At 45.3% G+C, this 139,614-nt stretch overlaps 7 protein-coding genes and 3 long non-coding RNA genes across 15 annotated transcripts in view; 6 read left to right on the forward strand and 4 right to left on the reverse strand.

The window, feature by feature from the left end:
• The window catches only part of LOC146682346 (uncharacterized), a 416,833-nt gene extending 402,550 nt beyond the window's left edge, over window positions 1-14,283 (reverse strand). The window contains exons 1-6 of one of the 3 annotated variants that reach the window (XM_085446780.1): window positions 14,163-14,283; window positions 13,528-14,047; window positions 13,282-13,435; window positions 8,112-13,191; window positions 7,629-7,904; window positions 6,440-6,691 (exon numbers count right to left, since the gene is read on the reverse strand). In XM_085446780.1, the coding sequence (XP_085302906.1) occupies window positions 6,440-6,691; window positions 7,629-7,904; window positions 8,112-8,172 (589 nt within the window). In that variant the 5' untranslated portion in view covers window positions 8,173-13,191; window positions 13,282-13,435; window positions 13,528-14,047; window positions 14,163-14,283. Of the gene's footprint in view, window positions 1-6,439; window positions 6,692-7,628; window positions 7,905-8,111; window positions 13,192-13,281; window positions 13,436-13,527 lie in introns of all 3 variants that reach the window. The other 2 variants (XM_085446781.1, XM_085446779.1) reach the window with 2 other exon arrangements.
• Window positions 14,284-14,470: 187 nt separating this feature from the next.
• On the reverse strand, window positions 14,471-36,681 carry LOC146682347 (uncharacterized). The gene is made up of 3 exons (XR_014917706.1): window positions 34,958-36,681; window positions 34,447-34,607; window positions 14,471-14,562 (listed from the first exon to the last, which is right to left on the reverse strand). It is a non-coding gene; the product is annotated as an uncharacterized LOC146682347 (long non-coding RNA).
• atf6b (activating transcription factor 6 beta) lies at window positions 16,110-28,818 on the forward strand. Of its 2 annotated transcripts, none has more exons than XM_085446777.1 (17): window positions 16,110-16,442; window positions 18,160-18,239; window positions 20,073-20,154; window positions 20,253-20,312; window positions 20,394-20,473; window positions 20,573-20,780; window positions 22,734-22,904; window positions 23,221-23,390; window positions 23,555-23,734; window positions 24,211-24,293; window positions 24,380-24,586; window positions 24,955-25,062; window positions 25,181-25,277; window positions 25,388-25,458; window positions 25,761-25,860; window positions 25,951-26,035; window positions 26,299-28,818. In XM_085446777.1, exons 1-17 carry the CDS (start codon window positions 16,370-16,372, stop codon window positions 26,589-26,591), a joined length of 2,148 nt encoding a protein of 715 aa, XP_085302903.1. In that variant the 5' UTR covers window positions 16,110-16,369; the 3' UTR covers window positions 26,592-28,818. The 2 variants fall into 2 exon arrangements, with proteins under 2 accessions (XP_085302903.1, XP_085302904.1); XM_085446778.1 differs by having other exon boundaries at window positions 25,391-25,458.
• A 14,218-nt stretch (window positions 36,682-50,899) lies between the features above and the next one.
• tnxbb (tenascin XBb) lies at window positions 50,900-98,910 on the forward strand. Its single transcript, XM_085447094.1, has 19 exons — window positions 50,900-51,187; window positions 52,156-52,213; window positions 52,334-52,552; window positions 58,514-59,881; window positions 67,241-67,356; window positions 79,697-79,850; window positions 80,620-80,889; window positions 82,282-85,263; window positions 87,071-87,193; window positions 89,523-89,666; window positions 94,978-95,097; window positions 95,268-95,417; window positions 95,491-95,633; window positions 96,383-96,515; window positions 96,596-96,747; window positions 96,952-97,048; window positions 97,290-97,445; window positions 97,994-98,157; window positions 98,426-98,910. The coding sequence occupies exons 1-19, from the start codon at window positions 51,053-51,055 to the stop codon at window positions 98,522-98,524; spliced, it is 6,783 nt and encodes a 2,260-aa protein (XP_085303220.1). The 5' UTR covers window positions 50,900-51,052; the 3' UTR covers window positions 98,525-98,910.
• Window positions 65,037-65,975, reverse strand: LOC146682350 (uncharacterized). Its single transcript, XR_014917767.1, has 3 exons — window positions 65,896-65,975; window positions 65,742-65,792; window positions 65,037-65,524 (listed from the first exon to the last, which is right to left on the reverse strand). It is a non-coding gene; the product is annotated as an uncharacterized LOC146682350 (long non-coding RNA).
• LOC146682351 (uncharacterized) lies at window positions 91,808-92,217 on the forward strand. The gene is made up of 2 exons (XR_014917766.1): window positions 91,808-91,993; window positions 92,039-92,217. It is a non-coding gene; the product is annotated as an uncharacterized LOC146682351 (long non-coding RNA).
• A 1,723-nt stretch (window positions 98,911-100,633) lies between the features above and the next one.
• On the forward strand, window positions 100,634-105,503 carry LOC146682352 (LIM/homeobox protein Awh-like). The gene is made up of 7 exons (XM_085445931.1): window positions 100,634-101,462; window positions 101,786-101,904; window positions 102,418-102,626; window positions 102,703-102,811; window positions 102,893-103,025; window positions 104,166-104,392; window positions 105,038-105,503. The coding sequence occupies exons 2-7, from the start codon at window positions 101,788-101,790 to the stop codon at window positions 105,416-105,418; spliced, it is 1,176 nt and encodes a 391-aa protein (XP_085302057.1). The 5' UTR covers window positions 100,634-101,462; window positions 101,786-101,787; the 3' UTR covers window positions 105,419-105,503.
• Window positions 105,504-106,277: 774 nt separating this feature from the next.
• On the forward strand, window positions 106,278-108,639 carry qrfp (pyroglutamylated RFamide peptide). The gene is made up of 2 exons (XM_085446875.1): window positions 106,278-106,297; window positions 107,733-108,639. Exon 2 carries the CDS (start codon window positions 107,733-107,735, stop codon window positions 108,321-108,323), a length of 591 nt encoding a protein of 196 aa, XP_085303001.1. The 5' UTR covers window positions 106,278-106,297; the 3' UTR covers window positions 108,324-108,639.
• Window positions 108,640-110,121: 1,482 nt separating this feature from the next.
• Window positions 110,122-121,613, reverse strand: LOC146682354 (major histocompatibility complex class I-related protein 1-like). 2 transcript variants are annotated; one of them, XM_085446251.1, is made up of 7 exons: window positions 121,499-121,613; window positions 114,205-114,480; window positions 113,809-114,099; window positions 113,206-113,490; window positions 112,742-112,867; window positions 112,499-112,559; window positions 110,122-111,655 (listed from the first exon to the last, which is right to left on the reverse strand). In XM_085446251.1, exons 1-6 carry the CDS (start codon window positions 121,551-121,553, stop codon window positions 112,501-112,503), a joined length of 1,092 nt encoding a protein of 363 aa, XP_085302377.1. In that variant the 5' UTR covers window positions 121,554-121,613; the 3' UTR covers window positions 110,122-111,655; window positions 112,499-112,500. The 2 variants fall into 2 exon arrangements, with proteins under 2 accessions (XP_085302377.1, XP_085302378.1); XM_085446252.1 differs by having other exon boundaries at window positions 110,122-112,559.
• A 9,524-nt stretch (window positions 121,614-131,137) lies between these two features.
• Window positions 131,138-139,614, forward strand: part of LOC146682355 (class I histocompatibility antigen, F10 alpha chain-like) — a 13,557-nt gene continuing 5,080 nt past the window's right edge. Inside the window, exons 1-2 of one of the 2 annotated variants that reach the window (XM_085445591.1) lie at window positions 131,138-131,325; window positions 139,311-139,586. In XM_085445591.1, the coding sequence (XP_085301717.1) occupies window positions 131,271-131,325; window positions 139,311-139,586 (331 nt within the window). In that variant the 5' untranslated portion in view covers window positions 131,138-131,270. The remainder of the gene's footprint in view (window positions 131,326-139,310; window positions 139,587-139,614) is intronic. The other variant, XM_085445590.1, reaches the window with a different exon arrangement.

Consider the following 139,614-nt stretch of genomic DNA (forward strand, 5'->3'; position numbering starts at 1 on the left):
ACGCTGAAAAACTAGTTCATGCATTTATTACTTCCAGGCTGGACGACTGTAATTCATTATTATCAGGAAGTCCTAAAAACTCCCTGAAAAGCCTTCAGCTAATCCAAAATGCTGCAGCAAGAGTCCTGACAGGGACTAGAAAGAGAGAGCAGATTTCTCCTGTTTTGGCTTCCTGTTAAATCCAGAATTCAAAATCCTGCCCCTCACATACAAGGTCTTAAATAATCAGGCCCCATCTTATCTTAATGACCTTGTAGTACCATATCACCCTATTAGAGCACTTCGCTCTCGCTCTGCAGGCCTACTTGTTGTTCCTAGAGTATTTAAAAGTAGAATGGGAGGCAGAGCCTTCAGTTTTCAGGCCCCTCTTCTGTGGAACCAGCTTCCAGTTTGGATTCAGGAGACAGACACTATCTCTACTTTCAAGATCAGGCTTCAAACTTTCCTTTTTGCTAAAGCATATAGTTAGGGCTGGACCAGGTGACCCTGAATCCTCCCTTAGTTATGCTGCAATAGATGTAGGCTGCCGGGGATTCCCATGATGCATTGAGTTTTTCCTTTCCAGTCACCTTTCTCACTCACTATGTGTTAACAGACCTCTCTGCATTGAATCATATCTGTTATTAACCTCTGTCTCTCTTCCACAGCATGTCTTCATCCTGTCTTCCTTCTCTCACCCCAACCAATCACAGCAGATGGCCCCGCCCCTCCCTGAGCCTGGTTCTGCCGGAGGTTTCTTCCTGTTAAAAGAGCAGGGGTGATGTGGTGCATAGAAGGGGTCCTGGTGATAATACGGGCAGCAGAGTTCTGGATACGTTGAAGCTCATGGATAGATTTTTGACTAAGACCAAAAGAAGAGAGCTGCAGTAATCGATCCAGACTGTGAACAAGAGTGTCAGCGGCATGTGGGGTCACTGTTTGATCAGACTTCACAAACAGGAAAAGACTCATGAACACCTGGACATTGATTAAACATAAACTAGAATAATACTCGACTTAACCATAACCAAATAATAACACCAGAACTTTGTGTTAATTGAATCTAACATTAGAAAATACAAAATACTCAAAACGCTGGTTTACGTGAACAGTCGAACTCGGTTTGTTCTGTGTCCAGTCCTCATTGGGGTCTATGCTGACTGGCTTACTGTACAGATGTGAGGTGATTCAGTCTCAACATGTAACTCTACACGACTTACAGTAGAGAGCAATGAAGTGAAAATCTACCTTTGTAACAGCGCTTTCTAAAGTGCATCACGTCATGAAGAGGACAGTTATTCACATCCTCTCTGGGACATGTCAACAGAAAACGATTCTAATATTACGTGTGGGTTTAAGATTCAAAAACAGAAAAAGGGAAGTGAAAGTTTGACGTTACCTGGCGGGATCACCCTCAGCTCTGCGGCCGTTTCGTTATTGCACAGGTATGTTCCAGAGTCTGAGACAGCAGCTCCACGAATGTGCAGTGACTTATCCACGAATGCATGGTAATGTTCTCCTGGATCATCGTGTCTCATTACACCGTCATTAAAAACTGTAAGTATGATAACTTTCCTCCCTTCTGTCTCTCTGCTCCAGGTCACGTTGCCCTGAGGGCGAGGACAGGGCAGAGTGATGGGCTGCTGCTCCTCAGCTTCTCTATAGATTAAATCTGTGAAACATAATCTATGAAAATATCTAACAATACCAAATTATCTGTTTACACATGAAAGGCGGAGTGTTAGAAGCCTGTACCTGCAGAGACATCAGAGCCCAGAATAAAAGCACAAAGACAGCAAATGTTCACCCACATCCTGATGCACTGAAATAACTGCAACAGCTGACCCAGGCTTCTGTTTCTGCTGAGAACAGGAACTGTGTGGTTTACAGGAACTGTGTGGTTTACAGGAACTGTGTGGTTTACACGCACATCTTCTGCACATCTCAGAGTCTTTTTATAGGAAATGAATATTAATGTTTCCTGTTAATATTTCCTCAGGATTTGTTGTTGACTACCGACAACAACAAAACTGTGTCTGTACTGGAAAGTGAAAATTACTTTTCTGTGAACAAACACACTACGCCACAGCTACAGTGGGGCAAAAAAGCATTTAGTCAGCCACCAATTGTGCAAGTTCTCCCACTTCAAAAGATGAGAGAGTTCTTCCATCACAGGTATGCATCAACTATGAGACAAAATGAGGACAAAGATCACATCGTCTCATTTTTAAAGAACTGATTTGTAAATCGTGGTGGAAAATAAGTATTTGGTGAGTAACAAAAGTTGATCTCAGTACTTTGTTATATACCCTTTGTTGGCAATGACAGAGGTCAAATGTTTCCTGTAAGTCTTAGCGAGGTTTTCACACACTGTTGCAGAGGTGTGGACTCGAGTCACATGACTTGGACTCGAGTCATTAATTTTATGACTTTAGACTTGACTTGAAAAAATGTTCTAAGACTTGTGACTTGACTTGGACTTTTACACCAATGACCTGGGACTTGAACCGGTTTACTTGAAAAGACTTGATATTTCACCCCAAATCTAAAATTTAACACACACATTATATAGAAAGTGTGCATCATTAATTCAATTCATTCATTCGTTTATTCCAACCACACTCCGTACGTATGTGTGTGTGAGCTGTAGCACAGCCAATCAAATTAACCAGATTTCTTTTTTAAGAAGAAAAAAAACGCTCAAAAATGTTATTTTTTCCAGGTACATAAACTATGAAGTAGTCAACAAAAAACCGAAACGCAATATGCAAAACATGCAAGCAGAGAATCACAGACAGAGATGGAGCAACTTCCAGCAGTTGGAGTTGCATAAAGAACGGTAGGCGGTGCTTCATGACTTCATCTAACTGGCAAATGTTGTCCAGGCTACGTTGGTGATACAGTTTTTTTTAATGTGTATGATATTTTTGTCATGCGATTTTAAAGCCGGTCCTACAAGCGCATCCAAGAATAACATGCAGCTTATCTCAGAACTGTCGGTGAAAATTATTCTTGGAGCTAGGTTTAATTGAGCTGCATTTTAAAGAGGTGCAATTTCACAATTTGTGTATATTTTCTAAGTTCACTATTTTGTCATGTGTTGAGAAAACAGATTTAAAAATCACACGGTCTAATATTTACATTTAGCATAACTGCAACATGCTTTTCTTTTTTTTTTTTTAAGACTTGAAATTCAAAGTTTCAGACTTGTGACTTTACTCGGACTTTTACAGTGACTTGAGACTCGACTCTGACTTGAGGATAAAGACTTGAGACTTACATGAGACTTGCAAAACAATGACTTGGTCCCACCTCTGCACTGTTGCCCCACAGCCTGATGTTCCCACCATGCTTCACAGCAGGTATGCTGTTCTTTGGATGCAACTCAGCATTCTTTCTCCTCCAAACACAACAATTAGACTTTTTAGCAAAAAGATCTATTTTGGCTTCATCTGAACATATGACATTCTCTCAGTCCTCTTCTGGATCCAAATGCTTTCTAGCAAACTTCAGACGGGCCTGGGCGTGCACCAGCTTAATCAGAGCGACACGTCTGGCACTGCAGGATTTGAGTCCCTGGCGGCTTCGTTAGCCTTTGTTACTTTGGTCCCAGCTCTCTGCAGGTCATTCGCTCGCGCCCCCCGTGTGGTTCTGGGATCTTTGCTCACCGTTCATGTGATCGACCCCACGGGGTGAGAGCTTCCATGGAGCCCCAGGTCGACGGAGATTATCACTGGTCTTGCTCCCACAGTTGATTTCTTCACACCAAGCTGCTTGCCTATTGCAGATTCAGTCTTCCCAGCCCGCTGCAGATCTACAATTTTGTTTCTGGTGTCCTTTGACAGCTCTTTGGTCTTGGACATAGCGGAGTTTGGAGTGTGACTGTTTGAGGTTGTGGACATGTGTCTTTTATCCTGATAACGAGCAAAAACAGGTGCTATTAATACAGGTAACAAGAGGAGGACAGAGGAGCCTCTTACAGAAGAAGTTACAGGTCTGTGAGAGCCAGAAATCTTGCTTGTTTGTAGGCGACCAAATACTTATTTTCCACCATAATTTGCAAATAAATTCTTTAAAAATGAAATTTTTTTACTCATTTTGTCTCTCATATCCTGGAACACCACCAAGTCATTGGTTCAGGTATGTGGATGACACCTGGGTGACAATCAAATCTCAGGACGTTCCACATTTCACGGATCACATTAACTCAGTGGACCGACACATCAGATTCACCAGGGAGGATATGAACAGGGGCAGGTTAGCCTTCTTAGACTGTGAGATTTCCATCAGTAATGGGGGACATCTACAAGCTGATGTGTACCGTAAACCTACACATACGGATCAGTATCTAAGGTTTGACTCTCATCATCCACTGGAGCTCAAACTGGGCGTCATCAGGACGCAACACAGAGCGAACACCATCCCTACTGACACAGCAGCCAGGGAGGCAGAAGAACATCAGGAAGGCCCTGAGTAAATGTGGTTATCCCAGCTGGACTTTTGTCAAAGCTGGGAAGGCTCCTAAAGAAAGCTCCAGCTGATCCAGGAGAGAAGGACAACCACATGTTAATGATCCAGGCACTGACCTCACAGCCCATGGTTCATTCAGTTGTGCTAGTTTCCATTATTATGCAAATGTCCTGTTTATAAATTTTTATCATCATCCAGGTGACTTCTTCAGCCTCGGCTGAAGAAGTCACCTGGATGATGATCAAATGTTTCTCCCACTGACAACACAACGTCCAGATGAACAGAATCAACTTTTTGGGATAGAGTGCTCCCAGCTTTCTGTCGAATGGCCTTCATTGCTTGGAGAATCGAGGAGAGCATCCGGCAGGCTCTACGGGATGATAATAATAATGCATTGGATTTATATAGCGCTTTTCAAGGCACCCAAAGCGCTTTACAATGCCACTATTCATTCACACACACATTCACACACTGGTGGAGGCAAGCTACAGTTGTAGCCACAGCTGCCCTGGGGCAGACTGACAGAAGCCAGGCTGCCGTATCGCACCATCGGCCCCTCTGGCCAACACCAGTAGGCGGTAGGTGAAGTGTCTTGCCCAAGGACACAACGACCAGGACAGAGAGCCCGGGGATCGAACCGGCGACCTTCCGGTTACAGATGCGCTCCCCTAACCCTGACCTCCTCCAACCTCCAGATCGCCGTTTTGTTCCCACGTTCGGACTCACATATCTAAATTCTCCTGTCACCACAGAGCAGGTTGAACCATCGCCTTACCGAAGCGCCACTTCTGGTGGGAAACGTGCGCGGGAGTACGTCTCCGCCTGCGAGACCTGCACCAGGAGCAAAACCAGACTACTGCAGCCATTAGCCATACCTTCCTGCACTTGGTCACACATTTGTCTGGACTTCATCACCAGTTTGCTCATCTCGGCAGGTAAATCCATAATTCTCTCTGTAATTGATAGATTCTCCAAAGCCACTGACTTTATAGCCTTGGACAAACTCCCCACAGCTACTGAAACCGCTAAACTTTTGGTCGCTTCATCTTCAAGCGCCACAAGAGCTCAATCCGAGATCACCTCCAGCAGAGGACCCCAGTTCACATCACAGGGTTGGAAGTCATTTTGCTCTTTAGGGGACCAGGTCAGCCTCAGACCAACGGAAAGACTTCTTAGGTTCTTAGCTTTTGTGTTCTCATGTTTATCGCAGGTTTAGTTCAGTGTGTAGTCTGTCTCTCTGTGTCGTGTCTGCGTCTTTGTTTAGTGGTTTCCTGTTTTATTGTGAAAGTCTGTCTTATGTTAGTGTGTGCAGCTTTGCTCCCCCTGTCTCGTTAGTCCAACCCCTCCCAGCTGTGTCTCCCTCCTGTGTCGCGTCGTACCATCAGATTATGCCTGTGACAGTATTCAGTGTTCACTTCATGTTTTGTTTCCGTGCCAGCAATAAAGCTGAGGTTTGGAGTTGTATTCAGGGTCCTCCTCTCCCTCCGCCTGCACACAGAGCCCTGACAGATCAGATGCTCTCCTGAGAGAAACTGGGAGACGAGCGGGGATAAATCATGAACTCAAAAGCTATATAATAATTCAAAAACACAAAACACTGGGTCACCGACCCAGGACCGTGACACGTTCCTTCATACTTGACCCTCCTCTCATTTCAGATTTTTTCAGGTCACATCGCAGGTTGGAGGCTGCTCCTGCTGCATGGCTGCTGCATGGCTGCTGCATGGCTGCCAGCTTGGCCATCTGGCCAAGCAGAGTTGCACTTTTTAAATGTCTTTTATTTTCCAGCTGCCCTCCTTCTGTGTCACACACAGGTATCTCAGGTCCCAGCAACATGATTGGATAATTAGGTCACGTGTGTGAGTAAACCTCCCCTGACACCACACCCTGAATCCATTGCTCCACCCCTCCCAGGCAGCTGAGCCACAAACCACACCCCGCCCCAAGGTCACTACCATGAGATATTTTATATTCACTGTCTTATTCTCACCGCTGTCAGATTTCTCCTCTTTGATCACTTTTAGATAAGCAGCTGGTTTTCCATCACAGTGGTACAGTCCGGAGTCAGCAAGCTGAACATCTGGAATAATCAACATCTGGCCCACAGTGGAAGCATGAGGGCAGACTATCTGTTGTTTTCCAGCAAAACTTCTGCTCCACGATGGACTTCCTGATCTTCGACCAGCATGAGGGCATCTCAGGGTGACGTTCCTCCCCCCCACAACAGCGAGTCTCATTGTTCCTGTGCACAGTAAACATGAACATTACGGGGTCAGCACCTGTCTAAGGTTCACACACATGCATTCGGTCTGTCTTCTGACTTTCATTCTCCTCTCCAGGCTCTCCTCCACCTCTCCAGGCTCTCACTGCAGATCACAGTGTCGTCTGCAAACATCAGAGTCCACAGAGACTCCGGCCTGACCTCATCTGTCAGTCTTTCCATCACTGCAAACAGGAAGGAGCTAAAAGCCGATCCCTGATGTAATCCCACCTCCACACCTCACCCCCGTCTCTCTGCCCTTATACATGAGTTGCACCACCCTCACTTCTCTGCCACTCCTGTCTTCCATCTTCAGTGCACCTCTCTAAACAAAATGAAATGTTCTCGAGAGACAGAGAAACATGGTCACATGACCTCACATATTCAGACCTGAGTTCAGGGTCATAAGCCTGGGCTGATGTAACGGTCAGAGAGGCAAAGCGTTTCTAGCCTGTGCTGTTTCAGATGCTTTTTGTGGCAGACACGCAGCTACACTGGGGCCATGCAGCACATGTTACCTGCTCACCAGCAGAGCCACACCAGTGAGCCAACGTTCATTATGCAAATTTAGATGTACCGGAAATTTACATAACGATGTAATGTCATAAGGGTTTCTTTTGAAAAGCAGGCTTTCCTAATAATAAACTACTACTATAACAATAATTCTCGGTATGTGGAGAAGACATCGTGTCATTTCTTAACCATTTATCAGTTTTTGTAGTTGCACCAGTGCAGCCAGTTTTGGCCCAGCAGGTGATGTCAGCGGGGAAGCTAAGCTAACCTCTGACCCACACTGACTGCTCAGATGTGAGCAACATCTGACTCAGAGACTGTTATGACCTCAGCACTGAGAAAATATCCACATCATGTTGGGAAAAACCCAACTGAAGACTGAAAAATCGAATAAGTTTGCTGTCACCTGACGGGATCACTGTGAGCGCCACAGCAGCTTTATCGTCACAGAAGTAGGTTCCCGAGTGCGAGACAGCAGCTCTGTAAATGTAGAGCGACAGGTCGTCGTATGCAGTGTACTGCTTGGTGAGGTCATCGTGTCTTATTAAACGTCCGCCATCGGCTGTCAGGATCTCCTCTCTGCTGTCATTTCTCTCTCTGCTCCACGTCACTCTGCGCTCCTCGGAGAGAGGACACCTCAGAACAACGGAGCGCTCTTCTTCAGCCACTTCATGCATCAAACCTGCAAAACACAATATCATAAAAATACAAGTGAACATTTGGCTGCAGCTGGATTAAGATTAAATCTTTACTGAGGTTTTTTAAATTAAATCAGCTGCACCACACACCACTGACACAGGCTTCAATATGCAAACTTATCATTAAGGTGTAAAGAACAAGTTTAAACATTTAGGTCAACATGTTCAGAATGAATGTAAACGGTTCTTACCTGCAGTGACTTTACAGCTCAGGAAAAAGGCAAAAAGACAGCAGCAGATGTTTGCTGCCATCCTGATACAGACAGAAAAGATTTAAACTCTGACTTCATCTTTTCTTCATGAGAAGAGGATCAGGAGTTATTTAGGAACGGCCTTAACACCTCTCACTGTCTTTTAATAGTGTTTCCTGTTTTGTGCGCATGAACGTGTGCAAATACAGTGTTGGTGCTAAAGGCGTTCGGGGAAGTGTGACTTCTGAAACACAAAGAGGATTTAAAGAAACCTGCATCAGAAACTGGCTGATGGCAGCAGAGACCCAGGAGCAGAGTGGGACAGGGCGCTGATGACCGGTCGGGCGGAGACGCAAATGGACCAGACGGTGTGGAAACCTCTGGTGAGACAGAGCTAGCTGCAGCTGTGCAGGACACGCAGCGTGCTCAGGACGCTTCTCAAGCTCAGGGAGCGACGTGGAGTTTGTGGCCGGCTGGATACGCTCGCTCGAGCTCCCAGCTGATGCAGGAGGCTGAGACAGCTCGCAGCCTCCCCCATGTTACATAGTTAATGTTGGATTGCAGTCGGCACAGTCAGAGGACATATCTTACACATCGTGTTTAGACATTAAACTAAACATTACCCTCTGAACAATGTCCTGCTTCTCCTCAGTTACTTCATAGATTAAATCTTACAAACACATTTAAACACAAAAGACAAAATGCAGTGAGCCCAGTGAGTGTGAGTGTCTGGTAGTAGGAACTCAAGCGCAGAGCCGTAGGCGTCTCCAAAAAACAGTTTATTCACAGCACCAGTGCACGATATATACAGTGGAGGGGAAGCTCTCTCACACTCGCTCACGTCTTCTTGCCCAAACTCACACACGTTCACACGACTGGGGGGTCACAGGTACGGAAAGTCTGTCGCAGAAGAGAGGGAAGTCACACACGAATCACAGGTTCACCAGCGCTGGGAGAAACACTAACGTCTGTAGTACAACCACCCAGCGACGAGAGGATCTGTGTTCCAGCCTCAAATAGTGCTCCAGGTGATGACCGCTGATTGTTGACAGGTGTGTGGGCCAAGGGCGGAGCCCACAGTGAGCTCCGCCCAGGCAGAGAGAGAGAGAACCAAACACCACATGTAGCCCTGTGGGGCCGGCCGGGCGCGGAGACCATGACAGTGAGAGCCTATAACAACACAGCAGGAGATGTTCACTGTCACCATCGTTCTGTACTCAGATTAGCATCTGAGCTAATACTTCGGGCTGAGAGCAGGAACTCTGTGGTTATGTGTGGGTTTGCCCACACGTAACCACAGACAAAGAGGTGCTTTATATACAAGGTCAAAAAACTGTACTGAGTCCATCCACAACTCAGCTAAACTAAAGTTCGTGGATGGTTTTGTTTCTTATGTAATATCTCAAAGAGCAGCTCTGCTAACTCAAACTGACTCATGTGTTATTTTTACTTTAAGCTGAAAACAGGAACTGTGCGGTCGTGTTTGCAGGTCCTCAGCACACCACAGTGTCTTTTTAGACGCATACAGAAGATGTGTGAACTGCCATCAGACACATGCAGTGTGACGTTTCCTCCGTCTAGTCTGCGCAAGTAAAGAATACAACAGAATTCAAATGTCTGCAACAGCAGAAGACGAAGAGAGGACTCCTCAGCTGTGTGGCACATCGATCATGCAGGTGCACTGAAACCTGCTCCTCACATACAAGATATTGAATATTCAGGCCCATCTTATCTTAATGACCTTGTAGTACCATATCAGCACTTTGCTCTCAAAACATATAGCTGCAGGCTGCTGGGCGATTCCCATGATGCACTGGGAGTTTATTGTTCAGTCACTATGTATTTATAGACCTCTCTGCATTAGTTATTTTTAATCTGTGGCAGTCTTCACAGCGTGTCTTTGTCCTGTCTTCCTCCTCTCGGCCCCAGATGGTTTCTCTGTATTAGTGTAGTCTTTATCTTACCATACAGAGCATGCTGAGGTGCCTGCTCTTGTGATTTGTTGCTACAATGAAATTGAATAGAATTTGTCTAACAGCAGGAAAGCAGCACAGCATGGCTGTGAAAGCAGGGTTACGTCTATGAGACAGCACCGTAATATTTTTCCACTAAAATCAATAATTATTGTAACAAATAATTGGAATCAAATATTGATGAAAATAATTGTGATAATTAATTTGGTCATAGTGATGAAGTCCAAATTACAAGGCTGCCGGTCCAGACGGTGTAGCTGAATGTGAAAAGGAAGCACGGCATCATCAACAGCTGTCTGAGTCACACATGCCCACTCAGCCCTCGTGGAAGAAGTGTTGAAAAGGTGGAGCTGAAAAGCTGAGAGAGGAAAGCATGAACAGAAACTAAAAATAGATGCAGCTGCTGCATCGTGAACATTAGTACCACCAACAACTAACCAACCAGCCTCAGGGTGCTGGACTTGGGGTGAAACCCTTCATGCATGGTCAAGAGCTTCCTGGACTTGATGTCAGTGGCTTCTATCTCCTTCTTTGGGCAGCTTATTATCCCAGCAGGGTACCTGATCACATCAGGGCAGGTGTTGATGGCCCGGGTCTTGTTCTTATCGTTCAGCTGACTCCTCAGGACTTGCCTGACCCTCTGCGGGTACTTGGTGGTTGCGGTTTTTCTAGCGACCTTTCCATGACTCCCACAAGACTTTTTTGAGCATGTTGTAAGCTTTGTGCTTCTTTGGAGATCCCAAAGATAATTACTGGTGGATTTGGATCAATCTTGGTTTTAAGAATATTAGACAGACAGGTGAAAATGTCACACCAAAAACCCTGAAGTGCATTTCCATAATGTGTCATACGTTTTTCACAGAGGGGGGAGCAGTCTGGGTACATTTTGTGAAGTCTTTCCCTTGAGTAATGTAACCTGTGTACAATGTTATACTGAATTAGGCAGTGACGGGAATTAATAAAAAGCCAAAAATCTTCCGATAGGGAAATCCCAAATTCCTTTTGGATGAATGAGTTGAAGGTGCACTCATCTCCTGTAGTGCGTCATAGAATAATGAGATTCTCTGTTCGGACCCCGGCTATCACTAAGGCTTCTATCCAAGGTGTCGGACGACGTGTGCAGATATTATTCCGTAGTTGAAGATATCTTAAAAGATGGCTGCGCTGTAGTCCAAATCTATCTATTAATTGTTGAAATGACATGAAGGCATCGTTTGAATACAAGCCTTTTAATTTACGAATTCCCAGTTCCTGCCACACGTTGAAAGCTCCGTCTGCACATGATGGAAGGAAAGAGTGGTTAGCTGTAACATACTCATCGATAGTGGTGGTATGGATCTCTGGTTATAGTTATAGTGTGCACTTGTCAAGGGAGTAGAAGTAATATTCCACCAACACAGTAAGGAAGGCAGTCCTGCAGACCGTGGGGGAGTAACGCTGTATCATCAAGTAAGAGGGAACTTATTCTTAAATTTGATGCCCAGTAATAATGCAGGCAGTGCAAGTCCTCCAAGGCCTTTACAAAGATGTTCTTTCTTTATTCTATGCGTTTTCCAGTTCCATATAAACGACATAATAATGGCATCCAACTTTTTGAAGAAAGATTTGGGCAAAAAAATCGGGATATTTCGGACCAAGTACAGATATTGCGGGAGAAAGACCTTACTGAGTTCACTCTTCCTACAAATGAGATAGGGAGCGTCCTCCAAAACTGGATGTTGTTTTCTAGCTTCTCCAGTAGAGGGAGACAGTTTTCTTTCACTAGTGAACTACATTTTCTTGTTATTGAGATGCCCAGATATGTAATTTTTTCACAAGTTATTTTAAATGGTAGAGATGTAAGCCACTCACTACTTTCAGATTTGATGGGCAATACTTCACTTTTTCCCCAGTTGGTCCTGTAACCGGCGAAGGGGCCAAATCTTGTCCTATTGAAATTTCTCTAAGACAGCAAAGAGATAGGGCCACTCCACATGATCAAATGCCTTTTCAGCATCTAAGCTGAGTATAAGTAGATCCTGTTGCACCTTAGAGGAGTAAATTATATTAAATAGATGCCTTAGATTATTAAAGGAACTCCTATCTGGTATAAAGCCTGTTTGATCTGAATGTACCAGTTTATCTATCACCATACTGAGTCTACTCGCTAGTGTTGTAGCCAGGACTTTATGATCCAAATTTAATAAAGAGATAGGTCTATATGATCCCACTTCCTCCAAGACTTTACCTTTTTTGGGGAGTACAGTAATAACTGCTTCATTCAATGTTGGTGGTAAGGTGCCCACATTGTATGCATGGTTGTACAGTTTAAACAGATATGGAGCAAGTTTGATCTTAAACTGTTTGTAAACCCATCTGGGTCTGGACTCTTACCATTTTTAATACACCGATAGATTTAGTAATTTCTTTTGTTGTAATCTCGGCATGTAATCTTTATGTAATCATGTAATCTTTAGTTGTAATGCCGAGATTTTTGTTTTTAATTCATGTCCTTATTTGCATACCACAGGTCAGAGCGGACACTGTGTGCTGTTGTGACAGCCTGTGGGCTGTAGCCTCGTTTTCTTATTGTTTCTGTGGCTGCTGTGGTCAATACAAATATGAAAGCATTAATTTATTTGATTATTGAATTTGTTTGTCTAGTTTCGTGCCCCCTGTCAGCAGAATGAACTTAAAAAGTAAAGTAAGTTGACTCAAACAACATCTACACAAATAACTCAAATCAAAAATGGACTCACTCTATTTGCAAAACAGTGAATGTAACACATGTAAAATTAACTGAGCTTCTAACATGTTTTTAACGCCTGTTGACTAAATGCAGCACAGCTCCAGAAACAGCAAAGACAAAGAAATGAGACGTGACAGGACAGGAACTGTTGAGCTGCAGGACGTTGAGAGGGCAGAGCAGCAAATACTTTACATGTAGGTCTGGATCACATGCTGAAGAATCTGTCGTCCCTCTGATGTTCAGACTGGCTGTTTGCTGTGTGACTGGATGACGATGAACTGATCCCAGTTCAGTCTGTACGGCTCTTGTTTCTGTGTGATGGAGGATCACAGGCCGCTTTCTGCTCCTCTGTCTCTCCTCTGTTTCTCTACCCGTCGAGCTGCAAGAGACAGAAATGAATATAAGATGTTGGATGATCACAAAGCAGAAAACCATCAAACATCTGCACTAAAGCTGAGTCATGTTAAACCTCAGTGAGTCTGAAAACAGTCATGATGAGAGCACAGAGGCTCTTTGAGCTCGTCCACCTTTCCTCCAGGTAACAGCAGTGATGCTGCTCATGATGATGAAGCAGAGCAGTCCAATCAGTGTGCGGACAGTCATGTGACACAGGTGATCAGCAGCTGGAAGACAAAGAAACATCTGGAATCAGAGCCTCATCCACCACACCAGGACTTGTCTGCTGGAGCTGTCAGTGGTTTAATTCTTGTCATACCTGCGTTTTCCTCTGCTGGTGGTGGCAGTTCTGTTGTTGTTACCATTGTTACCACTGTTGCTGTCCATTCAGTTGGTAAGAGCGGTGGAGCTGGAGATGGAGGTGGTGGAGATGGACGTGGTGGAGGAGGGGCTGGTGGGGGTGGGGGCGGTTGGGGTGGTGGAGGTGCCTTTTTCCTTCTAGCTACACAGTTTGTCAGGAGGCAGAAACAGCAGTTTGAGGTATCAAAGTGTTTTTGAATGGCCGTGGAACCAGGAGATAACAGCAGTCACAACATGAATTGTGTGATGTGCAACAAAAACATCTGGTATCACAACTGAATAGTAAAGTACACCCTCCCCCACTCGCCCCCAGCCATTCTTTGCACGTGTTCGTTTCTTTGTTTCCACGTCCTGTTTTATTTCGCTCGCTGCGCTTCTCTGCCACCTTGTGTATTTCCCTTTTTTGCCTCATGCTGAAGGATGTCTTATTTCCTAAAATGAATGAGGAGGAGCTACATCCAAGGATACATAGGTCTATCCTGTCAGAGATAAAGGAGGCATAACGCACAGCTGGAATATACAAACCACAACAAGGACTCTTTCCCCCTTCTCATTTTATAATTACACGTCCTCATTAAAAGAGCTTGATGTTACCTGATGGGATCACGGTCAGCTGTCCCCGAGTCTGAGACGGCAGCTCTCTGAATGTACAGGGACCCGCCTTCCAGCACTCTCTCTGCTCCACGTCACTTTGCCCCTTACAGAGCGACGGCAGCTCAGACATAGAGTCCGCCAGTACAAACCAAGAGCTCACAGTTTAACACAGACCGTCATGAAAACAGTGAAACAAGGAGCAGATTAAACTGTTTGGTTTCAGTAAATGTGCAAAGTTCTTACCTTTAGTGACATTAGAGCCAAGAATGAAGACAAAAAGACTGCAGATGATGTTCACCTTCATGTCAGGATGGACATTATGATTCACCAAAGGCCGACAACAGGAACTCTGTGGTCACGTATGTAGGTCTCTGGTGTGAGCTCTTTTTATACATAGCATCTAAACCACAAGAAAACACAGTGTGCAGTGTTGGTGTGACACTAAAGGTGGACACACGTATGTACGATTGTTTCTGTTGGTGTCACAGATCTCGGGGTTGGACACTGTCCTGATTCTTTGACTGAGTCTGGTTTTCCAGCAATTAACTGAAGAAACGCAAAGATTTCTACTCAACAAAGTGAAACAGAAAACCAAGTCACGTGACTCTGCATCCAGGTGCTTATTATGAATCATAACCTTACCAACTTTAATCTCAGTGATCAACAGGACATACTCGTATAAGCTGCATGTGTAGAATCATTTTAGTCCAAGTAGAGTTTTGAAACCTTGTTCCACTATGGAAGCATCTACCACCATGTTTTCAGACTCTTAAATTTAGGATTCTTTGATTATAATAATAGTTACATCGTTTCTGCTGCACCAGATTTCATTCATCAACAAAATTACAGTGATGTGACTGTCAGTCATTTGCACGTTTAAAGGTTTCAATAGTCAGAGCTGTGAAATAGAGCGTACACGTTCATTTGCTCTCAGAAAACCACATGAGCTCACTCACCACAGACCTTCAGTGCACAGCACAGGTTAGACCGCTGGGTTAGTTTAGTGCGACAACAAAACCAGGTGCATGTGTTTGGTCTGTGCTGTCACACTGACCTTGGTCCTGTGAAAGTCTCTGTGTTTTAGTCCCATTTTCACCTTGAAACAGTCCCTTACAGGAAAATCCAGGAACAGAAAAACATGTTTTTGAAATTCCTGTTTGTCTGCAGCAGATCACAGCACACCTGTGATCACCTGACATGTCTGCTCACACACCATTTTATTTTACAGCTGGAAACTTTTATTTATTTTTATTAACGCTCCGAGTGCGTCACTAGGAGGCGCTGTGCTCCACCTTCCACATAAAAGCCACAGCAGTACACCGGAAAGCAGCTGCAGCTCTCCGAGTTCCTCATTAAAACTTCCCCCTGCAGCGCGCAGCACCTGCGCCATCCTCAGGTGTGCTCCCAGTGATTAATAAAAACAAAACCCTCGTGAGGGGCTGCAAGCTGCCGCTTTCGCTTTGTCCCCACTCACGCTGCACTGTTATGTAACGACTCCCACGCTTCATCCCCAAAACTAAAAATGAGAGCCCCATGCCAGCCCCGCTAGCATCGTTTACTACCACGCGGATTGTTTTGTTTATGTGTGCACACCGGCTTCTTCTTAAATTCGTCCACAAACTGGACATAACGCAGAAATCATATCTCTCTGCCTGGATCCACGTGAGTTCACCAAAACTGTTTTTCTACTTCTAACCCGTGATTGGCTCCCCTTGCCTGTCAAACCCTGACATTCCTAGCGTTCACTGGCTTGCTACACATGTCAATCAAAATACGACCATTTGATTGGACCGAATCACCTTTAAAGCCCTTCCTCACTTGTTCTTCTCAACGATAGGCTCCCTGGCAACCCAATAGTAGTCTCTGAATTCTCCTATTGGCCCAATATTTAGTCAATCACACATCCCTGTGCTGTGATTGGCTTCTCTAGCAGACGTGGGCGGTAGCTCTGCCCAAAAGAAGCGTTTCCTTGTGCTGTCATATGCGACGTAAAAGGCAAGGACCTACAGTTCAAGAGGATACAAAAAGTTGACATAAATAAGGGAATTTAGAGCAAATATATATTTGATTAGTTTGAATTATAAATGATATCTTTACATCACACCGCCCAGCTATCTTGATGCGGACGCTGGAGGCGGTAATCTGTCTGTTTGTTTAGCTAGCTGCTATCGAGCCTCCTGCTCTTCAAACACACCGCCTGCGGGGCGATGGGTACGGATCTGTTGTCGGACTTGGACAGCCGCTTCTTCGCGGATAACCTGCTGACGAGCGAAGACTGGGGTGAGGCAGCATTTTGAAGCATTAAGGGTGAGGCTGAAGCATTCAGAGGAGGCTGACGTGATAGCGGGGGTGTGGATGCATCGAGAAGGCGAGGCGACGCAAACGGGGTCGTCGGAGCGTCTTCGGCGCTCATTGTTCTCACCGTGACATCTGTGTTCACGACAGAACTGGTCAAATATATTCGTATACGATGATTTTTGGGTTGTGTTAGAGCGCACGCGACTGCAGGGCTGTCCTGTGCACGCACTTCCTCCTTCAGCCTGCTCGCCCGGACGCGCCGGTGTGTTCAACACGTTGGCTGGAAACGTGAGCTGCTTTAATTTAACCGCACACGTCGCCCTCTGCGTGTTGTTCCCCCATTTCCGCTAAAAACCCGCATTAAACCGCGTACTGTTGACATGTTTCAGGGCAAAGCTCGAGCCGCGGTCAGGGGGAGGAAGAGGGCTGTCACGACTGTCGTGATCAGCGCACGCTGTTATCGCGATATCTGCTGGAAACTGGTTAAAAAACCTCATCAGCCTTCTCTTATCTCCAGCTTCACAATAACCCCGAGAAAGGTGGTGTAGGCAGGTGGATGCAGGTGGAGGGTGTGCTGTTCCCTTTGTTAGAATAACATGTCATGGATAACCAGTCAGATAGAACAGCCGTGCTGTAGATGTAGCTCTCTCTGTTATGTTAACATTTTTAAATAAAAAAACACGTTTCCAGGATTTACCTGCCTGTTAAACAGTGAAGTAGGTTTACAACCCGTTTTATTGTAGTTGTTAGACCAAAGAATTTATAGCGCCCTGCCGCTGCGGTAAATACAGTTTCATCTAATCTCACCTGAGATTAGATGAAACTTTAATGATCCCCCTGAGAGAAGTGGGTCAGAGCAGCAGCAGGAAGAGTGAATACACCTGAGAACAAGAGACGCTTATAAAGGACAATAACGTGTAAAACACAGCTATTTCTGACCAAAGTGCATGCATGCTGTATGTATGCACACAGCAGCACAGGAGGCGGAGTCATCACATATAAACTTCTGTGTGTAAAAAGTTTAGGTTTTTTATTTTGTTGGTAAGAGAAACTCTGCTATTATTATCCACAGATCAGTGTGTATTTATCAGCTTCTAGAAAATAAAATGGTATCAGCATCTATAAACATGACAAAACAGTAAGAGGAGACATGAGAAACACCATTCAGCCCTGCTGTGTGTTAATGGTGCATAGTTTGTCCACAAGGGGGCACTCTGCAGCTTCCTCGTTGATAACAGCTATCGGCACATTTAATCTTTCTTAATCACAAAAATATCCTGTATTAGTCAGTAAATCATTTTAAAATCTGTGATCGTAGCGTCTCTGAGCTCGAGTTCTGGGATACTCGAATACTTTACGCCGTCTCCGGCTGAGCTGATGGACTCATTTCTAGTCCTGTCCATCTGCTCACACTTCAGCTCCGCCTCCCATCTCCAAACCATCACAGCAGGTCTCACCTCCATCTTTAAACCTGCTGCTGTCCTTCTGTCACAAATCCTGTGCAGAGATCTGGAGGATTCATAAAAAGTAAAGGTCACATGCAGATTTTTTTGAGTGCTGCTCTGACAGCATGTGGCTTCAAACTCCAGAGGTGTGAGGAAAGCATGACGGGAGAAGCAGAGTTGACACCATCGCGGTGTGTGCGTGGTTGAAGCTGGTTTTGTTTTCTCTCATGTATGTGGACTCGTGTCCCCTGCAGATGCCTGCCTGTTCCAGTGTGAGAGCATGGAGGAGGGCGAGGACGGGGACTTCGGCCGAGGCTTGAAATACGACGCATCGGTACGTTCGACACACAAAGCTCACGCTCTGCTTTCTGTGCACGCCTCACATTGAACCCGACACCCTGCGACCAGCACTTTCACACGGTGATGAAATCCAGTGTGTAGCTCTGCTGCTACACTTACAGCTAATCCTAGATCATCAGCACCGTCAGATGATGTAAAACCAAAGTGTTCAGCCGCAACATTAAAACCACCTGCCTGATACTGAGCAGTGAAGACGGCTGTGAGCCTGCAGGGCTGTGTGGGCTCTGCCTCTGGGACCTGGCCTGCTGTGACTCGCTGGGCACATTTGCGTAGCCTCACAGAGCTGTGAGCTCATTATTTGACTGTCTGATATTTATGAAAATGACGACGCTGAGCCCAGCGATCGCTGCCTGATTGGGTCTTTCGAGTCGCTGCACTGCTTCCCTGATTCGTCACTCCACTATCACATGACCCACAAACACATCCTGGATAGCAGGAGATCAACATGTACAAGAATAAACGGACAAATAATTTCTGAAGTAGGGATCATTTGAGTTTTAACAGATAAATTGATTTTGCTCAACTACAGCAGCTTTGCATGAGTGATGGTTTAAAATAAGCCTTCTTATACTTCCACTGGACCTCACTGCAGCTGCTCAGTTCATAATCTGTCTGAAATGAACAGTTTGAGTTTGCCCCACAAACAGGTTTGAAGAGCAGGGGTGTGGTTTCTGTGGCCGAGACCTCCATATAAGGAATATTTCCCCTCTGTGGCTTCAGCTGCATCAAGAGTGGGAAACAGCTGAGACTTCTAGACATGTTTAATATCTACATCAGCCATCGTAGCTGCACAGTCAGGAAGACAAAGAAAAGCAGAAGAAGCTTTTTTTAGCACCAGAATCTTTGTTTGCTTTGTTTGTTTGTTTGTTTGTTTTTTAAATAGAAAAACAAAACTTTCAAAGTAAAAGTTTGTTTTTCTGGATTTTGGTTCTTCAGATTAAAAGTCTCTGAAACAGACTGACACATGACTGTTTTGGTTAGCAAGCTGCTGTGAATGCAGTGTTTGCTAGTTTAGCTGTGAGCTTAAAGTGCTGCAGATGGTGATTAATAATTGTTATGACTTTAACGATCAGCGGTGACGTGGCGTGTGTTGCGGAGCTGCTTCCTGGTTGAAGCTGCAGGTTCAGCAGGATGTTTCCTGGTGTTTTGTTATCTGTGATCTGCAGGACGTGACCGACAAGTTTACTGAATTGCAAACAGTTTCTGCAAACGTCCCACCTTAAAATAACGATGGAAATATTTGGCGTGCTGCTTTGGCCCTCAATGAGGAGAAATGTTTGCTTCATGTTTATCACCTGCTTCCTGTGACCTTTGACCTGAATTGAGTTTCCACATCACAGCTCCTGATGCTTCATGCTTCAGCAGATTTACGTCCTCACAGAAACTCAAGTTTTTGTCTGAGTTGTTGTAGCTGCAGATCACAGCTCCGCCCACTTTGCTGCTTTGGTGACAGCGGTGTGTTAATGAGACACACACACACTCTCGTTTTGGTATCTTAGTGAGTACATCTAATTGACATAGGCGTTCCCTATCTGCTAACCGTTAACTATGAATGCCTAACCCAACTGTGACCCTGACACTAACCCCACACTTTAAGTCTCAAACATGCAAACTCGTGAAGACGGGCACGTTTGGGCTGTTGGTCCCCACAAAGATATCTAAACAGGCGCATGCACACACACACAGTTGCTGGGTCTGATTGTTTACTCTCTCTCTCTCTCTCTCTCTCTCTCTCTCTCTCTCTCTCTCTCTCTCTCTCTCTCTCTCTCTCTCTCTCTCTCTCTCTATCTATCTCTCGTTCTGCCAGTTCGACAATGACCTCGTGCTCACCCTCGATCCTGACAACCCTACGTCGCCCTGGCGACACCTTGACGACAACCTTCTCACAGGTACATGGCGGTCAGCGGACCGTGGCGACCTTAAACCACCACCGTTTAGTGTGAGTTTGATGTAAATGAGCTGTTTCCTGTGTGTGTTTTCTTTGAAGCTGACGCTCCGGCCATTAAAAACGAAATGACAATAACGCAGCCGCTGCCGGTGGAGATGTGTAAGTCCCTGTCGGGTTTCTTTTCATCGGGTTTTGGATCGTTTGTACGTTTCCTGTGGTTTCACTGTTTGTCGTGTGCAGTGTTTCAGGTGAAAGCAGAGCCTCCCTCGCCCCCGTCCTCGCTCGAGTCCGAGTGCTCGGCCTCTCCACCTGACCCACAGGTGTGTCTCAGTCAGTGGGTATATTATAGAAAGCTAATGAACACAGACGGGTTTGTTATGGCGTTTAAAAAGATGTCCTCGTTTCTCTCTCCTGCTCAGATCACCGTTAAAGGCGAAAATCCTCCGACTCCTCCCTACATGTACGGAGACGTGCTGTCGCCTCCTCTAGGGTCCATGGAGGTTACCGTAGCAACAACAGCACCCCCAACACAAACCCAGATTGCTGCGGTGACACAGACGCAGCTCCAGACGCCGCTGACGACGCCGATCCCGGCGGTCATCGGCGGGCTACAGACGCAGGCTACAGGTACGACCGCTCGCCCGCTTATCCACTGAAAGCAGCCAATGGGAAAGCTGGGTGTGGTTTGGTTGCTTTGGTGATTGGTGCACGAGCGCAAGTTTTCCAGGTGTGGCTACAGAGGACCAGTGTTAGCTTAATGAGCAGCTTCCCTGGCTGGGAGTCATTCTCCACGTCAGGAAGCATCAGAAACATCAGGCCTGCTTCTCCAGCTTCGTGTAATCAAATGTAACCTTTGTCCAAGAATCACACAAAACAAGAAGAACGTCTTGGAGGCGCCTGGTTAGCTGCTGTGACGCCGAGGTCAGACTTTAGCCTTTTGACACAGTGATGGACAATCTGAAGCTCAAAGTCTGATTCAGGGTTCTCAGTTTAATGAGCTGTGATCAGCTGATGGCCATGGAGTGATGTAACAGCCACGCGTTCAGAGTTCATCAACCTGCAGGCTGATGACGAGCTGCTGATTCAAGCCTGATGTTCAGTAATGACAAATAACCAGCAGGCAGAAAGCGTCGCTGCAGGGAGGCTGTTAGAGGTGCGTGTGTGTGTGTGTGTGTGCGCGTGCGTGCGTGCGTGCGTGTGTGCGTGCGTGCGTGTGTGTGCGTGCGTGTGTGTGCGTGCGTGTGTGTGCGTGCGTGTGTGTGTGTGCGTGCGTGTGTGCGTGCGTGCGTGTGTGCATGCGTGCGTGCGTGTGTGCGTGCGTGCGTGCGTGCGTGTGTGCACTGATACACGTTTATAGGGGAGGTCGGGTCTCTCGGGGAAATGCAAGTTTGTTTTGCATAACTGCACTTTAAACATAAAAGTTGTTTTTAGGCAGGCGACGTCATACGAGCTGCAAAAATGAGCGAATGTCTGTGTGCAGATTGTATTCTGCTTGGTGTTGTTTGTTCGTGGCCGCTGCACACGTCGGTCTAAAAACAGGATGTTCCCGTGCTGGTTAACTTTGGCTCTGAGCTGCACTTCAGTGTGAAGCAGCTGTGGACGAGTCGGCGAGCACAGCACCGGCCCTTTGTGTGAGAGGTGAAAGAGTTCAGGTGTGTGAGCTCTGCCTCAGTGGCTCTCTGCTGTTTCCAGGTGTAAGCCTGCTCAGAGAGCCGGTGTGAATAAGGCAGCAGCTCAAAGCAGCTTTTATCTGAACTGTGGGGAAAACGGAGCGTCGGCGGGTCGCTCGAGCTTTCATGTTTGGGCTCTGCCTGAAGGGAAAGCTCTCAGTTTACTGGGCGACTGTGGAGGTGGAGCCTGAACATAATAGGTCAGTCCCAACAGACATGAATGTCTCATCTGCTGCAACCTGATCCTGGTTAAAGGCAGAGAAAAGGCGAGTGTATCATCATCATCATCATCACCACAGCGACTCACTCTGAGGCTCGCCGCTCACCTTAAAGTGTCTCTAATGAACATCAGAGGGTTTGGATTATAAATCCTGGCAGTGATGGCCGTATGAAAGCACACGCTGGTGTCACGTTAGCTTACCTCTGTATGCGTGTGCGCGCTCTGCCAGCAGGATGTGGAGGAGTTTAAATCCTGCTCAGGGTCAGACGCGTCGGGTAACCATGACAGCGAGAGGACATCACTGAGTGAAATATGTTTCCAGAAGTTTCTGAGTGATTGAACTCAAACTGCTGTGTTTATCTTCTAAAATCAAGTTTGTCATTAAAAGTTTGGAGCATTTCCTGCTCTGTTGTGGACGGCACGCCTGCAGCGCTGCAGAGCTGCAGCCACACCGGTTGTTCTGTGCGAGCATGCAAACGACGCACGCTAACAAACCTGTTTGTGTACTTTGGATTAACTGCAGCGTGCGCGCTCCGTCCTGTTTGCATGCTGAGCCTTAGCGTCGGGTTTCGCTTACGCTGTCGTTTAACCAAAGAGCCGCGAGGTTCCAGTCTGACCTGTGAGCGCCGCTGCAGCGTCTGTTAAACGGCGCCGTTTTAACCTCTGACGCCGCCTCTTTGTCTCTTTCAGTCTCTCTCAGTCCGAGCTCGGCCACGTTAAAGGCCAACACCATCCTGAGCACCAAACCCCCCATCCAGCCCCGACCCGTGTGCGTCGCCACCCTCCCCGTCTCCCAGACCGCCACGCCGGCCAAGGCGCTCATACTGCAGGGCCTCCCCTCCATGGACCAGACCAGACCTGGTAACAACATCCTGTTTCTTCCTTAACTAATCCTTCTGTTTATTTCCTTTCCCATCACCGTTTCTTTTATACATATCTACTTTTATGTTTCACATCTAAATAATTTAATTTATTATTATAAGTTAATATATTAATTTATTTCTGCCTTTGCTTTTCGTGGCGTTTCACTTTGTGCAGCTGATTTAATAACGTAGTCGGGGAATGAGTGATGCTGGAGTCCGACCTTTAACCTTCCTAAACAGTCATGTGTTCAGTTCTCGTGTGTCGAGGATGCTCTGAGCAGATTCGTCTTCATCTTCTCCTCTTCCTCCTCCAGTTGTCATCTCTCCGTCCGTCTGCCTCGGCTCCACGCCGGCCATCGTCAAAATGGAGCCCGTCTCTCCCAGCATCCCCCAGCACTGCTCCAGCCCCACGGCCCCGCCCACCAGCAAACCCATCGTCCCGGCGACCACGACTTTGCCCGGCAACAGCTCGAACGGCATCGATGTGAGTACAGCACTGACGTTACAGCCAGTACCCACAATTCCTCACTCTGAGCCTGTGAACGGATTACATCACACAACTTTCACACAGCTCCTCCTCTTCTTCCTGTCCTCTCTTTTTAACTTCCTCCTTCCTGTTTCCCTCACTGACCACCTCCTCCTCCTCAGATGAAAGTGCTGAAGCGGCAGCAGAGGATGATAAAGAACCGCGAGTCGGCCTGCCAGTCGAGGAAGAAGAAGAAGGAGTACCTGCAGAACCTGGAGGCTCAGCTGAGGGAGGCCCAGCAGGAGAACGAACGGCTCCGCAAGGAGAACCAGGCACTGAGGGAGAGACTGGCAGGGAAGGAGGTGAGACTCCAAGAAACATCACAACACACGAGTGAAAGGTTTGATGGAAACCGCGCGTGAACCGTTCTGCCTGCTGTTAAACTGTAAACGCCGGGAGCAGCAGGACAGCAGCGGACACACCGGTTGGTGGAGTCCTGCGAGCTGGACGTTCTGGTTGTTCGTGTTTTCCCTCTCAGCTCTTCAGCTTCACGCCATTCCTCAGCCTTGTGATAAGGATCTGATGCGTGACAGCAGCATCAGAGCGCCAAGCGTGGCGTTCAGCGTAATGTCGCTTAACCTGCTGCTGAGTGAGGAACGTTCTGTGAGACGCAGCGTCTCTGCGTAACGACACTGAATGATCTGCTGAGGGAGCCAAAACCACCAACAGGAAGTAACTGAGACAAAAGGGGAGGAGTCAGACGAATAAGAACAGAGTCAGATGGACCTGCTGCGTCAGCGTTCAGGGTCATTCTCTCATCGTGTTCGTGTCATTTCAGGGCGCCGAATCAGCGAGTAACAAGAGAGCCGTGTGCGTCATGGTCGTCCTCCTCTTCATGACCTTCAGCTTCGGACCCGTCAGGTATCGTTTGCGACTCGTCGTGAAAATATTTGCCGCCGCAGATGTCGGCGCCGCTTTTGATCAGCACGTTCTGTTCTGCATCACAGCATCACAGACAGGAAGCTGGCGACGGGTCTGCACGAAGACGTGGTGTCGTTTACAGGACGGCGGCTGCTGGAGATCGAACAGCACCAGCAGGCGCCGCCGCCGCTTACCAACAAGGTGGAGGACAAGACGGAGACGGAGGAGGACGGAGGAGACGAGCGATGGAAGAGAGCGGAGGCGAAATACGCCGCAGAGCCATATCAGTTCAGGTGAGAGGAAGCTGATGTCGGCGTTTTGTGACATCACTGCGACTGTCGGCTTTGAGTGTTTGTGCTGCCATCACACCACAGGAGCAGCTCTGAATACAGAGCGCTTCAGCAGAGGCGGAGCTTTATCACACAGAGAGGTCAGGGGTCAAACACCCAGCCACAGCAGCACCAACACACACACACACACCCACTGATACACCAGTGGGTGTGTGTGAAAGTGTCCACGCTGTCACAGTTATCAGCTGACAGACACGTTTAACAGAAGCCCGCCTGCATCAGACCGTTTCTCCACACTGAAACAAACGTGTGTGTGTGTGTGTGTGTGTGCGTGTGCGTGCGTGCGTGCGTGTGTGCGTGTGCGTGTGCAGAAACCTGAGCGACGTGTTCAGTGATGTGAAGGACCTGGTTCTGCAGGACATCGACCGTTACTTCACCTCCTCTGACTGCCGGCAGTTCAACCGCTCCGAGTCTCTCAGGTGAGTCTGACTGTGTTAGGATCTCCACGCTGGCGCTGTGGCTCGCGCTGATGTGAGGAGCTGCAGCTGTATTTAAACCTTCCTGCTTCTGTTTCTTTGCTTCCTCTGAATCTTGCAGGCTGGCGGACGAGCTGAGAGGATGGGTCCATCGACACCAGATCGATCGCAAGAAGTCCGGAAAGCCGAAGATGGCCAAGAAGGCCAAAGTCGCCCAGGTGAGGAGTCGTCTTCATCTCCCAGAGTTTTAATCCTTTAATGGAGAACAGTAGTTGGTCTTCAGCTCACTGGGATCTGTGTTTTGTGTCACTTGTGTCTCGTTCTGCAGCAGAAAGCTCAGCAGAGGAAAACCAACTTCTCCAGATATCTGCCGATCCAGACTCACCGCTCCATAGAAAGGTACGACGCGCTCTTCATCGCCGAGCGCAGACCTGCTGATGGTGCAGCAGTCAGCCTCAGCAAGTCAGACAGGAAGTGACATACATGACCATCGTTTAAAGAGTCTTTAAAAACATCCAAAGCTTAAATCGCTGAATGTTTCTGTGCTGCTGAAACTCAGTTATAAAATATTTGTGCTGATTGTTTAAAAAAAAAAAAACTTTTATTATAACGTGAGCTCATGTTAGCTGAGAAACACTTTTGCTGTGTTGTTGCATTAATGTTGGTTACTGTCCAGCCTGATGAGTCTCTCCCTGCTGCAGTCAGCTGCAGGTGCTTCCTGGTCCTGAGGTCACCTACAGCGACTTCCTGGACGCCATCGACCGCAGAGAGGACACGTTCTACGTGGTCTCGTTCAGACGGGTATGACGCACGCACACACACACACACGCACACACACACACACAGCAGGCTCTCACAGCTGTGCGTGTTAAACGGCGTGTCTTCCTGCAGGATCACCTCCTGCTTCCAGCCATCAGCCACAACAAAACCAGCCGGCCCAAGATGTCCCTGGTGATGCCGGCCATGTCTGTAAACGGTGAGTGTGCACGCTGTGGCGCGACAGGCTGCAGTGCAGCTGTGAATCACTCGGCGAGCGCCGCCGTGCACAGCTGACTCGGTCACGGCGGCCCAGCGAGCGCCGCGTCCTCATGGTGAAGATAAAAGGCTGTCATTGGCTCAGCTGCTGTTCTTCTCCTTATTGATACAGCTGTCCTGATGATGATGATGATGATGATGATGGTGGTTACTGTTATTATCATTAACCAGCCGCTCTTCCTCCATCTCCCTCCTCTTCCTCAGAGAGCCTCTATAACTCATCTCAAGGCTACGAGATGATGATGCAGGTCGACTGCGAGGTCATGGACACTCGGATCGTCCCCATCAAGTCGTCCGCCGTCCCCCCCTCGCTTCGAGACCCACCCCCGCCTCCCCCCTCCTCCCACGGCAGCTCCAACCATCACCACAGCAACCACACCTCACTCCGAGGACGCCACCAGCACCACCCCTCCTCTTCCTCTCCGTCTCAGAGGCAGCCTTTACCCGCCCGCCGACGGACAGCTGAATACTTAATCAGCCAATCAGAAGGAGTCTGAAGGTCGGAGGTTAAAGGTTGGAGAAAGACTTGAAGTATAACCTCACTGTCCCTGCACCAGGTAACGGTTCCTCCTCCAGCAAACAGGAAGCTCCTCTCCGCACACAAGTCGAGTTTCCTGCCGTTTCCCAAAAGGTGAAAATTCAAGAAAACAAATTGAACTTGAGGACGTCCCACAAACGCCAGCATGTTTGTAAGAACGACAGCGGCGTGCATGCTGCGTTTTAATGTTTAACAGCGAGAACGCAGCGTGGAGAAGCTGCTCCATGAAGCGCCCACAGCCACACATCTGTCACCTAAGCTCCGCCTTCTGTACCTCATAATTCAGACAGAGGACGAGCTGAGCTTCTTCTTTCACGTACAAACAGGAAGTCTGTTCTAATGCTCTGAAAGATCCGAGTAAACGTCAGAAATAAACTTTACAGAATAAATTCAGCTCATTTACAGGATCAAGTGTAACGTTCATCCTTCAGAGACACCGAGCACAGCGCTGAGACGTTAACCGGCGCCAGCGTGTTTTTCACGTTTTAGTGAGTCGTAATTATGAGATACAGAAGCCCAGAGGAGCTGCAGCGCCTCTCAGCTGTCAGTCCGGCAGCTGCTGCATGAAGCAGGAGCCGCAAAGATGTGACGCCGTCCGTACGGCGCGAGGTGTGGCATCTAAAATATCGCCAGCAAAAAGCCAAACCAATGAAATTCCACTGAGAGTGAAACAAAAGCAGCTCGTTTGGTACTTCTCTGGATTTTCTGTGGTACAGCAGTGAAATCGTTTCTGCGTCGTGCGTCAGCCGTCGCCTTTATCAATGTTTTGTTTTTTATGCTTGTTTTGGAGCGGTTATTTAATAGTTGTAAATATGAGTGTAGATATCTTGTCACCTTTTTACTTTTTCTAATTTTTGTTTTTTCACAACAAAAAGTAAAAAAAACAAAGAAAAATATTTTGTATTTGTCGGACGGTCCGGCGTGACTCTGTGCTGGTCGTTTGAACTCGGGATTATCTCCTGATCTAAAATATTTATGGATATATATGCAGATTTTTGATCTTTATTATTGTACAGAATTAACGTGTAGAAAACTTCATACAGTTTGTTTTATTGTGAAAAATCTTGGCCTGTTCTGCTCACTTCCTGTCTTTTTTTTTTTTTTTTTAAAGTTTAGACTCTAACAGAGCAGCTTTGCATGATCCACAGTTCATAATAATCCTTCTTTATCTGATACGGGGCCAGTTTATCCTCTGTGTGGAAAAATAAAAAGCTGCTTTGGCCACTCCCCTTTAACCTTTCTTTTGAATTTTGGGTGGGGCTTCTGTGGCTGAGATGACCATATTAGGGATGCTTTCTTTGTGACATCATCCAGAGCCACAAGGAGAAAAAAACTGCTGAAATTTTCCATTTGAGCTCCTGGATCATAGGACGATTGTCCATTAGTGCACATATGCTTGTGTTTACCACGAGCACGGAGGGCGGGGCAAGAGACCTGGCGGATGAAAGCAACCCCCAAATGTACAGAATAGCTCCGGCCCGCTGAGCTGACGCTGTGACTTGTTTTTGAGTATGTACGAAATTTTCAATTGTTTAAAAAGTTTAAAGCGCCCAAGTTTCACCCATCAGGGTCACGTTTGCTCAGCATTATGGGAAATGTAGGATCTGCAGCCTTTCTTACAGTGAACATGTGGGAAAACCTCCTCCTGTGTTAATGTCGTTTCACTTCATGGTGTTTTCCTTTCATACTGATGTTACTCTTCATGTGTGCAGAGAGGAACGTGGAGGATATGAAGGTAAACTTTTCCTTTTAATGGTGGTTTGAGTTTTAAAACACCGATGGAGCAGAAAAACGAGATTTGTCAGCTGCTCGTTGGTTCTTTCACACACAGTCGGCTCATGTTTCACTTCCTGGTTTCTGTAATCTGAAAACGCACTGAAAGCTGTTACTGAACCTTTGGGGTGCTTGTTGATCAGCTGACATTATGACATCACGCATTTAGATAAATCCTCAGGAAATGTTCTGGTTTGTGTCTGTTCATCACAAGAATGACGTTTGCATTCTAAATGTGGTTCAGACGTAGTTTTATTCAAAACTCCGACCTTTGACCCGCTTTAAGAGCCACCGTCTGCTCTGCAGCCTGTTCTTGTACAAACCAGATTGTGAGCTCGCTGAAGCTGCACATATGAAAATGTAAACTGTCCTTTTTTATGTAAAGGGAATAAAATCATGAATGTGTAAATATTTCACAGGCTCCTGCTGATTGGTCGCTGCCTTCATGTTAGCAGGAAATGAATCAGAATCAGACGGCTGAAGGTTCAGAGCCGCGAGCTCCGAGGAAGCCGGAAGACTCACTGACCCCTCACTCACTGACCTTTCACATCACAGACTCAAAGGGGACTTTTATTTTTCTCACTGCTCACACTGGATTTTTAAAAAAAAATTAATTGTTCACATTTAATTTCATAAGTCAGGGAGAAAAGAAAGCAGGTTGAGGAACAGACAGGAGAAAAGTCTGTCCATCCAGCAGAGGGCGCCAGAGTGCTGCAGACTGACACTTCATGAAAGAAGAACACTGACGGAGGCTTTACCTGTGCAGGTGAGGAAGCTCAACCTGAAGAGACGACCTGCCTGTAGCAGACTGAGTCACAGCGCAGACACGGAGCAGTGAGGTGGCGCTCCCTCAGGCATGAATACACGTGTAGTGAAAGGCGGGGCCGCCTCACCTGCTTAGATTACAAAAACAATCAAACACTTAAAGTCACCTGTCATAGGAGACAAAGACTGCAGCAGCATGGGGTCATCACTCAGTCACATGACCTGCTGTGATGTTTAGTTTCGCCTCAGTTTCAGAGATCAAAACTCAAAATGTGTCAGTTTGATGGTCCGTTAATGTGAAAAACTACAGATGGAAGAATCTGAAGACATAAAGATGAAATATTTTTAAGCTTCCCTCTAAATTCAGATCTAATACCTGGGTGGTGTTTGTGGTTTCCTCATGACGGCCGTTTCGTGCAGACTGAATAGATGCTGAGCACTTCAGCGTGCTGATGCTTCAGGCTTATCTGGCACGCAGTCCCAGCGTGGATGTTTATTTGCTCGTTCAGTGAGACGCTGTGTTTATAATGGAAAATCGTCCACATGCAGTGTTCGCATATACGGCTCCCTGTTACAGGATAATCAGGACAAACTAATTCTTTATTCTTTAAGACGTTTCCTGACTGGCTGTAAACAGATAATACTCGTAATTACCAGCCTGTTAAAAAACAAACAGCAATTAAAGGAGTAAAAGGAGAATTTACTGGCTCGGGGTGACGTCAGCAGCCGGCCGCCTGTTTGTTAGCAGTGTTTGTGTGGGAGACAGTTGTGTGACGCGGTAGTCGCACACAGCTGAAGGAGAATCTGTTTTGGTGGAACTCTGCTGTGTGAGGTCGACTTTGGGCCGGAAGTCTTCACAAAACATCATCCAATCCTGAGCCACGCTCGGTCAGTGGACGTGACCGAGCGTAAAAGCAAAGAATCGAGCTCCCGATCAGCACGTGGAAGCATCCAGCCATGAACCAAACACCAGTCATGTTTATAACCACATTTTAAAGACGTTTCTGCAGGACTGAGGCTCAGTGAAAGCTGCTGGTGATGTCGCAGAGCTCTGTGTGCGCGCTGCTGTTAAACAGCTGTTTAGTTTTGTTTCTGACATTTGGGGCAGAGCTCTGTGAAGAGCCGAAGCTTTAGCACCACGTCCACAACGCAAATAAACAACTATCAGAGCCGCGGGCACAAAGTACGACTCTTTATACCAGCACAGCTGCTTTCTTCTCCAAACGTCTGAGAGGGAAGCGCCTGCATACGGACAGACGCGTTTTAGTGTCGGCGCGAGTGACGTCTTCGTCCATCTCCGAGGCTTCAGATGAAAAACTCATCAGGCTACCAGACGCAAGACGACAGTTCGGTGTCCCGAGTTTCCGAGTCCATCGCGAGTGTTTCCAGCGAGCAATAATATGAAGGTCAGCGAGAGGAACGAAGCGAGGAGGGAATGAAAACACACGGCAGTTTGTTTTATGAGGGACTCCTGCAAACCTCAAGGACGTGCACACGGCGTCACGAGATGACATCGACCCCGTGGTGCTGACGGCCCGAGGCCCGGCGTTCTGCCCGTCGCAGCAGGTGTCTCACCTGCCAGAGACGCCAAAGACGAGCCGAGCTCACGGTCTCTGGCTGCGATTTAAAGGAGGGGAGGAAAGAGAGGTGCAGTGGAAACAAGGCAGCGAGTGTCTGGCAGCTGACGCGTGTAAATCGGTGCTAATCTGGTCCTGCGGCTTTAAAGAGGAAAGTCGTATTTTCTCTTTGCCTGCCTCGCAGAACAAAATCATCAGAGTCCGTCTGCAGGAGGCTGAACGTAACTGCACAGTAATCCAGACCAGACCTGGAAAAGTGTGCAGAAGCATCAGCATCGACCAAACACCAACCAGTCCACATAAAACACCATCAGATTGAAATAATAATGGTTTAGGGTACGTGGGGAGTCTTTTGATGCTTCCTGCATCGTGTCATGGTTCAGTCATCATGTTTCTCTGAACCTCACAAAGTGTTTTGTTGCCTAAACCTTTATAGAACCACTAGGATCTCTGAGTGTTTCCCAGTTGGGCGTGGCTCTCCTCCCGTCGGGGGGCCGGGCACACCTGTGCTCCATCAGCTCACAATCAGAGCCAGTATTTAAGGAGCAGCTGCAGCAGCCTCTCCTCACCAGACTGCCTGCTGCTTTCTGATGGTAGCGTTTGTGCGCCGTGTCGTTATCTCGATGTCTTGCCTCTCCTGTGCTGACCTTGTTGTCTGCAGGTTACCTTGGCCTGGGCTCAGAATCCACTATGTTACCTGTTTCGCTCACCTGGTCCCTCGTTGCCTTTTTCGTCCCTCGTCGTGGCTCGTGTCTGAACCTGACCTTCAGTTCTGCACGAGCCTGCCCTCCTGGACTCCCTGGACTCTCAGACCCTGGACGGATTCACGCCGAGCATCCTTCCCCTTGACAGGATCAGTGCTCCCCGTTCCCCAGTAAGTTATCACGTGTCACTCCCACTAATACACCTGCTCAATTATCAGCTGACCCCGGTGGATCCACAGAGGTGCCTGTTCTCTCTCTGCGATCACCTGATGCTCCAAACATTTGTGTTGTAAAGCTTTGAGTCCAGGTTTTACTACGGCCGGCGTGGACCTCGATGTTTGTAGCTGATGGTCACGCCGGCACGTGCGTGCATCCATGTGGGCAAACGCCATAGATGATTTCACAGCTTCTGTTTCCTGCCAGCAGTGACGACACTATGAAATCATCCAGCTGTTGTTGTTTTCTGGGTAATCTGAAGCCTGGGCCAGCGCTGGAAACTCTGTCGTTGTTTTGATCGCTCGGTTTAATCAGTGTGGACGTAACTCGATCTAATTTTCACCCACAGTGGACGTAAATCCAGATGTGGTTTGGTTTTCTGATGATGATGAAGTAGGAGGAAGGAGCAGCTCTGGCAGTTCGAGCTGCAGTGGAAAAATAAAAAAGGAGACGAGGATTTTATTTGACGGTAATCTGCAGAGCCGCACGCTCGTCCTCTGGGAACGTCCTCCCAATTCTGGTGGCGATGCGTGAGGCGCTGCTGCTGATTGGAGCGTTTAATACAAGCAGATGAAAAGAGCGGAATCGTAGCGGGATGGGTCGAGTTTAGCCCGGAGCCGGGCCCACGGGATGGAGACGTTTATTCCAGCCTGAAATACGGCGTCATGATGGAAACCAGCAGCTGCTACACGATGACTCAGAGTGAAAGTCACAGTGAATCAGGGGTTCTGGGAGAAGCTGGCAAGCATTTGTCCTAAAGTAGAGACAGATGAGACAAACTGGGAATACTGGGAATATGAATCTGTGACATCAGCTTCCTCTGTGGGTTTTACTGTTGGAGCCAACCTGCACATTAAACACGTCAACAACAGTGAATGATAAATCTGTTAACTTTAATTTCAATACTAAACAGAACTGACGAGATGAACCGTGTGCTTCAACTTCCCAGTCTGAGTCTTTTCCTCCTCATATTCCAGCCGTACGCACACAGCACAGCTCTGCTACGGACACAGAGTCCCTGTCACAGCACGCCTCCACTCCTGTGGATATATTCACAGCACATCTGTATATAATCTGCTCTCTGCACTTCTGATTGGATGCAAACTGAAGCTAAAACTAAACCCTGTCTCAGACCTGGTGACTTGCTGGTCAGTGACAAAGCTCACAGGAACCTTTAGCTGAATAACTTTTACCTGGTGCATGTTGGGAGCAAAGCAATCCCAGCAGTCCCAGTGCTTCTTCCACTCAGGACGGCCTCACTGCACCGATCTCTGCACCTACGACTGCATGAGTTTGTGCTGGTGACAGATCCACTGTGTGCAGGTATGCACATCCCCACATTCGTAGTTGATATGAATGAGACTGGGACTTAGTCGTGTGTCAGGACTGCAGTAGATGCAGCAGCATGAATGTCAGAGTCCTTTCAGTCAAACTGATGCTGTGATGAGGCTGGTGGAGTCTGCGCCCGTGTGGGACTAGTTTGTGTTTGTGGACCGACTGGTTCTTCGGGGTAAACTAACTGTGGCAGGATTAATTAATTGTGTGCGGGCTCTTTAATGACTCGCACGTTTCCCTGCTGCACTTTAAATAACCGAGGCCTGTGCGGCCATCGCTGGATTCCCGCCGCTCAGCTTTGATCAGCGTCGATGGGAATCTCTCATCTGGCCCCAAATGTGCTCGCCAGCATCGTTTTAAACATGTAGGGTTTGAAACAGAAGTAGTAAATGTATTTTTCCACCTGTTTCTGCTTTACCTGCTCCTCCACAGTCTCAGCTGTGCTGTGGTTTCCAGGCAGCAGTGGGCTCTGATGGGCTCAGAGGAGCCGTTAACAGCCGTGTTTCCTGTGGAGGTGCAGGGAGCTTTAGCTCAGCCAGATGTTTAGGTTGCACCGATGGCTTTTACAGCTGTGAGGGAAATATGCTAATGTGACCCAGCGTCCTGCTGACTTCTGTGTGTTTCTCTTTAGTTTAACATAACTCTGCTTTTTTCTCCCGGCACACACAACAGCTCAGCTCTTTCTGTTTCATGCTCTGCAGCTTCAAGTGAATCTGTCTGAGTTTCTGAGTCTGTGAAAATCAAACTGGCCTCTCCAGCTGGAGGCTCGTTGCTTTATTTTTATTATAAATATACAAGAAAGCTGAAGACGTGGAAGTTTGCGTTTCTTCATCACAGGCATGGATTTCTCTGTAATTCCTGGTTCCCTCTGCTGCACCTGTGATTCCCCGGCTGGGTCCACTCCCACTAACCAGCCCTGTGTGTATTTGTAGTGATGTCTTCACTGAGGTCACTGTCAGAGCATCTGTTTAGACCCACTGTGGACTGGGATGTGGTGACTGTGGAGTCTGATTACAGTGATGGCTGTGGTGTTTAAACAATGCTCAGTCGGTGCTGATGATGCAGAGTGGGTCTCCACACCATCAGCCTGACACACAGCAGGACTGCTTCAAACGGACTCATCAGCTCAGGCAACATTTTCTCCAAACTCGACCAGTTTCCAGATGTTAGCCGCCAGGAGCAGCAGCTGGTGTGGTTTTGTCCCACCTGCTCCACAGTCTGACACGCTGCATGGTCAGACGTGTCCGTCTGCATGCCTCGGCTGTAACGCTGATTATCTGAGTTACTTTTACCTTCGCAGCCTGAATTTTTCCCCGTCAGCATATTTGGCAGCATCATAATACACTGTTTCTATAACATGATTGAAAACCATTAAATGTTCTTCCTGCTGGATGTAAATATTTGATCTTAGCACAGAGCACAAGGTGCTGTCTCAGAGCCTTACCTGGGGACTCCCGGTCAGCCGGAGCAAACAGAGCGCCGTGCTGAGCAGAAGAATTTATCACATCATAAATCCATGTTTATGAAACTGTCCAGGCAGGACGGAGAGCCAGTTGGCCGCCAGTCAACGTGCCTCGGAGCAGGAAGCAGATTCAGGAGTTGCAGCTGCAAAGCAGGGGGAACCGAGTAAATACACACAAACAAACCGCCTTGTGTTAATCTGTCCACAGAACACGGGTCCAAAACAGCTGATTCACGTCCCACCTACAGGTTTTTACTTGTAAACTTTTATATTTTGATTTAAGTTAAGTGCAACACTGCTGTCATGATGCCATCTGAGATTTTACAGGAAATTACTGAGAGACAAAGTCAAGTATTAACTGGACCCTTCGTGTTTGTCAGCTGTCACGATGAATGAGGCCGACGAACGCAGCTCCCAGCACCGCCGACTGTTTGATATACTGATGACTCTGGATGTTAAAGGAATGATACGTCTGCAAATAAGGTGGGAATACCTGCTGTGACTCCACCCGCTGTGATTCTGGACTCTGCATCTGTCTCAACGTCTTTATTTGAAGCCAGGTGTGACGATACGAGGACAACAGAGTGGGTTTATATGCTAATGTTAGCATGCTGCACCAATAACCTGTATGGATGAACCCACAGACACACACATGTGCTAAAGTATGCTAACGCTCACTACATTGTTATAATGTTATTATTACCTCACGTGACTCTGTGGGGCTCTGGATCAGGGCACAGCAGCTTCACACGACCTCGTTTCACACAACACGCATAAATGGGAAAAACTCCAGGCTGAAAAGAATCAAATATTCTTGAAACAACAACAACAAAGCTCTTTTTGAGCCCAAAGATCTTTTTAGCTTTGACTGCATGGAGCTGTTTCCTCCTCACAGGCTGTTTAATGTTGTCTGCAGGGCTTCACCATTCGTGCAACAGATGAAGTAAATATTAGTCATCAGGCTGTTTCCTTTTCAACATTTACTCAGCCTCAGTTCATCCCCTTCAGTCAGCAGAGGTCCTGTTTGCTGCACCTTTGGATCAGGCTGCAGGCACGGCGGCACAGAGACTCGCTGTGATGAAGGAATGAAGCCGAGTTTGTCTACCTGAGACCGGCTCCTGAAACCACATCCCACAGACGCCGTGTTAGCGTGTGAAAGTAAGATGTTCACAGCCCGGAGCAGAAACAGGCCCCTCTGTGCGTGCAGATGCAGACTGATGAGGTTATGGAAGCAGCGTTCTACCTGAGACCGGGTTACCCGGCCGCTCAGCGCGCCGTCATCTGACTCCAGCACATCAACATGGGAGCAAACAGTGAAACGCTGAGGGTTCAGAAACAGCTGTTTCATGGTTCTGACTCAATGACGTTAAATACTTTTAAAGACGAGAATCAGAGGGAAGGAAGGGGCGTGACTTCCAGAGACATGATTACCCTCAAAGATGGGAGCTGTTATCAGCTGGTTGGTGATGGGTCAGCGCCTCAGGCGTGTGGTCGCGTGTATATTTTAAAGAAAACAAATCTTTTGTGTCATCTTTGACAAATCTGAGGAAAGTTTACACAAACAGAAACGTGACAGAGCTCCAGACGCTGTAACTGAATTATTCCCATAACAAACATTAACATGAAACATCCTGTTTGGATTCAAACGAGTGGCTTCACTGTGAATGTGAAGTACGGGGTGGGACTGTGGAGCGAGATGTTTACCTAGCCCGACAGAAAAGACTGACCTCAGAAAGAACGTGAGCTCCTCCACATTTTAGAAAGCCGCAGGCTGGAGCTCATATGAAGCCATATTTGTGCTCTGAGATTAGGTCGAACCACATGGACCTGCCGGGACTGACACACGAAGCCAGAGGCGTCCGAGTCAGACGCTCAGTGTCGGGTTAATGATGTTTGCTTAGCTCGTGGCTGCTGTTTGTTCTGGGCTCTCCGCGATGTGTTCGTGCGCAGTGAGACGATCCGTAAAACACATCCTCAAACACGCCGAGCATCATCCGACAGGCTGGGGGTCAAATCTGATTCGGCACATAACGTTGGTCTGTAACACAAACAGGAAGTCCTTACATCAGACAGCATTACTGTGAGCGCTCAGGCTTTATCCGTCTGTCCTGGGTTATGTTACAAATGAGACGCTAATCACTAAACGACTCTAACTGATCGTCTTTGACACAAGGTGAGGACATTCATAATAAAACTGGATATCAGAGCAGGAGTCGTTACACTCGTCACAGGATGAAGCTCTGCTGTAGTTTCTATGTATTCATGTAAGTCCATCAGATTTCCCTCCATCACCACACACAGCTGATCACATCCCAGAGAAAGAAAAAGCTCGGCTCCAGATGGGATTTCATTTGCAGGTGTAATTATTACTGTGGACATAAGGCTGAGAACGTGCCTGGGACTGGTACAGTCACAGGGCAGATGGAGTTCAAACCCCTCTGCTGTTCTTACACGAATGCTGCTAAACAGGCCGAGAGGAGAGAAACCAGGAAATTCTTTTGCCAAAATGCAATCTTGAAACCATCGGCTGACATCTGCTGACGATTTAGCTCTTTGTGACCTTTTCTCATCTGCATCAGCAAACAGTAACCAGCAAACATTAAAGGATTAAAGTCGGCCGGGCGTCTCCTGACTCTGGCTGAAACCTGCTCGCTGTCCTCAGAGGCTAACGCCATGTGGACAGGCTAACGTAGAAGATGGTCCAGCTTCAGGTGGACCACAACTGTCAGCCTCCCAGTGAAGCTCCAGAACATTGGAGAGAGTCCCGGATGGTCTGTGAGTTTGGACCGTCTGCAGGTGCTCTGTGAACTGAAAAAGGCGTAAGACTGCAGGCGTCCCCAACTGTAGGGTAGATGATGGGGGGCGAGACCTCAGTCCGTGCTGCAGACGATACATTAGAATAGCCGTTGGTGGACTCTGATCTCTGCCCAACATCATCGGCTCCTCATAATTTATATAGAAGGAATTTTGAGATTTTCTCTTCCTCTTTCGTTCCTCAAACCGTGACAGGAAGCAGCTAAAATGAGATTTAACACCTGGAGGCCTGAACTCAGCTGGAACAGGGTGGAGTCTGACGGGCGAGTCGGTGCAGCATCTGTGACGATGCTGAATCTGTTTCCTGCCTTCACCTCTGCTCATCAGCTGTGAGCAGTGAGTGAATAAGATCACCGGTAAACCAAATGATGTCCGAGCTCTTCATTAAGCTACATGTACTCTGCCAGCTGTGCAGCTGTGTGTCTGCTAAAGGTGATGAAGACGGATGCACGTACAAACTTTGTCAGCTTTTTAAAAATGGTGTTTGTTACAGGTCGCTGCTTTCTTGAGAAATGAAGACGAAGAAACGATGACATGATGAGAAGCAGTTTCTACACGTTAATGATGTTTGAACCAGGACAAACATCTGCAGCAGACTGAACCTATCAATGCATTTGTGTTTGTGGAGCAGTAAAGTGTTTATAGTGAACGATAAAATGACGTTTTACTTTTCCACACACAGAGCTGTTTAATGCAGAGTACGGTGCTACTTACTGCACACTCCTCTATTAAGCTGCTGCCTGAGTTGAAGCCTGTGGCCGCGGTTCAGCGACGTCTGCGTGTAACATCAGGAAGAGCTGCTGCAGAGGGACTTCAATGTGTGTCAGCACCGTTTCAGGTGCACCGGCGGCTGCAGCACATCTGCATACTCCTGATGTTTCACCTCAAACAGGACCAGAGCAAACATAAAGTGTCCCTGCAGGCTTCTGCACGGCATCGTGCAGAGAGGAGCCGAGTCCTGGGTGATGGCGAGGATGATGACGGTGCTGCTGGACCTGCATGACATCACTTCTCTCTACAGCGTGCCTCCAGTTAAAGATTCAGTTACCGAATCCCCCGATGATAAACGAAACCAGCATCACAGATGTGAGCTGAGGAGCTGCTGGCTGCAGCAAACAGAAGCACCGTTGTGTTTTTAACGAGCGCTCGTCACACGACGGCTGCGTTTCACGTTTGGATCGCACACTGGAAGCATTTGGGATGTCCGGCATCACTCTCACATGTTTTTATCCTTTTCCTTGCTGAGTCCGTGTCATAGTCAGAACGATAGATCAAGGATCACCACAGCAACGTTTTTCCATATCAGCGTGGAAAACGTTGATGTTCCTCACATGAATTTACCAAAGTGTGAAAGACTGAAGGGCATCTGTTTTGGTTTGTCGTGAAAACGACGGCAGGCTTTTGTTGTTTGCATGATGAGACTCATTTTTATTTTCTTAGCACGATATTGAGTTTAGTTATTATTTCTATTACGTCGATATTTGATTGTTCAGGTTAAATGTTTGGTTTTAAATATCAAATGTAAAAACGTCTCGATCACAGACAGTCAGGAAAACTGCACGTGTTCAAACATCCTGTTATTATAATAAATCTTTCTCTACAACAGAAACTTTATGATAAGTGTTATTCTCACTGTGACTGTAGCAGAGGTCAGAGGTCAAACATGCATAGGCTTTTATCAGTTTTGGACCGTTGACCTTGGCGAGCTCGGTGGATGCGAGCCAAATATTATTGGATGGTTGCCATGACTCCTCGCTGCACCGCTGCCAGACACGTAGAGTTATTACAGATGATAAGAAGCTGTTATTACTTTGTTATTGCTTTTCTCTCTGTCGCTCCTCGCTGCTCGGATGTTTGCGACTCTGCATAATTCAGATTCTCTTTCTCATTTACGTCGGAATACTTGGGATTTCACGGAGGACTTTCCTCCTCCACGCGGGCACAATGGCTGCTTTCAGCTTCCGTGGGAACACGTCTCCCAGACGTGACTTTTCATTTTTCCTGACAGTGACATGAATTTTCTTTGCTTGTCATATTTACATCTGCAAACACTTTAAACACCAGATGAAGCGTGTTTCGCTTCGTGTGTTTCTGTGGTTAATATCCATCGTTGTCTCGCTCGGAGGTTTTTGAGTTTCGTGTGGATTTGACTCCCTGTGGGTTATCTTCAGCCTCAGTGGGGTTACAGAGTGACATGTATCATGTCATGGTTTGCCTCGCTGTAGTTATTTTGTGTCTGTTCGATAGAGTTTTTAGAGCGACGTGTTCAGACCCTTTATAATGGAGGCTGGGGCCCTGGGCCCCCGGGGGCCTATAGAGCTGTAGTCGCCTGGATCGCGGTGTGAGGAGAATCGAACACTGCGTCACCGGCTTCGGACCGTACGGGGCGACTGGGCTGGAGGCTGCAGACGGCTGACAGCGCTCTGTGTGTCTGTGACATATGAGCAAGCTCGCAGGCATCTGTGTCGGCCTACAGCGAGGCTTTTCCCACGGCGTGACTCGGCCCAAACAAAGGCTGCCGCTGACGCTGGAGCGCGTCCAGCTCCACCATCTAACCTCATATTTCTGGGACACATTCAACCTTTCACAATGAAATATTTCCTCCACAGCAGCACGAGAGGCGGGTGAAGGCAGACGGAAAACCCCGAGCCTTTGAGTCACCCGCCTGTCCGTCTGCTTTTCAGTTATTTTAAGATAAAAGCAAAGATTTTTCATAAAGACATGAATGAAACTGTGGTTTTAAAGCTCCATCTGTCTGTCAGAGGTGGAGGCTTCCTCCACGTCTCTGTCCTTCAGCCTTTTTTTGAGATGAGATGATCGGGAGCTGCACATGCTGAAGGAACGATGGAGGGGAAATGAGACAGAGGGAGGCAGAAGCTCTTATAAAGTCTGCCCCCACGCTCCCTCTCCGCCTCTCAGCGGGGCGAACGCTGCGACGTGTCTTGATGTTCTTCCAGCATCGCTCTGAGATGGAGAAACCAGAGGTCGGTGGCAAACGCACAGAAACACAAAGAAAACACATCAACAAGCAGGAGAAAAGCCGATTTTCCCATGAAAGCTGATATTAGCGAAACCTCGGCGTGACCTGTGCTGCTGATTGTGTCGCACACGTGTGTGCGCACGTGCACGCGTGTAGATCAGTCTAAAGAACGTGCGTATTACGATGGCTTCATGACAACCTGACCTGTCGTCGCTCACTGCCAAACTGAACAAAGCTCACCTCAGACCTGCTTTGCTCGCATCATTCACTGTTCATGCTAAGCTGCTCAGCACAAACCAAACGCAGCACAGAAGCTGTTCACGGCTGCAAATGAAGGATTTCAGTTCATGTCAGTGTTTCAGAAGTGCTTTGGAAATATTTTGGATCACATGTGCAGATTTAATAAACCTCATTGGTTACAGGCTTAGCCAATAAGACTTACTGGATCCTTCAGAAACACGTAGCAGGAAGCATCAGAACCGAAGAAAAAAACTTTGAAGGTGGTTTCTCTTTGAGTTTGTAATCCGGTCATGCAACACAGTTTTTCTACCCTCGGATCTTTGTGATGTCATAAAGATGGGCTAACCCTAATATGGTCGTTTTTACGAAGTTGTCTTCAGCAGTTTGGATGAAGTGAGCGGGGTCTGTGAATAAGCAGCAGAGGTGCACTTTACCTCCGAGTCATCACAGCAGGTTGTTGTTGTTTGTTCTGGAGATTTCTGATCGATGTTTGGTGTGTGTGCACATTTTAGTGCACCAGTACTGTAACTAGTCTTGTATATTTTTGCATTGATTCTTTATTATTGGCCATCGCTGCACATATTTATAAACTAGAGCTCCACATCTGCCCGGCTGACAGGCAGCTGATTGGTGGAGACGCTGCTCTGGGTTTGTGTAGTAGGTGTGTGTGACTCGCGCTGAGGTGCTGAAGCTGCTTCGACTGGAAAATGTGAGTCAGCGCTCGCAGCGGCACATGCGCCCATCTTTTACCCGGCGTGCGTTGGCCTCCGTCACAGTCATGCACTGCAGAGGCTGCGTTTCTGCTATGCTCATCTGCTGCGACGGGAGCTTGAAACCTGCAGCCTATGAGGACCCGGGTCAAATACACAGGACTGTCACATAAATCAAGCTGTTCTATAAAAACCTCTCTCACCCTTTTTCAAATCCAGTGTGTATTTGAGGATTAAGCACATTATGTGAGGTTTGGGAGGCTTTAAGACTTATTTCAGGTTTAGCCCAACACCAATGACTGAGGGGAAGATTATTGAGCCTAATTATTTGGCAGGCAGCACTTTGTTCCACATCACCCACCACGGGGCAGCTCTGGGTTCTGCGTCTTTGACCTCTGCACGCCTCCGGCTTGTGGGCAACACGTGTGAGGCGGAGCTGCTGGTTTAAAGACTTCATTCATGTTAAAGCGGCCGTGTTTATTTTGTGCAGATGTTTAAATGCATGACCCTTAAATGTGACACGAGTCTGCTCCCTCTGGTTGTCAAACTGACGGTTTTACAGCGAGGCGACGGTTAATGACCCGTTAGCGCAGGGATCGCTTCCTTCCCGCGCTGCAGACCGCAGGTCAGCAGGTCAGATGCAGAGGACGTGTTTGGGCTTCAGACTCAACCGCCGCCCGTCCCAACACGCCGATTTTTTTCAGCTCAACTTTGTGCTTCTTGTCCGTGTTTGCTTTGCAGAGCAGAATCAGAGTTGGCAGGTTTTACTTTCAGTTTCTCACAACTGCTGCTTTGTTTGGCAGATGTGCAGCTGTGTTGTAGTTCAGGACATTTGTGCTTCAAAAATCATAAAACTGTGGTCAGGTACCAGTGGCTACCATGAACATCCCTGATGACGGCGTGGTCTCTAACGAGTCAGGAAGGAGGATGAACCCGGTACGAACAAAGATGCGTCAAAAACAAGCCGACTTCCTGGTCAGCTGACGATCTGTGTCCAAATGTATGTAAGACTGATTATAACTCATCTGTGTGTGTGAGAGTGTGTCACTGATTTAGCTCTGTGACGATCAAAGCTACAAAACCATCATGCAGCTGAGCCTCGGGCAAACCCAGCGCTTTACAGCAAACTTCCAGAGAAACTCTTCAATAAAGCAAAGTCGAGTCCAGGATGCTGCCGAGAATAGAAACAAATAAACGAAACGAGTCCTCAGAGTCGCACGCAGACGTACCTTCATACCTGCTGCTGTGAAACACCAGTAAAACCAGAGGCTCTGTGGGTGACGTGGGCTCAGTGCCTGCTGGTGGCTGCAGCATGACATCAGCGCGGGTCAGATTTTCATTGGCGTGCACGGCTCGCGTTCAAACAGGCCCATCAGGACCCGTCCGTCTGTCTGGCTGCACGCCTGCAGAGGGAAAACCTGCACAATGAAATGCTCATAACTCATCTGTTTAACTCACCAAGCGTCTCTTACCTAACGGAGCGCTGCTCTACGCTGCGAGGGTCCCGCTCCGACGTTACAGGACACCAGGGGAAAGTCGCACAGCTAACCAGGCGAAACATGCACTTTGGTCTTTGTTCGACTAATTCAACCCAGGCGGACGATTTATGACATAAACTATGTTACAACTTTCAACAGACTGTTTATGGACGAAGGATTTCCCAGAGTGCCGTTTGGATGTGGCAGCATCATCATTCTTCTTGCTGCCCGCTGAGGCCGGATGATGGAAACACCCACGGCTCCTGTGAACGATGTCTGCACGTCGGAGCAGGAAACACTGACGTCTGTTAGCTGCTCACAGTGCTGAAGCTCCTCAGCTCACCTGTACTGGGTTCTCACCAGTTTAGCACCAGTTTGAGAACTACAGGATAATCTCCCCTGTGGGTTTGTTGGTAGAGACTCATGCAGAACATGTGCAGACCTGGGCGTCCTTGTTGCACCGCTGTGCCATGTTCGACACGTCGCCAAAATCATCTCCAGAGACGATTATTAGGCAAGCGAGCCTCGTCATCATACCATCAGTCATCTGCATATGTCCCAACTCCAAGCTGTAAACACTTCAGTGCTTATTCAAGTGTTTACTCTGATTTTGTGGCAACTCAGCTTTTCTCTGAAACACAAAGAAACTGAGTTTTGTAACAAAGTCACATCTGCCCGTCGCAGCTGCTCGCGTGTGGTTTCGTGGTGGAGGTGAGAGCAGGAAGTCATCAGAGCACAAACGGTTAGCACGGTGGAAGCTCCGAGTGAGGCGGCACACAGGGAGCCAGTCATGAGGTCGACCGCAGAGCGGTTTTTCACTTCCACATGAATCAGGTTCAAACCGCCGTCGCGTTCTGTCTGACTCGGCTCGATCTCATCGTCACATATCCAACAACAGAACGTCAGCCTGATGCTGAGCTGCAGACGTCTGTTAGGACGGCCTCTTTCAGACCTGTCACATGATTATTATCCGGTCTTTAAGTGATGACGTGACCAATCCTACTTCCGGGTCTAAAGTAGTCTGCGTTTAATATGGCTTTTGTGTTGTTAACATGTTTAATGTTTTGTATTTTCTTCTATTTGATCTCAAAAAGCTCCTAAAACAGTCAGTGATCACTGTTGACCTCCCTCGGCTTTTATTACCGCTAATCATTTATTTAAGCTCAGTTTTTAAAACCTTAGGATGTAACTACAGCCCAGCCCATGCAGCAGTATATGAATGACTAACCTCGTATTGTGGATGGATTATCTCAGTTGTTCTCCTGGCTGAAGTTTGGTCCTTTTACAGCATCCTGCCATGCGATTACATTTGTTCCTGACCACCGAGAACACTCACGTTAACTTTTATCGAGTGGAAAAAAAGTTAGCTTGTTTATATTATGCTAACATAGCTGTGTCGCTAGCGGTCACGTAGCACATCATTATATACCAGCTAGCCCAACTTCAGTAACCCTACAAACGTCACTGCTGTTTAGTTTTCTGTCTTCATTTATGTTGGAAGTGATAGCAGAGCTGTATGTTTGAATTTGTTTCCAAAACCCCGCAGTCAGGACATGCTATATTGTATTTAGATAGAAGCTAGCGAGCTAACTCCCTGCTAACTTCTAACTCCGTTAAATGTCATAAATTCCGTTTTCATGGATGCCTGGATGTTAAACTCAATTGTTACACCTGGTAGAGCAGAACGCTGATCATTTTATTAAAGATGAAAGACTTTAGACAGTTTTTAACTCTCAGTGATCCTGCCGGGATCGTTTGATTTATGGACCTGCAGCGGAGTTTGAGCCCAGACACGACTGGTGACGTCAGACTGAACGACCAGATTGTGATTCTCAGAGTTAAGAGGAAGTTCTGGATGTTGTGCACGATTAATGGACCGTAAAATGTTTCGTTTCTCTTTCATCTTCTTGATTTATTTATTTTTAATGTTTGAAACATTCAGAGTGATTCACTGTTAAGTTATTTCAAACAAGCGTCCTCTCGTCTCCACGCCGACCTGCTGAGCGTGGGCGAGCGCAGTTTCTGAAGGCCGTCCAGGTTCAGACGCCGTACACGGGCCTCCATCAGTACTGATGGAATATTGATTATTTATTTAGTCCTTTTAACTGGAGATATGAAATGAGTTCCAAACTTGCACCAGTGCAGACGAAGAAAAGCTCGTTCTTCCTGCTCCTCTTCCTTACTTTGGGTTTCTTGCTTGTTTCGTTCGTCGCCTCTGTTTCAGCCTGTGATGTCCTGGCTGTCAGACAGACTCTTCGCCCTGCTAATGAGCCGTTCCCTCTGCTGTCATTATGACTTCACCTCCTCTCAGACTTAAATGGCTTCTTTCCTCATTTCTTCCTCCAACTTTCCCCTGAGGGAGCGACCTGCTCTGTTTCCACTAAACTTAAACTAAGTTAAACATCAGGAGCATCGAATCCGTCAATCAAACAACAGGATATGAAACATGTGCAGCAGCGGGAAAACCTCAGCGTCCGCCTGTTTCCTCGCGTTAGGACTAAAGTGTGACAGCAGCAGCTCCCTCTGAGGAGGTCCGCTCGCCACAGCGCTAAACTCTGTCTCCGCCCACTTTAACCACAGACTGCTTCATCAGCATGAAGAGCCTCAGCTTCTGAGCAGCTGATCAACAGTTTTTAACTTTATTTGTCATAATTAATAACCTTCAGTTACTGTGGTTTGGACTCATTAAGGTCAGACTGCTCTAAGTACAGTTTCATATGTATGATGTCACTGAATGGGTGTGGCATACGGGCATCTCCACCCCCACCTGCTGCTTGTAGGTGAAAGCCAGTCAGAAAAGGGTGACATTAGAATATGTGGAGCAGGTCAGGCGGTTCACTGTGTTCAGCATCTTCAGGTCAGATAAAACTCATTTCTCCACATTGTCACGATTTCTCTTTGATGAGTGCTTGTTGGAAGTTTGCTCCGACAGGAAACAGGCCTGAGCTTTACACTGCTGCTCGCAGAGCCCAGCTTTGCACAGCAGGTCACAGAAATGAAGACGTGCACGAGCAGCGGCGACGCCGTCATTCACGAGTACGACAAACCGTCAGCAACGCCGGCTGCATCGTGCACGACGGCATGACTGCGATGAGCAGGGTCAGGGGGTTGCAGGGGAAGCTTGAGTGGATTTAACCCCAGCAACACACGGTGAGTGATGCTTTAATGGGCTCTGTGAACGGCCTGTTGTGTGAATGTTGCACATGTCTGGATCCCTGCAGCCAAGAGATTCTAACTCACGAGGTGTTCACGCATCACATCCTGTTTGGCAGCACATCTGGACAAAGAGCTGCAGTTTTTAGACTGAGCTGTGGTGGGACAGCAGCACTCAGAGCTCCACAGTCTCTGCAGGACTTTCCACTTTTCTTACTTTCATGTGTATAAAATTCACCAATTACGTTCTAACAAATATGGATCAGGTGGACAGAAACTCTGGACTCTATAACAGCGAACTCGATGCTCAGGCTGAGCTTTGACACAAACCAGAGTAGTTTGGGTCATTAGTGGGTCAGAAAGTGCCAGAAACCTCCATGGAAACCAAATAAATCAGTGACCTGCACCGGCTGTTTCCTCAGACTCGATCTGTCACAGTTATTGACGGGACAATCAAGACGTGGGCGTCAGCTTCAATCGCTCTTTTCCCACTTTTACAAGCTCCAGCTCTGGTTGCTGGCTTGGCTCGGCCCGCCGCACATGTGGTACAATTAGCCTTCGCTTCGTCGCGCATGTGTTCCTGGTTTCTGTGGTATTTCAGTCATTTCTGAGCTCCCACGGGAACCGCAAAAGCACCGCCGACCAGCCGCGGGGGCAAACCGAAGACTTCTGAGGTCTGCAGTTAAAGGTGGCAGTAAAGACGGTGAGCTCTGTGAAGCACACGAGGGAGCACACAACACTGCATGCATGTGTACGAGCATTACAGATGCTTTAGCTACACAGAACAATCAAATATTAATACTCAGGTAAATGAACCGTTTTAGTTTGTTTGCAATTTAGAATTAGGATCATTCATTTGTAATAATTGTAATTATACAATAATGAGTTTGGTATTATGTTTCAAACTCTCAAATTTACATCATCTCAGTGTGAAGCTGCATCAGCTGACTGATCTTCTTCTTCTGTAGCTTAAAATCAAGTTTGACTCGTTCCTGTTTGAGGATGTATGAAGGTAAATATCTGCGTGGTTTCATTAGAAACCTGGAAGTATTGTCCCCAGCATCAAATCTTATTTTGAAGGAATCACTGGGAAGTTGCTGACCTCTGCTAAACTTGTGTCGGTAGAACTGTGAGGTTTTCAGACTCTTTATGATCTGAGCAGGATTTAAAATTCAGACGAGGTCGCAGCCTGAGCGCACCACGCTGTGAGACTGCACTGCTGCTCTCTTCATGCACAAAGTGCAAATATTGCTGCAAAATCCTCAAACAAAAGCACGCCAGAAAGTCACGGAGCACCATGGTAATACAAAACAGGGCTCGTGGTGAGAGGGTGGAGGTCAGTCGGAGGTCATCGGGTCATGAAGCTGGTGATAAATTTGGACCATAAAGCCCTGAGTGTGCCTTCAGGTGTCGTCTCACACCACACGTCTAAACTAAAGGCAGCTTCAAAACTGAGTCACTCCCCAAAGACACTCACATCGCTAAGGTCTGCAGTTAGGGGCGTGGGCAGGTGGCTGCAGGTGTGCAGTCCGGCTCAGGTTGGACGTGACCTACCAACAAGGCTTGCAAACATCATCCAAACACATTCTTGCAGCAATAAAACAGCACGAGGGACTAAAAATGTCTCCCAGTCCCAGGAGTCCTTCCTCCATCTTTACTTACAGTCTATGCTTTGAATCAGCACACTGTAACTTTGTCCAAACCTGCAGTCACACATGAATGAAAACTCTGTCACGCACCTATTTTACATCCTCTCTGAGCAACACGAGCGCCCGCAGCCACACGCCTGTGTGGAGTCAGCTGGGTCCTTCAGCGCCCGCTAACCAGCAGAGCGTCCTGCAGCGGGGGACGCAGACCCCTCTGAAACACATGAGCCCCTGAAAACATCTAAAAATCAGATGTTTTCCATCTCCAGCCCTCCGCCCAGCGGGGACCTGTAAAGCCCACAGAATTACATCAGAGGGAAACAGAGGAGGAAGAGAGGAGAGAGGGAGGAAAAATTCTTCAAGTATGAGAAAATTTTACTGCACTCCTCCTCCCCTCCCCTTCTCTCTCGCTCCGTCCATCACCCTCCTCGTCCTCCTCCTGCCGGTCAGTCAGCGAGAGAGCCGGACTGAGACGAGACTTCAGCACCGCTGAGGGAAACTCCTCACCTCTCTGAGCAGGTAGGATGCTGCTGCAGGACCAAACTCTGCTGAGAGCGAGGTTCATAAACATTTAATATGAATGTAACGCAGAGCAGATTTCATTTGAAAATTCATCATTTAAACAGCAGAACTGTGCAGCCATGATTGCTGCTTTTCTTCATTCGAGGACGAGGGTGAAACGAGCAGCTGCTGTTTTACATTCAGTGCCGACGATGTTTCAAAAGGTTTTAGCTTCATGTTTCATTTATTTTAAATTGCTTAGATATTTATCTCTTTATTTTTTATGAGCTTTGCAAGAACACGAGTTTCATATTTTGGTCATTTTTATGACTTTTACAAATAAACTGAAAAGATTTCTTTTTATTTGTTGGTTGAAAAAAGATTTAATTGTTGGACTTTTGAACTTTTGTCTGTTTTCTGTCAGTTTAACGACCAAATTAATTTGATCTCATCAGCTGTAGCTTCACAGGGGAGGATTTGTGGGTTTTGGTGATAATAATTGGCAGCAAATGGAATAGATTCATGTTTTTCAGACATTCATTCATGTAAAAAAGAAATCATAATTTCTTTTACATGATCCAACGATGTGAAACGTGCCGACTGCTGCAGAGCTGTGACGGAAATCATAAAGCAAATATCCAAATCAGGATTTTACAGAGAACCAGGCAGTAATGATGCAGAAATACAGACAAAGTAAAATGTTTTCAGTTTTATGTATAAAGCCAAAGATCAGAGAGACTCGTGCATGTAATAACGCATCCTGCAGCAGAATCGATGCAGGCTTATGTTTGGACGTCGTCTCTGTGACACTGAAGTCTCCGTCCTCTGTGATGGACTGAATCAAATAACTGCTTTGATTAAAAAAAAAAATCTGCTATTTCACTCATCAGCAAGTCAATCAGCAACCTGCAGGACTAAAAACTTACAGCAGTTCATGACTGCCAATAACTGCAGTTCCTCTAATGTCCACTAGAGGCCACATGTTAGAACATCTGACTTCACAGCAGAATCAAACATTTACAGGTTTACAAGCTGCTAAACAGCTACTTTCCCCCCTTCATGGTAACTGTGTACTGCTGCTAGCTTCATCTCTGAACTGCTTCTTTTTAATGCACTTATCTGACCAATAGCATGGCTGCTGTGAGGGTACACACACAGTCCTTCCTAACATTTCATCACTTTGTTACTTGGCAAACATTAGCAGGAATCTCTGCACCCACTTTATGGAAGCAGCTTGCTAACTGGGCTAGCTAGTATTAGCATTTACCTTAGCGCGCCGCCCTGTTGTCCATATATGCTAACCGGGTTGCAAAAACACTGAGCCCTCAAAACACAGAATCCAGAAACCAGTGGCTGATGTCACAGTAACAACTTCCATTTTTTATGTACAGTCTGTGTTGTTGCACCCACAGCTGCCAGATTTCCTCACTGGACTCTTGCTGCTGTGATCCTCTGTGGTCTCGGGGAAGCTTTTGGCCAAAGCATGTAAATGTGCTTCCTGATGTTCCTGATCTTTCATCATTCTGTTAGCACAAATGTTAAAGTTTCACAAAGTCAAACCCGTTTCCTGTTTCTGAGACCTGAGATCGCTCATGTATGTCTGAAGGTTGTGACTGTGTTACTCGATATTAACTAGGTAATAGTAGTTTCTGGAGTTGCACCCCTGCTTGCTGGTTTGAAGCCAGAAGAACATTTATAGGGTTTATAAGATCTCCTCCTCCTGGTCATTACAGTGCTATCAAATGATTAACCTGAGTGTGGGCGTGGAGCGACAGGTTTGTCACATAGTCTGGAAGCAGTGAGGGAACAGCCTCCAGCAGCACTGAGAGTAAAGGTGAAGAGCACATGAGAAGCCTTCATGGTGTATTTTGAGAATTTGTATTGCCCTCCTGAGGTTCTCCCGTAGCAGCTGGAACAGCTGTCACAGGCAGCTATTTACAAGGTAATCGTTCTCACTTAGACCCACTGAGCAGAAACTGGCCGAGGTCCAGACTGAGATCTAAATCAAACCGCACATGCAGAAGCCTCTGTGTGTCGGTCGAGTTAGCAGCAGAGAAACATGTGGACAGACGGAGAGGAAAGGTTCAGGGTTCAGGGTTCAGATCCAGAGCTGAGCTGAAGCAGAGACATGATGGACGAGTCCTGAGGACACCTGCATCAAAAGTTAAATTATTCTCATAGGAGGCTTTAAAACAGCCAAAGACAAATAACAGATAGAAGTCAGGCTGGTGCAAGCTGAAGCTGAAGAGGCATCAGGATCCACTCATCACAGCTTCACTGCAAACATGCTTGTTTCACTCCAGTGGACTGAGAGGACACACGGGTGGTTACTGAGGCCGACAGACCATTCACAGAGCTACTTGTTGCTCATAAATATGCTAACAATGTAAAGTAAAAGTCATGTAACCAGGAGGAGTTTGCAGTGTTTCCTCCTGCACATGAACAGGATTTAAGGTGTAAGTATCTAAAGAAGTCTTACAAACATTCACAGAGCTTCAATTTTGCCTCTTTTTTAAGTAAAGAAACTCTAAACTGGGATCTGTTTCCTCAGATGCTCCACACATAATCGGCTGTTTGGGGCCAAATTGCACTTGAAGTAATATTCGGCGTTGCCAGGCCCCGGCCTGATCCGCATGTCAGAAAATCGGCTGCAGGATAACAAGCTACTCTTTCAGACCAAGTTACTTTTTCCATCGGGTTTTTATTGGCCGCCATGCTCCGCTGACGGGCCCATAAACAGCTAATTGCCCCCTATTCCGGCTAATTGTGGCCAAAGTGGAGTCTGCTGCGCTAACATGAAATTTAAGGTGAGCTTAAATGTGTAATTCTGTGTCTCTTCCAGTGGGAAAACCCATGGAGAGCAAAGGCGAGAGGAAAAAATCCATCACCTCTGTGACTGAAGCGAAGTGAGAGCAGGTCCAGATCTGCAGACTCTTTCCAACTGAGTCCTGGAAGCAACCGGCTCCGCTGTTACCGGCAAACGTCCGTCAGCATCGATTTCCCGAGCGGTCCGGCATCTTTCTCCTCAAACACCCAGGGAAGTCTTCTCCTGGTGCCACCCTGGCGATGCTTCCTTTCATCCCCTGCCTCCTCCTCTTCCTCCTCCTGGCCGGCCCAGCCCTCCTGACCCCGTCAACCTCCAAAGAGCTACAGTTAAGGGGTCAACGGACACCAAGGGACACCAAGCAGGACTCCTTCAAGGTGATTAAGGGTTTAGCTGAGATAAATGGGCCGACTCACGGCAGTTCAGTGGTCATCTGGGTTAAACGAGGGTCAGTGTGGTTAAAAGGTTCAGGGAATTCTTCTTTATCTGCTTTTATTTGATGGCCCCTGTAACATCTGACTCCGCAATCACAGGAGTTTTAAGTTTTCATATCTGTCTGCAGATGATTCCTTATTGCAGGAAGAAGCCAGTGAAGGCCAGTAATGAACATACAGGCATCTCATTGTTAGGACGTTTGAATCCAGAAATCTGCTCAGGAGATGATGCAAAAGCCAACTGCACAGTCAGAGTTCAGTTCCAAGCCGTCTGCAGTCCAAGCAAAGAATAAATTGCAGAGACCTATCATCAACAAACTCTCGATGTGTTTTAACTGATGACTGACGTCTTTGCTGCCCTGCGCTCCAGCACATTTTAATGTTGGAAAAAGCAGAAAGTTAAAGCCATAAACCTCCTGCGCCTTCTGTAATATATCTACCCCGGCATCGCCGGACTAATGTGCAAATGTGAATTTGTCTGGAACCTTTTTGTTGAGCTCCAGTTTCCAGCGGGCACAGAGCAAACTCAACTAGATAGACGAACAGCCAATCAGAGGAGCTGCGATGAAGGATAATGCTAATGGACTCTTTCAGAAATGACACTTTGTGCTCCAGAGCAGCAGCGATTATTTCACCCCGAGCTCAGTAACATGAAAAAAGGTGGCTGCAAGAAATCCACAGTCCAAAAACCTGACAAAGTCCAAACACAGTCAGGAAGACGACTCAAAGGTTTAGACTCAAACACACTGATGGGAAGATGGACAATACGACACAGGAGGACTCAACCAGGACAACAGGAACGTAGAAACATGAGAAGCCATATGTGGAACAAACCAGCAGAACACAGCATTGAGAACATGAAAACTTAACATGAAACAAAGTGCAATGATTGGTGTTTTCTGCTGTTGCAGGTGGTCATCTCAGAGGGCTGTGCCACTCAGGGTGATGCATCTGATGGGAGTACAGGAGGTAAAGAGTCTGACCTGAAACAAGAACATCCAGAAACTGTAGTTTTTCACAGCAGTGGGGGGTGTTGTAGCTCAGCTCCTACTGCAGAATATAATCACAACCAAATGTCCTCGTTTGCAGGTAAAGAAATTGACCTGGCGCCTGGTTCTCCTCTGGTTCTGACCCATAAGATCAAACTGGTTCCCTCAGATTCGGCGTCTGGGTCTGGATCTTGTGGATGCGACGCTGACTTTGCTCCGCTGCGGGAGCGGCTGGAGAGGCTGGAGAGGGAGGTGTCAGCCCTCCGGGAGACGTGTGGAGGGGCTGAAGGAAACTGCTGCAGCTCAAACGAAAGCAAAGGTAAAACTGGATATTTCTATTAGATCGACCACGTTTCTTACCTTCAATATTTATCTGTAGAGCAGAAAGACGCGACTATCAGCGGGCACACTTTTATGTCAACAGCACTCTTACAGAGCGCTAACAAGCCTCCGTTACAGATCCCTGTTAGCATGAACTTGGCAACAGTGGGAAGGAAAAACTCACTTTTAACAGGAAAACTCCATCAGAACCAGGCTGAGGCAGGGACGATCATTTGTTCTCCAGATCATCCATCAGTGTGTGAATGTTGGACACAAAGCATAGAAACACGGCTTTAACCCTTTAAGTCCTACCATAGAACCAAGTCCGCCAGAGCTTATATTATATTTTTACATGCTGTGGAGCCATTTTTGGGAGCATTTCAAGTTGCTATACATCAATACAACCATTATAGCCCAGATTTTAATGATATGTCTGCATTAAGTGCATAGTAATTACACAAATTGCAAAAACTTGCAATAAACTACAAAAAAATTGAAAATCGTTTTTGTTTTTTTAACATATATTTCTAGTGAGAGAAATTTAAGAGGCTTATCCCTCAAAACTGTAAATACAAAAAAGTTTCACAAAATAGTTTCCCACCACAGGAAATTTATTTTGAGTGTCTTCATAGTTTTATTTTTGAAATACAGCAATTTTTATACACTGCAGGAAAAACGAAAATAAATATTATAGTGCAAATTTGCAAAAAAACAGCATGTGCATCAAAATAAACTATTTCCAGCTGTGCAATATGAGTCCTAAGCATCCCAGAAACGACACAGAAAGTCATAAAGTCAAACATAACTTTTAAAAACACCAGTATCCGATTATTAAGTGATGATGTGACGAATCCTACTTCCGGGTCTAAAGTAGTCTGCGTTTAATATGGCTTTTGTGTTGTTAACATGTTTAATGTTTTGTATTTTCTTCTATTTGATCTCAAAAAGCTCCTAAAACAGTCAGTGATCGCTGTTGACCTCCCTCGGCTTTTATTACCACTAATCATTTATTTAAGCTCAGTTTTTAAAACCTTAGGATGTAACTACAGCCCAGCCCATGCAGCAGTATATGAATGACTAACCTCGTGTTGTGGATGGATTATCTCAGTTGTTCTCCTGGCTGAAGTTTGGTCCTTTTACAGCATCCTGCCATGCGATTGCATTTGTTCCTGACCACCGAGAACACTCACGCTAACTTTTATCCAGTGGAAAAAAAGTTAGCTTGTTTATATTATGCTAACATAGCTGTGTCGCTAGCGGTCACGTAGCACATCATTATATACCAGCTAGCCAAACTTCAGTAACCCTACAAACGTCACTGCTGTTTAGTTTTCTGTCTTCATTTATGCTGGAAGTGATAACAGAGCTGTACGTTTTAATTTGTTTCCAAAACCCTGCAGTCAGGACATGCTATATTGTATTTAGATAGAAGCTAGCGAGCTAACTCCCTGCTAACTTCTAACTCCGTTAAATGTCATAAATTCCGTTTTCATGGATGCCTGAATGTTAAACTCAATTGTTACACCTGGTAGAGCAGAACGCTGATCATTTTATTAAAGATGAAAGACTTTAGACAGTTTTTAACTCTCAGTAATGCCATAGTGATCGTTTGATATATGGACCTGCAGCGGAGTTTAGACCCAGACACGGCTAGTGACGTCAGACTGAACAACCGGATAGGCTCATGAGGCACTGATGGTAAAAAAAACTACATTTCCGCGAAAATGACGCCACTTCCGGTTTCGGGCAGGTCATGGCGGACATGCGATAGTTCGCGCTGACGTCTGTTCCAAGGTAGGAAGTGTTATGAACAGCTGATCGGATCGGCAAAGCGTGTTTCTGGAATATCATGTTTTTGTTGCTGCAAGTGCTTTTTATGCAGTTTTTGCAAAACTATATGTGGAAGGAAACTGTGACCGAGGACAAGCTGATGGCATAAGATGCAAGTACAACTCCTCCGGTTTCATATGCAAAAAAATTATTGCGCTAGCTTACGTGGTTGCAGTGCTACCGGGATTTAAAAATAGTTATGCAAAACAGAGCGTGCCGCTCCGACCGGCTTTAAAGGGTTAATGGGTGAATGTTGTATAAAGAGCTTGGCGTGAGTGGAAAAAGTCACCTGATCGAGCCCTACGATAAGCTTTCACAGCTTTATGAACTCTCACTCAGCACTTTTCCCTTCTTAGATCCCTGAAGCCAGTGAGGAGCCGATCTGATGCTTCATGGACGTTTATAATTTTAGCATCTTCATTTTAAATATTCTTAAAGTTCATCACATGCCGAAGCTTTAATGACCGGCTGCATTTCTGTCATTGTCATATAGAAAAGCCACATTTTCATGTCACGTCTAAACATTAAACGAAACGTGAAAAGTTTTTCATTCACGTGCAAAAAAATAAAAATTCAAACTGAATTTGAGACAGTGATCAAAATCATTCGTCATGCATGAACGAATTCTTTATACCAGGCTGGAAAAAATGATGTTTTTTCATACCAGAGGACTCAAAAGACTTAAAACAGCTGGAGGAGCAGGACCTGCATACAAACCTTTAACAGACACAAAGTCGAGGTCGTGTTTGTTCCACCTCAGTGCCAAAAATCCAAAAGTAATAAATGAAATAAAAATCAAATGTTTTCAAACTTTATCAGAAAGACGTGCAGCAGATCGTGAGTCATGTTTTCAAGGCCTCGAAGCTTCGAGAAGAAATAAGTTCGGGAGCTTTAGGAAAGCCGAGGTTTTCCATCACATGGCTCCAAAGTCACCCACAGTTGATTTCATCAGTGTGGAGCTGATGATGTCCTGCAGCAGCTCCACAGTATGAACCCCAACCAGCCAAAGATCCACTCTAAAAGCACCTGAAGCATGTTGGTGAGGTTAGCAAACAGAAACTCCAGACCAAATGGAGCAATCAGCTCACGCATGGATGAAAAAGTAAATATAAACCGAACTCTGGCACAACCAGCAATAATCCTATTTATGAAAATAAACACTGGGGATGTTTGGGAGGATTCTGTGGCTGCTGATCAAAGAGACGCAAACAGAAAAACATCGCAAGGAGAGGAGGAAACACGAGAGAACAGCGATTAATACGAGTCTGCATCAGCAGGCGCTAACCTCCCCGCCGCGCAGCACGGCGGCGCTCGGCATACAGAGCAGCAGTCGGTCTTACAGCAGCTGATCTTTAGCTCGTAATTACAGTGAAAATGACCCAAGATGTTGTTGGTCTGCAGCACAGTGTGTGTTCATAGCAACATATGTTTAACAAACACTGGACTCTATTGGATTTGTTAAAGAAATGGTCCCTGTGTGCGCTCCAGGTTTTTTTTACTGCCGAATTCTTGTTTTGTGAGGGCATCGCTTTGCAGCAAAGTCTGTGACAGCAGCGTCCAAACATCGACAACACCAAACGTGTACCCGATGCCAAAAATGACACGCCGGAGGAACGGGCCACGAGGAGATGGAGGTGCCGCTCTCTGTTTCCCAGGACGTCCCTTTTCAATCTTTGCTCCACGATGACACTCGGATTCATAAACCTTCCTTTTCACTCGCATTTAAAACACAACCAGAGTGTCAACAGCAGCGCAGGATCCATCGACTGCATTACTGTGTGAATCTGCCTCGCACCGTGACCTCGAGCAATAACAGACCAATGAGAGGCCACAGACATGTCTCTGCTGACGATTAGCTCTCTGAGCATGTGGTTTCTATTCTGTAGGTTTTTGTCTTTGTTTGTTTTTTAAGTTGATTTCTTGAAAAGGTTTCTCATCATTTCACATAGAAGTATACAAACATTTATCTGCGTGCAGGTTTTCTGCAGTTTGGTAACGAAACACAGGAAGTGTCGTCTGTGAAGGTTCTCAGTCATCCAGCTCATCGTGGTCTAAGAAGCTCGGAAAGAAAAGCATCTGGACTATTCTCTACTTAATCACATTAGCCAGGTGTGAATCGGTCGTAGGTCACGATCAGCCACGCTTCAGGTCAGCTCATTGTGAAACCCAGCCCCACCCTATCATGTGATGTCCTGAGGTCAGGTGGCCCAGGATGTGAGTGGGCGTTTAAATCTAAATCTTTCTCTTCATGTGTGGAAAGCTGACCTGACAGCTGAGCAGTCTCTGACAGGGTTACAGGGACCCACAGTGGGAGGCGTTATCTACACCTGGAGGAAACGTTAACACTGTGAATGAATGAAATATGAAACATCTAATACAGAGCAAAGCGAAATGAAAATGAAAGTTTTTTGACTTTATTTAACATTACTGGGCAGCTACCTGCTGTTTCCTACACCCTCCTTCATGCTCTCTCAGACGTGCATCAGACCTGTTGAATATTTCACCACCATCTGTTATTATGTGTTCTAATAGCTTTATGTTAATCTAATAAAAAAGTAAAGTAGACTAAAGCTGTATTCTACTAATAGAATATGTGTTTTTCTTTGAGTGTGTGATTGGATTAATTTCAGAGATGATCACATTACAAACTGGCAGAGATTAACCTGTGAGCTGTGTGTGTGTGTACTTGTATTACCTGAAACATGGGGACCCATAGATTGTGAGGATATGGGGGTCTGATTTGTGTTAGGGGGAATAAAGTAAGACTGTAATTTACTCCAAAATCATTACCCAAAACTGGATAAAAAGTTAATGTCCTTTTTTAGTTTAGCTTCAGTTTTTTTAGTTTAGCTTCAGAAAAGTGAATGTTTTGTCTTCTGAAGTGATGGAAACGGGAGAGGACTGTTTGTGCGTCTCTGTCTTCAGCTCTGTGCCCAGTGTGATCTCAGCCCCCACCTCCGCCCAGTCCACCCTCTGCACCGCAACAACACACACACACACACACACACACACACACACACACACACACACACACACACACACACACACACACACACACACAGGGGATAATCAGTCACAACAAGGCTGTGTTACACTCTATTTAGAGAGGATTAGACGTCCACCCCCCTTCACTCTACCCCCAAAACTGAGGCAGTGCAACAAAGGGTAACTATTTGGTTCTAACTCATTCAAGACGCTTCATTCATCCTCCAACAAACCACATTTATGACTGAAGTGATGCTGATGGCCGTCTTATGTTTTGGATATCTAAGAATGCATTTGACCTAGTCATTACTATGATGCAGGATATCTGCATACCGTCAATTAATGCTTCAATCTTAAATATGATCAACCTATCTCTAATAATCAGCTATGTACCACAGGCCTTCAAGCTGGCTGTAGTTAAACCTTTACTCAAAAAGCATCTCTAGACCCAGCAGTCTTAGCTAATTATAGGCCAATCTCCAACCTTCCTTTATATCAAACATCCTTGAAAGAGTAGTTGTCAAACAGCTAACAGATCATCTGCAGAGGTTTATTTGAAGAGTTTCAGTCAGGTTTCAGAGCTCATCACAGCACAGAAACAGCTTTAGTGACGGTTACAAATGATCTTCTTATGGCCTCTGACAGTGGACTCATCTCTGTGCTTATCCTGCTAGACCTCAGTGCAGCGTTCGATACTGTCGACCATAATATCCTATTAGAGCGATTAGAACATGCTGTAGGTATTACAGGTACTGTGCTGCAGTGGTTTGTATCATATCTATCTAATAGACTCCAGTTTGTGCATGTAAATGGAGAGTCCTCTTCACACACTGAGGTTAATTATGGAGTTCCACAGGGTTCAGTGCTAGGACCAATTCTGTTTACATTATACATGCTTCCCTTAGGCAGCATCATTAGAAGACATAGCATACATTTACACTGCTATGCAGATGACACCCAGCTCTATCTGTCCATGAAGCCAGATAACACACACTCGGGTTTCCAAAAAAGAAGTCAGGATTTCTTTTAGGATCTCTGAACTGATGTCACAGATACTGTAGCTTGGTTCAAAATGGTTTAAACTGAATTTAGCTTGTTGCCGTGGTGATCAGGAACCTGTTCTTGACCTCTTCCTGTCCATCAGGTGCAGGATGCTCCATCAAACCAGAGACCAAGGAGTGCCCCAGTGAGTGCAGTGATCAGGGTCGCTGCAAGGATGGCAAGTGTGTCTGCTTTCCTGGATTCAGCGGGCCGGACTGCAGCCAGTCCAACTGTCCCGGGGACTGCAGCAACAACGGGAAGTGCGTGAATGTTCAATGCGTGTGCGATCCTGGTTTCACCGGTCCTGACTGCTCCCTGAAAGCCTGCCCTGATAACTGCAACAATCACGGCAGGTGCGAGAAAGGCAAATGTGTGTGCAACAGTGGTTTCACAGGTCCCAGCTGCTCCGATGAATCCTGTCCCGGAAACTGCAAAAAAAGAGGGGTCTGTGTTAACGGACAGTGCGTGTGCAATCCTGGTTTCACCGGTCATGACTGCTCCCTGAGATCCTGCCCCGATAACTGCAACAATCAAGGCAGGTGTGTGAACGGCAAGTGTGTGTGCAACAGTGGCTTCACAGGTCCCAGCTGCCTCAACAAATCCTGCCCCAGCAACTGCAACAGGAGGGGGCGCTGCATTAACGGGCAGTGTGTGTGTAATCCTGGATTCGCTGGGCCAGACTGTTTAAAGAGGACATGCCCAGACAACTGCAATGACCGTGGGAGGTGTGTTAACGGTAAATGTGTCTGCAACAGTGGCTTCACCGGTGCGGATTGCTCTGAGGCAGTCTGTCCTGAAAACTGCAACAACAGGGGGCGCTGTGTGAATGGACAGTGTGTTTGTGATGATGGATTCACTGGCGAGGATTGCTCTGAAAGAACATGCCCAAATGACTGCAACGACCGTGGCAGGTGTGTTAATGGTAAATGCATATGTGACAGCGGATTCACAGGTGACGACTGCTCTGAAAACACCTGCCCCAACAACTGCAACAACAGGGGGCGCTGTGTGAATGGACAGTGTGTTTGTGATGATGGATTCACTGGTGCAGACTGCAGTGCTAAAGGCTGCCCCAACAACTGCAACAACAGGGGGCGCTGTGTTAACGGACAATGTGTCTGTGATGATGGATTCACTGGCGAGGATTGCTCTGAAAGAACCTGTCTAAACAGCTGCAACAACAGGGGGCGCTGTGTGAATGGACAGTGTGTTTGTGATGATGGATTCACTGGTGCAGACTGCAGTGCTAAAGGCTGCCCCAACAACTGCAACAACAGGGGGCGCTGTGTTAACGGACAGTGTGTCTGTGATGATGGATTCACTGATGCAGACTGCAGTGCTAAAAGCTGCCCCAACAACTGCAACAACAGGGGGCGCTGCTTCAGGGGGAGCTGCGCGTGTCGTCGGGGGTTCACAGGACCAGACTGCAGCCAGTGTCAGGAGGGGATGACTGGGCCCAACTGTGATGTCGGTGAGTCAAATCTTCCATTTATCTTCTCCATATCTATCTATCTATCTATCTATCGATCTATCTATCGATCTATCTATCGATCTATCTATCGATCTATCGATCTATCTATCTATCGAGATATCGAGATATCGAGATATCGAGATATCGAGATATCGAGATATGTGTGCACGAACAGCACAAAGGAGCAAAGTTGCTCCCAGTGTAAATGCTATAATTCACTGTTTTAAGAAAGACAGCTTGTTTATTTCCCCACCAAGCCTCTTTAAATTTGACTTGGTAGGCTTGGCTTTAACCACAAATAGTCAAGAGTTGGTTACATTTATGGTGGGGGCATGGACGGAACCAGAAGCTGAACAGTAAGGTGGAAAATGAAGCCAGAGCACCAAAACTGCACTTCCTGTAATGTCCGGTTGAGTCAATCCTGACCGATTACTTTGCCCAACAATACAGCAGGGAAAATGTCAACAGTCTGGTAGACAAACATCTTGATGCATGCTCAATCAAACAGGTAAGTAAACCCCCAAGGTTTGATTCTGTTCATCTGGATGTAGAGCTTTCAGTGGGAGAAACGTTTCGTCACTCATCCAGGTGACTGAAGAAGTCACCTGGATGAGTGACGAAACGTTTCTCCCACATCTACGTCCAGATGAACAGAATCAAACCTTGGGGATCTGGTAAACAAACATAGTTTTTGTTCCTGTAGATAATAATCTCTTAACATCAACTACACCCAGGGTGAATTTCTTAAAAGTTGGAGTGTATAGCGGTGTGGGTTAAAGTTAGGGACATGGTTACATTGGTGTATGTCTTTCCTTTATTTTGTGTAAAATGCATGTTTGTGTCTCATTCTTATCTGAAGAACATTTGTTCACCATGACAGGATCACATTTAATTGCAGTGGGAATATCTGTTTGCAACAAATGTGCACAAACCACACATTTCTTCTAAAACTGTCATTCTGGGGTTGTTTAATTTGATACAGTGCAGCATCAGCCGAGCTGCGTACTTCTTTCAGCCATGTTTTCTTGTTGTTGTTGTTGTTGTTGCCATTGTTGTTACCAGGGTGTGGTAGGCTATTAGCACGCCTGTTTGGAGGTTGTTCACGCTGCAGTGATCTGAGTGACGGAGCAGTTTCATTACCAGAGCGGTAGAGTCCAGACCACATAAAAACTCCCTCAGACAGCTGCACAGGACAGCCGCATGTGTGTGAGAGTTTTAAGTGTTTTCCCAAATGCAACTGACCACTTACTGGAGTGGAGGGAGGGATGTCCCACAGCCTGACAGCCCACTGAGTAAACTCAGAGTGGGCAGCAGAAAGTGTGAAGTATGTTTCCATCCACCTGCTGCAGAGACCCCAGTAATGACATAATCAGGAGAAACTGTTGGCATATTTAAATGATGCAAAAACGTTTGATTGGAAACAGATTTTTTGTGAACACTGATTTTCCTTCCTAAACATAGCTACAGATGCAAATACATAACACTGAACCAACATCCAAATATTATGATTTCCTTTAGCCAACGTTGCCTTTTCACATTATTTTAGACAGTTGTCATTTATTTCTTTAAAACATGCAAGTTTTTGCTGTTATTATATTATTTGGGGGGAAAACTGCTCTAGTCACTCCTATACTGAAAAAACCTTCTTTAGATCCTAACACCTTTAACAACCTCCGTCCGATTTCCAATCTACCCTTCATCTCTAAGATACTCGAAAAAGTGGTTGCAGCTCAACTTCATTTACACCTGGTTAATAATAACATCTACGAGAGATTTCAATCTGGTTTTCGCTCATGTCACAGTACCGAAACTGCTCTACTTAAAGTCACTAACGATCTTCTAATCGGAGCTGACTCTGGTCTTCTCACCATTCTCGTCCTTTTAGATCTGAGCTCAGCCTTCGACACCATTTCTCACTCTGTCCTTCTAAGCAGACTTTCCTCTCTCTGCATCTCTGACACACCCCTCGCCTGGTTTCAATCATATCTCCTCGACCGCTCCCAGTTTATTCAACTAAGATCATCCCGCTCTCGTCTATTCCCCGTCAGCTCTGGTGTACCTCAAGGCTCAGTTTTAGGCCCTCTTCTCTTTATAATATACATCCTCCCTCTAGGTACCATCTTCCGCAAATTTGATCTTCAGTTTCACTGTTTTGCTGATGACACCCAGTTATATCTCTCTTGCAGACCTGATTCCTCCCTCCCACCTTCTTCCCTTACAGAATGTCTATCCGAGTTAAAATCCTGGTTTACCTCTAATTTTCTAAAGCTCAATGAGGATAAAACTGAGATCCTCCTTATTGGCACCAAATCCAACCTTTTGAAGGCAAACCATTTCTCACTCACCATCGATAACTCCACAGTTTTCCCATCTCTTCAGGTTAAGAGCCTTGGTGTCATCCTAGACAGTTCACTTTCCTATAAATCTCACATCAATAATCTCACCCGTTCTGCCTACTTCCATCTACGTAACATTAACAGATTGCTTCCTTCTCTTTCCACCCAGTCTACGTCCATTCTTGTACATAGTCTTGTTACCTCCCGTATTGACTATTGCAATTCTCTTCTGCATGGTCTCCCCCAAAAATCCCTCCATAAGCTTCAACTGGTTCAGAACTCTGCTGCTCGCATTATCACCAGAACCCCTCCTACCAGCACATCACCTGTTCTTCAGGAACTTCACTGGCTCACAGTGAAATTCCAGATAATATTCAAACTTCTTCTGCTCACCTTCAAGGCCATTCATAACCCCGCTCCTCCTTACCTTTCTGACCTGTTAACCACCACTTGTTCTGCCCGTTCACTTCGTTCTTCTTCTTCTATCCAGCTTGCTGTACCTTCCTTCCGCCTCACCACCATGGGAAGCAGAGCTTTCAGCTGCTCTGCTCCCAGGCTGTGGAACTCTCTGCCCCCTGAAATAAGAAATATTGGTTCTCCCCCAGTTTAAATCCCACCTCAAAACTCATCTGTTCAAATCTGCATATTCACTGTGAATCCACTGTTTGTTCATTTTATCTTGTGCTTTTGTTTTATTGTTCTTATTCTGCCATTGTTTTACTAAGTGTTTTATCCTATTGTAAAGTGTCCTTGGGTGACTTGAAAGGCGCTCATAAATAAAATTTATTATTATTATTATTATTATTATTAACTGGATATTTCCCTCCAGTTTATGACCACGCGCTGGTCAGAGATGATGGTTGGTTTCCCAGTGCATCATGGGAATCCCCGGCAGCCTACGTCTATTGCAGCATAACTAAGGGAGGATTCAGGGTCACCTGGTCCAGCCCTAACTATATGCTTTAGCAAAAAGGAAAGTTTGAAGCCTAATCTTGAAAGTAGAGATAGTGTCTGTCTCCTGAATCCAAACTGGAAGCTGGTTCCACAGAAGAGGGGCCTGAAAACTGAAGGCTCTGCCTCCCATTCTACTTTTAAATACTCTAGGAACAACAAGTAGGCCTGCAGAGCGAGAGCGGAGCGCTCTAATAGGGTGATATGGTACTACAAGGTCATTAAGATAAGATGGGGCCTGATTATTTAAGACCTTGTATGTGAGGAGCAGGATTTTGAATTCTGGATTCAACAGGAAGCCAAAACAGGAGAAATCTGCTCTCTCTTTCTAGTCCCTGTCAGGACTCTTGCTGCAGCATTTTGGATCAGCTGAAGGCTTTTCAGGGACTTTTAGGACTTCCTGATGTAATGTAAACAGAATTGGTCCTAGCACTGAACCCTGTGGAACTCCATAATTAACCTCAGTGTGTGAAGAGGACTCTCCATTTACATGCACAAACTGGAGTCTGTTAGATAGATATGATACAAACCACTGCAGCACACTGTAAAAAAAATATTGTAATATAAAAGTATTTACTGTGTATTTTACAGTTTTGTACTGTTCTTCTAGAATATCATTAAATTTAAATAAATAGACTGATTTTACATTTCTAATGTAAATTAACGAGTTTGCAGTTCGCCTTGTAATCAGAAGGTTGCCGATTCGAGCCCCGGCTCGGACAGTTTCGGTCGTTGTGTCCTTGGGCAAGACGCTTCACCTACTGGTGGTGGTCAGAGGGGAATTGTAAAGCGCTTTGAGGGTCTCAAAAGCGCTATATGAATGCAATCCATTATTATGTAAACCAACTGTTAACTGTATATTTCTGTACATTTAAGTATTATTATTCATATTGCCGCATTCATTGACCTTTTTATAGGTAATTTCATTGTTTAATCACATTAAAATGTTCCTAATTTAATGTTTAAAAGCACTTGAAAAAGGCAGAATCCCGTGTAAAATTAGGGCAACAAACTTTATTGTCATTGCTGAAAATAACCGTATTTTCATGAGGAAGTTCTTTTCTGTTATTTTATGGTATTATTTTGGCGCCCCAGCTGCCACAGTACCTGTAACACCTACAGCGTGCTCTAATCGCTGCACTGACATATTACCAGCTGTAAAAACAAAGTGCAGGTTCTTGACAGCGACTTGCTGCTTCCTCCAAATATCATATGTTCATTATTCTCCACTGTTGTTAAGCAGTCATAGCAGTGGGACATGCTAAGTACTGAAGAGACAGTCACAGCTTCATCATGTTGATGCCATTACTGGCCCAGTGTGAGACAAAGTGCTCTCAGAGAAAACAACTGAAATGTCTGCCTGAACATAGAATAGAACAGAATAGAACAGAATAGAATAGAATAGAATAGAATAATCCTTTAATTGTCCCACAAGGGGAAATTTGGTTGTAACAGCAGCCAGAAAGACACATATACAAACAAACAGGACAGAAACATTTTTCTTACATATTTACATCGAGGACAGTGGTTCCTATAAACAGAGAACTGTACAGTTATTAAATTAAATAAAAGTAACTACAGATAAGAGGCAAACCTAAAAAGGCACGTCTAGGTTTCTTTAAAGTGTTTGATTGAAAACACTCAGACGTGCACATTTTGTTCTGATAAATGTTTCTTTTAGTTTTTGTGTCTTTAAATGTATGTTTGTGTTGATGTGCCTTCCACATGACGGCCGTTGGCTATAACTTTAATCAGTTGTTGACACACAAACCCAACAAACATCAAAACGTTGTGGCAGCTGAAATCGATAAAGCTTAAAGGAACCATCACGCAAAACAGAACAGTGAGAGTTGACGTAAAGCAGCGAATAAACCACCAAGGCCACAGTCTGATAGACGCAGACACAAAGCAGATGGGATCAAACGGAGAAATATTTATCAGTCTGATGACGTTTATGTGCAAAAGAAACTGTTTGATGGAATAATGTTGCAGAATGGGGAAGCTTTTATTGTGAAGGCGCTCAGCCAAATAATGCTTCTTTACATGTGTAACACGCACGCTGAACTTGAGTAGCTGCCTTCCACGAGCAGCGGATCTTCCAGTTTGACTGTTGGAGGCTGATGGAGGCTGATGGAGGCGGCCTCCGTGAGCCGGAGGTGTTGGTCTGTTTACTGCGCCTGTGTTTGTGCCGTGCTGCTGCGGTGTGAGCGATTTAAACCATCCCAGAGGAAGTTTGAAATAAAGTCACGACGTTCCCTCTGGGAGGAAATAAAGTTAATCCAGACGCAGCAGTGGCAGGAGAGGCGGGGTCATTGCCGAGTCCGTCGGGCTGTTCTCATGAGCTGACTAAAGAACACTGATGGGAGAAGAGCAGCAGAAGGTGGATGAGATAAGCTTCTTTGTATTTTTACTTTCTTTTCATTAAAGAACAAAGAAGAACAAACACCTGAAGCAAATGAAAATTCAGCTGCTGTATTTGAAACAGAGCCAACACAGCTGTGGTGCAGAGGTTACATACATGTGATGATTACTTCTATACAGTGCTGTAACAGTACAGTAAAAATAGTGTGCACCTTTAAAGGTAAGCTGATGTTTTCCAGTGTTCCAGTGGACACACAGCACTGCTGTGGGTTGCATCAAGCACACAGGAATATTAATGTAAGTTACATTAGAGTGCATAAGCAAATAAAGAGCTTTTCTGATGTATTATCGCCTCAGTAAACTTACAGTGAATGTGTTGGCCAGCAGCTTCTTTCACTTCCACATCACTGAGTCCTGTTTGTGGTCACCAGAAGATTCCTCGATCGGTCTCAGCCAGCTCCCGCTGCTTTTCAATTTTACCCTCAAAGACTGAAATCTGCCTCTTCTTCCTCATCTGAGCTCATGCTGTGGCTCGGAAATCACAGACCTGGACATGAGCCTTAATGAGAAAACCACCCCTCATCACTGGAGCAGTGTCATTTTCAACCTGCACATCAGATCGAATGGTTTGTCCTGTTGTTGTGGTGCCAGGGAGCAGATGGTTTAAGGTTTCATTAAGGCTGATGCCAAACTCTGATAAATGCATCACTTTGGTTTGGGTAAGATGGAGGAGAAAAAGCCTCCTGCTGCAGGACAAACACTTTGCTTGTTCCACTGCATCAATCACAGGAGAGAGAAAACGAGGAGGAAGAAGACCTGCAGGGTTATTCAGCAGTGTCGACTGCACGGAGCATGGACAGGAACGTTTGTGATGAGGTGACTAAACTGTGGCGCCGATGATGTTCGTCTGTGTGTGATCCATCTGCAAGTCACTGAATACAGCCATTATTATTATTATTATTATTATTATTATTATTATCATGTTTGTTGTCACCTGATGAGTGGAAGAGCTTGAAAGGTCACTCCTGGATTATACTGCCCCAAATATATTCCTTCTCTCACCCCAACCAATCACAGCAGATGGCCCCGCCCCTCCCTGAGCCTGGTTCTGCTGGAGGTTTCTTCCTGTTCAAAGGGAGTTTTTCCTTCCCACTGTCGCCAAAGTGCTGCTCATAGGGGCTCATATGCTTGTTGTTCTCTGTATCTAATAGTGTAGGGTCCACTGTACAATATAAAGCGCCTTGAGGCGACTGCTGTTGTGATTTGTTGCTGTATAAATAAACTTATTGCATATTTGCTCAGTAAACGTGCACTTGTCTTAAACAGTTGATAGCATGATCTGTCGATTGGCAGTCTGCTGTGCTCCACTTTCAGTGGTGGTCATGTAAAGGTGGAGAGGGCTGAGTGTGGTAGGCTGGCCCGCTCCAGCCACTGGGACAGGGTGGAGCTGCTGTAGGGCCTCCTTCCCAGATGCCATGGTGTTGGTGGATGAAGCCAGGTCATCTACCAGGTGAAGAGGTCGTGTTTGTTGTTGTGCTGCTAGCTGCTTCGCCTCTGTCCTATAACATGAGGTCAGCATAGCGCGGCGTCCGCTAAAGCAGGAATGTTGCTGAACAGGAGTTTTTGCCACACAAACACGTGGAGACAAACGCACACGGTGGTGTTAGCCTGAGTCTCATTGTGCAGCTAAGTCTGTGTTTCTCTCTTTCAGTCATGTCTGGTGTTTCCCGGCTGAGCACTCAGGACATCACAGACACGTCAGTCGCTTTGGTTTGGACTCCGCCTCCTGTCCAGTATGAGACCTACTACATCACCTTCAGCAGCCAGGTACGCGGCAGGTTAAGCTTTAAAGTCTTTGAGTTTCACTTCTCTACCTCCTCAGTGGTTCTTTGGCAGACGTGCACAGACTCCAGCATCAGATCACCTGAACTGAATTTATCAGTTTAACTGAAAGCAGCAAAAAAGGGGAAAAATCAGAAGTTTCATTCTTAAAGAAACGTGTGTTGTTCCCGGAGAGGGGCCCACTTTCTCCTGTGAGACGTTTGACGTGTCGTGTTGATCTGAAACTCTGCCATGTTAGACAGAAGCATCCACCATTAACTGCATATACAACACATACAGTAATATACGTGTTGTGCTATGACTCAGACCAAAGTGTTTCCAGTATGGAAAAGCAGAAAGGCCCCATTTAAAACTGAATAATTTTAATAAAATGAATAAAATGTGAAGCCAGCTGCTGTTTTTCTCTCACACTGTGGAACCACACGGAGACAGTCCAGTAAAAACCTGTTCGGCTCACGCACATATTTCCATAATTCACATAACAGATCCACAGTCCTCACTGTCCCCTTATCCAGGACCTTCACCAGGTCATGTAGAGAGGGTGGAGCAGTGTGGAGGACACACGTTTCTTTACAAGATCCTCAGTGAAGTTTCCAAAGAGGTCTGCAGGTAGAAATATCAAACTGCGGTGCGTCGTTGTGAGCAGCGTTCACAGCCTGAAGCACAAAACTGCTGAGCTCAAAATGAACTTCAAACATTTGACACACACCATAAAAATCCTGCTTTATGTGACCGCAGTCATAACAGCAATCACAGTCTGCAAACCTTAGAGGATATCCAAAGTGTAAGTGATGGGGGTGTGTTGGTCTTTTATTTTGAAGGACACGAACAGTCTGTCACTTCCATGACAAACGCCTGTAAGAATGATCTGTGAGGTTGGGCTGCAGTGCCAGAGGAGATCTCTGGGCTCCATAAACACTAAATTACTGCAGATTTTATGGCGTTAAACTTCAGTGACTCCGTCGGCTGAGCGCAGGTTTGAGACCAAAGCGCCGCTTTCATGTTTCCGTGACTGGAAGTGAAACTCAGCGTCTCCAGATGGCGGCGAAAGTCACAATTTTGAAATTTCAAAGTCAATTAAACAAAGAAATGTAACCTACAATAGTTTTTTCTTCGGGGGGTCATTTTAGCTACCACTCAAAGGTTTGGGAGGTGGAGGTTCACACATCCGCTCAGTTGCTGGTTCACTTTCCAGGTGGAGACAGAGCTCTGCTTTGGGGTCATGTCAGTAGGTGGATGTGGAGGAAAGCTACCCACTGCAGTGACCCCTCGTGACAGGGGAGCTGAATGTGCCTGGAGATTTAGATGGAGCTGCTGTTTATGTCTTTTTCCAGCTAATATTTAATAAACATCAGTAACCGTGGTTACTAGAGTGGGTTTGATTTGGAAAGTGATGGGGACATAAATTTGTTGGAGTGTCAGGATCCTGCCGGGTTTGGACCGATCAGCGCTGTGTGGACTCTGGTGGTCCCACGTCCACCTGTAAAGTAACCACTAGTGATGGGATTTCTTTATAGAGAGCCGGTTCTTCAGGTTGTTTTGTTGCTTTAATTAATTTATTATTAACAATAATATAAAATTAAGCACAAAAGGAATTACTAATGTAAAAAAAAAAAGTGGTTTTATTTATATATGTTTATATATAAATATATGCGGTGGCCCCTAGAGACAAAACACGTACAAACTCCAAGAAACATTTCTAGCGTTAACTGAACTTCCAAACAGAGCTACTAGATCACTTAAATTACACAATTGAAAGCATGTGTGTATTGTTTGTGTATTTATACACAAGCACTCATATATATTCAAATAATTTTAAAAAAAGTTCATTTACCTGTTACTACCACACACCAAATCCGGTCGTTGGTACTTGCCGGCTTGTGTAGCCACGAGGTAACAAAAGCTCAACACTGCCCCCTAGCATCCTGGAGCACTTCTGTTGTGTTTTGTACGTGTTTTGAGTTATTATGTGTTTTGTCTGTAGCGGCCACCGTAAATATACTTTTATTTATTCACTCCACATAAAATGTAATAAATAAATCATATGATACAAAAACCAACTATTCACATTTCAACTTTTAACTATTTAAATTTTCAGCTTTTTCCTTTTAAACAAATTTAAAGAGAAACAACACAAAACACTGCAAACACAACACAATTAAATATAAATTAAAATATGAAAACAAAAAGAAATGCACATTCTCTGTCATATGGACCTGCATGAATAAACTTTCTGAATCCTTTATCATCTGCAACTCTCTCTCTCCCTCCCGCTCTGTTCCTGTGCTACTGAGTGTAACTACCGCCCCTCCCCCCTCTGCCTCTAAAGCACAAGGCGGGAAAAAGTGTGAGAGAGAGGCTGAGAGAAAGAAAAGAAAAAAAATACGGCTCGCGTCGCTCACGTCAAAGACCCGGCTCTAAGAGCCGTTTCGTTCGCGGCCGACACATCACCAGTAACCACTCACTGTCTTTAAACACCCAGCATCCACCTTCATGCATAAACTCATCAGCCTGCTCTACAACACGCTCTGTATTCAGTGTTATTAATACACGACACCATGAAGCAAATACTCAGTTTTGTGAAGTTTTATGATTTTAAAAAATCATTAGCAGTGTTGCTAAGCAACTAATTTTACATGTTTGAACTTCATAAGATGCTAATATTTCTCAGAGGTGCCTTTGAATGGCTTTAATAAAAACTGCCTGATCCTGGTTCTGTTGGAGTTCTTCCTCCCGCCGTCACCAAGTTCTTGCTCATAGGACTTTTGGAGGTTTTCTCTCTAAAACAGCAAAAATCAGTCGTGAATGCGTCAGACTGAGTGAGTCTGAGCCGGGACACGGCACAGAGATGTGTGTTTTCAGATCAAAGTAACAACACATCTGCCCTTTCTCTTTAAACCTCGGGCATTGCAGAGGTATGATGAGTCATCTAAAAATTAATTTGGTTTAAAAAATATCCTCATGGATCCTGATGGCTTTAATTATGACAGGACAGATTGACAGTAGAAAAGAAAGATGGAGGAGACGTAACAGAATCAAACCTGGACTCGCCCCAGAGTGGCTGCTCAGCCCACCACGACCCTCCAGGCAGGGCAGGGACTTTCACCAAGCTTCATTCTGTTGACAAAGAGTTTAAAAACCATTCACTAAATATAGAAACACCGAATCTGCCTCTCCTGTGAAAACGAATAATAGTAATTATGTATCAGTTAATGTCGGGCTGATGTTTGCAGCAGAGCAGCAGGAGGACGGCCGGCTGATGGATTTCCTTTTTCATTTCGTCTGCTTTCCCTCCGCTCATTTTGGCTTTTCGTTTAGAGCCAAACTCGTTCCATCGCAGCCGGATGCGCTTGGCAGTCGGAGCCCATGTGGAAGACACTAACACCTCATCTCCTGCTTTAATCATGTGCTGCATTTCCTGCTGATTCTCCTCAAACCACATATGAGCATTTTTATTTGCTTCCCTCACAGGAACCTTAAAGCGCTGACAGTGAGTGTCGTTAGCGACAGTGTTAGCAACACAAACACAATCATATCATCGTGGACGAAAATAAACTGCAACATAGCAACAACGTCCTCGGTCCGCTCCTCTGATGTTACCGCATGTAGGGGGTAGTAGCGTAGCTTTGTCTGATGAAGCTGTTCATCATTTGCTCGCTTGTAACAGCCGAGCGTGCAAGTTTGTGCAAATGAGTTCAAGGTGTTTCAGTTTGAAGCGTTAGACTGTTTAAAGTGATGTTTGCAGGACAGAGCAACAGCAGGACGTGCAAATATGTAAAAGTGAGCTGCAGTTTAGAGACTGTTTGACCATGAATGTGTATTTGCAGCCAGAAATAAGGATGTGATTGTTTCTGAGAGGACGTCATGCACAGAGACCTGCTGACCTGAAAAGCACCGAGTGGGTGTGGCTTATTTGGCAGCACAGCTTAGCTTTTCGTGATTGGATTAATGTCCTTTGGACAGACGAGACCAAAGTGGAGATGATGTCCACAATGCAGAGCAGCACCTCATACCAGCGCTCAGCACGGTGGAGGAAGGACAATCATTTGGGCCATTTGCCCGGACCTCTGTTCCCCAAAGTCGTCTGGAGTCAAACGTGAGCTAAAGCTCGGACAGGGTCATCAACAGGACAACGATCCAAGCACAGCAGCAGAACTCTGACAGAAGAGCTGAATCGAGCTGCTGTCAGAGTGCAGACGTCAACCTGACTGAGATGCTGTGCGTGAACGAGTGGAGTGGCCAAAGTTCCTCAGCGACGACGTCAGAGACCAAAGAAGTCACACAGGAAATCACCACTTCATTTCCTGCTGCTGACTGATGCAGTGTTGAGTTATGGTGCAGGTAGTTTTGCACAGGACTGCAGAGGATAATCATGTTTGTGAAAAACTAACTTCATTCAGCAGCCTTTTAGGCCATGTCCATGTTGGACATGTGGTCTTTCTTTAACGTGTTTATTTCTATGCAAATTTCCTGGAAACCTTTGACGACCTGAGTCAGGACTACAGCACGCTTCAGTCATGTGCTTTTAACTGAATTAATACCTGAAAATAACAGGTAACAATTCAGTCACATATGTCAAATATAGTGACTTATTGTGGCTCATACATGATTTCATTATCTAATAAGTGTAAACGTTTCTCTGTTTCCATTTCACCCATCTGGCACCAAACACTGAAACGGGAGAACATCATATAATTTTGATGAAATTACCAGTTTTTCTGGGATTATATGGAAACTGTTTGCAGGAAACCAGGAGTTCAAACTCCGTGTGCCAAACATGATAGAAAACAGCTTCCCTCCATCTATCTCAGTGTGTGGGTGGCGGGATGTCTGATGCCCTGCAGCCAGGCCTTCTACATATGGTCATTAGCTACGTGATGCATGATGGGGTCTGATCATTCTCCTGGTGTAAAAACACTAAATTGTCCTTTTAATCACAGAAGTATTGAGATGCTTCGTAACCTGGGCTTCACATGTTCATCAGTCTGTTCACAAACATGTGCGATCAATCGGCTGCAGAGGGCCTTACAGAAGGGAAAATTACTAATTGCGTTGGTATTTGTGAGTTTAGGAGCGGCAGGAGAGAGGGGGGGGCCTCGGCAAAACCAAAACACGTTTAAACTCGTTCTTTCTACATCACTTAAAATCAAAACTGTCACTGAGATGAAAGAAGTCGCTGCTTTACATTAAACACACACACACGTGCTGGCCTCCTCTCAGACATGTTTTCCCACACACACAGTTACAGTGATCGCCTCATACTGTAATTTTCTTCCCGCTCTGACATCATCGAGGGATTAAGACTTAGTAATGACTTTGTTTGGAACGACTAACAGCACCAGAGAGACAAAAGGAAGGATGGATGGATGGATGGATGGAGGTTAATAGGCGGAGGAAATGATGGAGACTTGGCCGAAGAGGGAACAAAACTGGAGCTGAACTTCAGATCGACATGTGTTTGTCTTTACGAACCCACCGAGGGGAGACGTTATCCTGAAGCAGTCCAAACACAGACGGAAAACAAAGAGAGACAAGCAAAGTAAGAGAAAACAGGAGTGGAATAGAAGGACAGAGGATGAGAGATCGGTGCTGATATGTGCAGTTACATGTGCTGTTTCTGGCACATTTCACTCGTCGTGTCTCCAAAGTTTGCATCATTTTATGGTGTTGGTGAAATGTTGGGCTCAGAGTCAGAGCTGTCCTCAGTAAGACGGCACCAGGCAGCTTAAAGTTCTCTCTGCTTTTTTTTCTTGTGAAAAAATGTCAAATATTTACAGGAGGTTTCATTTATTCATCGTTCAGAAGAAATGAAACTGATTTAAAAAATGTCCAGAATCCTAAAAATCACCTGTTTTCAACCAGTAAATGAAGGATGCGGTGCTTCTTTGCCTGCTACGCTTCATTTGAGCTAATTCGAGTCACCGGACCTCCTAACTCTATCTGTCCTGTTAAAGAAGCACTTTAAAGAAGTCCCCTGAAAAATAATAGAGCTTACTGTGCGGCTCATGGTGCTAGCATAACGTTCATAAAGCCTGCTAGCTCCCTCTGTGCTGATGCAGCCTGCTAACAAGCTTGGTCATATTAGCACTTTGACTCAGTTTAAGGCTTTCTTCTGCTTCCTGAGTATGAAGAAATAAATGTTGTGCACAGCAGGAGAGTACCACTTTCACTAGTTTGATGGGGAGGTTAGGTTAATGTGCTTATGTGCTGCCTAACAGGGATCATCGAGCTAGCTAGCATTAGCTGCTAACTTAGCACTTCAGCCTCTCATCCAAACATAGCTCCAAAACAACAAAGACAGCAGCGAGGTGGTGGCTGATTTACGTTCCAGCTTTGAAAAACAGACTTCCATCTTTTATTTACAGTCTCTGTGACAAACATGTTCACCAACAAAGAAACCATCAAAGGGTCAGAGGTCAAGGTTAGCTGGTTTTCTTGATGTCAGGAGTCGTAGAGGGCTGTTTCCTGATGTCTGACTGCTTGAAAGCCACATGTAAACCTCCCAGTAATAATTACAAGAATCTTTTTTGTGACGGTCGGGCCCATTAAGTCATTTGCTGGTTTGGGAATCCGATCAGAAAATGATCAGATGTGTCATCTTTGGAAAGGCAAAGAAAAGGTTTGGATGGCTCGCTGCGGCAGTCGCACTGTGAGAATTTGGCTCCGGCTTTCCGACTCTGGAGGTTTCCTGTTCCTGTCACGGCCGTCAGCTTTGAAGCGTTAAAGTCAGAGAAGCAGCGAAAAGTAGACAACAAGCCGAGTGGGCAGAGTGGGCTGACAGAGGTGGATGAAGTGAACTCCTCAAGGTCCAGAGAAAAAGATGCAGATGTGGGATGCTTGTTGCCGAGGAAACACGTAAACACTGTCAAAAACATGGCAACTGCCAGAGAGATGACATCACCGTGGACCTACAGCTGTGACACAGAGAGCGAGGGAGATGGGAAGAGAGCGAGGGAGACGACATCCGTCAGCGGCCGTTCACCAGACGGATAAACACGAGATAAACGTCACGCAAATAACGGCGTGTCACAACAAGCAGCAGCAAGAACATCAGGAAACAGAGATCAGTGTCAGTCTGACGGCTGCTGGTTTCATTATTGTTTCCAGTTAAACGCACAGAAACAGCAGCAGCGATGTGGACGTCTCAGCGCTGCTTTCTCTGGAACCGTTTCTGCAGTAGGAAGAAATGAAAACTGAAAGCACGCTGCTGAGTGGGAGGCTTTGATGATGCATGAAGTCTGGAGTGATGTTTGCAAGGAAGCGTGGTCCCAAAGCTCGTCTCTAAACAGAGAAGTGACTAAACGGTCATACGGGTGCAAGTGCAGGTCAAAGAGCGGAGCCAGGGCCCTTTGTTTGGGACAAACACCACGTCTGAATCCCGCCTCTCCGATCATTCAGAGTCACTGAATTTTACCAGATTTGAAAAGTTTCGTTTGGGATCTGTTGTTTCAAAGAAAAAGCTGAGACAGTGAGAGTATGTGATCTCACCGCAGACTGCTCCGTGATGTTCAGGTGCCTCGGCCAACACGAGCTGACGTTCGGCGTGTCTGCACGAGCCAACCTTTGATCCTCGCTGAAGCAGAGCAGGTGGGAACAGGGAACAGACTGGTGTTAATGGATTCACCTGTGCATGAATGAAACTGTTAGGCTGAGTTATGAACTCACTGCTCGCTGTTTCCTCTGGACTCAGAGTCGAGCATCTTTCTCCGTCTGCACGTCAGCGAGCAGCGGCGTTAGCTTTCACTGATCTTTAGGTTGATGAAGACTGTTTCGTGACCGCAGGCGAGTCGGTCGCTGCGTGCCTGAGAATGAGGAAACGCTTCCTCTGCACACTGCGGGCGGCGGCTCCTTCCAAGAAAATGTGATGTTATTAAAGTTGTCAAAGTTCTCACGAAAACACGGCAGCTTAATCCAGATCCGCTCCGGATCCAAGGACTCATCCGTGGTGTAGTTTCTGCTTGCACGCCGTCAGGCGGTGTAGCCTCCACATTCAGGCTGAACCATCGTCTCTGACAGCATTTCCAGAGCGTCAGACAGACGTCACTCCTCAGTCTGGATTTTCTCCTTGCTTCATTTCTGACTTCATAAACTCATTTTCAGTCACTGATTTCCTCTGTGGCAGCAAAACAAATCTGAACAGCCTCGAGGAAAATCCTGCAGCTCGCACCGAGCTAACCAACCAGTGTTAGTGCTGAAGATGGACACGAATCCAGGCCGGGGTGCAAAGCTTCAAGTTCCCCCTTTAACTCGTCGCTCAACGTGTTTTTTACAGTTTCGATATGAGACATACTCAGTAAATAAAGCAAACTCATATTTACTGAATGTGGGCTTGAAGCTTTAACGGTGTCTTTTATGTTGTTTTTGCGGATAAAACAGTCTGTGAGTCCAAGACGACCAAGTGACCTCACGTCCAAGGGAAGTATGAGTCAGTCACCAGTACAACCAGCAGCGCTGCCCAGCTGGGATCTCTGACTGCTTATCTGCATGAAGTTCAACTAGAGCCAAAATGCAGCTTCTGGTGTTTTAGGTTTCTGTGGATGAATCATAGAAACTGAAACTGAATAAATCAGTTCAAGCAGGTCACTCAGTTTCACAGGAACTCCCCAGCCCACAGCTCCAGAGTGTGTGTGTGTGTGTGTGTGTGTGTGTGTGTGTGTGTGTGTGTGTGTGTGTGTGTGTGTGTGTGTGTGTGTGTGTGTGTGTGTGTGTGTGTGTGTGTGTGTCAGTGCAGACATGTGTGACTTCATGAGAGCAGTTTTACTTTATCAAACATGTTAGAAAAATAGAAACAAGGATTGTTTTTAGAGTAGAAAACATAAACACGCTGTTCACACTCAAATCAGCTGATCCACCAGGCTGAACTTCCTGCCTGGAAGAACGTTTTAATATATGAGGAAAATATTTCTGACGGTTACTTTAAAAAAGCCGCACAGGGTTTAACACGAGCTCGCTTGACCTGCTGATTCTGCTTCCTGACCGATGCTGAGGTTTTTCTTATTCTGGGACTTAAACGGGAACAAAGTCCAGGCTTCGTCGACACACCCAGGCGGAGAAGAGGACGGCGCAAAGATGTATTTTTATATCGGAGAAAACCATGAAATCGTAAAGAAGCAGAGTCGCTGTGCGGCTGGTTTAGTCACCGTGGCGACGCCACGCAGCCTCGGCCTGGTTTTAGGCGTACCGTGAACTTGTTGGAGCCTCCATGTTAATGATGTCGTGTTTGGATCGAGGACGCAGATCCAGAATGACCTCTGGAGCTCCGTCGCCAGGAAGTCACCATAGAGACCAGCATGGCAACCAGCTGTGGTCCATTTACTTTACAACACAGTATCCAGGCATTAAAAGTGCAGCAGCCTTTAATTGGAGGGCAGTTTGAGGCTCCGACACACAAAGAGACTCGATTCTCTCTTAAGAGCCTGAATTAGAAAAGATGAAAGACGGAAATTATGGGAATGACGTCTTAATTGGGGTATTTTCCCTCTGAGCTGTGGACTGATGCATTTCTTATCACTGCGCTGACGTCACCTAAAGGTTTTCAAAGGGTCGTCTGAAATCCTGCAGCCGCTGAGACTGAGGCGTCTTTGTTAGACGAGCTTCAGCCAAGAAGGTGAAGCAGAAGCAGGAACTTTATCTGCCCCCAGTTACAACTCGTATTTACGACAACATGGTGTTAATGTTATGATCTATGGTCTGACTTTCATGAATGAAGTCCAGGCCTCACGCTGACTCTGCAGGTTCATTCAGTCGCTGCCCAGCACAGGGCGAGAGGCGGGGCAGGTCTGTCACAGGGTTTATCAACAACATTCAGGACAGAGTTACAAACACATGAAAACAATACAAACAACAACAAACAACAACAAACCTGAAGAGAAGCAGCTCCTGTGCACTCGCACACATCAAAGCAGAGACGGTTGGATGAGAAACGACCCTCAGAGAGGAAATATTCATGAATCTCTTTGAATTCCTTCATTTCCTGTAACTCCAAATCATAAACCTCATTTTCCTACTATGATAAGGTTGCACACGAGTGGGAGGGGCAGATATGTCCCCAGGTGACGGACGCCGCTGATCAAAGCGATGTGTTTCCTTCTGTGTTTTTCGTACATCAGAGACTTTACGTTGTGTCCTCCCACTAGTTTAGGTTAGGGGTTAACCTCAGGGTTAGTTTCCCCTGAATGAGCCTGACATGCTGCACAAACCAGAAACAGCCGTTTCCAGACGTGCGGCGATGTCACTGATTTGCTTCCTGATTGTTTCTCATTTGCTTCAGTAAAGTTTGATTGTGGAAGCCCCACAGACAGAGTGGTGTTTCCACTCAGGCTCTCTCTCACCATCATCATCATCATCATCACTCCAATAGCTTAAGCCACGTTGGGTTCAGTTACAGCCAAATGTTACGTGGGCCAGATGCCGCACGGCGTCCACCTACAGCAATAACTGAAACACAGCATCGTGGTTCTTTTGTGCCTTTGTTGTCATGCTGACCTTGCTTCAGTCAGGCCACTATTTTCAAAAGAAGATTATTTCCACTTGCATTGTTTGGGTCTTTTCGGGTACCTCCCTGCCTTCCATGTGCAGCAGACCTCTGACGAGTGATACGACACTAACTTGATCAAATACAACAACGATTTCAAAGGCTGGAGATGCCCAGAATCCATCTTATGATGCAAAGCTTTGTGTCTGCAGGAAGACGGGGATGACAGATGAACACCTGAAGCATCTGACAGCGTGTCTGTGGAAGTTCTGACAGACAGTGTCACCACCCAGAAACGGATCACCATGTACCCCAACCAGAAGCCTTGGATGAACCGGGATGTTCGTCTCCTCCTGAAGGCCCGCAACACTGCCTTTAGGTCAGGAGATGCACACGCCTACAGTACAGCCAGGGCTAATCTAAAGAAGGGCATCAAAAAAGCCAAACACCATTACAAAAAGAAGGTAGAAGAACACTTCTCCAACTCCAACCCCCGACGCATGTGGCAAGGACTCCAGACCATCACAGACTACAGGACCACCAAACCCTCCCCCGCATCCTCTGATGTCTCCTTCCTCAACGAGCTCAACAACTTTTATGCTCGTTTTGAGCAAGGGAACCCCACAACCACAACCAAAGCAGACGTGACGCCAGACCACCAACCTATGACGACCAAGGAGCTCATCGTGGACTACAGGAGGAATGCTGACCCACATCCACCCATCCACATTAAGGGGACGGCTGTGGAGCGTGTGAGCAGCTTCAAGTTCCTGGGAGTCCACATCTCCGAGGATCTCACCTGGACGACCAACTGCTCCAAGCTGGTCAAGAAGGCTCACCAGCGCCTCTTCTTCTTGAGGACTCTGAGGAAGAACCACCTGTCCTCAGACATCCTGGTGAACTTCTATCGCTGCACCATCGAGAGCATCCTGACCAACTGTATAACAGTCTGGTACGGGAACTGCTCTGCCTCGGACCGGAAGGCGTTGCAGAGGGTCGTGAAAACTGCCCAGCGCATCGCCGGAGCACCACTTCCTGCCATAAAAGACATCTACAGGAAGCGGTGTCTGAAAAGGGCTGGGAAAATCATCAAAGACCCCAGTCACCCATCACATGGACTCTTCACCCTCCTGCCCTCTGGGAGGCGCTACAGGAGCCTCCGGACTAAGACCACCAGGTACCGGAACAGCTTCTTCCCCACAGCTGTCAGACTCCTGAACTCTGCCTGCTGACATCTGACCCACGTTAAACTCATGGACTGAACATACACACACACACAATGGACAACTGTACCCTCAAACACAATAATAACATGGACTGAACCACCACTCACAACCACTAGCACTTTATATAGCCTCTGTAGAAACTATCTACACCCTCACTTATCTTAACTGCACTACTGTATAGCTCTGTGTAAATAATCATTCTGTACATTCGATAATCTTTAATTCTACAACTGTTTACAACTTGCATAGTTCCCATTTCTGTATAGCTGTATATCCCAGATTCTGTAAAGTTATTTATTTCATATTCTGTATAGTTTTTCATATTTATATCCTGTTCATAGCCTGTACATAGCTTGTACTCACTACAGCCTGTACATACTTATAGTTATAGAATATTCACAACATACTTCATACCGTGTACATTATAACATACCATAATAGACCAATTTCTGTAATATACTCACATATCTATATTATTGCTAATATATATTGTAATATATCTATATCACTAAAGCACTTCTGGATGGATGCAAACTGCATTTCGTTGCCCTGTACCTGTGCATGTGCAATGACAATAAAGTTGAATTCTATTCTATTCTATTCTCTGTCTGTCCTGACCCGACAGAAGGAGAGCGACCAGCAGATAACTGCGCAGGTGGAAGGCGGCCTGACCACCTACACCCAGACGGGCCTGGCGGCCGGTCAGGATTACAGAGTCGGCATCGTGGGAGAGATCGACGGCAGGAGAGGACGCGAGAGCACCGCTGAATTCATGACACGTGAGGTTTTGTTTCCTTCTTTGTCAGAAACTCCTCTGCTTTTCTCTTCTTACTAAATCGAAGCCACAATCGCTTCCACCCTCCGCAGATGGAAATGATTTTAACACTTAGATAACCATTAAAAATGAGGAAAGTCATACAGACTACACTGACTTTGAATAACTTGTGTACATCTTAGTCACTCTGCACTGAATTATCCTCCTTAATAGTGTTAGTTCTTTGGCTGGTTTACAGGAGTTATACCGTGATGGTGTTTAGGAGGTGTGATGGGTGTAGCTACGTTTTATCACGTCAAGTTTTGTGTTGTAACCATTCTGAGAACACCAAGTATTCCCCAAATACACACTGTGTGCAGATGTCCTGACAAAAGGCATGTTCTTCAACTCTGATACCTGAACCAGAAAGTAACTGTGCGCTGGTCCTGCTTTATGAAAGAGCCTGAAGTTAGAGAAAGGAGCCTCTGACTAGCATACTGGCACTTGAGAGCAGCTCAAATCACCAAACTGGCAGCAGGAGCTTAAACATTTCACTCTCGCTGCCCTTCCTGTGGGAGATGTAATCTGTGGCAGCTGCAGAGAAGCTGCCCGGTGGCTGGCGATGAAGAGGACGATTCAGTCTGCAGGAGTTTAGAAAAGGCAAAAACCGAGTGGAAGTGTATCGATCCAAGTCAGGGGGGTAAACAGGAACAGGTAGACGGCTTCATGTTACCTGGAAGAAAACATTCACCTGGCGTGTGCTGGACTTTCTTCTCTGTTTTCTTCACCTTCAGTTATTTCTGGTCCCACCAACCTCAGAGTTGTCAAGATGTCGTCCACGTCTGCGGTAGTCCAATGGGAGCCGACAGTGGGGGAGATTGACAGGTACCGTCTCACCGTAACGCCAAATGATGGAGCGGGGAGGAGTCAAGAAATGACCATCCCAGCTGACCAGAACTCCGCACAGATCCAGCGGCTGGAGGCCGGGCGTTTGTATGACATCCTGCTCGTGGCAGAGAAAGACACGAGCAGGAGCGCTCCAGAGACCACCCAGGTAGTCCCCGGTGAGTAGAGGCAATCACAGCTTGCTTCCACTCAGGTTAACGTCCTGGAAATCATTTTTCTTAGCTCACGCCATTGACTGTATGTAGATAATGGAGATAGCCTCAACTTTATATGTCAGAAGTGACCTCATTTAAATCATATTTAGCTAATGCTCACTAGCTTTGTTTGTAAGCTGCATCCATAAACTGTCAGATACTTGCTAATTAGTGCTAAGGAGCTAAAAAATAACGTAAAAGGAATTAAATTCTTGGCTGGTCGACTACTACATTTAATAGCAATTCCAGTGTTTAGTACAGTTTGACAGTAAGCCAAAGATATTTATCAGATAATTGCATTACAAATGCTCCACGAGTCTCCAACAGCAGTCGAGAGGTCCAGTTCACATGGATGTTAGAGGAACTGAAGGTTACTGCTTGTTAAGCATTTTATATGAAATTTGTGGTCAACAATGTTAGTTAGAACTATGAAGTGTATATAACGTTTCTGGTCTGAACAGTAAATGCAGAGCTACCTCACAGCTTTCTAAAGGACAGACGGAGGATTCTCCTATAGTTTAAGAAAAATAAGTCCGGTTAAAGTCTCAGAAAATGATGCTTTGGCCTGATTGATTAATTTAATAAAGTGCAGTATGATGTTTGCAACTTTACAGTCAAAAAACAAGCTAAAGCAGAACATGCATGACCACGTATGACTCTGTGCATCCATACGAGTGTTCACCGTTTCTGTTGTGCTGTATGTTCACAAAAACCCAAGATAAAATCCTCACCTTGAGGCTTCACAGCAGGACTTCACTAACCTTTGTTACGTCTGGCTTTGATAAGAGCCTCTGGTTAGTTATCACCCCAAAGTTAGTCTGAAATGACTCACTGCTGAGTAAAAAGTTAGAAATTTGATAAGAGAGAGAAATAAAAGGAAGGAATCCAGGTCGTTGTTGTTCAAACATTTCTTTTCCAGGCTATGCTCGGGCCATAACAGCTTTTGTTCGGCTAAGTGAGCCTTTGTGTCCCGACACCTCATCATTCAATGAATTACGTCATATACAACACGTTAGTCGATGTCCTCCCCCGACCCTCAAGAAGAAAACGTACTTTTATCTGCCTCTAACCTCAGTCGTTATGTTTCTTTCTCAACAGTGATACGAACAGGTTTGTCCGAGGAAAACAATAATGACATTATGATATTCTCCTTGCAGGTTGAACATGGATGCTGCTGACCTGAGTTATGGTTTGCTCGGGCTGGCAAACTGTTGTAAATCAGGTTTCCTTAAAGGAACAATAATGATTAACAACCCTGCTTTTCTTTCTTTGTTAGGTGTGACTTCTTCGGTATTAAGGGCATATTATGATGATCTTAACACTTAATCCAAATACTCACTGCCTTTACATCCTTAGGAACGATATTACCAAGATTTCCCACGGCAGCTTCCCCTCCATATATTTCCAAAGAGTCCACTTTGACTACCCAGGCCTCCCTAGCGCCTAACCAAGATGTTAGCAGCATACACCAAGACTTGAACCCATCAGCCGAGGGACAAATATTTGACCAGCGTGAGAAGACAGAAGATGTGAGCAAGGACAAAGACTCCTCAACTCCTATAATAATTGCCAGAACTAAACCTCTGGTCAATAAAATGTTTTCAATAAATGGCACCAGCCCCAAACCCATCGGAAAGTCCATATTGCCAAGGAAGCAACCGCATTTCAATGCAACAAGAGTTGTGCCCAGAAGGAGACCTTTTAAAAAAGTCTTGGAGAGTAAAAACCTTAAACCAGGTGTCCCCATCATCAGACAGTCTGTGTCAGACCCAAGTATAGAGGCATCCAGCTCTGACAGAGTTGATAAAAATAAAGCTATGCTGCCTGGAACAGATTCAGAAACAAAGATCCAAAGTAGCTCAGAGGAATCAGCGGCTGCTGCTGACTTAAAAGGGCCACCGCATGTTGGCATTGCAGGCCATGGAAATGACACTGGTCTCGTTTCTCCAGAACCAAGTGGGACCGTTCAAAGCCAAGAGAAGAAATGTCTAAATAAAATCAAAGTGACACATTCGAGACTCCCCTTAAAAGATAGAGGCAATGGGTGTAGGGGGGCTGAGCATGCTGGCATGGTAGAGAAAAGTCCAGACCTGGGTTCACCGCCTTCTGCAGAGCCAGACCTTGATTATAAACCAGATCCTTTACATAAACTTTTGAAAGACACTTTTGATAGTATGAACATCTCAACATTTTCTGTTCACCTGTCAAAATCATCAAACCTCTCAGTCAATGCAGACATAATTGGGAAACAGATTTTGAGAGGACTGAAGCCACTGCCATCGCTCTCATCCTCTTCAACATCCTCAGAGTCACAATCATCATCGCATTCATCAGCCTCAAGGACATCACACTCTCCAGCTGCACCACCATCACCTTTATCCTCACCATCCCCACCTTCACCTGGTTCCGATGGATCAACGGCAGGTTCATCGTCCTCGCAAATGTCTTTAATTCCATCATCACCTTCATCTTTACTGTCACCACCTCCATCCACATCATTGTCCCTTCCAACAACATCATCATCCCCTTCCAGATCTGATAAATTTGATTCACATTCAAGCAATGAGCTAAGTGAAAGCAGCAGAAGTAGCTCTGCGCCTGCACCACCCACAGATAGAAAACCACCACCAGAAGGTGGGGTACCTCGAATGAACACTCCTAAATATGGAATCAGACGCCGTCCATACGCAAAGTTTGGACCTTTTCAGAACAAAACCCATATAAATTCTAGATTCCGTCTCCCCTCCCATCGTATGAACCTTAGTCCTGAAATGACAGCAGAGAACAAACATCGGCCGACGAGCGAACTGTTGTCTTTACCATCTATATCTGCTTCTGAGGAATCATCCTCTGTTAAGGCAAGTGTACCAGTGAAGGATACAACTGGGTTAAAAAATGGGACAGGTACACCTGACTTATCTGGAGTCGAGCAAAACCAAAAAAATGTGCAGATAGAAAGACAAAGGATAGCAAATCGCTGTCCTCCATTCAAGAATTGCCGTTTTCTAAAAGGCGGACCTTTTCAGAATCAAACTCGTCGTATTGGACCTTTGAACCGTGAAACAGAGCCACGCAAAGAGCAGGTGGTTTCCAATGAGTTAACAGCTACGTCAGCCCCTTCTCTTTCCAAAGGGCCTGTGAGAGATGCAGATGATGGTGGACTTGGGACAAGAATCTCCTCCACAAGTTCAGCCACTGAGTTTAATCGGACACTCAGAGGAAGAGGAATGTCTTCCTTCCATCGCCCAAATACCAAACTGGGCTATATCTCTCGCCAACTATATGAAAGACGTTTAAAAAACGGAACCCAAAGAATACCTCAACGTCCGTATAACTATTCTCCTCACAAGTATTTCCCAAACAAAGAGGTAAATGCAGGCAGCACTGGAAATCAAACTGGCCAACTGGGAAGCATATTAACTCGCCAGAATGTCCAACACCCTATGCATCAAATTCCAATTAGAGAAGGAGATCAAGATACTGCAGCTGACCAGATAGATGGTCAAACCAATGTCCGATCACAGACTGAGAATCTAGGAACTGGAGACAGAGCTGTGGGGAGAGAAGAAGATATTAGCAGTACTGATTCAAAGCTGCAAGAAATAAATGACAGCGGAAATCCTGGCAAAAGCAATGGGACTGGAATTCAAGGCAGACCAACAAAACAACATTTCCCAAATTCAAGACCCTCCAGCTCAGTCACATTTCCAATAAGACAACCAGCAGCAAAAACTGTTCCAGCACAGCATCCCACCCACATTAGACACTACACCGGGGGTAGCCAAAAGAGTGAGAACCCACAAACATTTGAAAGTAAAACTAAGCAGACAAATCCTACGTCAGATCTTTCTTCGTCTGGAGTCTTAAGGGAACCTTTGGACTTTGTGGAAGTCATAAACCAGACCACTGATGGAGTCACATTGATATGGGACTCACCTGAAGGCAAGTACAAAAACTTTGTTGTGACGAGAAAAGACGGAAAAGAGGAGGACACAGAGCCAAAAGAAAAAGAGCATGACTACCACGATTCTGGCAAAGAGGGAGGCAGGGAAGAAGAGAAGACGAATCACACGCCTAACAGGGACACCATTTCCCAAAATGTAGGTAGTGAAGATGAGAACAGAGTGCCTGGAAGCCTTGTAACTCATGCCCCAAAAATCCAAAGCAAAACAATAGTAAAACCAACAGAAAATGAAAAAACCTTCAAAAAAGTCCTTCCTGGTTCAGCTCGGTCCTTCCGGTTTGAGGATCTGCCCCCACAGCCCGAGTACACCTTGACCTTACTGGGAAAGGGCCCTGGCGTTCTGTCAAGACTGCACAAGCTTGTCATCAGTACAGGTACAAGCTATTGTAACAGTAGAAAAGATGAATTTCTACTGTGTAAAGCTTCAAAATTACTGTCAGTGTTGTCAAGTCTCGTTCAGACGGCTCGATTCTTTCTTTTTGATCTTGTACCCGCGTCAGTCTTGGATCATTCAGAAGACTGTTCATTCAAGTGCTAATAACTAATAATCACTCGTCTTAAATGTGACTAGAAATGTGTGCTTACCCACTAAATGCTTCCTCCATCGTGGTTTCAAGAGCTCGGATGCTGTGGCGCTCTTGAAGACTGTAAGCTTGTGATTTACAGTTCCACATTCATCACTTTGTGTTTGTCATTCAAACAGTGGTTCAGTATAACTCACTTTCTTATTAACACATACTGATTTTGAAAAAACTCTCATGAACTTGTGTTTTCTGTTCATATTATATTTGTGCAGTCATTCTTCAGCTCTCGTGAATATGACAAATACTCATATTCATGACATTATAAAGATCAACACCCTCTCCACCATAAAAGACACATCCAGTTATTTGATGTCAACCCTCAGATGTGGGTTTACAAAGCTGTTTGCCAGATAGTCTTCTTAGTTTGTACTGGCCTAACTTGGTTAACAAACAACCTGCAGAACTTACCAGACTGCCACATGCAGAAAATTTACCAATTCTTTACAAAAAACAAAAAAAGAGGGAGAATCTTTGTTTTTTTCTCTTTGTACAAACATTAGGGAAGATTTTATGTACAAGAAACCAAACAGCATTCCAACTCTGTTGGGCATGATTAACAGAAGAGGACCCAGGATTGAGCCTAGGGGAACTCCACTCAGATGCACTGTTGATACAAACTAGTTGATCAACTAAGTTGACATCAAAGACATCAGTAACAACGTAACTCTCTTCATTCACTGCTACTCTGGTTTTTTCTCACTCAGGGTAAGCTAACAGCCATCTTCACTGACACCTCTTCACCTCTCTCCCAAACCAGGGTAAGACCACGGCTGGTCTCTCTACTTTCGGTCTGTTTTAACTTTTCGCATTTAAAAACGAAAAAGTAAATCAATTAGTAAATCTGTAAATGTGAACATTTTAAGGTAAATCAGCGCTGTACAGTACTGATGCGTACTATCAGTATTATACAGTACAGCATAGATTTTAATACAAAGAATAGTCTAATTCTCTTTTGTAATATACAGCTTAAGTCGTGCAAAAAATAAAAGAAATATCATTTATTGAGTGATACCGAGTCCTTCTGAGTTTTGGAAAATTATCTTAACTTCTCCCGATCGTTTCCTGGTTCTCACTTCCAGCTCTAAACAGTTAGATTAATATCTTAATGTGTTTGTGTTCATTCACTCTGAATAATCTTGTCAAGTGGTCTCTTTATCTTCCTTTGTTTTAACGTCCTTTATTCCTGCCATGCCTTTTATTTTCAGGTGAGACCGAGCAGCTAACTACTGTGTTAAAATGTCGTCACTCCCTCCTTTGCCCAGGAGCCATCTGCATTTAATTGTTACTTTATATGTCTGTATATGATTTGTATACTGTATATATGTTTGCATTGTACATATATACACAGAAACCCATTGAAGCACTAATAGCAAATGTGTGGATGAATAAATAATACTGTGCACACTGTTTTCACTCCTGACTCTTTTCACTCTACTTCAGTGTTTTTCACAAACCCAGTTATTATTTTTTCTTTCTCTTTGTGGAATTTTTGTATTTCTGCTGCTTGTTTTTGTCTTTTATTGATGTTTTTCCCTCCACTTCCCTTCCTGCCTTTCGTTTACCCCCCCTCTCTCGTTATATTCGATCTGCCCTCTAGGACCCGAGCCTCCCTCTAACATAGTCTTCAGTAAGGTGACGGAAAACTCTGTGACGGTGTCGTGGACCAAACCAAAGAGTCCCGTCAGCGGTTTCAAAGTCACATATACCCATGCAGAGGATGGTGAGAGCCTGGATTCCTATTGTGCTTCATTTCTTATTGGCTAGTGAATATTTACGTAAGCCAGGGGTGGGCAACTCCAGGCCTCGAGGGCCGGTGTCCCTGCAGGTTTTAGATGTGTCCCTGATCCATCACAGAATAGAATAGAATAGAATAGAATTCAACTTTATTGTCATTGCACATGCACAGGTACAGGGCAACGAAATGCAGTTTGCATCCATCCAGAAGTGCTTTAGTGATATAGATATATTACAATATATATTAGCAATAATATAGATATGTGAGTATATTACAGAAATTGGTCTATTATGGTATGTTATAATGTACACGGTGTGAAGTATGTTGTGAATATTCTATAACTATAAGTATGTACAGGCTGTAGTGAGTACAAGCTATGAACAGGATATGTACAGGATATAAATATGAAAAACTATACAGAATATGAAATAAATAACTTTACAGAATCTGAGATATACAGCTATACAGAAATGGGAACTATGCAAGTTGTAAACAGTTGTAGGATTAAAGATTATCGAATGTACAGAATGATTATTTACACAGAGCTATACAGTAGTGCAGTTAAGATAAGTGAGGGTGTAGATAGTTTCTACAGAGGCTATATAAAGTGCTAGTGGTTGTGAGTGGTGGTTCACTCCATGTTATTATTGTGTTTGAGGGTACAGTTGTCCATTGTGGGTGTGTGTATGTTCAGTCCATGAGTTTAACGTGGGTCAGATGTCAGGAGGCAGAGTTCAGGAGTCTGACAGCTGTGGGGAAGAAGCTGTTCCGGTACCTGGTGGTCTTAGTCCGGAGGCTCCTGTAGCGCCTCCCAGAGGGCAGGAGGGTGAAGAGTCCATGTGATGGGTGACTGGTGTCTTTGATGATTTTCCCAGCCCTTTTCAGACACCGCTTCCTGTAGATGTCTTTTATGGCAGGAAGTGGTGCTCCGGCGATGCGCTGGGCAGTTTTCACGACCCTCTGCAACGCCTTCCGGTCCGAGGCAGAGCAGTTCCCGTACCAGACTGTTATACAGTTGGTCAGGATGCTCTCGATGGTGCAGCGATAGAAGTTCACCAGGATGTCTGAGGACAGGTGGTTCTTCCTCAGAGTCCTCAAGAAGAAGAGGCGCTGGTGAGCCTTCTTGACCAGCTTGGAGCAGTTGGTCGTCCAGGTGAGATCCTCGGAGATGTGGACTCCCAGGAACTTGAAGCTGCTCACACGCTCCACAGCCGTCCCCTTAATGTGGATGGGTGGATGTGGGTCAGCATTCCTCCTGTAGTCCACGATGAGCTCCTTGGTCTTCTCGGTGTTAAGCAGCAGGTTGTTTGTGTCGCACCACTCAGCCAGACGATCCACCTCCTCCCTGTAGGCGGCCTCATCGTTGTCACTGATGAGGCCAATCACCGTGGTGTCATCTGCAAACTTAATGATGGTGTTGGAACCATCAGCAGGTCTGCAGTCGTGGGTGAAGAGGGAGTAGAGGAAAGGGCTCATCACACAGCCTTGTGGTACACCGGTGTTCATTGTGATTGTAGATGAGCAGCGGTTATCCAGCCGGACATGTTGGGGGCGGTTGGTCAGGAAGTCCAGTAACCATTTGCAGATGAGGGAACTGATGCCCAGGTCTGTCAGTTTCCTGATGAGTTGTGAGGGGTGGATTGTATTGAATGCTGAACTGAAGTCTATAAACAGCATTCTGGCGTAGGTGTTGTTGTTGTCCAGGTGTGAGAGGACAGAGTGCAGTGCGATGGAGACTGCATCCTCTGTGCTCCTGTTCCGGCGGTATGCGAATTGGTGGGGGTCCAGGGTGGGGGGGAGACAGGATTTGAAGTGTGCTAGGACCAGTCGCTCTAAGCACTTAGTGATGATGGGGGTGAGTGCTACTGGGCACAGCTGATTTAAGTGGCTAAATTAGCTCCTCAACATGTCCTGAAGTTCTCCAGAGGCCTGGTAACGAACTAATCATGTGATTCAGGTGTGTTGACCCAAGGTGAGATCTAAACCTGCAGGACACCGGCCCTCGTGGACTGAGATTGCCCACCCCTGACATAAGCAAAGGTCATGTCCAGTTTCTAGATCAGGGAGCGAGGTCACAGCTGATGAGTAAAGACATCTGTTCCATCAGAGGTTTGGTTCAGTTCAATAACATTGTTTTCTCTGTGTGATTGTTAGATCCTTGCCGTATAATTTAAAGCACTTTGAGGCGACTGATGATTTGGTGCAAGACTTTATGGAAAATAAAAAATATTGAATAATTTATGACTTTTTATTACATGCAAACGTCTATTAGGATTACATGAATAAATAACTAATCCTGTGTTTGTGCATGCAGGCGAGCCGGTGTCGGTGTCTCTGGACTCAAAGGACTCCACCGTGGGTTTATCCAAGCTCTCACCTGGTTCTTCTTACGAGGTCACCGTCATCTCCACCCTCGGACTGGACGAGAGCGATCCAGTGAAAGACTTTGTCATGACGCGTGAGTCACGCGCTGTTGTTCACTGTTTATCTCAGCCTGAGATGACACACTGTTGTAAAAGTTCATAATTGAATCCACACATGGTTTCTTTAAACAGTTTCATGTTTTCCATTTTTTGTGCTTTTTTTTACACTGAAGAACTAAAAACAATTAATTTTACATGTTTTTGCTTCTATATGAGAACTGGTAGCTTGGTAGTGTTTGCAGCAGGTGCTGACCTGGAAATGAGCTGCACGGTTTTTATGCTTCGTCTGAGGAGACTCGTGCTGGATTTATTCCAGTCGTCTGTGTTATTTCAAAGAGCAGAGAAGGCAGTTCAGATGATTCCCATCCTAAACACAGAGTCTCACGGGGAAACTGGATGCTTTTTCTCATCTTTGCATATTTCACTGGTGATCAGTCTACAAACTTCAGTGAGGTCAGGCAATGGCTCCTGGCAAATACTCTTATCCTCAATGATAAGAAAACTGAAATTGTGGTCTTTGGCAGTAACGTTCTCCGTGCCAAACTTCGTGATGCTTTTGGTTTTCTCACTAGTTCCTTCTCCGACACTGTTAGGAATCTGGGCGTGTTACTTGACAGCTCCCTCAGGGCTCTATCCTGGCCATTTGTGGCCACTTTGCTTTTCGTTTTTCAACCATTTTTGTTCTGTTAATGCAAGTGGAATGAAACTTCCCAAAGGTGTGTATTTTTCTCAGATTTTTTAATTTTCAACATCAGCTCCTTAATAATGTCAATAATATTCACTATACACTAAATAGTTCCTCTGGGTTCTATCGTGGCCATTTGTGGCCAATTGAAACCCATTATAACCACCTTTTTTGATTCCTTGTTACTGACAGTACTATATCATGCAATTTAGGTAAAATTGCTTTCATTCTAAAGTCAACACATGAAAATTGTAGTTTTTAATGTTTTTTACCAAATGACATCATTTACCCATTTTTGGCCAAGCAAGCAATTTCATGTAATATTCTGAGTTTCTAGTAGCAGCCTTTGATGGCCTACCACACTCCAATGGACCAAAATAATGAAACAATTTTGACATAGGTTTGATCTTAAGGATCTAATAGTTTGTGTTTCTGCATGACATTGCAGTACAAACATGTATTTGCAAGATAGACTGGAATAAATTCAAACATTACATAGGCTGCAGTGAATTTCTGTGGATGCAGGATAATGAGCTTTGAGGTTCCCAGTCACTTAGCTTTGAAGCACATGCTAAAAGCACTTTTACTCTTGTATTTTTCATCAAAAGATACCATACCCAAAATATTAACTCTAGAAATAAAAACAAAAACAAAAAAAACCCCCAATCACAGGACATTTTGCAGAGTTCAAACCTGCAGCTGCAGCTGGAGCGCAAACAACAACAAACACTGTTTGTAAACGTGTCCTGGAGTTTCTGCAGGTGCAGACAGAGCTACTGCTGTAAGTAAGCCTAACAGCTTCCAGATAATGTATTCTGGCAATATGGCAAGAAGGTCATCACTGCTTCAAGCACTGCCTATATGATCTGGTCAGAGAGCAAGGACAGCAGCAGTCATCTGTCCTTGAAGAAAATACATCTGCCCAAGATGAAGAAACCTGCTCTCCAGAAGATGAGGGGACAATCTTCAAAGAGGCTGACTGCATCACCACTGATGTTGAGTTCTAGCCAGTGCCCGAATCCTCTTCTTTGGGGGAGGATTGGGGTTGGGGGGCATGGAGGTGGAGCCCCCCCCAATGATTGGAGGGCTCCACTCACACCCAGTTCTCAGGAAGTGTTGTTGTTGTGTTTTGGAGTGAAAGTGTTGAGTTCTGTGGTGATGAGCAATAAACGAGCAGTGTTTATCGACAGCTCTCGTGTCGTCTGTGTTTACTTCCACATTGGTGGCGCCGACTCCGCTCTGGATGCATCAGCAGCCGCCAGCCCTCTGCCTCCGGCTGCAGCTACGTTTGCTGTGGCGCTCGAGCTGTCGGACTTTTGGCTTCACGATCCCCCGTCGTGGTTCGTGCACGTGGAGGCCCAGTTCGCCCTTCGTGGCATCTCGGCTGACGACACGAAATATCACCATGTGGTGGCTTCTCTCGACCCGCTAGCCACCCGTCGTGCGTTGACGCTCCTCCGGGATCCACCCACCCGAGAGAAGTACGCCGCCCCTAAAGAGCTGCTTCTTCAGCGCTATGCCCTCACCGACGCAGAGCGAGCCGAGAAGCTCCTCTCCCTCTCAGGCCTGGGTGGTGGTACGGCTCTCGAACTGATGGAGCACATGCTGTCCTTTCTCGGACCGGACGACGGGGGATTCCTCTTCGCCCACATTTTCCTCAGACAGCTGCCGGCGGCCGTCTCGTTGGCGCAGTAGGCAGTGTGTCAGTCTCATAATCTGAAGGTGAGAGCCGGCCTCGCCAACTCTCCGCTTCTGGGCACGAAGGATTATCGCTCCCTGGCTGAGGACGCGGATCGTATTCTCTGGTTCAATATTGAGCTCTTTTATTTGGTCATTAAATTGCCTCACTGGCCACTAACACACCATGTGTGACATTGCTTTTGGCCATTCATCTCTCCCCCCCCCCCCCCCCCAAAAAAAGGAAAGAAAGAATAAATAAATAAAGTAAAAATAAATCATTGTAACAGTTACTGTTACTGACCTGCAATGATGATAAAAAAACATATTAGGTTTCACCATTTATATGCTAAAAGATGTGAACTTTATTACTATTTTTACTATAATAATACATAACCTGACTGGTATTCAAAGGGTATAATATCAGTATAATTTGAATTATATTTTGGTTTTTATGACTAGAAGCGGTGCTAATTTAAAAAATCAAGTCAATGAAAGTAGAAAAATGTTTTAATATATATGAATTTTATAGCATTTTGTAAATGTAAACAGGGGGTGGCCATTTTTGGCCACGAACAAGCTGAGAGGGATTTTTGTTTTTCTCTCACTGCACAAAAAAACAAAGATGCATAAAACTCATTGATACTTTTAATTATTGCTATGCATCTAACCTCCATCATGGTTAGAAAATAAATCAGTTTGCATGTATTATTTAGAAAAAAATGGGGATTTTTATGCTTTTATCCCTATGTAAATCATTACAATTATGTGATTTAACTGGTATTTAAAGGGTTAAAATTATGAATTTGATTGAAATTTTGATTTTCATGAACAGCCCTGATGCTAATCTAAAAAATCATGTAAAAAAACTGGACATTTATAGCATTTTGTAAATGTAAACAAGGGGTGGCCACTTTTGGCCACGAACAGTCTGAAAGGGTTTTTTTTATGTTTTTCTGCCACTGCAGAAAAAAACAATGTTGCACAAATGTCATTGATGGTGTTAATTATTGCTATGCATCTAACCTTCATCATGGTTAGCAAATAAATCAGATGGCATGTATTATTTAGAAAAAAAACTGGGATTTTATGATTTTCTCTATTTATGAGTTGTTATGATTATGTGTTCTAACTGGTATTTAAAGGGTTAAATTTCAGAATTTTAATGAAATTTTGATTTTGATGAACAGCCCTGATGCTAGTCTAAAAAATCATGTAAAAAAAACTGGACATTTTTCTTAATATATAATAATTTTATAGCATTTTGTAAATGTAAACAAGGGGTGGCCACTTTTGGCCACGAACAGTCTGAAAGGGGTTTTTTATGTTTTTGGTCTCTCTGCACTAAAATAACAATGCATTATAATCAATGTTGATGTGAATCAATTACATGCCCCAGACTCTACTATTAATAATACAAGAAATTTCAGTAGCAATGCAATTATATAAAATTGCGAGATTTGAGGTTGTCGTCCAGCTGGTGCAGTGGACAAACAAACTGGTGTTTAAAGGGTTAAAATATAAAAAAGTAATAATTATTTTATATTTATGGAAAGAACTGAAGTTACTTAAAAGCTTTATGCAAAAAAAAAATGGCAAAAAAACAAAAATAATAAAAAATTACAGACCTAATCTGTAGGTGGCCACTTGTGGCCATGAACAAGCTGAAAGGGTGGTGTTTTTGAACAAGGCCTGAGGGTTAAACTTGATAAACAAGTGTCTGCTGTTGTTAGATCCAGTTTTTACCAACTCCGCCTTATTTCTAAGGCCAGGCAGTATATCCCGCATGAAGACCTGGAAAAGCTCATCCATGCCTTTGTAACTTCGAGACTGGATTACTGCAATTCACTCTATTTTGGTCTCCGCTCTGCCCTCCTTCATAGATTACAGACAGTCCAAAATGCTGCTGCACGCATTCTAACCAAAACTAGGAAGTTTGCCCACATTACTCCCGTCCTGGCTGATTTGCACTGGTTGCCTGTGAAATATCCAATTTAAAATTCTGCTGTTTACTTTTAAAATCACTAACAACACAGCACCGAGCTATCTTAAGGAACTCCTAAGCTCATATGTTCCTGCTAGGGCTTTAAGATCATCCTCACAGTTACTGCTGGTGCAGCCTAGATCTCGGCTGAAGTCTAGAGGTGATCGAGCGTTTGCTCTGGCTGCACCAGAGTTGTGGAACAACCTTCCGATTGGCATCTGGGCGTCTGACTCTATTCAATCTTTTAAATCACGGCTTAAAGCGTATTTGTTTAATCTTGCTTTTTCTACCGGTTAAATGCTGGCCTTGTTTGCAGTGATTTATTCTATTAATTTTCCTATCATGCTTTTATTTGCGCCGTGTATGTCATATCGCCATTGTGTTTTGATGGCATAGTTATATTGTGCTATAGTTATATTTTTCTATTGGTGGCTTTTTCCTGTGAACATAATTTTACACTTTTATTTTTTGTTTTTATGACTTTGATTATACTTGTGTTAATTTGTTTTATGTTAAGCACTTTGGCATGCCGTTGGTTTTTAAATGTGCTCTATAAATAAAGATTGTTGTTGTTGTTGTTGTTGTATGTATTTGGTGATTATCAGACTGGGGCGTGTGTCCTCTGGAGTGGAAAACTGAGAGAGAAACTTCAGGAGAATTATAGAAGTATTCATTTCACTTTTACTTTTAGGCTTTTAAATCATGAATATAGAGTAAAAACTTCAGCATTACAATACAGATTTATTTTAATCGTTAGTTGGTTAACTGGCATTTTACTTTCTTCACCGTGGCCGTGATGTTTACTGCACTAAACTTCAAGTTGAACCGATATAGCTGAAATGTTGCTGTTATAATTGTGGAGCGGGAGGTCAAGATGGGAGGTCAAGATGGGAGAAAGGTCATGATGGGAGGTCATGATGGGAGAAAGGTCATGATGGGAGGTTGTTTTGGGAGGTCATGATTCTTTTCGTAACCATTATTACCTTTATGTGTCTCTCAGTGCCCGACCCGCCGACACACCTGCGTGCCGTAAACGTCACCGACTCCACCGCCTTGTTATTGTGGCGTCCAGCGCTGGCAGCCGTTGATAAGTATTCCATCGTGTACGGCGCGGGCACAGGTGAGCAGGCTGTCTCATCTCACTGTTAATGCAAACTCATCATGTCTGCATCATGTCAGTTTCTCTTGCGTGTCTTAAATTCACCCACGGCTCCTCGTTGCTACTCCTACGTGTCTGACTAAAGCGTCCAGTCTGATCATCGTTTTGAATGAGGCAGTTTGCTTGTGTAGGTTCAGAGGTGAAGGTCACGGTGTCCGGAAACGCAGCCGAGCAGCAGCTCAGCGACCTGGAGGGATCCACCACCTACACCGTCACTGTAACCAGCCAGCTGGGCAGCCGGGAGAGCTCGCCGGCCACCACCAGCTTCACCACCACCGGCGGTCAGCACCACCTTTGTCTGTAGTTTGGTTTGTGACCTGAACAAACACGAACCTCATCAGTGTTCCTCTCCAGGCTCGGGGAAAGTTGGGGAAGGCCCGCAAGACCTCCAGGCGAGCAACGTGACTCCACGCACTGCCACGTTGTCATGGAAACCTCCATCAAAGCCCGTTGGTAACTACAGACTGAGCTATCAGGCTAAAGACAAAGAAATGAAGGTGAGCAAGTTTTAAAAATGATTTCCTGATTAGTCAGTGACTCGAGTTCAAGTCACGACAGGAAGCGAGGCTGATGTTCTTTTTACGCCTCCTCCTATGATTTTTCTGTTTTAACTTCTGAGAACACAATCGTCCGGCTTAGCATCGCCTCTCTGGACCAAAGAAAATCGAATAACATATTTGTTAAATTTGCTGAGTCCTCTTGTCCTCACCGTGTGCACATCTGGACTGTTTCCAGCACAGCTGCTTCTTTTGGGTCACTCTGTGGACGTTCACACTGCTTACACTTGTACAGGTGTGGAGTGACGATTGTGTCGATGGCCAAAGAACTGCTGAATCTTCAGAGTCATATAAAGATCAATCATTAGAAGGAAAACACGAGTTATTGTTATTGCAGACTCCAGAATCGCAGCAGTGATAGGGATTAGCAGGACCCTGGAGTCTAGACGCTGGTGCTGGTGAACACCTGGGAAAACTCCCAGATGTGTGAACACTGAGCTTCCTTGTAGAGTTTAAACTTAAAGAGGTCCAGATGTGTACATGGCGACCACCTTAAAGAGAACCTCAGACTCATTTTATTATTTATTTATTCGTGAATATCAGCAAATGTTGAATTTGATGGTTGTTTTTCACCAACCGTCAAAGGAAAACGTGGCTGAGACGTTCCTGTTTATTTTGACCTGATGTTTATAATAGCGTGCGTATCTCAGACATTCGTGAGGCCTGATTTCCGTTTGTACCGGCGGCAGGAGGTCATTGTGGACGGCTCGTTAACGCAGTACAACCTGACTGGACTCCATCCTGGATCCACGTATACGCTGCAGCTCCAGGCCGAAGGAGGAGGACAGTACACGTCCGCCATCTCCACAGAATTCACCACCGGTACTTCTTCGAGCCTCCGTCAGTGCTGTTGTTGTTCGAGATTTCCTCCCACCCTCACCCTCCGTCTTGCTCCTCCTCAGGAACCCTGCGGTACCCGTTCCCCACTGACTGCTCTCAGGAGCTGCTGAACGGCATCGTGACTTCAGGCGAGGCAGAGATTTTCCCTCAAGGCAGACATGGGACGCCAGTGACAGTTTCCTGCGACATGGAGACAGACGGTGGCGGCTGGACGGTATAAACTCACACCACAGAGTCATCTTTACTTTACGTGTGTTTGACTAATCTAATTACTAATAAAACACTTCCAATATAGTCCAGCAGTATTTATAAAACACGTTTACGGGACTCGATGGAGACCGGCTCGCTTTCAAAGGCAGCCTCGTGTCAGCGCCGCCTGCACTGAGCAGGTCTCGGGTGTTTGGCTTCCTGTGTGCAGGTCTTCCAGCGGAGGAAGGACGGCTCCGAGAATTTCTTCAGACGCTGGAACGAGTACGTGGAAGGATTCGGGGACGTGAATGGAGAGTTTTGGCTCGGTGAGAGATGCTTTTTAATATCTGAGTACAAATCTGCACAGGACCAGGCTCCGTGTGGTGAGGAAACATATTTGGAAACACGGATGGCAGATGCAGCTTCCACAGAGTGCAGTTAAAGCAGCAGATTTGAGCACAGCGCCAGTTTAACTGGAATGACAGACATTCTCATCCCAGCCTTTTCTCATTTTTCTGTTGTTTATTTTGTTTCCTGTAATAAAACCCGATAAACTCGCCCCTTCAGGACTCGCGAGTATCCACAACCTCACAGCGATGAGCAGGATGAGCCTGCGGGTCGACCTGCGAGACGGCGACGAGTCGGTGTTCGCTCAGTACTCGACGTTCGAGGTGGCCAAGAGGAACTACAAACTGACTGTGGGAGGATACAGCGGCACCGCAGGTAACACGGGAACCTGGAACAGGTGATCAAAGGTTTTCAGCACCGCCGAGCTCGATTCAGGTTCAGATGTTTGCTCTGAACATCCTGATCTGCCTGGGTCTCATTCAGTCAGAAAAAGCCATCACACCAAGGTCACCTCTGTCCTACTGTAATGTCCAGACTGGGGGGGCAAGGCCCCTAAAAGCATGCCCCTGCCTGCACTCCTGGCCTCCTTGGTCTGGGACACTTCAGACTGAAACCTGCTGGACGGTCGTGTATCATCAGAGGTCAGCCTGACTCATAGCTGGCTGCTGCTTCTCACGCACGTCCATGCCAACTGCACTTGTGCCCAACACAAACCTTTTCGATCGCACTTCCTGGTTACAGTTTCTTATTTTCTCTTGTTGTGGGAAACGAGTTTGAGGTTTTATTTCCACAAAGACTAAAATTCACAAACAGTTGAATTAAGTCATCTAAATAAAGCTCAAGGATCCGGAGATAATGAATCATTTAAGTAAATAAAATTATATTTGTTAATAAGGAAACTTCCTACCGTGCTATCCTTTCAGGTGACTCTCTCAGTTACCACAACCACCGGATCTTTTCCACCAAAGACCGGGACCTGGCGCCCTTCATCACCCGCTGCGCCATGTCTTATCGAGGAGGCTGGTGGTACAAGAACTGCCACGAGGCAAACCTCAACGGCCTCTACGGCATCAACACCAAACACCAGGTAACGTCATCGAGTCGCTCGGACGGATTTTACTTATTTTCAAGGACCTGCTACAACTTTGAAATGGAGCTGGTTGAAGTATAAAAACAAACATGCTTGTGTGCGTGTGCGCGTGTGTGTGTGTGTGTGTGTGTGTGTGTGTGTGTGTGTGTGTGTGTGTGTGCGTGTGCGTGTGTGCGTGTGTGTGTGTGTGTGTGTGTGTGTGCGTGTGTGTGTGTGTGTGCGTGTGTGCGTGTGTGCGTGTGTGCGTGTGTGTGTGTGTGTTCAGGGTGTGATCTGGACCGCCTGGAAAGGAAAAGACTTTTCTGTCCCGTTCACTGAGATGAAGCTGAGACCGGCAGCCTTCCGGCCTCCGTCCCGAGGATGAGCGAGAGAGAGGCTGATGATGATGATGATGATGAACTGCTAAACACACATGCTCAGTGTGTTACATGTGTGAACGCACACATTGAAAGATTTGTATAGAGTCAGTTATCAGTATGTTACTGCAGATTGTACAGGTTCCTCCTTTTCGACAGTATTTTAAAGCGGGGCGTCTTCCTCCATACTTAAAGGCTCAGTTCACACAAATTATATCACGGCTGGGTCCAGTTAGACAGTTCTGGTTTCACATGCAGATGCTCTGAGAGATCAGAAGTCTCAAACTAGAGGCCCTCGTGGCTCCTGATCCAAAGCAGACTGTGGCTTTCAGACCAAATAAAAGTCACACAAGATAAAAAAAAAACAACTCAAAACCCTCTTAGAAAGATTACCGGTACCAGTGAGTGCTCGGCTCAGTCAGATCTGATGGATATGAGCGACACACAGGCCAGAAACGCAGCCCACACGTCACTCCCTGGTTTTTCCATCACTGTGTGCCTCAAATTTGAAAAATAAATAAGAACAAAAACATTTTCAAGGACAAAATGATCCAAAAAACATTTTAGTGTTTCAGATCAAATCACAGTGAAATGTAATCAGGCACAGGTCCTGCTTAGAAGCTCGTTTAGCAGCAGCCCCACTTTAAAGCTCAGCAGCGCCCCCCGGTGTTCACTCTCTGTGAGGGTCCTCAGGTGCACTGTGGCCCCGCAGTAAATGGAGACGGGTCTGTGCTCTGTCGCCTTCTCGTTGTGTTAACAAATCTGTTTTATTCCCTGTGTTCTGTATGAAGCCTCCCAATGACTTCAATAATAAAACAAGTGAAACTAAACAGCTGCGCGGGTTCATCTGTTGGAGTCAAGGTTGCATTGTGACTAAACACTCTCTGTTTGCAGGATATGAATGAAATCATTCTTTCTTTTGTTTAATCTTTAAAATGTTGAATATATTAACAAAGAGCGTGTCAGTGCAGTTTGAGCAGTGTCGTTTACTCAAAGTTATTCTCTCTGTGATGCACACAAGGTGTCACTGAGCAAATGTCACAGAAACTGCACCTGGATCAGCAGGAGGAAGAGGAGGAAGAGGAGTATCAGCAGTGTTGGAAAGGTTACTATGAAAATGTATTCCACTACAGATTACAGATTACATGCCCCAAAATGTATTCTGTAACGTATTTCGTTACGTTACTCAATGAGAGTAACTATTCTGAATACTTTGGATTACTTAATATATGATCATGCTTTTTACAGCTACATGAATGTGATTTATTACTATTACTGAAGGCTACTCTCCACACCAACACCAGCTAGATTCAAATCATAATATAAATGGTAAATGGTCTGTATTTATATAGCGCCTTACTAGTCCCTAAGGACCCCAAAGAACTTTACACATCCAGTCATCCACACACACACACACACACACACACACACACACACACACACACACACACACACACACACACACAGGTGATGGCAGCTACATTGTAGTCACCCTGGGGCGCACTGACAGAGGCGAGGCTGCCGGACACTGGCGCCACCGGGCCCTCTGACCACCACCAGTAGGCAACGGGTGAAGTGTCTTGCCCAAGGACACAACGACCGAGACTGTCCAAGCCGGGGCTCGAACCGGCAACCTTCCGATTACAAGACGAACTCCCAACTCTTGAGCCACGCTCGCCCCCCATATAAACGAGTAACAGTAGGTGGACATTAGGTCAGGCTGCACTTTTTGCAGCGATCTCGTGTAGAAACTATTCGGCGCGTATATAAAACAGGTCCGCGGCTCTGAACCGTAGTAAAGGACCTCTGGCTGATACGTCGGGTTCGTGTCGGCTCGTAGCTGAAAACTAGCTTTACTTTGTTGTCTGTATATATATATATATATATATATATATATATATATATATATATATATATATATATATGTGTGTGTGTGTATATATATATATATATATATATATATACACATGTATATATATATATATATACATGTGTATGTGTGTATATATATATACATATATATATATATATATATATATATATACATATATATATATATATATATATATATATACAGACAACAAAGTAAAGCTAGTTTTCAGCTACGAGCTAAATGTTGCTAAATGTTGAGCTAACACTAGCTTGATGATATGAATGATGGCCTCAGGTCACCTCACCGCCTGTGTCCCATAAATGTTGTGTGTTGTTCACATTCTGGTGAAAGGTTCGGTGACTTTAGAAGCTTGATCTCTTTGTTAGCAACAAGTACACCCAATAAAATCACCCTTTCATAAGCCTTAGACCGTTCACGTGATGGAGCCCTGTGATTGTAGGGCAGTCTAAGATAAGCGTACGTTCATGTTTAGGACATGAATGATTCTTTCAACTGTGGAGAAAATGTCTCGTGTTTGTTGCCAGTTGAGTCCATGTTCAGCTGAAGCATTGAGGGAAAAGGTGTCTTTTCATTCTTCACCTCAGCTCCCAGATGTGCTTTTAAAAACCTTTTGTTTTTTAATTGGTCCCCAGGGTGCAGCTCCCACCCTCCCACCCTTCTGCTCACCAGGAAACCAATCACAGTGGATCTCACCTGTCCTCTGAGCCTGCTTGTTTACAGGTGTGTGTCTGGGGCGTCACTGGGGACAGACCAGTGATCAGAGGCGGGCAAGGCGATTGGCTGAGAACGAGGTGGAGGCAGGTCTCATGTGAAGGGAAACCAGTCCCAAAACCACGAGACAGGTGGCTGCAGAGACACCTGGAGGGCTGAGGGCGCTCAGGTGGTCCACTGCCTGGAGGAAGAGGCTGAGACTGAGGAGCGTTTTTGTTCAAGCAGAGCGGCGTTTGTGGCTTCAGCAGAACGAACCTGGTCCTTCTTCTTAAAGGGTTTGGAGAGGGTTCGCACAGAGCACGCTCAGTGGAAAACCAACCAGAAGCTTCTGAACAGCACAGGTAAGCTCGCTCCATCTCCTCCATCCACCTGCATCGCAAATAAGAGCTGCAGTAATGTTCGCATTTCCACCACTTTCTCATTGAATTCATATCTTCTATTGTCCTGTTGGTAACAAAAACTGTAAATGATGATGACATAAAGAACCCAAAGGACAAAATGAAGCCTTAAAAACATGTGATACATTTTTCAAAGAGACGTAAGGATGAGTAGAAACGAATAGAAACGAATAGAAACGGCTGACTCGATGTTTGGGACTCTGCTTGTTGGTCGCGACCTTCACTGAGGTTTTCATCGCTCTGATGACGCCTCCTCTGCTTCTCAGTCATGATGTCGCCAGATGACCGAGCCCTTGACGACCTGTTGTACGGCAGTGACCTTGGTGACGAGGTGGAGGGGGCGGAGCTGGGCGGCGGCGCAGAGGAGAGCGCTGCTGCAAATAACGTGAATATTATATTTAATTATTCAATTATATAAAAATAATATAATATTATTGATAGTAATATTTATTAGTATTATTATTGTATTATTATATTTTTATTCTTGTTTTATACAACATTAGTTTTTATATTTTACTTGTACTCGACTGTCTGTTGACACGTCGACTGTCATGTTGTTGCTGACGGCCGATCAGTCAAAAGTTATGATTTCCTTTTACACACATGGTCTAACAGCTGTTTTCTGGATAAAAACACTCCCTGGTAGATAAAAACCAAAACACAGCATCTGTACTGCTCTGGTTCATTTAAAATAACATTAATCAGTGAATAAAGAACATTTTGTTGCTGAATCTGATACAAAAACAGTCATAATCTGCTTACAGTTAAAAGCAGTTGGGAGAATATTCAGGTGTTTGTCGGCCTCCTGCTCAGTAACTGTGCAATCACATTTTCTCTGATCCAGATGTGACATCACTGTTATCAGTAAATGTTCACTGACATTGAATCCGTCTGTCAGGCTCAGGCTCCAACAGCTGTGTCCATCCAGGAGCCAGTGACGTGTGCCGGATGTGGCGAGCAGCTGCTTGACCGCTTCTTCCTGTTGGCTGCGGGGAGGGTGTGGCACAACCCCTGTCTGCGCTGCAGCCAGTGTCAGTGCGAGCTGCAGACGCACCCGTCGCTGTACTGGAGGGACGGAAACATCTACTGCCAGCAGGACTACTGCAGGTCTGCGAGGTCTCGCCTTCCTTTGCTTCCTGTTTTTCACCTTTCTGACTCTGGTGTGCTTTCTCCTCCCGCTCAGGATGTTTGGAGGCGGTCAGTGTGCTCGCTGCTTCCAGCCAATCCCAGCTTCTGATTTGGTCATGAGGTCTGGTGAGCTGACTTTCCATCCTCACTGCTTCTCCTGCCAGGTCAGCCTCCACGCTTCGTCTTATTATTTTCAGGTTAAAGAACTCTGAATAGATGCAGACGGTCTGTCCGATGTGTTGCAGGAGTGTGACGTGAAATTAATGCCGGGGAACTTGTACTGCATGCAGGGCGCCAACCTCTACTGTCAGTCTCACTATCAGAGTGACGGGGGCGTGCAGCCCCCCTCCGACCTGCAGCCCAAACAGCATCTAGATGGTGAGTGTGAAGAACTTCTGGGGCCTTTGTGGGCATCTTATTTGTTTTATCTTGTCGAGCTCTCCCACTCTGTTTGGATTTAAATGTCAAATACAGGAAGTTCCGACCACTCGACTTTAATCACTTTAAATCAGCTCCGAGCAGCATTTGGAGATGTTGCTCCCAGCTGGGAAGTCCTCCACTCACTTCACACATGATGATGAGCCCGTTCTCACTCATGGAGCTTTAAGTATTGCAGTCACTCCCACTCCCACTGTGGGAGTGACGCTCCCGCTCTGATGAAACAATCCTGTCACTCATGGAGTCGTCACGTTTACTGCCAAACAGTGAGAGAAGGAGTGAAAACTGATGCAGTGTTTGTGTCACAGCCTGAGCACCGAACCACACTGTGTGCAGAGCAACACAACAGTCACCTGCTCACACCAGCAGCTTTTCCTCATCTAAGCCTTTCCTAACATTCACATCAGCGGGAAACCAGCCCGGGATCAAACTACCAACCTCCTGATAGATGACCTGCTCGTGATGCCGAGTTAACTGGAGCAGAAATATCATGAAAACACGGCGACGGAAGTTTCACGTCCATGGAGGAAAATGTTGGTGTGGAGTCAGCAACCTTCCAGCTCTCACTGTTGATTTTATGTTTGCAGTTTTACGCTCTGACCACCGAAACTAAGATGATGTTTCCAACTAAACGACAAATTCAGTCACGTTTCAGGACAGGTTAGATTTGTACCTGGGACGACTTCAATCTGACCACTTACCTGCAGGTCGCACAAGCCTTTAACGTCCATTTAACCCCCCCCCGGATATTAAAGTCGGTCATCAAACAGCTTAAAGTACTAACGACGAGATCTGGACGAGTTGAGGATCAAACAGAGGTCAGAATAACAGATTCTTTATAAAAGCCGGCATTTACGCTTCGCTGCTCCGTAGTCCTGATACAGTCACTATGAGAGCGCTACGGAGGCCAGGGTGAAGACAGTTATTAATATTTATTATCATGAAACCATCAAACGTGATTTAAAATGCAGTTTAGTCATTATGTAATAAAATGTTCAAATCCTTTTCTCAGTCAAACTTCTCTAAAGTTCATTTTGAATGAAAGTTTTGTTCTGCTTTGTTGGTCGGGGCCGAATTCAGCCCAGGTGTCAGGTGAGGGGGAGGAGTCTGTCAGCAGTCCAGAGCCACGATCGGACGACAGGGCGGCAGGTGGGCGGATCCCCCGGAGGACCAAGCGAATCAGGACGTGCTTCCGCAGCGAGCAGCTCAGAGCGTTGGAGTCGTACTTTGCCCAGAAACACAACCCCGACGGTAAAGACTGGACCTGCCTCGCACACAAGACCGGCCTGCCCAAGAGAGTCCTGCAGGTACAAACGTCTGGAAGGACGGGCTCCTTCGAGGCCTCCGTTTAAAATGAAACGCCGCATTCTTATTGGCTCAGCAGTGTAAAAGTCAAAGATCCTCACACGCACAGGGTTGAAGATGAACACTGACTCACACAGTTCTGATAAACGATGAAGCTTTGCACCGTCTTTATTTCTGCTGTAGGTTTGAGCACAGGCTTCTGGAGCGGGCCGCCTGTGGTCATTAGAGGAAGTGCAGGTTTAGTCACTTCCTGTCTGGTTTCATTTCTCAGCCCCGACAGAGCCGTGGGGTTTTCTTCTGCTGCACACACATTTATCTCTTTCTGGTTGTTCTTCAGACCTTTTAGAGACATTTCATAGATTTGTGCCATCTTTGAGTTTTTGCACATTTTCATGCAATTTTCCTCCTTTTTGTTTGTTTGTTGTTATTTTGTGTGTCTGCAGCTGTTCTGTTTGCAGAGATGTAAAACAAGCACGGAGATGCAGATAGACTGTAATCATGTGCAGGTACTCAGCTGTGGTGTGGGAGAGGTGGGATGCTTCCACTCACGTGGGCCCTTTGTCCTGAGATGAATGGAAATGGTGTGGTTTACTGTGGATTGTGGGCTGAGTGACAAACGTCTTCTTGTCCCTCTCGTTGTCCCTCAGGTGTGGTTTCAGAACGCTCGGGCCAAACTCCGCCGTTCCCTTCTCTCCGATGACTCTCAGGTCAACTCGCCCTCTGCTCTTCCGAGAGCTGCCACCATGGCAACCAGTCCCTCATCCCCGACCTGCTCCCCGCCGGACCGATCGCAGCCTTTTCCCACCAGCACCATCGACCAGCTGCAGCTGTCCCTGCTCACCTCCCCGCTCAGCGAGCAGGTCATCAGCCACCCCTCCCAGGAGCTGCTGCAAAGCCCCGACTTCTTCCCGGACTACGACTCCCAGAGCGCACCGGGGTGCATGTCCACCCTGGAGGTCCACGGTGACTTTGGGGAGGCAGGAGGTGGAGAAGTTAGCGCTGATGCTTTTGGTCCACATTACTGTTAGTCAGTGAAAACACAGTAAATACATGTAGACGGCGTTCAAACTGTGACGAGCTGTCGGATTTGTGAGGTTGATAATAAATATATTGTTAAAATCCAGCTTTCATGTTTTTCCTGTGACGTGTCGAGTTGTTTGTCTGTTTAGCATGAACCTAAGAGCTTGTTGAGTTTCATGCTCTGCTCTCACTGACGAGAGGCTCATGGTAGGAACAGGACACCACCATGACCTCGCCTGTATGATCTGAAACGGCATATTTCATTTTTACCATTCGTTGGCATCACATCCTGATCACATTCACTGTTTTTCTAATGAACGATCGACTTCCTCGTGTTCCTCGAACTACTTAACGAGTGCATGTGATGGAAACAGTGACAGACTTTCTTCTTTCAATCATTAAAAGGCCGGAGGTGAAGCATTTTTCTCAGAAATCAATTCTCAGCAGATCTGTGGTCACATAATTGGCAGTAATTTGAGCGCAGCATCATTCGGTCTGAGGTCTGGATCCGTCACAGAGACGATTCCTCATCATGAATGACATTCTTTCAGGTGTGTCTGTGTTTCCCCAGCGAGCTGACATTCATAACGAGCGGCGGTATAAGGAAGGAATCCCTCGCCGTCCTCAGAAATGTCCTAATGAGTCACCCTCAACAATCAAACGGCGATAATTGCCATGACTCGCTGGGCCTCTGTGATGAAGTGGGTCATCGTTTCTCAGAAGAAAGTATGAAGGTTATCGTGGTCGGCGCTCGCCTTCTCATGCGTCACAGGGCCGAGTGACCAATGGGCGACGGCGGGGCGGCAGAGGAGAGCGGGCAGTTTTTAAAAAGGTCAGATGTGGAGATTCTTCGAGGAGATAGAGCAGGTCATCGCACACGGAGCAAGGTAAGAGACGGCTGCAGGTTTCTGCTGTGTGTCTTCTTCGTTGGTGTTTTCAGTGAATTATTTCCAGATTAATTCGAGAAACAGCGTTTCAGTCAGTTTAGAACTTTTCATGCAGGTTACTGAAATATTAGAAATATATCAAAACTATTAAAACCAAAGGTTGGAGTTTATCTCAGACACAAACTGAGCTGTGAGCGAGATCTCTCTCTACTGTGAGCTCACCATGGTATGTTGAAGGCTTTTATTGTGAAAGACAAACAGGAAGAAGCCTTTTTCACATGTGCAAATATAGTTACTTTGTTACTGTACTTAAGTAGAATTTTCAGGTATCTGAACTTTAATTGAGTACTTTTTTCTGGCTACTTTTTACTTTTACTCCCTACGTTTTTTAAACAAAATGTATTTTCTACTGCTGATGTTTTACGTATCAAACTGAATTGAGCCTAAACAGAAACACATGAGAGGAAATCCTGTTTGTTTGTTAATCACCAGGTAAGATGAGATGAACGAGGAACAGCTGTGGGCCACAGTCAGGGGTTAAAGTTTTTATTTATCCATATTTAACCACTGCTGGTACTTCAGCATCCAGCTCGCTCTACAGAAGAGGAGCGAGCGTGAAGGGAGTGACGTTTTTAAAGTGTCAGGTAATTTGAAAGGCAGCGTTTCTATGAGCTCAACAAACATCAGCAAACACACAAACTGTGTGTTTGTCTCACAGTGTGCTGCAGCTGCTTATTTCAGGGGGAGAAAAGACAGGGAGCTTAGAGTTAAAGGAAGGATGCTCATGTTGCTAAATCTGTGTGACATGATGTTTTTCACAGGGTGAAAGCTGCTGCTGAACAAACTGAGTCACTTAAAACTGCAGGGTTAGTTTGCTGCACTGTGGTGGAGGTTACAGGCGGAGTCGGCGTCTACCATGTAAAACAGCTGCTGTTTTATCTTTTTCTCTGCTCGTGTTCTTTCATTACAATTAAAATTTAAACTGGTTTAAAGGTTTTATTTCCACTGATATTGTTTTTTTTTTTACTTGAATACTGCAGTATAATCAGTACTTTGACTTATACTGCAGTATTTTTAACACTGGTATCTGTACTTCTACTTAAGTACTGAATATGTGTCTGCTGAAAAAATAAAACTCGTCAGCTTGAAGAAGTTTCTCTAAACGTTGTTTATCTCCGTACAAATATTCATTATTCTATCTGGTTACTGACAGCACTTCCTGTTTACTGGGCGGAGGCAGATTCAGGGTTTGTGTGTGTGATGAGACAAACTCAATAATAATGTTCACAGTTTTTTTCTTTTGGTTTTTACTTCAAATGCAGTATTTTTACCCTTTGTTTAATAATATTTCAGTTCCTCTCTCGACCGTTATCATCAGCTGATCAAAGCTAATAAACACAATAACCTGCTGATAAAAGTCTGTTTCTGTTTCCAGATGAGACTTTCTTTTCATCCTGGTGCCTCGCAGCTCGCCCTCCTCTCCTTCGCCCTCCTCTCCTTCGCCCTCCTCTCCTCCATCCCACACCCCGTCACATCATACCCTTATCCTCCCACCGCCCTCCTGCCCACAGTGGGTGGATCTGAGCTGGAGTCCACCCTGCTGCACCTCCAGGCTGCTCTGGAAGAGCCGGGGGACGTCCGGAGTGAAGCCTGGGCCGAGTGGCCTCGAGACATCCAGCCAGGTGAGGAGGATGACCAGTCGTGGGAAGAAGCAGCTCTGCTGCAGGCCCAGAGAGGAGACCTGATGGCCCAGCCGTTGTCGCCCTTCCCTGGGGGTCACTCTCTGGAGAGAATGCACTACCAGGAGGGGGGAGAGGGGGAGGACGGGTGGAAGAGGAACGATGCTCTGACCTCCATTGCGGGAGGACTCCAAGCTGTCAGCCGTGAGAAGGGAGGGTTTGGTTTCCGCTTTGGGAGGAAAAGATGGACAGACGGGGAGTGGATGGAAGGAGGAGAGGGAGAACAGAGGAGGACAAGCGGAAGTGACGAGGACGGAGTCAACAGGGACAAGAGACGAGAGCGATGAAAGAAAGAAAGGCTGACACGCTTCAGAGGGGACTGCCAGATTACAGCACACATCATGAACTCTGTAAATGTGACACCTTTTAATTTCATTTTCAGAACAACATGGCACAAAAGTAAACACATAAACGTGGTAACCTGAGAAACGAGATTTTATCCTATGCTCTTGTTCTCCTTCTGAAACAATATGAAGGCTCATGTTACTGGATGTACAGAACAAGCGCGCAGCTCGTCGTGTCTAATCTGAAAGTGTAATATAAGCATGTGCACGGAGCTTCTGTCAGTGTGTGTGTTTGTTGGCTTGAACATGACTCATGAATAAAGAGCTGGGAGGTGCAGCTCTCGGCACAGCTGCAAAGGCTGGACGTTGTCTTGTTTTCACTCTATACTCTTCAGAAGCACCTTTACCTCAGGAACAACTGCACCAGCTCCTCCTGGGAGCAAAAAGGAAACAGCACCACAGAGTCCTCCTGCTCCAGCCACTCCCTCCAGGTGACATCACCTGCGCTTCATCTCCCGACGTCACATTTTCAGCTCCCTCCTCTGCTCTGACAGAGCTGCATGTTTGTCCCTTATTGACTCGTTTTTATCTTTACGTGATGACGTATGAATCCTGCCTCCAGGTACAAACTACCCTCTGTTTATTAAGGTTGTTGTGTTTTTAACTTGTTTTAATGTTTTGTATCTTGTTCTATTTAATCTGAACAAGCCCCTAAAAACAGTCAGTGATCCCTGTCGGCCTCTCACGGTTTTTATCATCACTGTTCATTTTAAAGCTCAGTTTTTAAACCCTTACGATGTAACTCCAGCCCAGCAGCAGTATAATAATGACTAACCTCGTATTGTGGATGGATTATCTCAGTTGTTCTCCTGACTGAAGTTTGGTCCGTTTACAGCATCCTGCCATGCGATTGCATTTGTCTCTAACCATCAGGAACCTTAACGTTAACTTTTAGTGGAAAAAAGTTAGCGTTCATCCTCCAGCTTCACTGTGCTAATGCTATGCTAACATAGCTGTGTCGCTAGCAATCACGTAGTACAGCGGTCCCCAACCCCCGGGCCTCGGACCGGTACCGGTCCGTGAGTCGTTTGGTACTGGGCCGCGAGAGCTGAGGCTCAGGTGTGAAATGTCTGGTTTTCAGTGTTATTTTGTTATCGTTTTTATCGTTTACTCTGTTTTCCTGGGTCTTTTCACGTGTGTTATGAATAAATCTTCTGTTTTTAGGTACCGGTACTAGTTTTACTCTGTTGTATTTATCCGCGACACCTTAAAGGCCGGTCCGTGAAAATATTGTCAGGCATAAACCGGTCCGTGGCGCAAAAAAGGTTGGAGACCGCTGACGTAGCACATCATTATATAGCATTATATAGAAACTAAAGTAAAATCTAAATTTAAAGTTAAAACAGACACAAGTAAGACAGACGTTGTGCAAGAGAGAAGTGCAAAATGCATCCATAAATATTAAGTTCAATGAATGACTGCAAACACAGCCAGCTCTGACTTAAAAAAAGATTTATTATCACTTTAAGTCTTTATTCTAAAAAATATTTCCCAAAATAACTCCGTGTGTAAAATATCTGTACTAGGGTAAAAAGCAACGACTAGAATGAAGTAGTGTCAAAGAAACGCGCCATTAAAATACCTCAGAAGATGTTCAGGACAGAAACTCATCGATTTCACTTTATTAGTTATAGAAAATAAAAATACAGAAGCATTAAAACTCTGTAACATTTGTTTTATGCTTCCTAAAATATATCTAAATATTTAACAATGGAACAAAAACACAACAGTAAAGTTATGTTTGTTTGTTTATTCATCATCACCTTTATTTATAAAGCACTTTAAAACAACCACAGCAGAATAACGAGTGACCTGCACACAGAACAAAAGTTGGTCCCAGAAATATTAACGTTCATTACATTTTTCAAATTAAAAGCATTAAATGTTAAACACCTGTCAGTCCTGCTTTTATTGACCTCGTCATTATTCATCATCACACAGTGAAAACACAAAGTCACAGAGTCATACAGCAGATATTCCACCGATTTATTAAAACATGAAATCAGTGTCATAGTTGTGTTTCCTGTACTCTAACTGCTCACCCTCATGATGGCGTGACGGTTAGCGTTAATGATACCACAGTGACGGTCTGTATGTTAGAAACAAAGATGATTAAACCTGTGCCGTCTTTAGTTACCAGTTTAGAAAATACTGGCGGCAACGTCCTACATCACCTCGTTCTCGAGTTCTCGCAGCCACAAGTGTGCGCACACCTCGCCCACCCAACCGTGTGACGACACCGCGTCATCAGAATTTTACCGCTGTGGGTCAAAATGTGTAAACTTAAAGCACATATATTTTGTAGCATCATGTCAGACCAAACATGTTCTCAGGCTCTGAGCTGCTTTAAAAAACACTGACGTGCGACTTAAACTCTGATACTGCCCTGAGACGTGACGCGCACCGCAGCTTTAAAAACACCCATCCATCCACTTCAGGGTCACTGGAGCCTCAGCTGCCATAGAGCGAAAGGCGGGGTAAACCCTGGACAGGTCACCAACCTGTGGCAAGGCTGACACACAGAGACACACAACCATTCACACTCACGGGCAATGTAGGTTAATCAATTAAGCTATCCTTACAAACTGCATGTCCTTGGACGAACCCACACAAACACAGGGAGAACATGCAGACTTCATACAGAAACACTGCCTGAATTGAACTCAGGACCATTTTGTTGTGAGGCAACAGTGCCAAACACAATGCCACCGTGCCGCCAGCTTCAAAAACACACAAAACACAACAAAAGCAGAAAAATGCAGAAAAATCGCATTGAGGCTGTTGTTGTGATTTGGTGCCATATAAATAAAAATGAATTGAGTTGTATGACCTGCTCTGCCCCCCAACAGCAAACATGTGTTACAGGAATCATGTGATTAAAACACACATTATTATTACATTATTTTCACAGATTAACCCTTAAAGCTTTCTTTAAGCGTGTTTCAGTTCAACTCTTCACATCTTTTGGTTTCTGTCACTTCCTCAGCCGGTCCGTCACATTATTGCGTCCCCAGAAACACTGTGGTTGTGCTTGGTCTGCTTCTGCAGTGTTTTCTGTTTGCTTTTTTTGTTGTTGTTGTTGAAGTTGGACCTCTCAGGGCCACCGTAGATTTGGCTGCAAGGGGCATTAACAATTCTTTAAACCCATCCATTGAATTAAATGGAATCCCATTTAATGCTGATCCACCTGTAAAGTGCAACAAATGTTTGTGTTGTTTCAGTAAATCTGGTCCCACCGAGTCTCGATGTGCTTCTGTGGAAGCTCTGATCTCCATCTGCAGGGATGAACGCAGCAGCGTTATTTTACATGCTCAGTTACTCATAACCAGCAAACCCCATTGATACAAACTTTAGCTCAATTTGAGCAGTGATGCGTCTCAGAGTCGGTTTGAGGTAAACAAAAAAAGGAAGTTTGAGTTAAAAGAAACAGCTGGAGGAACAGTTTGAAACTCATCAGGTTAACTGGTCAGTCTGGCGGCGTTCTCCTCCTCCTTTACAGGAGAGGTGAAGAAGAGCAGGGTGGAGTGGGTGGAGAAGAGTGTCACAGTGATGGCAGCACGAAGTTTAAAGACGGTGGTGAGACCTGCCACACCTCCAGGGGCATCAGTGCCTCTGGGTGTGGCAGCTGGCACATCTGGAAAAGCTCCATCAGTGCTGACAGGTAGGTAGCAGTTGGAGCATCCACCCAGACGATGTTTTCATGTTTCAGCAGGACGATGCTAAACTGCAGACTGCATCTACTCTTAGGAGAAAGTCCACCTGCAGTCCAGACCTCTGACCAGCTGTGAACATCTGGAACATCATGCAAGCAACAACAGCAGGAAGCAGAGTCAGGACAGCTGCTGTCCTCAGCTCAGAGGAGGCGACAGAGACGGTGATGGTGCTATTACTCACTCTGAGCCTCATTCACCAACATGTGCACATGAAACATAAATACACTGTGCAGAAAACAAGCACACACAAAACTCCGTGAAACATGCACACCGCCTCATTGTGTGCTTCATCTTATGAGCCTTCACTGTGACTCGTGCACGCTCGGAGGCAGTTACACATCTGAGGGCAGAGAATCGACACGTGTAGGTAATAAAACATCTGAGAACGATGAGAGAGAAACTCACTGTTACTCCTGACGAACATCGTTCAACTCCTGCGACTCTGGTGTATCTGCGCTGCTCCTGCCTGCGAGCACAGACAGACAGCAAGCATTAAAACTCATCTGCTGTGTTTCTGCATGCATGCAGAGAAACACACACACACACAGAGTGGGTAAAGTCAGATGCTTTTGTTTGATGGTCTGATTCTTGGTGCCATCGCCACACTTAAAATCACCCGGTGCTGACACACGGGCTGTTCGTTCTTACCATTATTGCGTCTTTTACGTAGGACCAGCAGAATCACGCCTACACCGATGAGCACGAGCAGGAGTGCTGCCACCAGACCAGTGACAGCAGATCCATCGCCATCAGGAACAGGTAACAGGCTGAGATCTAAACACACAAAACAAGAACATTACTTCACCTTTGGTTCATTTTCAGTTGTGCTGCTGTGAAAATCAGCTGTGCAGGTGAGGAACATGTGACCCTTAAAGCTGAACACAGCAGCTTCTAAACAGACTAACAGCACTGCTCTCTCTGCTGATGACTACACTGAGGGAAACAGCGCCCCCTGTGGATGTCAGGTAGCACACGGTATTACACTGCTATGTTACTGATGCATAAACTGACCAATCAGATGACTGGACAGGAAGAAACCTACACCGTGAACAGCAGAGTCTGTTTGTGTCTCCAGTTAAAAGAACATTTTTACAACCATGACAGTTTCTTACCCCAGCTCTTAGAAATTCTCACACCGGTCGCTTCGTGAAAAACCTCGCAGCTGTATGTAGCCGGGTCAGACTTTAAAACCTCCACGTACTCTCTCCTCTGGAACGTGTCGTCGTCATTGGGGAGAAGTCCTGAGCTCTTCAGGCCGTCGTCTGCGGTCAGAACACGTTCGTTCCTCCTGATCGTCACTGTGACGTCTTTGGGGTAGAAGCCCGTGGCGAGGCAGGTGAGGACGATGTTTGTCTGCACTCTGGAGTTCTTTGCAAACACGTGCAGATCAGGTGGAGCTGGATGGAGGAAATGGAAAGTGATAAGTGCGTTGGTTTGATGTTTATGTGGCGTCTGGCACACTGTGTGAGACGAGGCAGACGTGGTGAGGCTCTAGTTTGATGGTTTTTGTGTGTTTTGGTTCAATTTGTCTCAAAGGTGCGTGAAAGAGACTCGGTGACAGTGGAATAATCCATCAGTGAAGACGCTTCTATGAAACTGACCAAGAACACAATAATTATGTGAGGTCATATTACCACAACTAATTCTAAAAAGTCTATTAACAATGTTTAAAAATAAATAAATGATAATATTATTTTTATTTATGACAAACATACATTTCTGTTTGAGCTGCTGTTGTCCATAATTCACAAACTTGCTCAGCCAATCGATGCACTCGTTCTCCAGGTATCCCTTGGTGTACTCTTTCAGCACCTGGACGTTGTCCCACTTCATCTTGGTGGCTTCTGCCTCGGGAGTCGGAGCGACCCAGACTCCGCTTCTATCATCGAAGGACAGGAAGTCGTTTCCATCGTAGCTGTACATGTCCACGCCTCGGACAAACCTGAGCGTGCCGTCAGGATTCGTTTCACCCTCACAGCCGTGCATCCACTGAAGAACGTGAGGGTCTGAAGGACCAACAGTGACAGAAATGAACAAGATATCAGAAGAACAGAGATTCAGAGAGGACACCATGATGTGTGCGTCAGGATTAAAACGGAGCGACAACTTACTGGTTGAGTCATTCTGTCTCATTCGCTCCATCAGGATGCCGATGTTGACCTTGAACCACTGCTGCTTGCTCTTGCGGGACTGTGTGCCTTTATCCCAGTAATCAGCAGGTAAACGCTCTCTCATCCACTCCTGTTTGGGAACCTTTGCCTGAGTATCGCTGTCAAAGTAGTCGATCATCCTGTTGTCCAGCAAACCCATGGCTGTGAACTCGTGGATGCCTGGGAGGCCGACAGGTTTGGAGAGCGCCGTGTAGATGTAATGGAGGGAGTGAGTCTCTGAAAGTCACAGAAGGAAATTTAATTAAACACAGGTGAGATGCATCAGCAGATCTCACTCATGTTTTTGAAATAGGCCTCTCTCTGGGTGCGTTTTATGAAACATAAAAGACTTATCCGTTCACCTCAGCAGTAGGAACAGAAGCCTTACTGTGTTAAAAACAACCTTTCCCACATGCTACACTCCATCATTAACCTCAGTGTGTGAAGAGGACTCTCCATTTACATGCACAAACTGGAGTCTATTAGATTGATATGATACAAACCACTGCAGTGCAGTACCTGTAATACCTACAGCATGTTCTAATCGCTCTAATAGGATATTATGGTCGACAGTATCGAACGCTGCACTGAGGTCTAGCAGGACAAGCACAGAGATGAGTCCACTGTCAGAGGCCATAAGAAGATCATTTGTAACCTTCACTAAAGCTGTTTCTGTGCTGTGATGAGCTCTGAAACCTGACTGAAACTCTTCAAATAAACCTCTGCAGATGATCTGTTAGCTGTTTGACAACTACTCTTTCAAGGATGTTTGATATAAAGGAAGGTTGGAAATCGGCCTATAATTAGCTAAGACTGCTGGGTCTAGAGATGCTTTTTGAGTAAAGGTTTAACTATCAGGTGATATGCAGGGTTAATGGTAAATGGCCTGTATTTGTATCGCGCTTTTACTAGTCCTTAGGACTACATCCAGTCATCCACCCACTGATGGCAGCTACATTGTAGCCACAGCCACCCTGGGGCGCACTGACAGAGGCGAGGCTGCCGGGACACTGGCGCCACCGGGCCCTCTGACCACCACCAGTAGGCAACGGGTGCCCAAGGACACAACGAATGAGACTGTCCAAGCCGGGGATCGAACCGGCAACCTTCCGATTACAAGGCAAACTCCCAACTCTTGAGCAGAACTATGTATTTTATTTCTCTGTCACAGGCTGTAGCTTTGAAAGTTTACTCAATGTGGTTGAATTCGTTTTTTGTGTCTATGCATGTCATCTGTTTGTGGTTAGACTGGCTCAGAGATGTGCATGGAGCTGCTGCTGGTTCAGCATGATTAGCACGCTTGGAAGCAGAAAGAGGTTTAATGATTGCAAATGATTGTTTATGTATTTAAGAGACAGAAAGCTCGTCGTTAATTCATTTTATTAAATGTAACATAAATTGTTTAAAAGCTATTGATTTATGTCAATGTCACGATTTGACTTCATCAAAATAATTTTCTACATAGTAAAATGTGAACATTTCTGCACTTTCTGCTTAAATGTTAGAATGGCATTTGTTTGTGCGTCTTTATAGTTTTCACGGCGCCATATTGTCACAAACTGGTTTAAAGAGGGGAGAATAAAGTCGCATCAGTCGAAGCTCTCTGCGTTATGAGTGTGGCCACTACCAGCTCCACCACCATCATCAAGTTTGCTGACGACACCGTCGTGGTGGGCCTGATCTCTGATAACAACGAGACGGCCTACCTGAAGGAGATTAGGAATCTGGAGAACTGGTGCCAGAGGAACAACCTCCTTCTAAACGTCAGTAAGACAAAGGAGCTGATAGTGGACTTCAGCACTAAGCAGGAGAGGAACTACCAGACCCCCGTCATCAACGAGTGCCCAGTGGAGAGAGTGGACAGCTTCAAATACCTCGGAGTTCACATCACGCAGGACCTGTCATGGTCCTGTCACATCAACACCGTGGTGAAAAAGGCCCGACAGCGTCTCTACCACCTCAGACGCTTGAGAGACTTCCAACTGCCCTCCAAGGTGCTCAGGAACTTTTACTCGTGCACCATAGAGAGCATCCTGATGGGAAACTAGGGCTGTTCGATATAACGATATATATTGGATGACGATATGAAAACGTCTATCGTTTCATTTTACGCTATCGTTTGTTTCATGGTGTAGCAAAATAAACTGTTTACGGCAATATTTTCTCATCGCTTTGATGGTCACTGTAGTGGCTGTATTACTTTCTTAAAGTTCTCTCTTTCTCTTATTTATTTTTTATTTTTTGAAAGAAAAACAGCAGAGAAGAGGGACGGGGCTAAAGGGCAAAAAACAAAAACAACAAAATAAGCAGACAAAAAATACATCTATCAATCACCTGGATCACCTGTTGAGAACATAATAAACAACATCACAATGATATATGGGAATATGACAGTAAATACTAAATATTAAACATTATTGTGCAGCACATAAGATCAACAGAACACAGTGTGCTTTGAGGTAGGAGCCAAAAAGGGTGTAGTTTGTGGGTGTGATCACCCGTGTGTACACCTGTGAGCATGGACGCGCTTGTTTTTTGTTTTTAAAAGGTTCCTTCATGTAATGATCTGCTAGAGGGTGTGGGGGGGCCACAGCCCCGTCCTCCAGGGCGTGAAGCAGGTGTGGAGGAGATCAAAACTCCAGACATCCAGAGGCCCCCAGAACACAAGAGACCAAGGAAGACCAACAGAGGGGCAGCCGCGCCACTGTCCCAGAAAGAGCTGAGGAGAGTCCCAGATGAGGGTTCACCCAGCAGCCGCGGAGCAGAAGCCAGGGGGAGTTGCAGTGACGCGCCCGTGAGCTGCGCCAGAGTGACCGAGCCCCAGGCCGAGAGGCCGGGGGCGCCCCACCTCCGAAGTGGCCCGAGCGAGCCCCAGGCTCCAGGCCCCGATAAGCGGCCGCCAAGCAGTGAGCCGGTGTGTACCTGGACGCCCACCCCCAGACACAAAGAACCACCAACGCACCGATGTCTGAGGGGGTCCGCCACTGGCAGGGGAAGTGGTGGTGGGTGGAGATAGGCCTCCAAACCTTGGAGGGCCTGAGATGTCCCCAGAGAAGTGGCGCCTGACACCCAACCTGACATATAGACACAGACATACAGGCACACACAGATACAAACATCCATTCCCACCCTCATGCTCTCATATACACTTACTCCACACTCAACCAACGTGGAGACAAACATAAAGAGACGTTGTACACACGATCACACTCCCCAAGCGTACTCTACAAACCGGGTCTAGGTACCCCCACCCCTGGAGGGAGGAACTGCACCCAGACCCAGGTGGTGTTACCCTTTTCCCTGCGGTGGGGAGAGGCAGACCGCCCCGACTCCGCAGCAGCAGGGAGGCCCCACACCCCAGCAGGTCGCAGAGAACGGGGGTGGGAGAAGACTCCAAACCTCCCTCCACCCGCTCATTGTAGTGTTGATGCATGTGTGTTCTAAGGTGCAATTAAAACCCAGGAGGGCATGGAGCTACCTGCCAGAGAGCAGCAGGTAAGCGCATAGTCCCTCCTGCTAGCCCTCAATGTCTACGTGTATTTAAAATTGGCACCCTGGTGACACACCTTCTTTCTCTTATATTTAATATAACCACACTACGGACGGACAAGCGCCTGTTTTTATGTGTTGTCAAAATAAACGGAATCACATGAAAGAGTATGCAGAGTTTACGGATGAGAAGTAAAAAAGACGCCAGGTGCAAAAAAATAAACCTTAGACTCAAACGTTAGAACAGGCTTTTCCCCGCAGCACGCCGTGTAATAAATACTCACAAAGAAAACGGCGGCCGTTACAACTTATGTGTAAAAATGTATCGTTTCATGCATCGGTTAAAACACTCCAGGTACACGACGCCCAGCTGGAAACACTGCAGCAACACGAGATTCACAGAATTTACAGAAAATGTTACATTTTTGTGATTTCTATCGTTATCGGACGATAGATGTTTTATATCAAGAGATGAGATTTTGGTCATATTGCACAGCCCTACGGGAAACATCTCAACCTGGTTCGGGAACAGCACCATGCAGGACAGACGAGCTCTACAGAGGGTTGTGCGATCAGCTGAGCGCACCATCCGCTCCGAGCTCCCTGACCTGCACTCAATCTACAGCAGGCGGTGCTGGACCAAGGCCAGGAAGATGGTGAAGGACCTCAGCCATCCCAACAACAGACTGTTCTCTCTGCTGAGGTCAGGAAAGCGATTCCGCTCCCTGAAGACCAACACAGAGAGACTGAGGAGGAGCTTCTTCCCGCAGGCGATACGGTCTCTCAATCACACCACCACACAGTACTGACCCACACATACAGTTCTTACACACACACTGGACTTTCTGGACTTTGTTTACACCAGTAGCTGCTGCACAACTACACTGCGTGGTCATCTAATCGGATCACTTTATCACAAGTCGCTTAAATAAATCACTTTAAGCATATTTGCACTGCACAAGACACTTACACATGTGGATTACACAACCCTGCACATTATATTTATTCATACCATTTATTACTCGTACAGCTGCTCTTATTGTTTCTTATGTTTCTTCATATATTCTTATATATTTCTATATTGTGTATTTTGTTGTACAGTTATTTTATTTTTAACTTTAATTTTTATATTTTATTTTATTCCTTCCTAGTTAAATTGACCCTTTATTTTAATTTTCATATTTATTTCCTCTCCTATCGTCTTTTATTTTAGGTCACGAGCAGTTGTGTAAGCATTTCACTGCATATCGTACTGTGTATGACTGTGTATGTGACAAATAAAGTTTGAATTTGAATTTGAAATCTTCCTGCTCACTTCAATCCAAACTCTCATCGTCAAGCATTAGTTACCATGGTGACGGAGCAGGTCAAACGAGGCGCTTTAGTGAAAACTGTGACTGAGCTCAGTGTCAGTGGTTGATTATTAACCTTTATAGAGCAGCGCTCACACCACATCCTCACACTGATCACAGATCAGTTAGAAAAGTAGAGACAAACTAACAGCAGAGCATCGTCTCGGTGCTTTTAAAGCTTTAAACGTCACGTTTCTGTGAACCAGGATGTGTGAACCAGACCTTCAGACAGCTGCTTCAGGTGGAGCAGTGAGGTGGTGCCACCACACAGAGTGGTGTCTGAGGCAAAGCGGGTGTCATGTTACTGCTACACAAACTGACACCTCTCTGACCTGTGCACGATCCTGAGTCTGCTCTCTCTCTTTGTTTAAGCCTCTTTAGAAACCGACACTTCTCATTAAACCGTTGGTGATTTCCTTTTTCACGTTTCCTGCCAGCGAGGCGACAAAACTGCAGCTGTGAAGGTACCGATACTGATCAGCCTTCATCTGTATTTTACTCAGACTGTGTGTGTGTGTGTGTGTGTGTGTGTGTGTGTGTGTGTGTGTGTGTGTGTGTGTGTGTTCCTCTTGTAGAGAACAGATGTTGAAGCCAGCAGTGACAGCTGTTCTTCAGAGTGTAGAAAGCTGACTGCGTGGGCTCGTTTTCTGTGCACATGATATTTTTCAAAGACTTCCTTATCTATTTTTATTTTGAGCTGCTAGTTTTCATGTTTTCTTGGGTAAAGTTGAATCAGTATCAAGTATCAATCTCAAGTCACTCTGAGTTTGTATTTCAAAATAATTGCACTTTGAAATTGTACAGAATTTCAAGAGGCTCTTATTTTGAAATACAAACTCAGGCTGAGCTGATATGGAGCCAAAAACTGTTTCTGTGTTTTCTGTGTAATGTTTTCACTTATGTTGGTAAAAAGACTCCAGTGAACAGGATTTACACAGGCGTTATATAAAATTTGAGAAATAGTTTCTCAAGTATCTTCATAACTCTGCGTTATTGCACCTACATTATAACCAACCCGGAACTACTGTTACATTTGTTGCACTGTCGGCTGCGCAGATTACTCTTAAACATACATTTTTAATGCCAACAAGTTTATTTTAAAGGACACATGAAAGTCACTTTGCCAAAAGCTGACTGCAGCTTCGACTTTGTGACAGGAATGTTGTTTGTGGCTCACAGTGACCGGATATCATGATGAGGGAAACAGCTGACATATTTACAGCAGTTTAAATACGAGGGTCAGAACAGCGGTAGCACTGAGAGTCACTGTCGGTCTGTTTCATCTGTTTCTGTTTAACGTGGACTTTATGTGTTGCTCAGTATTTTGTAGTTTGCCACCTTTACCGTGACACAGTATAAACACGCAGGCTGTGCGCTGTGAAATATTCACGGGTTATTTCACTTGTTTCTACCTCACCGCTCAGAGGAACCGCGTGGGAGTGGGACCCCGCTTTGTTCACGACGCTCAGTCGTGAACAAAACGTGAAAATTCAAGATGAACTGACGTCACGAGCGCGGCCGCCGTTACCGTGACGTCATTTGTAGATGTTGGCGTTAAAGTTTGAAGTTACTTCCTCGTCTCTGTATCGATGAGGATGAAAATTCATCTGATCCGGACTTTATCGATGAACAGATCGATAAAAGTAAATAAAATAAAGGCGCGAAACCAAACGGACGTGTCTGTGCGCGTGCAGCTGACGCTGAATGAGTTTCCGTTAACCACGTGTTACCACGTGCACAAAGACTAACCGCTGCTTCTCCACGGTAACTGTCACACGTGCGTAGACTCTGTCCGCCGCCCTCCGGCTCGGTGCCAGTATTTGTCAAAAACTGCTCGTATTTAAACTGCTATAAGTAACTTGTTGGGCTATAATATGTGAAACATGTCAAATGCTTCCCTCATGGATGACACAAAGTCATCTTGAGCCACAAACAACATTCGTGTAACAAGCTAGATCAGTTTTTGGCAGCGACTTTAACATAACCTTTATTTATGCAGTTAAACAAATCTCATTAACATCAAACATGTCTTTTGTCAGTAAGCTGGCCAACAGCAGCAGAACTGGGAGCAAATATTACGATAGTTCTGGAAAAAGATTGTAAGTGGGGATAAAGGCCTGGTTGGTGTCAGTACAATAACACAGAGTTGTGAAGATACTTGAAAAACAGATATTTTTTAAATTCTATATTTAACCTCTTTGTAAAGGCTGTTCAGCGAAGTCTGTTCACCAACATGCGTAAAGATATTACACATAAAAATACACAGAAACATTGGACATCCGGGCTCTCGTTGGCTGAGCACGTAACTCAGGCTCGTGCCCGGCTCAGGTTCACTCTCTTTGTTTCTCAATAAAAGAGCGACCCACAGACACGCGGGACTAACGGCACAGCCTGTGTTAGAAACGGGGACTCACCGGCGCTCTCCGTTAGTCCTGGAGCCCACAGCAGCAGAAAAGCCACGATGAACATTTTAAATCCCTTTAAAGCCTCGGCTCCCCGATCACACCGAGTTCACGCTGCGTGTCCGACAGAGAGATGCTCTGAATGAGGCAGCGCTCAGAGTCACACAGCCCACGGGGGAAAGTACCCTCTACACCACGTGAATATAACTGAAAGATGAGTTATGTGTGGAAGTTGCTGAGTAAAAGTAACCTTTGATGTGAAACCCTGTGTATTTATAGCACATTTAAAACAACAGAAGATTATTTTTTACGTAATTTAAATTAAATAACTGTGGTTCAAAGAAACTGTTTGTGAAATATCTTTTTATTATTGTTTATGACATTTTAAAATCTTCTGTCCAGGTCTGATCTCAGGTTGCTTCTATTTCTGTGGATTTCTGGTAGAGGTTTATTATATTTGATGCAAAGCCATCTGATGACTAAAGTATCATTTTAACCACACTCAGTAAGCCCGGGTCAGGATGGAGTGAGTGAGCGAGGCAGACCGGGTTGAACCCGTGGAGGTGGAGTCACACTTCCTGCTGTCAGGAGAGGAGGTGGAGGAGGGCCACGTGGCGAGAGCTGGGAGGACAACATCCGGGTTTGAGGAGCCTGAGAAGGAGCAAAGTCCCCCGTGGATGAACAGTGTCGTGCACGCCTGGACTCTGAAGTCGTGGCTTTGGTTTCCCAGCTGTGAAACACGACCTGTGAGGATCGTCCTCCCGTGACGGCCGTGGTGCAGAGGGCTTTATTACTTTGGCCTCCATCAGAGACATCCAGATCATTCCTTCCTCTGATGCCTGATCTTGGAGAATCTGACTCGACTTATTTCTGACAGTGATCGCCCACTGTGCCATGCTGTAGCTTAGCATGTGAGCATCTCTCTGACCCCGGACGCGTGGATCATATAAGACTGTATGTAATTCTTAACTGTGTGTATTTTGTGCAACACCAAGAAAGAACAAATAAGAAAAACACTGACACAACATCTACAGTGTGCACGTGCTGAAGCTCGGCGCTCCAACAGCGACGCTTCAGAAAGAGCTCAGTGTTTGTAAATCTGCTGAGCTACACGTGTTTAAACAGGGTTTTAACAGGAAGCTGCGACGTTTGGTGCATAAGAACAAATCTTTATTTATAAAATACTTTAAAACAACCACAGCTGATACATTGGAACTAAATAAAAAAAGTTACATACGATATAAATAAAAGCCAAATCATAAAAAGAATAAAATAATTAATTAAATAATTAATTTAATCAATTATTTTCGTAAATGCAACGATAGAAAAGGCCCCGCCCCCTCTGAGCTTCCTCCTGATCTTCCAGGAGCTGCTGGTCAGCTGACCTGAGCGGCCAGCAGGGTGTGTGAGGATGAAGACGCTCAGAGAGGTGGGCGAGACTGAAGGCGTTTAAAAACAAACATGAGAATTTTAAAATGAGCTCTGAAGGACACAGGCAGCCGGTGAGGCCAGCACATGTGCTCTCTTACCAGATCCTGTTCGCGCTCAGCTGCAGGCGCCAGAGCAGCGACTGACTGACCCAAACACCGGGAGAGTTACAGTCGTCCACACGGAAGAAATAAAAGCATGGATCGCTGTTTCCAAGTGCTGCCAAAGAGAAGATTTCACTGCTGCCAGTCGCCTTACATTCTAAAAACTGGACCACTGCTCTGATTTTAGTCCAATTTAAAACCAAAGTCAGTAACAAAGGTCTAAAATAAACTTCCAGGAGTCCCAAATCTACAGAGGAGGACTCACAGGGACCACTGGGTCCAAACACCAGCACCTCTGTCTTCACTTAAATTTAAAAAGTTGAAAGCGAAACGAGCTTTAACGTCAGAGAGAGGTTTTATGGAGACGCCATCCTTCTGCTCTTCTAAGGAGGAACCCAGAGGCCGTAAATACAGTAAAACAGCAGTGGACACAGATCCTAACGGCTCCTGTGTTCTCGGGGATCATGGAAGTAACACATAAACCCAACAGGACTGTACACAACACATGCAAGCAGCTTTTACATAAAAGACTGTAACACATTTTAAACACAGCTGTCCTGTGTCACAGCCAGGATCATTTTCAACACTTTGAACAATGAAGGAAGAGATTTCAGGATGACCGATGTCTTACAGCAGATATTTCACTGATTGATCAAAAGATTGAATCAGTTTCATCACGAGGAGAGAAACACATTAAATATAAAGAAGATAATCTTATTACATAACAAATAAATTGTGTTAAGAATCAAATTATGATACAAAAAAGACTAAATTAAGGTGCATAAAGAAAGTTGATGAGCATTGCTGGTCCATGAACGCGTGTTCAGCCTTGTGACGACTCGTCTGCTGCTCTTCAGCTGTTTGTCAGCTTCAGTCTGAACATTAGAAAAAACAATTTAACACAATTAAATGTGTTTAATTGGCAGCCTGTTACTGTGGCACACGGACGGACTGAATACACTTCATGACGAGCCTGTTGTGACCCTGCTGCTAGCATTAGCCGCTAACAGTTCTGCTGAGTTTCCAGGTGGGATTTAAATCTGGTTCTTGTGAGCGTCGTAGATTAAAAGTGCTCATTACTGTCTGAAAACAGAACTTTTTCAAATGTTTAATCATCATGTTTCTGCCCCAAACACCCAAACCAGCACTGACAGATATACTGACAGAGTACCACGCCTCCTTTTCACGATTCTTTATTTCTGATGGCAAATCCATTGTAATGAGGAAACAGTCCAGAGGCTACTGTGGCACATAAAATCTATTCTTAAATAATGAATTTAAAATAATAAATATTTTTAAAATACTTCCTGCCACCTGGTTTGACACTGAAACTTGATGAGTGATCAGGCTCTGAGCTGTGAACAGTTCCTCTGACCCATCTTCTTTAAAAGCATTTTGTCACATTTATATGACGATCAAGCAGATTTAGCATCTATTTTATTCCCGCTGCTGCACAAACCTGCTGTAAGAGTTTGCTTTGAGTCAACATGTATTTACAAAGCACCTTTAAAAATGATCCCACTTTCTTACCGTCTTAGAGCAGGCTCATTTAAATGTCCCTGTGATGGAGGTTCGGCTTAAAGGGGCAGGAACACTTTTTAAAAGCCATGTGTTGGATTCAGTGGAGTCACATGACTCTGGCTGTTAGCTCCAACAGCTGTGAGGATGAAAGAAAAATTAGTTTATATGCTCAGGTACTCAGAACACATCAGTGTCTGCCTGCTCTGGCATCTTCACGCAGTCTCTTTGATGAATCCTTTTACATCCAAGTTTAAAGTGTGAATACAATCAGAATGCAATGATTACAATGCAACACACTCCTGCTATAAACCAGGAGTCGATTTATACAAACACAACTTACTAACATGAGCTTTAGACCTGCTAATCATTTTCAAACCAAACTTTGGTGTCTAACAGAGATTTGAGTTGACAGCAGATAAACGTTGTCTTCAGACTGACAGATGAGGAAACTCTAAGGTTGCTCATCAGGCCCCTCTTCTGTGGAACCAGCTTCCAGTTTGGATTCAGGAGACAGACACTATCTCTACTTTCAAGATTAGGCTTCAAACTTTCCTTTTTGCTAAAGCATATAGTTAGGGCTGGACCAGGTGACCCTGAATCCTCAGTTATGCTGCAATAGACGTAGGCTGCCGGGGATTCCCATGATGCATTGAGTTTTTCATTCCAACTTTCGCCAAAGTGACGCTCCATAAATTATTGTAGAGTCTTTATTACAACATAAAGCACCTTGAGGCGACTGCTGTGATTTGCCAGTATATAAAAACTAACCTGAACTAAACTGTATTAAACACAGGCGTGTGAGTATGAACAGTTAGCAACGAGGTACAGTTGTTACCCAGTACACCAGGCCTTACCATTTGTCATGTTTTTTATACAGAACCAGGAGAACCACAGCGACACCGACGACCACGAGCGGGACGACCACAGCAGCGACGGGGATGTGAACTGAGCTTCCTTCTGAGTCTGGGAGCAGACGATCGTCTGAAACACACAACACTGTGTTTGTTACTGTGACACAAATCATGAAATCAGCTGTGCAGGTGAGGAACATGTGACCCTTAAACTGAACAGAGCAGCTTCTAAACAGACTAACAGCACTGCTCTCTCTGCTGATGACTACACTGAGGGAAACAGCGCCCCCTGTGGATGTCAGGTGGTACACGGTACTACACTGCTGTGGTACTGAGGCAGGCCAGGCTGCATAAACTGACCAATCAGATGACAGGATGGTAGTGCCCAGCCTGTGACACCTGCGCGTGTTTTGTGTGTTAGTAAAGGAAACCATGGCTATAACTGGCTGTGTTATATCCACGTACAGCAGAAGGTTTCTTACCCCAGTCCTTCACAGCATGCTCATTGGTTAAAACCTCCACGTACTCTCTCCTCTGGAAGGTTTCATGGTGATTTGGAAGAAGTCCTGAGCTCTTCAGGCCGTCATCTGCAGTCAGGACACGCCCACTCCTTCTGATCGTCACTGTGAGCTCTGCTGGGTGGAAGCCTGTGGCGAGGCAGGTCAGCACCACGTTTGTATCCACTGTGGAGGCCTTTGCAAACGTATAAACCTCAGGCACAGCTGGAGGAGAAGGATGTTATATGTTTGTAGACTTTCTGCCCAGTTTGACCCATTTAGCAGAAGTCAGCCTGTTTAAGGCTCTGATATCTATTCTGTGTGACTTACAGCAGTTATGACATGGTCTGATTTTCTCACCCAATAAAGGAATATTTCATATATCAGTTGACTCTTCATTCTATCAGACACAGTTATCACAGCTCGTACATTTGCTTTTTACACATGTATGTAAGCATTGAGCCAAATTTAGTAATGCCAACATATTAAAAGAACAATATTTGTCTCTTATATATGATACATCTGTATACACACTGTCAAAGGTACTCGTCTTTGAGTGAAGATTTAAGGTGATAGGACATATAAATAAATACAACTTGAATCTTTACTGAAGCTCAGTGTTTGACACAGAGTTCACTCACATGAATTTCACTCAAATGTGCTGCACCAGTGTACCTGCACATGTGATGTGACAATAAAAGTGATTTGATTTGCCTGCCCCCCTGGCAACACTTTGCTAGACCCGCCCCTGCACAGTTACCAGCTGTCAGCTACATAAAAAAGGATCCTGGTGTTATTTGTCTCTCAGAAACAGTTCATAACTTCAACTCATTCATGTCACCTAAAAGGTAAACCTGTTTCTCCATCACCTGTTCAGCTCTGATGGTTCAGTAAGGACATCTCCTGGTTTCATCTTCATGTTTCCCTCTCACCACATATCCAAACCGACATCATGACCAGCAGCTTTACAGCTGTGGCTCCAGCAAACATCAGCTGATACTAGAAATTAATATTAAATACATTCTAACAACAGCTGATCAAGCTTAAACGTGCTGCTGTTGTTTAGCGCGACATCCGCTGGTTTCCTCTTTCTGGCGCAAAGTGGGCGATAAACAAACAAGAGAGCCGATCAGCTGATCATTGATCAGTTTCATGATTGAAGTAGAAACAGGAGAGAGAGGGGAGAGAATGAGAGAAGAAGAGGCAGCTGTGCAGCAAAGACAGAATAACTCCAGCTTTGTGTCTTTTTCATTGTAGCTGAATTACGGGACAAACTGTTCCTTTTCAGCTCAAAACGAAAATTTCTCTGAATACGAGACGATTCTGTCTTTTTACAGGATGGTTGGAAACTCTAATAATTAACCGTATGAACAAAATAAAGTTCAACATCAGTAACATAGCACCACCCAGCTGTATAGAAACTCCATCATGCTAGCTAGCACGCAGTATGAAAAAGTCAGCACAGCTAAAATAAACTCCACCTAAACCTGGTTCATATCTGACCCAGATGGACTGCAGGTCATAACTTCTTACCTGAAGTTCAGTTCACCTGACACTCTCGGACCGGCGGCCGCCTCGGGTCTCTCCTCCTGCCTCACCTTTTGAATCTGAATCTGTGGAAGCTCCGCGATGCCTCCACACGAAGTTCCAAGTCTATCTAAATCCCAGTAACGAGTAACGCGTTCCTGGTTTTGGCATAATGACTAGTTACCGTGCTCGTTACCACAATAATAATGTAGTTACTGTAACGCGTTACTTAATAACGCGTTAGTCCCAACACTGTTAGGGACATTCCCAAATATACCACAGGAAACCAGACTTGAAACTTTCCTGTAAGACACTAAACACGGCTCCATAAAAAGCCTCACTTCCTGTGCTGTTAAAACACAAGAAGCGGATCTCATTTGGACTCTGATCCTAACATCTGGATGCTTCAGTACGGGGAAATTAACAGTCTGAACTGACATGGACTCCCCTTTTTGAATTTACTAACATGCCTGACCTTCAGGGACTGATCAGTACTACTGTCTTCTGGTTTGTCTACAGATTTTACTAACTTATTTTTATTCTACTTTACTTTGTTTCACCTCCTAAATGTTTGTGTTAAATGGAACTGTTGAAGTGAATTTAACCGTGTACATCGTGGGGGCAGCGCTGGTTATGGTAGCTTTGTTTATCCTTTATTTACTGATTTTATCGTAAAATAGAACGAACAGCTGTGAAGCTTTACCAGATGTTAATGATCATATGTTCTTACTTTAAAACAGCGGTTCCCAAACTTTTTTTGCTACCCCCCCCCCCCCCCCCCCTTTGTTTTACAAGAAAAATGTTTGCCCGCGTGAACACGCGCACACGCACTCACAAACACATCCTCCAACACACCCGTATTTTGCTCCATTGCGGTTTATTTCACACCTCAAACATTTAAGCAATTAAGTTTATTTTAATTATTTAATGTTAATTTTAATTTTAAAATTACATTAATTAAAGTTAGTTTAACTAATTTAATTTAATTTAATTTTAAAATTAAATTAAATTTTAAAATTACATTAATTAAAGTTAGTTTAACTAATTAATTTAATTTAATTTAATTTTAAAATTAAATTAAATTTTAAAATTACATTAATTAAAGTTAGTTTAACTAATTAATTTAATTTAATTTAATTTTAAAATTAAATTAAATTTTAAAATTACATTAATTAAAGTTAGTTTAACTAATTAATTTAATTTAATTTAATTTTAAAATTAAATTAAATTTTAAAATTACATTAATTAAAGTTAGTTTAACTAATTAATTTAATTTAATTTAATTTTAAAATTAAATTAAATTTTAAAATTACATTAATTAAAGTTAGTTTAACTAATTAATTTAATTTTAAAATTTAATTTAATGTGAATTTTAATTAAATTAACATTTAAACAATTAAGCAAATACAAGTAATCTGCAAAACATTACAGGTAAGGAAATAAACTACTAACTCTTTTAGGCTATACGTCCACACCTACACTAGTACTTTTGAAAACGCAGCTGTTTCGTCCAAACGTAAACGACGTTTCGAATCATCAAAAACGGTCGAAAACCTTCATCAACACCTGGCTTTAAACATCTGTAGAGCTCTAACAGTGTTTTCAGTGGTTATCATGAAGTAAACTTTATTAAAAAGTCCTTATTTGTTTATTCATTGCAGATTTTAGTGATTAGAGTGTTTGTGGGTGACAAACATACAGGTCATGAAGGTCAGCAGCAGGATTCATATTACAGGATAAAAATAAAACTTTGGCAGCAGCTGCAAATTTCTCCACGCTGTGACGTCACCCCACTCTTCGGCGGCTCTAACCTTGTATCGTGTAATCTGCCCAGCAACCGCAGACTAGTTATCTGATTGGCTGCTGTCGGTCTGAAGAAGGCGGGTGTAAATGGAGGCAGCCAGTCGTCTGTAGCGCCCCCTACAGGCGGCAGCAATAATAATAATAATAATAATAATAATAATAACAATCATAATAATAATAATAATCATAATAATAATAATAATAATAATAATAATAGCAACCCGCGGGGACCGTGGGCTTGTTCTGAGCAGGTTTCTGTTTTTCTGAAGATTTTTGTCGCATCAAAATCATGAATTTCACAAAGACCTGGATCTTTTTGTTTCTGCCCTTCCTGTGGGTGAACGTGGGCCCGGCTGGAGGCGGTAAGTGGGCGGCATTGACAGACAGGAAGTGTGTGTTCGTTTAATCTCGCCCCCACCGACCTTAAATAAGAGCTTGATTCTGGGCTTTTCTGCACATCTGTGGCTGAAAGCTCGTCAGTGGACTGACTCACACTCAAAGTCTGGCTCTTATTCCTTCTGTTAATCGATCATCTGACTGTTTGAGCTTTTAGTCCATCTCATAATCCAGACTCCTGTTAGGACATGTTGACCTTTAACCTTCATAAATAGATGGCTCAGCCAGTTTATTCATCAGGTTTTAATCTCTTCACATAAACGGAAACCCGTTTAGAGGCCTGTCCCGTGTGTGTGTGTGTGTGTGTGTGTGTGTGTGTGTGTGTGTGTGTGTGTGTGTGTGTGAGTTGGTTGACATATAATAACTCATCAGCCGATTCTTCTTCATCTTTTGGTTTAATATTTGTTGTTAGTGTTACAGAATGATCCCATAGACACACACACACACATATGGAAACACTTGTTATGAACATCTGGGGTCCATACAGATGTTTCTGTTTTCCAACATATTTAAGGAAACAAAAAAAAGTTAAGTTATCTCAAAGTCTTTCAGTTCTTCCTCCTGTGAACATGAGTCCAGCTGTTGTGGGTGAACATCATTTAATTGGCTCATTCTTGTGTTACATCAGTACACACTGTCTGTCCTATGATTTTAATATTAAAAAAAATAAAATGCCCATTTGTTTCAGAATTATGAGTCACTAAAAGTAATTATTATTAAATGTTATTAGATTATAGCTACTGATTTATTTTTTTATGTAGTCACAAACCCCGCCCATCAGAAGCGTCCGTTTCCTTGGATGAGTTTGTTTGTGTTACTTCAGCATTTCTTACAGTTTAACAAGTCCCCACGAACCCCCGTGAGTCCGACACGTGTTTAATGTGCGCAGATGAAATGTTTTCGAGAGAACAGCTCGATCAGCTGACGCAAACTGCTGCAACGAGGAAATAAAACACGGAGCAGGAACCAGGAAGCCCTGCGACACATTCACTGATCTAAGCTTAAACGTGTAAATACTTTCATCAGGCACGGCTGGTTAAGTCTTTAATCCGCACAGGGTCAAATCTGAAAAGTGATCATTTTAGTTTAAAAGGTTTAAACTATTCTAAAGAACCACAAACACGTGAAACACGCACAGATTATTATTTTTTTAATTAATCTTTTTCCAGGGTAGACTTTGAGTAAAAAGTGAATCCTGTTTCTCTGAGCTGAGTTTTTCAGACTGATCAGTGAGCGCTGAGGTGAAGGTGTCCGTGTTATCGGTCCTTCAGGTCCTGGTGGTCTGGGCTGCGTTAAAAAACTCAGCTCGGCTTCTTAAGTTTGTGAAATCCTTCCAGTCGGGGACATTTGGGGTCTTTTCAACCACTCAAACCGGAAGCTTCTGTCTCTGTGATTAAATAAATAAATGCAGTTTGTGGGACAGTTTGAGCTCCGTTGGTTCTACCTGCTCTCTCACCTTTGTCAGTTACGTAAACACAAAGCAGGCCAGCAGGTGGGCGTGACTTGAAGGCGTCTGTGGTTTACGAGCGGCAGTGAATGCAGCAGTGAGCAGACACAGTCAGGAAATAGAGACGATCACTTCAGGAAGGACGCGTCCGACCGAAAAGCGGATAAATCTGAGACTTTTACCGAGCAGAGGCTCTGATTCGGAGTCACGATGATCTTGTTCGCGGTGGTGGTCCTTCTGGGGACGGCGCTGACCGTAAACTGCGGTGAGTTTGCGCTTTTTTACCGACGCTAGCGGAGCGGGTCCAAACCGAAAGTAAAAACGGACTGTGACGTCGCAGAAAAACAAAAGTTCAGACGACGATTTTAGTTTAATTTATCGGTATTAAACGGAGATTTCTGAGTGTTTCGGTGCCGTGGCGTGACTCTGTGCACCAGGTGTGTGAAAGTGGGAAATAAGAAAGCGCTTTAATCCTCCCAGGAGTTTCTCAAGTTCAGCTGCTGCCGCGGGTCTGCTGAGGCCCACAGAGAAACACTTACAGACACAAATACTGAACATTTTATGGATTTAAGTTTTTCATTTAAATTCTTGGCTGTGTTTTAAGATCAGACAGTTTCGTATAAACTGCTGAGTTCAAAACCTGAAAACTTCAAAGCTGACTGAAGATCACGGCTGTAAACTGTGTGTGTGTGTGTGAGTGTGTGTGTGTGTGTGTGTGAGTGTGAGTGTGTGTGTGTGTGTCTGTGCGTGTGTGTGTCTGTGCGTGTGTGTGTGTGTGCGTGCGTGCGCGTGCGTGTGTGTGTGTGTCTGTGCGTGTGTGTGTGTGTGCGTGCGTGCGCGTGCGTGTGTGTGTGTGAGTGTGTGTGTGTGTGAGTGTGAGTGTGTGTGTGAGTGAGTGTGTGTGCGTGTGTGTGTGTGTGTGCGTGCGCGTGCGTGCGTGCGCGTGCGTGTGTGTGTGTGCGTGTGTGTGTGTGAGAGTGTGTCTGTGTGTGAGAGTGTCTGTGTCTGTGTGTGTGTGTGTGAGTGTGTCTGTGTGTGTGTGTGTGTGTGTGTGTGTCTGTGTGTGAGTGTCTCTGTGTGTGTGTGTGTGTGTGTGTCTGTGTGTGAGAGTGTCTGTGTCTGTGTGTGTGTGTGTGTGTGTGTGTGTGTCTGTGTGTGAGTGTCTCTGTGTGTGTGTGTCTGTGTGTGAGTGTCTCTGTGTGTGTGTGTGTGTGTGTGTGTGAGAGTGTCTGTGTCTGTGTGTGTGTGTGTGTGTCTGTGCGTGCGTGCGTGTGTGTGTGTGCGTGTGTGTGTGTGTGTGTGTGTGTGTGTGTGTGTGTGTGTTAACCAGTGCGATAATACAGGTTAGAGTCCTCTGGTTTATAGCAGTGGACTTCGTGTTAGCGGTTGTGAATCTTGTCCTGACACTCGTCAGTTCTCAGTAAACAGGTAAGAACAGGTGTGTCGCTGTGAGCTGCTGAGCCGGACTGATCGCATCGTTATCATATCTGTGACGTGACGACCAGTCAGAAGCATCTCAGAGTTTACTGTAAACAACTTGTTTTTCTGCTTACCTGAGACAGGTGCGAGATCTGAAAATCTTTGATTGAATTAGTAACATTTCCCCACATTCAGTGAACGCACCTGAGACACTGCAGGGTTTTTTCCCACGCTGACAGAAACACGTCACTCGTGTCTCTTTACACTTCTCTGTCGGTTTGAGGTCAGAGCTGCTGATCAAAGCTGAAATCAAAGGTATAACTTTTAAATGAAACGGATTACTGCTGTGCTGATGTTGTTTCAGGTCTGTGAGGTGACGTTTTTGACGTTTACACAGGAATGTTACGATGATCTCTTTACCAGGAGAACAGCTCATGCTGAGGAAAACTGTTTATTATTGTAACAAGTGATGATTCATTTTATTACATTTATTTATTTTTTACATTTAGTAATAAAATGTGACAATAATACTGATAGTTTCTCTCAGTCAAGTCTGCCTCACTAGTTTCCTTTGTTCATTATTTTGATAAGTTTTAAATTCAGTTTAGTTTTTAAAGTTTAAACATATTTTCTTAGAGTTTTTATTACTTTTGATGTTATTGTGGGTGTTATTAATAATCAAAGGAGCTTGCAAAGAAAAGCGTCTGGACTTCTTTAAGTTGCTTGAAGACGTTTCACCTCTCATCCGAGAAGCTTCTTCAGTTCTAAGGTCAAATGGTGGAGAGTCCCAGATATAAACCTAGTGGGAGTTTCCCCCCACAGAGGGACAAAAGGACCCCCTGATGATCCTCTAATCGCCTGAGCCAAGGTGTGAAACTGGGTGTGGGTCCCAATCAGCCAGAGTTTCGGGTGGGTCATGCGAATTCCTGTTATTAATTATTATTATTATTAATTATTGTTATTAATAATAATAGGAGCACTGATTGTGTGATGTCCATCCATCTTCATCCGCTTTATCCGAGGCCGGGTCGCGGGGGCAGCAGCCTAAGCAAAGAGGCCCAGACCTCCCTCTCCCCAGTCACCTCCTCCAGCTTATCCGGGGGAACACCAAGGCGTTCCCAGGCCAGCTGAGAGATATAATCTCTCCAGCGTGTCCTGGGTCTGCCCCGGGGCCTCCTCCCGGTGGGACATGCCTGGAACACCCCACCTAGGAGGCGCCCAGGGGGCATCCTTGTCAGATGCCCGAACCACCTCAGCTGGCTCCTTTCGATGTGGAGCAGCAGCGGCTCTACTCTGAGCCCCTCCCGGATGGCCGAACTTCTCACCCTATCTCTAAGGGAGAGGCCAGCCAACCTTCGGAGGAAGCTCATTTCTGCCGCTTGTATCCGCGATCTCGTTCTTTCGGTCACTACCCACAGCTCGTGGCCATAGGTGAGGGTAGGGACGTAGATCGACCGGTAAATTGAGAGCTTCGCTTTTACACTCAGCTCCCACTTCACCACGATGGACCGGTGCAGCGTCCGCATTACTGCAGCTGCAGCCCCAATCCGTCTGTCGATCTCCGGCTCCCTTCTCCCATCACTCACGAACAAGACCCCGAGATACTTGAACTCCTCCACTTGGGGCAGGAACTCATCCCCGACCCGGAGTGGGCACTCCACCCTTTTCCGGCTGAGAACCATGACCTCAGATTTGGAGGTGCTGATCCTCATTCCCGCTGCTTCACACTCGGCTGCGAACCGTTCCAGTGCGAGCTGGAGGCCCTCACCCGATGAAGCCAACAGAACCACATCATCTGCAAAAATCAGAGATGAGATTCTGAGGCCACCAAAGCGAAAGCCCTCCGCCACTTGGCTGCGCCTAGAAATCCTGTCCATAAAAATTATGAACAGAACCGGAGACAAAGGGCAGCCCTGGCGGAGCCCATCACCCACCGGGAATGAATCCGACTTATTGCCGGCAATGCGAACCAAGCTCTTGCAACGGTTGTATAGGGATCGAATGGCCCGTAGCAATGGGCCAGACACCCCATACTCCCACAACATCTCATCCCCAAACTCTGCTTCCTCCTCGGAAGACGTGTCAGTGGGATTAAGGAGGTCCTCGAAGTATTCCTTCCACCGCCTGGCAATTTTCTCAGTCGACGTCAGCAGCGCTCCGCCAGCACTATACACAGTGCAGGTAGAGCACCGCTTTCCCCTCCTGAGACGCCTGACGGTTTGCCAGAATCTCTTCAAGGCAGTCCGAAAGTCTTTTTCCATGGCCTCTCCGAACTCCTCCCACACCTGAGTTTTTGCGTCAGCCACTGCCCGAGCCGCATTCCGCTTGGCCTGTCGATACCTGTCGGCTGCCTCCGGAGTCCCACAGGCTAACAAAGCCCGATAGGACTCCTTCTTCAGCCTGGTGGCTCCCTTCACCTCTGGTGTCCACCATTTGGTTCGGGGATTACCACCACGACAGGCACCAACCACCTTGCGGCCGCAGCTCAATGCAGCAGCTTCGGCAATGGAGACGCTGAACATGGTCCATTCGGACTCAATGTCCCCAGTCTCCCTCGGAATGCTGTTGAAGCTCTGCCAGAGGTGTGCGTTGAAGATCTCGCGGACTGGGGCCTCTGCTAGATGTTCCCAGCACACCCTCACTACGCGTTTAGGTGCACCAGGTCTGTCCAGCGTCCTCCCCCGCCATCTGATTCAACTCAGGTTGGTGGATTGTGTGATGTAAGAAGATATAAACAGATTGCAGTACCTGCAGCTGACTGATGGTGGCGCACACATTCTGCTGTGAGTGGACCGAAGCTGGCTCTGCAGTAACCAAACAGAGAGACTAAGAATAATATCTTTAATTTTTTAAATATTTTCAATAGTTTTGTAAGATTTTCTGTCAGTTTTCTTCAGGTTTAGTTCATTACTGTAACCTGACATAATGTTCTGTGACTGTCACCGGTTAACTTAAACATCCAGACTGGACTCTAGTTCTTGTTCTGTGTGGAATCATCGTTGTTGTTAGAGCTGTCTCTATTTTCTTTAACAACTGAATGAACAGCGTTTTCATATAGAAAATTTCCGTTCAGCAGAGAATTATCTAACTTTATTAGATTAGATAAAACTTTATTAATCCTTCCGGTGGGTTCCTCTGAGTAATTCAGTTTCCAGTAGCACCGACAGAAGTTGCACGTTACAGAGTTGGAATACCAAAACAAGGGGAGTGAGAGAGTATGGAAATAAGCATAAATATAGCATATATACATGTATACACATATGTAAATACAGAACATATAATGGGGATAAAGGGGAATACTAGTGAAATATAGTCAATTCAAAATTTATTTCTATAACGTGTATATACGTTTAAAAAAACAACAGTCGACCAAAGTGCTTCACAATCGGTTAAAAACAAGAGAAAACGATAGAGAAACAAATAGAGATCAATAAGAAGTCAGTGAATTAACAATAAGAACATAAAACAGGCCTGAAGGTGCTCATGCTGAACTCGAATTAAAAGCCAAAGTAAAAAAGTGAGTTTTAAGATGCGATTGAAAAGATTAAATCGACTCTGAAGTACGAATCTCCTGTGGCAGACTATCCCAGAGTCTGGGTGCTGCTGCGAAGGCCCGATCTCCTCTGTGCTTCCATCGAGACCTTGGTCGTGCTGAGAGCATCTCGATTATCTCAGCGCTCTTTTGGGGTCATACATGTTGAGGAGTTCGTTTAAATAACTCGGCACCATTTTATTTAAAACTCTGGGCTGAGTGTAGATGTCACACATCTCATTGATGAGATCTAGACCCCCACAGTCCATTGCACATTTCAACTATTGTGAGTCTATTGCACAGTGATTGTTGCACAGTTGAATATAAAAAACACTGCAGCGTCGTTGCTCCCGCCCTCCTTCGTCCTCCTGTTTCCCCTCCAGCGAGGAGTTTGTTGGTCCGAGACTTTGAGAGGAGCAACCTGTCACTGAACAGACTCCTCTGGTTGTTTATGACCACATGCAGAGGATGTCCAGCATTGTCCATAATGTCCAGCAGCTTCTTTCTCCTCTTCTCTGCCACTGTCACCAGAGTGTCCAGCTTCATGCCCACCACAGTTAAAAACCAAACCACGTTTGTACCGAAACTCGTAAAACCGCATAAGTGTTTGTAAACGTGAGCTAACTGAAGGCCGAGCGAGAGGAGGAAGTGTTTTGCTCTGCCTTTAAACATCAGTCAGGTTTGTAGATCAGGTGCAGCGCACTGACGTCTACACATGGCTGAGAACAGAAACTGAAAACAGCTTCAGCTTTAGGCTGTGTCCCAATCCAGCGACCGCACGCTTCGGCGCACTACGTACGGTGCGTACTACAAGTACGAGAAGTGCGGAAGTGAGAGGCCTGTGAAATGGGACGGTGACAGTGTGTATACAGATGTATCATATATAAAAGACAAATATTGTTCGTTTACTATGTTGGCATTATTACGTTTGGCTAATTTGGCCATTTAAAATGTAGGAGCTGTGATAACTGTGTCTGATAGAATGAAGAGTCGACTGATATATGAAATATTCCTTTATTGGGTGAGAAAATCAGACCATGTCATAACTGCTGTAAGTCACACAGAATAGACATCAGAGCCTTAAACAGGCTGACGTCTGCTAAATGGGTCAAACTGGGCAGAAAGTCTACAAACATATAACATCCTTATAGAATATGATGTAACACTATAGATCAACTTAGCTCAGAATATATAAAGCATATAAACAGTTACAGCAATATGATGCAACAAACACAGCAGCTACTGATCCAAAATACTCAAAGCTTCATAGAACTGAAACCAACATTTATTTTAGCTCCATTCTGCTGCTGATACAGACTTTAGGTTTCTGAACATTAACCTTGTTGCTGCCTTTCATAGTGTGTAGCTTGAAGGCCCTGAGTACTCTGAGTACTTTCTCCCACACTGGAAACACTGGGATGATAACATTATGTGAACATTACCTAATAAGACTGATTCAGCACAGACAGTTATGTTAAACTTTCCTAGCAGTCCTTCACAAACAGGGAACAGTCTGTCTATTCTCTCCATCTGTCAGCTGCTGCTGGCTCTTCCTCCTCCTCTTCCTCACACACTGCTGAGTTTGTCCTGGTGGATCATCAGGGCTGCAAAGCCTCACAGATGATGTGCAGCAGTGGCTCCCTCAGTCTGTCCTCACTCTGGACACTTGCAGTCGTCACACATGGAAATCAAATGTGTGATAAGCTGCAGGATTCAAACACAAGTGTAACTTATAAACACATGTTCATACTTTTATTCCACAATCAGAGAGAAAGAAACAGAGAGAGAGTGCAGGACAGACAGACAGGTGACAGTCTCAGGTGTACACACTGCTACACAACAGCACCAGAGAAGCAGGATTTAGTGTTTGTGTTATTACGAGTGTAAACAAGAAGAGTTCCAGATGGTGCAGTGGACACATGTGTGACTGCTGTGATTAAAGCATCTTTCTTTCAGCTTAACGAGTGAACCGTCAGCTCGTTCAAACACACGTTAAAGTGCGTTTGGCTCGACACCACCGAACAGAGGCAGCAATATAACACAGCTCACATTAACAGTGCAGTGGATCCTGCTTGTGCCGTGATGTTCAGGAAACCGAGCAGCATCACTGACTTTCAGCTTGTTGTGTTTGTGGATATATGACTGACTTTAATTATCCATAAAATCATCAGATTCTCTGTCAGATTAAGGTCGACTCTATATATATGTAGAGCAGGGGTGCTCAATACGTCGATCGCAAAGGTAGTATTGGTAGATCGCATGGCATTAAAAAAATAGATGCCAGCCTATCATCCATCCCGTCACTTGATTGATACAGGGAAGCCAGTCAGATGACAGCAGATTTTTTCTGACGCTTAGGTCGCTGCGCATGCGCAAACAGCGGCGCGAAGTGTAGTAAAACTGACAAGCTAGTCAGCGAGTTAACTCCAATTTTTAGCTCTCGGTTTTTTCTCTTAAACCTGGCCGTCAGCAGCTACTGTCCGGACTATGCATCCCTGGCTGATTCAATTCAGTGCAAGTCATCAGAGTAAACTCAGGTAATGACAAAAAATTTACATAGTTAATTGTGTTGTGAAATATTGGATATTGCGGTTATGCATGTATACATTGTAGATATAAAGAATCCTCAATATATTTATAAATAAGTATATGTTTTGGATTTTTGTAGTGGGTAGATCATTTTGACTTGGTCATTTTATAAGTAGCTCACATGCAGAAAAAGTGTGAGCACCCCTGATGTAGAGGCTTTAAAACCAAGTTAGTACAAACGTCACTAACGTCACATGACTTTGCCGACATGTGACCAACAGTAATGTTTTAATGTTCTTCATTATTAAACATTTGCACATAAATAAGTGACACAATATTCAGTACTTACTTTTGACAGTTCACTCTTCGGCCGCTCCCTTCTGCCGTATTTTGCGGCAAAATTATCCACACCCACCGCCGCGCTATGAATTGTGGGATATATGGGACCATAAAGCGTGCACCGGACCACGATTGATATTTGGGGAAATGAACTGCGCATTTGGAGTATGCATTTAGTGTACACGTCGGATTGGGACAGCCGTCGCCGTGACGTAATAGGTCTCAAAACGTGTACTCCGGAGCGTGCGGTCGCTGGATTGGGACACAGCCTCTGGCTGAACGTTACAGATGGTCAGTAAGCAGCTGTTGTTACTTTAATTTTAATTATCAGGAAAACAACTTCAATGCACGTGTCTGGTCTGCTGCTGCTTCTCAGCTGTCACACATAAATAAATTAATATTGTGTGTTTTCCTACCTGTGTGACTTTCAGACACTCACTCCCTCCATTACATCTACACGGCGCTCTCCAAGCCTGTTGGCCTCCCAGGCATCCACGAGTTCACAGCCATGGGTTTGCTGGACGACAGGATGATCGACTACTTTGACAGCGAGCATCAGGCAAAGGTTCCCAAACAGGAGTGGATGAGAGAGCGTTTACCTGCTGATTACTGGGATAAAGGCACACAGTCCCGCAAGAGCAAGCAGCAGTGGTTCAAGGTCAACATCGGCATCCTGATGGAGCGAATGAGACAGAATGACTCAGCCAGTAAGTTTTTGCTTTATTTCAGTGACAA

The sequence above is a fragment of the Copadichromis virginalis genome, linkage group LG22, assembly GCF_057382275.1.
Source record: "Copadichromis virginalis isolate Kocher_CV1m ecotype Utaka linkage group LG22, C_Virginalis_male_GT1.1, whole genome shotgun sequence".
NCBI classification, from domain to species: Eukaryota; Metazoa; Chordata; class Actinopteri; order Cichliformes; family Cichlidae; genus Copadichromis; species Copadichromis virginalis.

What these genes read in the sequence shown, in the direction of transcription:
- atf6b (XM_085446777.1), top strand. Translation starts at nt 16,370, where the DNA reads ATGGGTACGGATCTGTTGTCGGACTTGGACAGCCGCTTCTTCGCGGAT. An exon ending in GCTACAGACGCAGGCTACAG is followed by an intron (nt 20,781 to 22,733) that starts GTACGACCGCTC and finishes TGTCTCTTTCAG; the next exon opens with TCTCTCTCAGTCCGAGCTCG. An exon ending in AGAGACTGGCAGGGAAGGAG is followed by an intron (nt 23,735 to 24,210) that starts GTGAGACTCCAA and finishes GTGTCATTTCAG; the next exon opens with GGCGCCGAATCAGCGAGTAA.
- tnxbb (XM_085447094.1), top strand. Translation starts at nt 51,053, where the DNA reads ATGCTTCCTTTCATCCCCTGCCTCCTCCTCTTCCTCCTCCTGGCCGGC. An exon ending in CAGCTCAAACGAAAGCAAAG is followed by an intron (nt 52,553 to 58,513) that starts GTAAAACTGGAT and finishes CCTGTCCATCAG; the next exon opens with GTGCAGGATGCTCCATCAAA. An exon ending in GAATGGAGAGTTTTGGCTCG is followed by an intron (nt 97,049 to 97,289) that starts GTGAGAGATGCT and finishes TCGCCCCTTCAG; the next exon opens with GACTCGCGAGTATCCACAAC.
- LOC146682352 (XM_085445931.1), top strand. Translation starts at nt 101,788, where the DNA reads ATGATGTCGCCAGATGACCGAGCCCTTGACGACCTGTTGTACGGCAGT. An exon ending in GCCCAAACAGCATCTAGATG is followed by an intron (nt 103,026 to 104,165) that starts GTGAGTGTGAAG and finishes GGCCGAATTCAG; the next exon opens with CCCAGGTGTCAGGTGAGGGG. An exon ending in TGCCCAAGAGAGTCCTGCAG is followed by an intron (nt 104,393 to 105,037) that starts GTACAAACGTCT and finishes GTTGTCCCTCAG; the next exon opens with GTGTGGTTTCAGAACGCTCG.
- qrfp (XM_085446875.1), top strand. Translation starts at nt 107,733, where the DNA reads ATGAGACTTTCTTTTCATCCTGGTGCCTCGCAGCTCGCCCTCCTCTCC.
- LOC146682354 (XM_085446251.1), bottom strand. Translation starts at nt 121,553, where the DNA reads ATGTTCATCGTGGCTTTTCTGCTGCTGTGGGCTCCAGGACTAACGGAG. An exon ending in GAGACAGAATGACTCAACCA is followed by an intron (nt 114,100 to 114,204) that starts GTAAGTTGTCGC and finishes TTGGTCCTTCAG; the next exon opens with ACCCTCACGTTCTTCAGTGG. An exon ending in ACAGCAGCTCAAACAGAAAT is followed by an intron (nt 113,491 to 113,808) that starts GTATGTTTGTCA and finishes TCCTCCATCCAG; the next exon opens with CTCCACCTGATCTGCACGTG.